Here is a 144,179-nt window from a genome sequence, read left to right on the forward strand (position 1 = left end):
CCGCGGAGAGACTGCATGAGGGGCGCGGGCTCAAAGAGCCTTGTGCCCTCCATGGACTTGCAGCCCAGCGGCCCCGGCCCACCGGGCAATTGTCCGGTATGCCCTATGGCCAATCCGGGCCTGGCTGGCTGCCATTTTCAAATATCATTGGGATCAGCTAAAAATAAACTGCCACTGACAGACCCCATTCAGGGGGGTTTGTAACTGAAATCACATGACTGATAACAAAGATCACCCCACCCCCCCATTGTGTGGGAGCTTTGTGACCTGTGACTGTATATAATATATACATAATCAATCTATTACATCTATGTATGAAATATTAGATAGAACATTTTTTAATAAATATACATATGTATATATATAATATCTATCATGTTATGGAGACTTATCAATCTCTGTAATATCAATGAGCTCCAATAAAAATGATCAATAATCATAAGTCTGGAGGGATTTTATTTCCCATCAGTTATTTTTTTTTAATTATTTTGATATATTTTTGTAAATGGATGAATAAATGAGAAGCAGGGAATTGTGGGAAATATATATATATATATATATATATATATATATATATATATATATATTTTTTTTTTTTTTTAATATATATATATATATATATATATATATATATAATTTTTATAAATATCAATCATGTTATGGAGACTCTGATCAATCTGATATTTAACATATAAAATCCTGTCTGTAATATCAATGAGCTCCAATAACGATGATCAATAATGAGATCTGGAGGGATTTTTTTTCTTATCAAATTTATAAAAAAAAAAAAAAAAAATTTTTGATATATTTTGTAAATGGATGAATACATTGAATACATGAGAAGCGGGGGATTGTGGGAAATGTGTGATGTGGGGTCATTCTGGGTATGTTGGGTGGAAATCTGTCCCGGGTCTCAGGAGAGGAGAAAAGGTGAACTTACCTTCAGGATTGCTCAGGAACAAATGATGCCCAGCCCTCTGCTGCAGCCCTTTTATATGACCGTCAGCCGTTAGCCGTTAGTTGTATTCACCCTAATAGGCGGGACATGTTTACCAAGACAAGTGGTTTATATCTTGTGACATCACTTTGGGAGGTAAAACAAGGTCGGTATATTATGGTAAATACGGTAAAACTGTTAGCGGGGGGCTGTTATTATGCTAATAAGGTCAGTCTAAACTGTTAGCTCTCAGGATTTATTATAAAAAAAACTGTAATCTGCAGCAGCCAATGAGAGCTCTGCAGACACAGGGGGTGGGCGGGGACTGTTGCTATGGTCACCATCTGTGTACTGGGACTTTATTGATCATCTATTAGCTGTCATTAGGTGGAGGAGGGGAGAGGACGGCTGCGGATTATAACTCCTCCCAGTTATGGCGCCTACATCCAATCCGGATGGACTCTCCATAATGAGATGTGCAGAACTCCAGTCCGTGGGGGCCAAGCTCCGCCCACTCCCATAGGATTCCTCTAGGTGGAGGACGGCAGCCATGGAGGTACGGTGAGATCATTCTGCCCCCTCCAACACCTTGTCCACAGGCGGCCCTCGAGGGCCAGGCTCCGCCCACTCCCATAGGATTCCTCTAGGTGGAGGACGGCAGGCATGGAGGTACGGTGGGATCATTCTGTCCCCTCCAACACCTTGTCCATAGGCGGCCCTCGAGGGCCGGAGCTGTAGAGGGCTTTTAATGCAGAAATCTCGCCGGCTCCGCCCAGAATAGAAATTCCAGTTCTAGATCAGAGATTTCTAGATTCAGTTTTAGTGAAAAGTGTTTACAGAATGCAGCCATAGGAAATCCCAGTTTTTCACCACAGCTTACATTTGGTTTCCATGGTTACAGTGACCGCTCCAGCCTTATTATGGGCTAAGTCATGGGCGTCCGCAGAACTTTTTCCAAGGGGGGGGCATCATTTTAAGGCCGCTCATGCTCCGCCCCTTTTCAGCAATCTCATGAAAATCTTTCCACTGGTAATACATTTGTGTTATATAAGAGATAATTCATCTTCACTTTGTATTGGGAGTGACTCTGGCGGCCGTGTTCCAGGCCCATATAGCCTAGAGAATCTACATCTCTTTACATTGCAATACATCTGTTGTGGTCATATATTCATCTCATACTGTCACTCTATTGGCTGTTTTCATCAAGGGGGAGGGGGCTGTGAGACTATATCCTTCCCTTTTACTCGGCTGCCAATGGCGCCGGTTTTAAAAATATATACGGTATTCAGAATCGCCGTTTTTGGCGATCTGAATACTTTGAAGTGTAAAGGAGGGGTCCCTCCATAAAGAGTACCTGTCACCACCTATTACTGTCACAAGGGATGTTTTTTGTATTAGATCCGCAGTCTCTGGTCATCTCCTGTATTAGATCTGCAGTCTCTGGTCATCTCCTGTATTAGATCCGCAGTCTCTGGTCATCTCCTGTATTAGATCTGCAGTCTCTGGTCATCTCCTGTATTAGATCCGCAGTCTCTGGTCATCTCCTGTATTAGATCCGCAGTCTCTGGTCATCTCCTGTATTAGATCCGCAGTCTCTGGTCATCTCCTGTATTAGATCCGCAGTCTCTGGTCATCTCTTGTATTAGATCCGCAGTCTCTGGTCATCTCCTGTAATAGATCCGCAGTCTCTGGTCATCTCCTGTATTAGATCTGCAGTCTCTGGTCATCTCCTGTATTAGATCTGCAGTCTCTGGTCATCTCCTGTATTAGATCCGCAGTCTCTGGTCATCTCCTGTATTAGATCTGCAGTCTCTGGTCATCTCCTGTATTAGATCCGCAGTCTCTGGTCATCTCCTGTATTAGATCCGCAGTCTCTGGTCATCTCCTGTATTAGATCCGCAGTCTCTGGTCATCTCCTGTATTAGATCCGCAGTCTCTGATCATCTCCTGTATTAGATCCGCAGTCTCTGATCATCTCCTGTATTAGATCCGCAGTCTCTGGTCATCTCTTGCATTAGATCCGCAGTCTCTGGTCATCTCCTATATTAGATCCGCAGTCTCTGATCATCTCCTCTATTAGATCCGCAGTCTCTGGTCATCTCCTCTATTAGATCCGCAGTCTCTGGTCATCTCCTGTATTAGATCCGCAGTCTCTGGTCATCTCCTGTATTAGATCCGCAGTCTCTGGTCATCTCCTGTATTAGATTCACAGTCTCTGGTCATCTCCTGTATTAGATCCGCAGTCTCTGGTCATCTCCTGTATTAGATCCGCAGTCTCTGGTCATCTCCTGTATTAGATCGGCAGTCTCTGGTCATCTCCTGTATTAGATCGGCAGTCTCTGGTCATCTCCTGTATTAGATTCACAGTCTCTGGTCATCTCCTGTATTAGATCCGCAGTCTCTGGTCATCTCCTGTATTAGATCCGCAGTCTCTGGTCATCTCCTGAATTAGATCCGCAGTCTCTGGTCATCTCCTGTATTAGATCCGCAGTCTCTGGTCATCTCCTGTATTAGATCCGCAGTCTCTGATCATCTCCTGTATTAGATCGGCAGTCTCTGGTCATCTCCTGTATTAGATCCGCAGTCTCTGATCATCTCCTGTATTAGATCCGCAGTCTCTGGTCATCTCCTGTATTAGATCCGCAGTCTCTGGTCATCTCTTGTATTAGATCCGCAGTCTCTGGTCATCTCCTGTATTAGATCCGCAGTCTCTGATCATCTCCTGTATTAGATCCGCAGTCTCTGATCATCTCCTGTATTAGATCCGCAGTCTCTGGTCATCTCTTGCATTAGATCCGCAGTCTCTGGTCATCTCCTATATTAGATCCGCAGTCTCTGATCATCTCCTCTATTAGATCCGCAGTCTCTGGTCATCTCTTGCATTAGATCCGCAGTCTCTGGTCATCTCCTGTATTAGATCCGCAGTCTCTGGTCATCTCCTGTATTAGATCCGCAGTCTCTGGTCATCTCCTGTATTAGATCCGCAGTCTCTGGTCATCTCCTCTATTAGATCCGCAGTCTCTGGTCATCTCCTGTATTAGATCCGCAGTCTCTGGTCATCTCCTGTATTAGATCCGCAGTCTCTGGTCATCTCCTGTATTAGATTCGCAGTCTCTGGTCATCTCCTGTATTAGATCCGCAGTCTCTGGTCATCTCCTGTATTAGATCCGCAGTCTCTGGTCATCTCCTGTATTAGATCCGCAGTCTCTGATCATCTCCTGTATTAGATCCGCAGTCTCTGGTCATCTCCTGTATTAGATCCGCAGTCTCTGGTCATCTCCTGTATTAGATCCGCAGTCTCTGGTCATCTCCTGTATTAGATCTGCAGTGTCTGGTCATCTCCTGTATTAGATTTTCACTCTCTGGTCATCTCTTGTATTAGATCCGCAGTCTCTGGTCATCTCCTGTATTAGATCCGCAGTCTCTGGTCATCTCCTGTATTAGATCCGCAGTCTCTGGTCATCTCCTGTATTAGATCCGCAGTCTCTGGTCATCTCCTGTATTAGATCCGCAGTCTCTGGTCATCTCCTGTATTAGATCCGCAGTCTCTGGTCATCTCCTGTATTAGATCCGCAGTCTCTGGTCATCTCCTGTATTAGATCCGCAGTGTCTGGTCATCTCCTGTATTAGATCCGCAGTCTCTGGTCATCTCCTGTATTAGATCCGCAGTCTCTGGTCATCTCCTGTATTAGATCCGCAGTCTCTGGTCATCTCCTGTATTAGATCTGTAGTCTCTGGTCATCTCCTGTATTAGATCCGCAGTCTCTGGTCATCTCTTGTATTAGATCCGCAGTCTCTGGTCATCTCCTGTATTAGATCCGCAGTCTCTGGTCATCTCCTGTATTAGATCCGCAGTCTCTGGTCATCTCCTGTCTTACGTTTCTCAGTGAGCAGTAATGATGTGCAGTAACCTCTAGCAATGAATGTGGAAGCAGAAATTATGTGTTGTAACCTCTAGCAACCAGTCAGTGATCGGTATTAATATGCTGTATCCTCTGGCAACCAATTGCAATTGCTGCCTGATCTGCTGCAGTAAACTGATTTGGGTCTTGCTGCTATTTGTTATATGTCTAATAGCAGTTGGGGGCCCCAAGAAAATGTTTGCCCAGGGCCCAATCAACATTAAAGACGGCCCTGGGTAGGTTTGTTGTTCTGCATGCTACCATCGCAAATGTGGACTATGTCCTGGTGGGTATATACCTGCCTCCCCCTGCGGATACTGACCTTTTGTTTGTCATTATGAACTTAGTTATAAGGTATGGCGTAGAGAATGTTCTGTTGATAGGGGATTATAACATGGCCCCGTGCTCAGAGCTGGATAGGCTCCACCGGTCCTCCCGTGAGGCGCCGGGTCTGACACGTTGGGCTGATACTTTTGGGTTGATGGATGTCTGGCGCCACTTTCACCCCTCGGGCAGAGAGTTTACTTGCCATTCCTCCACGTTTCGCACCTTCTCCCGTATAGACCTGGGGTATGTTTCGCAGGCTATTCTGCAGCGAGTGGCGAACGTGCGGATTCTGCCTAGGGGGGTGTCTAATCACGCTCCCCTCCTCCTTGGGGTGTCCCTTGGGCTCCCCTTGTGGAGGGGACTGTGGAGGCTGTCGGGGTATTGGATAGCGGATATTGGGGTTCAGGAGGATATGCCGGAGGCCCTGTGTCACTACTGGTTGGATAATGCGGACTCTACCGAACCCCTGGTGGTCTGGGATGCGTTCAAGGGCTGGCTGAGGGGTGAATACATTTCCCGAATTGTCAGGTGTCGCAAACGGTCTGTGCAGTTGCTGGAGGAATTAGAGGGGTTGTTGAGAGAAAAGGAGAGTAGACACGTGGCGGACCCCACCCCCCCCCCCCCCCCCTAGCTATCAGGAATGGCAGATGGCACTTAGGGCGGTCGATCTGCACAGGATAGACATGACTAAGAATTCTATGCTGGGCACTGCTCAGAAAATCTTTGAGTATAGGGATAAAAATGGGAGGCTGCTCTCGTGGTTAGCCCGGGGACATTCTACCAGCGCCCATATTGGCAGGGTCAGAGACGAGGGGGGACCCCTATCCCGGACCTGGAAGAGATCCTGTCTAGGTTTGTGTGCTATTATAGCGCCTTATATTCCACTAGGGTAGACTACAATGACTCGGCGCTGCTGGCCTTCCTGGACGGGGTGGAACTTCCTACCCTGTCCCGGGGGGCAGTGGACCACCTGGAGCGGGACATATCATTGGAGGAGGTTCAGGTGGCAATGGCCCAAATGCAGGCAGGGAAGTCCCCGAGGGGCGGATGGTATTACCGTGGAATTTTATTCCATTTATCAGGAGATGGTCGCCCCTAAGCTAGTATCTTTGCCCAGTCTCTGGAGAGGGGGTTGCTCCCCTATTCCATGTCAGAGGCGATTATTGTGTTGGTGCCCAAGCCAGGTAAGGATCCCGAGGACTGTGCGTCCTACCGTCCAATAACCTTGATTAATGTCAACGCCAAATTGCTGGCAAAGGTGTTGGCGAATCGGCTGGCGCAGGTCCTGGAGGAGCTTGTCCATGTTGACCAGACGGGGTTTATGCCTGGTAAGGGCACCGACATTAATGTACGGCATCTGTTTCTTAATTTGTCTATCCCCATGATAATGCTGGGACCAGGGTCATTGCCTCACTGGATGCCGAAAAGGCATTTGACTCAGTGGAATGGGGATACCTATGGCGGTATTGCACACATATGGGTTTGGTTCCCATTACCTGAGTTGGCTGCAGCTGCTTTATAGGCGACCCAGAGCTCGGTTGCGGATTAATGGTAGGCTATCGGAGGGGTTTCAGTTGGAGAGGGGTCCCCGTCAGGGCTGCCCCCTTTCTCCCTCGTTATTTGCGCTGGCGCTGGAGCCTCTGGCGGTAGCCCTGTGAGCGTCCTCGAGGGTGGAGGGGTTGAGAATTGGCTCCCTTGAGGAGAAGGTGTCGCTCTACGCCGATGATGCCCTGCTCTACTTGAAGGACGCGGACTCCTCATTACGAGCGGCTCTGGAAATTTTTAACGAGTTTGGTCGTTTTTCTGGGGTCAGAATAAACTGGACCAAATCTGTCCTGTTTCCTCTGGACCTGGGGTCGAGAGCGGCTGCAGCGGATACCCAACTCCAGTGGGTCAATGAATTTAAGTATCTCGGAGTGGTGGTGGGCAGTGACCCGTCGACCTATTACGACCTTAACTTGAAGCCTGCCCTCCTTCAGCTGAAGGCTAGATGTGCCTCCTGGGGGAAGCTTCCCCTGAATTTGTTGGGTCGCATCAACCTGTTGAAAATGGTGTTCCTCCCCAAATTCATCTATCTATTCAGGAACTCCCCCGTTTTGATCCCGGGTGTATTTTTTGCTGATCTAGATAGTTGTGTTGGGTCATTTATTTGGGGGGGCTCCACCCTAGACTTGCACGATCCACTCTGTGTCTACCCGTGAGTGGTGGAGGGCTGGCCCTACCCAACTTTAGGGTCTATTACTGGGCAGCGATCCTCGTGTCGGTCCGTTGGTGGTTTGCCCGTTCTAGGACAAACGCCGCGGTCTGCATTGAGGCAGCTGGAGTGGGTTCTTTGGACAACCTTGGCAATTTAGTGTACAGAGGACCTGGCGCACACCCTGGGCTTCCACTGCCGACTAGGACGACACTTAGGGTGTAGGGGGTTGGCTAGGAGACGGTTTATTAGGCCAGGGGTCTGGTCTCCCCGGCAGCCCCTGTGGGAGAACCCTGTGTTCCCGCATTTTCGGACTGTACCTGACCCGATAGTGTGGGTGCGCTACGGGGTGAAGACGGTAGGAGACATTATCATAGATGGAAGATTGGGGTCGTATGGGGAACTCGCCACCAAATTTAAATTGCCCGGGTGGATGTACTTCCGCTACCACCAACTGCAACATGCAGCCAGGGCGCATCTGCCAGAAGTCACGTGCCTCTCTATGGACCCCATGGAGGAGCTATTGACCCAGGACCAGCACTCCAAGCCTCTCTCGTCCTTATACATCTCGCTAATTTGTGTGGACTCTCCTAAGATGGAGAAATTGTGGGAGGCCTGGAAGAGGGATATTCCTACCCTGGCGAGAGAGGATTGGAATGACTGCTTTGAGGATAGCCTAGGCCTGGTGATTTTATCTAGGGATAAAGTAATTCAGACCAAGTTTCTACATAGATTTTATTATACCCCACAGCGGCTGCACAGACTGTACCAGCAAAGAGACCCTGCCTGTACCAGGTGCAAAACAGATATGGGAACGTTCTTCCATATGTTCTGGAGCTGCCCGGCTGTGGCCGGCTTCTGGACTGACGTGTTTGACACCATTCATGAGCGTCTTGGCTTGTCCTTACCCCGGTCCCCAGAGCTGGCTCTTCTTGGCATTCAGGAGGAGGACCAGCGGTCTCGCTACTCCAGACTCCTGGTAGCGTTTTTGCTTTATTATGCCAAGAAGGCCATTCTCCTTCGCTGGACTTCTGCTTCCCCCCCGTCGGTGGCTTTGTGGGATGACATCATTAATAAGGCCCTACCGTTATACATAATGACATATATAAGCAGGAAGTGTCCTAAGAAATTTGATATGGTTGCCCTGGACGGGAGGAGATAGAGAGGGTATATAGAAATCAGAACTGCTACTGCTGGGTCCGTAGGGGATGGTCTCCCTCCCTTCCCCCCTTCCTTCCCCCTTCTCCCTTTTCTTTCCCTTGTCATGCTCCTACTCTTGTTCCCCTTCTCCCTTTGCCTTCCCCTTTCCTACCTGCCCCCCCTCCCTTCTCCCCCCCTTCCCCCCTTGCAGGGTCTGATGGGGGGTACAGTGGCTACCTTGTTACATTGACTGTTCTGCGGTATCTGGGTGTCCACTGGCCTCACCTGGTTAATGTCAGAGAAGTTTGTACAAAAAATCTTGTATTGCACGTGGAATATACTATATTCCTATTCCTTTTCCTGCTGTATGTTTTAACTCTGTTTTTTCTGGATTGTAACCTGTGTGTCAAGTATCAATAAAGCGAACTTTATTCACCGTGAAAAAAAAAAAATATATAAGGAGGAAACCCTTTATATCAGTGTCCCTTACATTATCGTATTCACTCCACCCTTACATGCAGCCTCACTGTGCCCATCAATGCAGTCTCACTGTGCCCATCAATGCAGCCTCACTGTGCCCATCAATGCAGCCTCACTGTGCCCATCAATGCAGCCTCACTGTGCCCAACAATGCCGCCTCACTGTGCCCAACAATGCCGCCTCACTGTGCCCAACAATGCCGCCTCACTGTGCCCATCAAATGCAGCTTTACTGTGCCGTGAATGCAGTCTCAACTGTGCCCATCATTGCAGACCCTCCTGTGCCCCATGTCCCAGTCTGCAGTCCCTGTCTGTGGGAAGGGGTGTTGTTGATGCTCGGTACGGTACCTTGCATGCCATCAGGATATCCATGATGGACAGCAGCAGGCAGGGTCTGTTCTCGTTTTGGATGGGGACGGTGCTCCTTCCAGAGGATCTGTTTGCTGTGAGATAGAGTGGTCCCTGGCCACCTGCACCTTCAGCCGTCCTCATTTTCCGGCCCCAGTCAGCCTGCGCTCTGGTTCTGGGGAAGTGGAGAGCACTGGGTGGGAGTCGGAGAGAAGGGGGGGCAGAGAGTACTGGCAGGGTTGGAGAACACATGGGTGGGGGCAAAGAGCGAGGGGGAGTGGAGATCACAGGGGTGGGGAGCAGAGAGCGCTGGGGGGGAACTTGAGAGCACTGGGGGGGCCAATAAGAACAGGGGTAGAGAGCACGGTAGGCTGAGAGCACTGGGGGGGCTAAGAGTGTGGGGCGGTGAAGAGCACTGGGGGGGGTAGAAAAACCGAGGTGGAGAGCATGGGGGCTGGAGAGTACTGGGGGGGTAGAAAGAGCAGGGGGGAGTGGAGAGCACCAGTGGGGGCCAGAAAAAACAGGGGTGGAAAGCACGGGGGACTGGAGAGCACTATGGGGGGTGGAGAGCACTGGTAGGGTTGGAGAGCACATGGGTGGGGGCAAAATGCAGGGGGAGTGGAGAGTACAGGGGTGGGGAGTGGAGAGTGCTGGGGGGAGCCAAAAAGAACAGGGGTGGAGAGCACGGAGGGTAGAGAGCACTGGGGGGGTGGAGAGCACCAGGGGGGGCAGAAAGAACAGGGGTGGGGAGAATGGGGGGCTGGAGAGCACTGGGGTGGGGGCTGGAGAGTGATGGGGAGAGCTGAAGAGCACTGGTGGCGGGGAAGAACAGGAGGGAGAGCACGGGGGGAGCACTGGGGGAGTGGAGAGCACTGGGGGGGGAGTGGAGAGCACGGGGGGAGAAAGAAAAGGGGGAGAAAGAACAGGGGGGAGTGGAGGGCACTGGTGGGGGTAGGGGGAGAGCATTGGGGGGGAGAGCACTGGAGGGAGTGGAGAGCACTGGGGGGGAGAACAGGGGGAGAGCACGGGGGGGGGAAGAACAGGGGGAGAGCACGGGGGGGAAAAACAGGGGGGAGAGCACTGGGGAGGAGAACGGGGGAAGAGCACGGAGGAGATAGGACTGGGGGGGAACATGGGGGGAGAGCACTGGGATGGTGGCTAGAGAAGGATGGGGAGAGCTGGAGAGCAGGGCGGGCAGCAAGAACAGGGGAGGAGAGAACTGTGGGGGGGGCAGGAGAGTGTGGTGGTGGAGAAGAGCACTGGGGGGGGGGGCAGGGAGCACAAGGTGAACTGGAGACAGTAAAATAAGTTGGATAGGAGAATCGCCCCCCCCCCCACCCCTTCGATCCTCCTATCCAGGCACTGTGGCACACAAGGCGGGCTGTACCTGCAGTATCTCCTCCTATGGATCACAGCACTGGCTGGCTCTGTGTTCGGCGGCCGCTCTGTAACATGGCCCCGCCCCCTCAGACCGGCTCATGTGATAGGTGGAACGTTGATTCTCTCTACTATCACACGAGCTGGTCTTGGGGGGGGGGCCATGTTACAGCGCGGCCGCCGAACACAGAGCCAGCCAGCCAGCGCTGTGATCCATAGGAGAGGGCGGAGGATGCAGCTGCCAGTGGACTCAGTGAAAAAAAGGCAGCATGGCGGCGGCGGCGGCAGACGCTGCTGGCTGCTGCAACACCTTGGGGATTCCAGGGGGGGGGCACTTGACTCCCCTTGCCCCCTGCTGCGGACGCCCATGGGCTAAGCTCACCGATTACATTAAAGTGGCCCCTGAAGTGTCACATAGAGGGCGCCATTTGTAGAAATATTCTTTATTACAAATGTCAGATCTGTCGGCCTTTCCTGTCCCCCTGAAGCCTGGCTGGATAACTCCCATAGGAGTGAGTACATGGATTGAAAACTGGCTACAAGGGCGAGTTCAGAGGGTGGTGATAAATGGGGTGTACTCGGAATGGTCAGGGGTGGGTAGTGGGATCCCCCAGGGTTCTGTGCTGGGACCAATCCTATTTAATTTGTATATAAATGACCTGGAGGATGGGTATGGGGGAAACAGTTCAATCTCTCTATTTGCGGACAATACTAAGCTAAGCAGGGCAATAACTTCTCCGCAGGAAGTGGAAACCTTCCAAGAAGATCTGAACAAATGAATGGGGGGAGGGGCAACTACATGGCAAATGAGGTTCAATGTAGAAAAATATAAAATAATGCATTTGGGCGGCAAAAATCTGAATGCAATCTATAGACTGGGGGGAGAACCTCTGGGGGGTCTAGGATGGAGGAGGACCTGGGGGGAGGGGAACCTCTGGGGGGATGTAGGATGGAGAAGGACCTGGGGGTCCTAGTAGATGATGGGCTCAGCAATGCCAAGTTGCTGCTAACAAAGCAAACAGAATATTGACATTAAAAAGGGATCAACTCCAGAGATAAAACGATAATTCTCCCCTCTACAAGACTCTTCCGGCTCCGCCAATCCCTACTGCTGCTCAGACCTTGAAAAGCCTCAATCCAGCCAAGAGCTGAGCAGTTCTGGATTCAAGCCATGGAACCCGTCATTGAGGTCATGGGGTGAATGGAGCCCCACGATTGTCCAATGAAAATTCTTACTTTGATCTGAGGACACATCTCCAGCTGACTACCCCGGCAAAGACCATTACATCAAGCCTCTGTAATAAAGGGTCCAGGCCCTCTGGTAAGAGGCTATGCTGCTTGTGGGGGAGGTATCTGCACGAGGTGGGGCTCTTCTGGATTCATCTGCAATTTCACAGATTTGTTTTTTTTTTGTTTTTTCACAATTGGACTTTTTCTAACACTTTATGAGCAAAATGTATGTTTAGCGCAACACTTGTTTTTTGTATATGCGATGTAATGTGATTATATCTCACTTTAGTATCTCACTGTAATGGTTTTATTTCATATGTATGATTTTTTTTTTTTTTTTTTTGCACACTGCTTTGTATTACTTCTGTATGAATTATACGTCTTTATACTGATTTGCTAATGGTAAAAAAAAAAATATATATATATCTTAATTTACTTACCATATTCTTCATTTTACAAGTAAGCAATTAATAGCCAACGCACACACAATAGTGGTGTCACAGAGCATTTATAAAGAACAACCAGAAGCTGTTTGCCTTCAGACTCTCTCTCTCTAATTGAAACTCCCTAAACCTCTATGAAGAGAGCGGGCAGGGAGGGAAGGAGAAGGGGGGAGAACAGTCATTCCTCTGACTCATCTCATTAACTCAACCTTTTTATAATTAGTTCAAATTGTTTGGAATTATAAAAAATAAAAAAAAGACAAGAACAACATATAAAAATACAATTTAATGCTAATTCCAATAATACAGTATATACATACATGAGCTCCATCAGGGTTTAATGGGGGTATTCCAGCATATTGTTCAGATATTGACTATAAATTAATATACAGAAAGCTCAGGAATAGGATTGTCTTCATTTCAGAACTTCACATGTTGTATTAATAACTACAGTATATAGTAAAATATAATATCCATATCAATATATATATATATATATATATATATATATATATATATATATATATATATATATATATATATTATATACCTACCATCAGGATGGGCTGCTATGTGGACAGACTCTACTATGGTGTCAGATCATTGAATAATATCTTAAATTGGCTCCTCCTCTTCTCGCTCCCTCCGGCTGCACTCCAGGGGGATTGGTTCTGTGCTGTATGGGGCCCCGTGATTTCTAACAGCAGTACCGTCACTAGGATAGTGAACTTTTGCATGACAGGTCCTCTTTAACAGGCTACCATTCAGTTATATATATCGGAGATGCATCACATCCCGTATTAATAAATTCCCAATCTATAGAAAGAATCAGTTCTTCTTCTTCTTCTATTATAATAGTTTTTAATCTTAAATACAGAATTTACACTAAATACAGAGAACGCAGGTTCCGCCCCCATTACATCACCGTGCTCCGCCTCCTCCGGCACCGTGGATCGGGGGTCGGTATTTATTTATTGGTCCCCAGAATGTCGGCCAGCATTTTGGTGGCGTGTTGGGACTGTCCAGAGGCGTACTCCTCCAGGCTCCGCCCCATCACTCGGTGTAAGTTATTGGTAAGTTTGGTGATGACTTCCTTGAAGTTACCGTTTCGGCCGGGCAGCACTCCGTTCCCGGTTATATTGCTCAGGAAGAACCACAAAACGGGCAAAACGTGGCGCTCCACGGCCTGCGGTTTCCGGGGGTAGACAGAGGATACAAGACCTGGGGGGGCAATGGAGAAATGTTGAGGGGTTCATTATAGAAATAATAATAATAATGCGGTGAGAACCCGCCACATAATACAGTATTCGCCTTCAGGGGCGTCTTGTAAATGCCATCAGACGTGGCCTAAAATTTTTGTTAGAGCAACAGCACTATGTGCCTCACCTTGTAGGCTATGAAAGTACCAGTGTTAGTCTTCAAATCAGTCCCAGCCCCCGCTGAACCCCCTGAATTCTAGATGAAGAATTCTGCCCAGGAAGAGATTAAGCTCCACCCAGTGGCATAACCAACAGCCAGAGTGGCCCATGTGGCACCTGGGGTAAAAGGGGGCCCCGTAATTTGTAGTTATGCCCCTAGTCGCCCTTCTGCCGATGCTAAGCAGTGCCCTCAGAGCCCTGGACCAGGAGTAGAAGGGGCCTCATAATTCATAGTTACACACCGCAGGCCCCACCCCTGCTGATGTTAAGCAGTGTCTCAAAGATCCCTGAAGTAGAAGGGGCCTTCATAATTTCTAGTTAAACCCCTGCTGATGCTGAGCAGTCCTACCAGAGCCCGGGATTAGGCGAGGCCCCATACTTCATAGTTATATACCCTTGGCTCCACCCCTGCTGATGTTAAGCAGTGCCCCTAGATCCTTGGAGTAGGAGAGAGTCCCATTATTTGTAATTACATCCCCTGGCCCCACCCCTGCTGATGCTAAGCAGTGCCCCCCCGAGCCATGGAGAAGAAGGTGGCTCCCTAATTTGTGGTTATACCCCTGCTGATGCTAAGCAGTGCCCCCCAGAGCCATGGAGTAGAAGGGGGCTCCCTAATTTGTGGTTACACCCCTGCTGATGCTAAGCAGTGCCCCCCAGAGCCATGGAGTAGAAGGAGGCTCCATAATTTGTGGTTACACCCCTGCTGATGCTAAGCAGTGCCCCCAAAGCCCTGGAGTAGAAGGAGGCTCCATAATTTGTGGTTACACCCCTGCTGATGCTAAGCAGTGCCCCCCAGAGCCATGGAGTAGAAGGGGGCTCCCTAATTTGTGGTTACACCCCTGCTGATGCTAAGCAGTGCCTCCCAGAGCCGTGAAGTAGAAGGGGGCTCCATAATTTGTGGTTACACCCCTGCTGATGCTAAGCAGTGCCCCCCAGAGCCATGGAGTAGAAGGGGGCTCCCTAATTTGTGGTTACACCCTTGCTGATGCTAAGAAGTGCCCCCGAAGCCGTGGAGTAGGAGGCTCCATAATTTGTGGTTACACCCCTGCTGATGCTAAGCAGTGCCCCTCAGATCCCTTTAGAAAAAGAAGCCCCAGAATTCATAGTTGCACCCCTGGCTCCACCAGTGCCCTCAGATCTTTGGATTATTTGTAATTACACCTCTGGCCCCATCCTTACTGATGTTAGGCAGTGCCCCCAGAGCCCTGGACTAGAAGGGGGCTCTATAATTTGTAGTTACACCCCTGCTGATGGTAAGCAGTGTCCCCTGAGCCCGGCATAGAAGGGGCCCCATTATTCCTTGGTTCACCCCTGCTGATGCTAGGCAGTGCCCCACAGAGCCCTGGAGTAGAAGGAGCCCCATAATTCATAGTTACACCCCTGGCCCCACCCCTGCTGATGTTAACTGTTGCCCCCCAGAGCCTCTACTGCCCATTGAAGTGCTGGTATATGACAGTTTAGTGATGGGCGGGGTTTAGCACTGCAGGGGGTGGGGCTTAAAGTGTATGTCTAACCAAAACTTAGAGAAGGAAATCCTGATCAGCTTTTTTCTGTGGCGTGTGCCCGCTGGGGAGATTCACGGCCTATTTGGAAGCCGTTGCTCTACCACCCTCTGAAAAGGGATCCACCATGGATTTTACTCTGAGTCTTCTTGGTGAGCTAAGACTGGCTGTGGATCTTGTTGAGTCAGCAAATTGCAACACTGTACACACAGACTGGGTCATAGGAGGTTTGTCTTCTACACAAAGCGACATTTGAGGCAGAACAGCCGAGGAGCCGTGTGCCGACCGACACAAAGACTTACAGGAACCAGATGGTTGTGTTCTTCCCCTATAAACATGTTGGGGAGGTCAGGCTCCCCATAAATAAAGTATACTATGTGCGTTTGTATCGTGTGATTGTGTCATATGATTGTATTGTTTGTTTGTATCATGTATTTGTATTTTGTGTTTGTATCATATGATTGTATTGTATGTTTGTATTGTATGATGGTGTTGTTTGTTTGTATTGTATGATGGTGTTGTGTGTTTGTATTGTATGATGGTGTTGTATGTTTGTATTGTATGATGGTGTTGAGTGTTTGTATTGTATGATGGTGTTGTATGTTTGTATTGTATGATGGTGTTGTGTGTTTGTATTGTATGATGGTGTTGTGTGTTTGTATTGTATGATGGTGTTGTGTGTTTGTATTGTATGATGGTGTTGTGTGTTTGTATTGTATGGTGGTGTTGTGTGTTTGTATTGTATGATGGTGTTGTGTGTTTGTATTGTATGATGGTGTTGTGTGTTTGTATTGTATGATGGTGTTGTGTGTTTGTATTGTATGGTGGTGTTGTGTGTTTGTATTGTATGATGGTGTTGAGTGTTTGTATTGTATGATGGTGTTGTATGTTTGTATTGTATGATGGTGTTGTGTGTTTGTATTGTATGATGGTGTTGTGTGTTTGTATTGTATGATGGTGTTGTGTGTTTGTATTGTATGATGGTGTTGTGTGTTTGTATTGTATGATGGTGTTGTGTGTTTGTATTGTATGATGGTGTTGTGTGTTTGTATTGTATGATGGTGTTGTGTGTTTGTATTGTATGATGGTGTTGTGTGTTTGTATTGTATGATGGTGTTGTGTGTTTGTATTGTATGATGGTGTTGTATGTTTGTATTGTATGATGGTGTTGTGTGTTTGTATTGTATGGTGGTGTTGTGTGTTTGTATTGTATGGTGGTGTTGTGTGTTTGTATTGTATGATGGTGTTGTGTGTTTGTATTGTATGATGGTGTTGTATGTTTGTATTGTATGATGGTGTTGTATGTTTGTATTGTATGATGGTGTTGTATGTTTGTATTGTATGATGGTGTTGTATGTTTGTATTGTATGATGGTGTTGTATGTTTGTATTGTATGATGGTGTTGTGTGTTTGTATTGTATGATGGTGTTGTATGTTTGTATTGTACGATGGTGTTGTGTGTTTGTATTGTACGATGGTGTTGTGTGTTTGTATTGTATGATGGTGTTGTATGTTTGTATTGTATGATGGTGTTGTGTGTTTGTATTGTATGATGGTGTTGTATGTTTGTATTGTATGATGGTGTTGTATGTTTGTATTGTATGATGGTGTTGTGTGTTTGTATTGTATGATGGTGTTGTGTGTTTGTATTGTATGATGGTGTTGTGTGTTTGTATTGTATGATGGTGTTGTGTGTTTGTATTGTATGATGGTGTTGTGTGTTTGTATTGTATGATGGTGTTGTGTGTTTGTATTGTATGATGGTGTTGTATGTTTGTATTGTATGATGGTGTTGTGTGTTTGTATTGTATTATGGTGTTGTGTGTTTGTATTGTATGATGGTGTTGTATGTTTGTATTGTATGATGGTGTTGTGTGTTTGTATTGTATAATGGTGTTGTGTGTTTGTTTTGCATTAAAATGAAAACTTGCGATCCATAAATGACTAAGTGTGATAATTCTTTGGAATACTGCGCGGTACTGGAGAAGATCTGGATAGAGTGGAGAAAAGTCGGAACCTCTGGCAGGTTTTTATTGTTGGCTGTGTCTCCATTGCAGAAGTTTCCCTTCACTTCCTGTCCTGATTAGAGGCGTCACAGGAAGTGAGGAGAAATCACTAGACATGTGCAGAATGAAAAAAATTGTTTTGTTAAATAATTGAATCTAGTTAAATTTGCTAAAATTCGCTTCACTCATTTTCGGAATTTGTTTAGTTTATTGACTTTTCGATTTAAATTTTCCGAATTCTGTTGAATTGAATTCAATTTGGTTGAATTTGGAAAATTTGAATCGGCATTCGAATTTATTCTATTCTAAATTTGAAAGACTGTATTATCTTTCTTTCTATTTTATTCTATTATATTCTTTTCTATTCAAAATTCAAATTTCGGAAGGTGATTATAGTCTATTTGTTTTTTTTTTATTATTCTATTATTCTGATGCTATTCTATTGTTTTTTCTATTCTATTCTTTTCTAATCTGTTCTATTCTTTTTTTTTTTCTCTATTTTATTCTTTCTTGTTTTCAAATAAAATTTTTTATTAATTTTCTATTTGAATTTCGGCTGAATTTTGTTTCATTATTTCGGATCAGTTTAAATTTGTTTCTCTTGTAATTTGGAAATTCGGGTTCATCAAATAATGAAAAACGTGTCCGATTCGGAACGCAGCGATCTTCACGTCTCTGGAAGTCGCCCTGACAGAGACGGACAACCAAAACTCTGACAAAGGTTCTTACTTTTCCCTTTCTTGCTATAAAATGAAGGAACATGGAACTCTAAAGCCACGGCATCTCCCATGTCTCCATCCTCATTGGTTCCCCTTTAATCTTTCCAGTCAATCTACTTCCTGCGTTGAGGCGAGTTACCTGACAATCGTTCGGTCACGTCACTCATGGCGCGGCCGCTGAGGAAGCGGATGCGGCTGGCGAATGGTTGCAGAAGCCACAGATTGTCTGTAATGTAAAAATGATGGTCAATAAAGATTTCCTGTTTGTAGGGAAAGCTGAGAGTTCACGCTTTTCTCTCCTTTCTTTGCCGCTAATCTGCAGTCATGTGACCGACATTCCAAAAATTGCGTCTCTCCCCGCCCCCGACTACATCACGCTGTCTGACAGCAGAAGAAGAGTTCAAGTCTAACGCAACCTTCTCCATTCTAACGCACAAATGCATGCGTCCCAATGCAGGCCGCAGTGGTCGGCAAGGAAAGGCTTTGTTGGACTTGCTTTGCCTGCAATCCAAATTCCCCTCAATTGGAGCCACTGCATGCGAAGAAATGCAACGCAAAATCCAAACGCAGCCTCTGAACTGTCATCTAAATGCAGCCCCCCCCCCCCCCGCCCTGAGCAGGAACATCGATTTAGAATTAGAGTTACTAGGCTGTAGTCAGCCAGAGCTAGATTGATAGTTCGTCGTTCTTGGAACTCTCTGGTATTCGTTTGCTTCTGCCTGCTGCTGGGTAGTGCCCCAGAGAATGGTGTGGGGGGCGGCACTAATCATGGAGTGTGGGAGGATGTAGATGGCTGACTGGACCTCTTAGGCCCGCTGCCTGGGTAGAGTGACCATTTGTTTGGATAGAGGCCAAGGATTGGGACTTGGTGAGGTAAGTGAGGGGTGAAAGCACCATGGAAGAACTCAACTTCAATCCGGGTATCTGAGAAACTGGACAGACGCTTTGCCCCTGACTGCAGTGTGGTGGTCTCTCCCCTAGGAGGCGGTCACTGAACTATTTAGTATCTAATTTCACAGAATGTTGGGTTGGCTTAAAGGTTCTCAATCTGTGAAGGCTGTAAGTACTTTTTGCCACTCTCCTGGTGACAGCCAAGTCCATGGGTGTCCTATGCCCCAGCCCTCTCCTTCGGCAGTATTGGGTGAAATCCAATAAACTCCTTATTTGGTCTAAAAACTGACCATCTGTTCACACCGCTTCACTCCTACTGAGGACTAGACCTTGGCGTGAATGCTAACCTGCCCCGCACCTGAGGTTCCTAATATAACTTTGGGGGTCATGAGGTAGCAACATACACTACTCCATTAAGGACTAGTCCTGGGGGTGAAAAGCTGGTCTGATGTTCTTCACTTATCTTTGGAGGTCATGGAATTGCTGCATACACTACTCCATTGAGAACTAGATCTGTGGGTGAAATACTGGCCTGACCTGCATTTGAGGTTCCTCATATGTCTTTGGGGTCATGGGGTGGCAACACACACACTACTCCATTGAGGACTAGTCGTGGGGGTAAAAAGCTGGTCTGATGTTCTTCACTTATCTTTGGAGGTCATGGAATTGCTACATACACTACTTCATTGAGGACTAGGCCTGGGGGTGAAATACTGGCCTGACCTGCATTTGAGGTTCCTCATATGTCTTTGGGGGTTATGGTGCTGCAACATACACTACTCCACTGAAGACTAAACCTAGGAGGTGAAATGCTAGCCTGAGGTTCCTTATATGTCTTTGGGGGTCATGGGGTTGCAACATATAATACTATATTGAGAACTAAATGTAGAGGTGAAATGCCAAGTCCATGGGTGTCCTATGCCCCAGCCCTCTCCTTCGGGAGTATTGGGTGAAACGTAATGAACTCTTTATTTGGTCTAAAAACTGACCGTCTGTTCACACTGCTTCACTCCTGCTGAGGACTAGACCTTGGCGTGAATGCTAACCTGCCCCGCACCTGAGGTTCCTAATATACCTTTGGGGGTCATGGGGTAGCAACATACACTACTCCATTAAGGACTAGTCCTGGGGGTGAAAAGCTGGTCTGATGTTCTTCACTTATCTTTGGAGGTCATGGAATTGCTACATACACTACTCCATTGAGAACTAGTCATGGGGGTGAAATGCTGGTCTGAGGTTCTTCATATGTCTTTGGAGTTCATGGGGTAGCAACATACACTACTCCATTGAGTACTAGACCTAGGGTTGAAATGCTGGCCTGACCAGCATTTGAGGTTCCTCATATGTATTTGGGGGTCATGGGGTGGCAACACACACACACTACTCCATTGAGGACTAGACCTGGGGGTAAAAAGCTGGTCTGAGGTTCTTCACATATCTTTGGGGGTCATGGAATTGCTACATACACTACTTCATTGAGGACTAGGCCTGGGGGTGAAATACTGGCCTGCCCCGCATTTGAGGTTCCTCATATGTCTTTGGGGGTTATGGTGCTGCAACATACACTACTCCACTGAAGACTAAACCTAGGAGGTGAAATGCTAGCCTGAGGTTCCTCATATGTCTTTGGGGGTCATGGCGTTACAACATATACTACTCCATTGAGAACTAAATGCAGAGGTGAAATGTTGGCCTGAGGTTCCTCATATGCCCTTGGAGGTCAATGAGAATTTATTCATCCCAAAAAATGTGAGAAGAGTGTTTGCAAGAAAAGGAAAAAACCCCAATAAAGGTTACCGGCTATAACGCCAGGAATGATGAATATAGGATGGAGGTGGAAGGTCCTCCTAATGTGGAAGGAAGAGTACCGGATACAGTCAGCAATGATTTACCTATATTTTTCATGAGTGTGTCCAGGACGGTCACTGCGGCCGTGTAGATACCGGTGTGTTTGGAGTTCAGGTTGTCCGTGACGACAGTCACCATAGGGACTAACACATGGTGCAGACTGTCCTTCAGAATCGGGATCATGACCACCGCAGACTCCAGAGCGTACTGATTGACCTTCTTGTTGGCGTCCTGCATCCTCGGGTTAAAGGCATCAAATATCTGTGAATATAATAAAAATAAGATGTAATAAAATGACGGTTGTTGGCGAGGATCCTGTATAATATGAATTGGTTTCATGAAGTTATGTGAATTTGGAACAAAGTTCATTTACTAAACATTTCCACAGCCACCTATAATCTCCCAGCGATCAGCTTGTGACGTTCCTCCTACACACCTTCTATAGGAGTCTTCCATTATAGCGTCCCCATTACCCTTGGAAATTCACCTTCCCCATACTAGGGGTCTATTTGTCAAGGTTGTCTCTTAAAATTCCCAAGACTTTCACATAAGATTCACTCGTTTCTAATGGAATCCTATGTGGAAAATATTTGAACCTTGGGTGAAAGTTGTGAGAATCTTGGGTGAAAACATTAACCCTTTCAGCCTCCACACCCATATACCTCTTTTGGGTCAGAGCGGTTTTTAGCAGCTTCGTATAAATGGTAAAGGTACCTGTGTTGGTCTTCAAATCGGTCCCTGAAGAATCCCTTGGATCCTAGACCAGGACTTCTGCCCAAGAAGAGAATAAGCCCCACCCCCTGCTGAGGATAAGTACTTGCCCCAGAGGCTCTACTGCCCACTAAAGTGCTGGCATTTGACAAGGGGCAGGATTTGGCCTTCATGAGGGAAGGGCTTATGCCTCGTACACACGGTTGGATTTTCCGATGGGAAATGTTGGATGTGAGCTTGTTGGCTGAAAGTCGGACCATGTGTACGCTCCATCGGACATTTGTTGTCGGACTTTTTCTGCCAACAAATGTTGGCTAGCAGGTTCTCAAATTTTCCACCAACAAAACTTTGTTGTGGGAATTTCCGATCGTGTGCGCACAAGTCTGACGCACAAAAGTTCACGCACGCCCGGAATCAAGTATGAGCCGGAAGCGCCAGGTCTTGTAAAACTAGCGTCCGTAATGGAGAGATCACATGACTATAGAACTTCTTTTTTATCAGCTCGTCGTACGTCTTGTACGCCACTACGTTCGGAGTTGTTGGCCAACATTTGTGTGCCGTGTGCAGGGGCGGACTGACCATTCGGGCACTCGGGCTCTGCCCGAGGGCCCCATGCCACTAAGGGGCCCCATCAGGGTTGCCAGCCTCAATAAAACCAGCGACAGTATGTAAAAATCTGTGTTTTTTTTTAAAAAAATCCCAAGATTATAGCTGCCCCGCCTCTCCAATACCTTTTCAGGGTGTGTGTGTGTATTCTGTGTGTGTATATTGTGTGTCTGTGTGTATACTGTATGTGTGTGTATACTGTGTGGCCCCATAATCTATTGCCCGGAGGCCCCATAATCTTCTCCTATTGCCTGGGGGCCCCATGAGTTGTCAGTCCACCCCTGGCCGTGTGTATACAAGACAAGTTGGAGCCAACAGCCTTCCAACAATAATCCGCGGTTTTGTTGTGGGGAAGTGCGATGGTGTGGACGTTGCATTCGAGTATAACTCCAGCCAAATCTATTCTTTTTTATTTGGATAGATTAGGGAAAGGTTGGATTCCTCTGCCAAGTTTTCATTGCTGAGATTCTTAAATGGAGCGGCTTGGAGAAGATACGAAATGTCTTGAAGATTACAGAAGAAGAGCCGGATTGGAATGTGATTGGCCACTAGAGACAGGGACGTAACTATAGGGGGTGCAGCAGTTGCGACCGCAACTGGGCCATGTGATGCAGGGGGCCCATGCAACCCCCTCTACATATGGCCGGCAGCAGCATAGGCAGCTAGGGGTACCAGTGCACCATGCACACGGGTGGCTGGAGGTGGAGGGTGACTAGCAGAGCTCCATGCTTGACTATCGCACTGGCTGCTCTTTAGTTGTGAATTCCCCACATGACCTGTGTCCTCGGCCGGCTCCTCAGAGTACCCCTCTCCTGCTCCATGCATTGCCTCTCAGTCCGATGTCTGTTCTCCCCAGGCCAACATGGATGAGTGCGCAGCCTACAGCTTGGTCATGGTGAGTGAGAGGACCCCATCCCCCACACACCATTACTTACCCCCTCCATCTCCCCCAGGGGACAGAGGCCCCTTCTCACGTGGGGACAGGGACCCCCATCTCCCCTGGGGACAGGGACCCCTTCTCACCTGTGGGCAGTAACTTCATCTGCCCTGGAGAAAAGGACCTCATCTCTTCTGGGGTGGGGACCCAATCCTGCCTAGGGACAGTCCCCCAATAGGGCACCTAAAGGGGGGGCCCTTCATGGTTTCTTGCATCGGGGCCCTGAAGGTTCTAGTTACGCCACTGACTACAGACCTCATTGGTGGTCATGCTACAACAGATTCTTCAGCAAAGTGAATAGGAATGAGTAATTACACAACTATAGTCACAGGAAACAATTTTTCTTTTTTATAAAATAAAGGCTTATTGAGTAGGTAGGTTACAGAGCAGGGTGCTCCACAATAGCAGAGGTTATGGAGGTAAGTGTATACAGGATAACAAATGATCTACAATGTATAACAAGATGCCAATAATGTTTCTCCTGCAGAACTAAACTGATCAGAAGCCTCTTATCTCATTGATCGTTATTTCTAAATCGTTCTTTTTTTTCTGCTTCTCCACTTACTGGAGTGATGTTGGAGGTGACAAACCTCACGTTGTTCTTGCAGCGCTCCAGGAGAAGCGTCACTCCCTCCATTTTGCTTTGATATTCCTTAGCGGAGAGAAGTTTGCTGAGCTCCTTCAGTTGCTCCGTCACTTCCGCTGCCCGGACCGGCGGCCTTCCAGGGACCGGGGATTCCTGCGCTTCTGCTTCCACATCTGCAGGTCTGGTAATGCTACAGAAAAAAAAAATATGTTTTATTTATTCCAAACTGATCCTCAGGATCCAGAGAGAGGACAAGTTCTCATACGTCATAGCTGTCCATAGCTGTCTATGGCTGTCCATAGCTGTCCATGGCTGCCCATGGCTGTCCATAGCTGTCCATGGCTGTCCATGGCTGTCCATAGCTGTCCATGGCTGTCCATGGCTGTCCATGGCTGTCCATAGCTGTCCATGGCTGTCCATGGCTGTCCATGGCTGTCCATAGCTGTCCATGGCTGTCCATGGCTGTCCATGGCGTTCCCTCCGGGGACAATGCAGGCTGCACACCAAGGACCCCATTATAAAGATGGAGCAACTTTGCAGTGTCCAAGGGAATCTCCTCCCTGCTATACAGTGCCTTGCGAAAGTATTCGGCCCCCTTGAACTTTTCAACCTTTTGCCACATTTCAGGCTTCAAAACATAAAGATATAAAATTTTAATTTTTTGTGAAGAATCACCAACAAGTGGGACACAATTGTGAAGTGGAACGAAATCTTTTGGATTTTTGAAACTTTTTTAACTAATAAAAAAATGAAAAGTGGGGCGTGCAAAATGATTGGGCCCCCTTGCGTTAATACTTTGTAGAGCCGCCTTTTGCTGCGATTACAGCTGCAAGTCGCTTGGGGGATGTCTCTATCAGTTTTGCACATCGAGAGACTGAAATTCTTGCCCATTCTTCCTTGCAAAACAGCTGGAGCTCAGTGAGGTTGGATGGAGAGCGTTTGTGAACAGCAGTTTTCAGCTCTTTCCACAGATTCTCGATTGGATTCAGGTCTGGACTTTGACTTGGCCATTCTAACACCTGGATACGTTTATTTGTGAACCATTCCTTTGTAGATTTTGCTGTATGTTTGGGATCATTGTCTTGTTGGAAGATAAGTCTCCGTCCCAGTTTCAGGTCTTTTGCAGACTCCAACAGGTTTTCATCCAGAATGGTCCTGTATTTGGCTGCATCCATCTTCCCCTCAATTGTAACCATCTTCCCTGTCCCTGCTGAAGAAAAGCAGGCCCAAACCATGATGCTGCCACCACCATGTGTGACAGTGGGGATGGTGTGTTGAGGGTGATGAGCTGTGTTGCTTTTACGCCAAACATATCGTTTTGCATTGTGGGCAAAAAGTTGGATTTTGGTTTCATGTGACCAGAGCACCTTCTTCCACATGTTTGGTGTGTCTCCCAGGTGGCTTGTGGCAAACTTTAGACAAGACTTTTTATGGATATCTTTTGGAAATGTCTTTCTTCTTGCCACTCTTCCATAAAGGGCAGATTTGTGCAGTGTACGACTGATTGTTGTCCTATGGACAGACTCTCCCACCTCAGCTGTAGTCCTCTGCAGTTCATCCAGAGTGATCATGGGCCTTTTGGCTGCATCTCTGATCAGTCTTCTCCTTGTCTGAGCTGAAAGTTTAGAGGGACGGCCAGGTCTTGGTAGATTTGCAGTGGTCTGATACTCCTTCCATTTCAAAATGATCGCTTGCACAGTGCTCCTTGGGATGTTTAAAGCTTGGGAAATCTTTTTGTATCCAAATCCAGCTTTAAACTTCTCCACAACAGTATTACGGACCTGCCTGGTGTGTTCCTTGGTCTTCATGATGCTCTCTGCGCTTTCAACAGAACCCTGAGACTATCACAGAGCAGGGGCATTTATACAGAGACTTGATTACACACAGGTGGATTCTATTTATCACCATCAGTCATTTAGGACAACATTAGATCATTCAGAGATCCTCGCTGAACTTCTGGAGTGAGTTTGCTGCACTGAAAGTAAAGGGGCCGAATAATTTTGCACGCACCACTTTTCAGTTTTTTATTTGCTAAAAAAGTTTAAAATATCCAATAGATTTCATTCCACTTCACAATTGTGTCCCACTTGTTGGTGATTCTTCACAAAAAATTAAAATGTTATATCTTTATGTTTGAAGCCTGAAATGTGGCAAAAGGTTGAAAAGTTCAAGGGGGCCGAATACTTTCGCAAGGCACTGTATATATATATATATATATATATATACACACAGACACACACACACTTTACCTTTCCTCTGGTTGCTGGACATCCTGGGCCATCACGGCGGCGCTATTCTTCTGAGGAGGACGCTGGCTTCTAGCGGACGGGATCTCGGAGACGCTGTCACTCAGCTCCTGGAATAATCATCATATCATGTATTATAAAGTTTGTGTAAAACAAGGATCTCCAAACTGCGGCCCGTGGGCCGGATGTGGGCACTATCCCTCCCAATGATACCAGAGATGGGAAACAAATTCTCTCACTGACACCAATGATTATTTTACTCCCGCTGACCACCAAGCCTGTGCCATTGATTACTCCCTCCGATGCCGGGGCATTTTCTATACCCATTGGCCACAGTCCGGCCCCCTTCACATTTGAAGGGCAGTAAGCTGGCACTTTGTTTTTAGAACATTTGGAGACCCCTGGTGTAAAACCTGAAATATGAGGCATATGAGGCACATCACACAGCTCACATACTTTCTGCTTCACAGTGGCGATGAGGTCGCGGAGCTCATGTGACAGGATCAAACGTTCCATCTGCACCTCAAACTTGGGATGAGCCATGACCAGGCTGAACATCCGACGTCCGTAAAACCTGCAATACGGGTGATCATTATTACAATGTGTGGAATACACTCAGGACTGTAGGTGGGGGAGGTGGTCACTTAAATCCTCCCTCCGCCCCCCCCCCCCTTCAGTCTTGCACAGTTGTAGCGGCTCTTCTCATGGACTGGAATGTCTTACTCTGATGTCACTGCACACTGTCAGCTTCTCACAATGGGCATTAGAAGCTGCAGAAAGTCAGATAAACCCTGCCTCATTTCCTAAGAGGAGGACATCCAGTGTCCCTGGCCCCGCACCCTTTGAATTTTCTTTGGATTCGGGGGGGCGGTCTGCAGGGGGAGGAGGGGAGGTACATGGGGGAATCAGATGTGGTCAGCACAGGGAGGGGGGTCAGTATGGTGGGATGGTGGGAGGACAATTACAGAACGATGCACTGTGTCTGTGTCTCTCCCTCCAGCAGCTAAAAGCTGGCAGGAGGGAGAGGAGAGAAAACAGCTTTCTGCTGCTGGAGGGAGAGACACAGACACAGTGCATCGTTCTGTACTTGTCCTTCTAGCCCTCCGTGCCAATTCTCTGGGCCCTCCTGTGTTCCTGGGCCCCCTACAGGAGGCCTGGTGGTACCCCTTATCGGCGGCCCTGATGGCATGTGTGAGTTGCCCTGGGCAGAGGAAAAGGGGCCCCTCCAAGGAAGGGAGCTATAAAATAATCCCATAATAAGTCAAAGTCCATCAAATGGCATGGCTGGGAGGGTGACCTCTGTATGAAAGTACCTGGTGTCCTGCTGTCCATCCTGAACCAGTCTGACGAGGGTGCGGAGGAAGGTGTCTGTACTTTCTCTGGTTCCACACAGAAGTTTCTGGGCCCCCAGGAGCTCCATCACCCTGAGCAGATGTTTGGCCGTACATTTCCTCACTGCGCTGTTTCGGTGACTGTGGAGGAGAACGGCACAAATTACAACCTCAGGAGACCACAATGGGCATCAACGTCTCCTTATACCTCTATGGTGCCCCAAGAGATGGCAACATTTAATGGGCACAGCTTTGCCAGTGTGCCCGGGCTCCTCATGTAAATGGCTCTTTTGGAACGCCAATCCCCCCCCAGGCTCTCAGCATCCTTATACTGCAATGCTAGAGTTACACCTCCAAGTGGACCTATTTTGTTCACATTAAAAGATACCGACAGGGACAACATGTGCAAAAAAAAGGCTTGTTTTACCACTTATTGGCTTCTCAAGAAACAAGCTGCCAGAAAGGTAAGTATATGTAGGCAAGGCCACTTAGAAATCATGGGGCCCCATATATCCTTCCTGATGAGGCCCCCCAACCTCGCCTACAAAGGGGTGTAGCAGAACAGCAGCACTGACTTTATCCACCTACGCCCCAGAAATGAAAAAAAAAAAAGTCCCTCTTCTGCTTCCACCTCCTGGGCCCCTCTATTGATGGTAATTGAAGCCCTGGTAAGGGAGCAGAAGCGGGGATGTGATCTAGTAAAATCTATTTGTTCACTTAGGAACAATAAATGTGTCGATCGATATTCCTTCTTTGTTCTCCTTTCAGCAGCCTCTTATCATACGGATCAGCTTGTAATGCCGCATTTTCAGGGTCCAGTGTTTTGCGGGAGCGTGCGCTGGTCAGCGCCTCATAGAGCAGCTGGGGGGGTTAGCGGGTGAGCCAGGCTCCTCCCACCTGCCCCCGCCCCCCTCGCCATCTCCCGGGTGTGCCGCAGTGTGGATTTCTATCAGCAAAAAAATAAAAAAATAAAAGAGAAAAATTCTATATATTGAAATGCAGTTTGTTTAATGGAAGTGATGTAGAATCTCTCAGTAGTCGTGTAATAAAATAATTATCTCTCGTGTCACCGTTTCTAGATGTGTGTTTTATTTTCATGTGCGGGGACACCGTGTCCTGTAAGTGGCCAGAAACAGATCCTCGTCCGATCGACACCGACGGGCTCTGATTATGGACACTCCATAATTCAGAAAAATTAGGGGTGCTGAAACCGAAAATGCAGGATGCACTTAGTGGAAAACCGAAAACCTTTATTTTTATATACAATTGTATTATATTTGACTTATTAAATTGAGGATATTAATTAATATGAGGTTATTGTTGCCCATTATTGGCACCTTTTTACTGCAAGAAAAGCTCAGGAAAAATGCAGTCTGCAGTCTCTGACCGTCTCTTGTATCGTGTCCTCTCTGACCGTCTCTTGTATCGTGTCCTCTCTGACCGTCTCTTGTATCGTGTCCTCAGTCTATTGACCGTCTCTTGCATCGTGTCCTCAGTCTATTGACCGTCTCTTGTATCGTGTCCTCTCTGACCGTCTCTTGTATCGTGTCCTCTCTGACCGTCTCTTGCATCGTGTTCTCAGTCTATTGACCGTCTCTTGCATCGTGTCCTCAGTCTATTGACCGTCTCTTGCATCGTGTCCTCAGTCTATTGACCGTCTCGTACATCGTGTCCTCAGTCTATTGACCGTCTCTTGCATCGTGTCCTCAGTCTATTGACCGTCTCTTGCATTGTGTCCTCAGTCTATTGACCGTCTCTTGCATCGTGTCCTCAGTCTATTGACCATCTCTTGCATCGTGTCCTCAGTCTATTGATCGTCTCTTGCATCGTGTCCTCTCTGACCGTCTCTTGCATCGTGTCCTCAGTCTCTGTCTCTTGCATCGTGTCCTCAGTCTCTGACCGTCTCTTGCATCGTGTCCTCAGTCTCTGTCTCTTGCATCGTGTCCTCAGTCTCTGACCGTCTCTTGCATTGTGTCCTCAGTCTCTGTCTCTTGCATCGTGTCCTCAGTCTCTGTCTCTTGCATCGTGTCCTCAGTCTCTGACCGTCTCTTGCATCGTGTCCTCAGTCTCTGTCTCTTGCATCGTGTCCTCAGTCTCTGACCGTCTCTTGCATCGTGTCCTCAGTCTCTGACCATCTCTTGCATTGTGTCCTCAGTCTCTGTCTCTTGCATCGTGTCCTCAGTCTCTGTCTCTTGCATCGTGTCCTCAGTCTCTGACCGTCTCTTGCATCGTGTCCTCAGTCTCTGTCTCTTGCATCGTGTCCTCAGTCTCTGTCTCTTGCATCGTGTCCTCAGTCTCTGACCGTCTCTTGCATCGTGTCCTCAGTCTCTGTCTCTTGCATCGTGTCCTCAGTCTCTGACCGTCTCTTGCATCGTGTCCTCAGTCTATTGACTTTCTCTTGCATCGTGTCTGCAGCCTTACTTAAATATCAGCGCCCATCAGAGGCAGCCTACCAGTGTCTGGGTCGTTTAGAGCGGCGATTTCCCGCTGTGTCATGGAGCTGGATTTGAATTTCTCGGGCCGGGAGGCCGCAGTAACGAAGTCCCACCTCCTGTGATGGACGTCACACTGTTTACATTTCCCGCCACTGGATGTGTGTGCCGTCTATTGACACTTTGGGCCCAATCTGGAGATTTTCACTTAGGGGTGTACTGACTTTTGTTGCCAGCAGTTTAGACATGAATGGCTGTGTGTTGAGTTATTTTGAGGGGACAGGAAATTTACACTGTTATACAAGCTGTACACTCACTACTTTACATTGTAGACAAGTGTCATTTCTTCAGTGTTGTCACATGAAAAGAGAGAAGAAATGTCACTGAGGGGGTGTACTTACTTTTGTCACATACTGCATATACTGTACACTCACCGGCCACTTTATTATTTCCTCCTTGCTAGTAGCAGGTCGGACCCCCTTTATTAGATTCCCTATTGGTAGCAATTTTCACCCGTGACCTCAATGTTGGGGGTTATAAGTCCACAGATGGATGTCTGTATTGCTAGGACCCCCCACTCAGGTCACCAACCAATACCCCCCCCCCACAGAAATCCGGAGCACGGAACCCCACACATCATGGGGGGACTGACACCAATTATTCCCATCACCATGACGATGATAAACAATCACTGATCAAATTCTATGATGAAATATTGGAAATCAATCTACCTTGTTATTTACTTAACCACTTGCTTACTGGGCACTTAAACCCCCCTCCTGCCCAGACCAATTTTCAGCGCTGATGCACTTTGAATGACAATTACGCGGTCATACAACACTGTACCCAAATGAAATTTTTATCATTTTTTTCCCACAAATAGATATTTCTTTTGGTGGTATTTAATTACAGCTGGGAGTTTTATTTTTTGCTAAACAAACAAAAAAAGATGCAAAAAAAAAAAAAAAATCATGTTTAATAGTTTGTTATAAAATTTTGCAAACAGGTAATTTTTCTCATTCATTGAAGTGCGCTGAAGAGGCGGCACTAGTGGGCACTGATAGGCATAGTTAAGGCGGCACCGATGGGCACAGATAAGGCGGCACCGATGGGCACAGATAAGGCGGCACCGATGGGCACAGATAAGGCGGCACCGATGGGCACAGATAAGATGGCACGGATGGGTGGCACTAAGGGGCACTGATAGGTACCACTGATAGATGAGACTGATGGGCACTGATAGGTGGCACTGATGGGCAGCCCTGCTGAGCACTGATGGGCACTGGTAGATGACACTGATGGGCACGGATATGTGGCCCTGGGGTGCAGCACCTTTGTTGAGGCAGGTTGTGGGCACTGCTGGGTGGCACTGTGGGCACTGCTGGGTGGCACTGTGGGCACTGCAGGGTGGCACTGAGGGGGGCACTTATTTTTTTATTATGTTCAGTGATGAGGGGGCAGGTGGGCACTGGCAGGGCAGGCCGTGATCGGGACTAATGTCCCGATCACGGCCGCCGGTGATCGGCTCTTTTTTTTTCTCCTCGCGCTGTCAGCGCGAGGAGGAATAATAGCCGATTACCGTCTCCGTTATATCACATGATCAGCTGTCATTGGCTGACAGCTGATCACGTGATAAGGGGTCGGGATCGACCCCTTGCTCGGATCAGTGATCAGGCGAGTCTCATAGACTCGCCGATCATAGAGCGTGCCGCGCGCGCCCCTCGTGCACGGGACGACGTCAATAGACGTAGACCCGGCAATGGAGATCCGCGCTGTAGCCGTCATTCGGCTATAGCACGGGTCTTAAGTGGTTAAAAATACCCCCCCCCCCCCAACATTGAGGTTACTGGTAGAAATTATAACCCCCAACATTGAGGTTACAACCCCCAACATTGAGGTTACTGGTAGAAATTATAACCCCCAACATTGGGGTCACTGGCAGCAATTACAACCCTCAACATTGGGGTCACAAAGTAATTCTAACCACCAATTTTGGGGTCACTGGTAGCAATTATAACCCCCAACATTCGGGTCACTGGCACCAATAATTACCAACAACATTGGGGTCACTGGTAGCAATTATAACCCCCAACATTGGGGTCACTGGCAGCAATTATAACCCCCAAAATTGGGTTCACTGGCAGCAATTACAACCCCCAACATTGGGGTCACTGTCAGCAATAATAACCCCCAACATTGGGGTCACTGTCAGCAATAATAACCCCCAACATTGGGGTCACTGACAGCAATTGTAACCTCCAACATTGGGGTCGCTGACAGATATTATAACACCCCACATTGGGGTCACTGGCAGCAATTTTAACCCCCAACATTGGGGTCACTAGTGGCAATTATAACCCCCAACATTGGGATCACTGGCAGCAATTATAACCCCCAACATTGGGGTCTCTGGAAGAAATTATAATCCCCAACAGTGGGGTCAGTGGTAGCAATTTTATCTCACAACATTGAGGCCACTGGCAGCAATTATAACCCCCAACATTTGGGTCCCTGGTAGTAATTATAACCCCCAACATTGGGGTCCCTGGTAGTAATTATAACCCCCAACATTCGGGTCACTGGCACCAATAATTACCAACAACATTGGGGTCACTGGCAGCAATTATAACCCCCAACATTGGGGTCACTGGCAGCAATTAAAACTCCAACATTGGGGGCACTGGTAACAATTATAACCCCCAACATTGGGGTCACTCTCAGCAATTATAACTCCAAAATTGGGGTCACTGGAACCAAAGGGTCTGGTATGGATATTTAGGGGGACCCCCACGTCAATTTTTTTTTTTAATTTGACACGGGGTTCATCCATGTCAGACCTGAAGGGCCTGGTAATTGAATTTAGGGGAACCCCTGCGCTTTTTTTTTTTTTATCAATGAATGAATGAATTGTCGGCTAATACAGAGAACACTCATTGAATGTTCTCTGTATTACGGGGAGCCGACAATATAGCCGCAAGTGATTTTAAAAGACTTTTTTTCCTGCACAAATGACACTTTGTGCAGGGACAGTTCTAAGCACGGGAAACATGCGCCCCTTCACAGGCATACTATAGACACCCCCCAGGCACGAAATTTAAAGGAATATTACACTTTTATTGTTTCACTTTAATCATTATTAAAATCACTGCTCCTGAAAAAACAGCCGTTTTTAAAACTTTTTTTTGCATTGATCCATGTCCCCTGGGGCAGGACCCGGGTCCCCAAACACTTTTTATGACAGTAATTTGCATATAAGCTTTTAAAATTAGCACTTTAGATTGTGAACGTTGGAGTCCCATAGACTTTAATAGGGTTCTAAAGTTCACACGAAGTTTAGGTCTGTTCGCAGGTTCTGGTGCGAACCGAACAGGGGGGTGTTCAGCTCATCCCTATTCACAAGCTCCCCCCTGTGTAGTTCTGGGCGGATCCCTCACTTTTTCTCATGACCATCCTCACCCCATGAAGGTGAAATCTTCCATGGAGCTCCAGATTGAGGGCGATTGATGGTTATTTTGTATTTCTTCCATTCGTGAATAATCGATCCAACAGTTGTCTTCTTCATCTCACCAAGCTTCTTGCTGATGGTCTTGTAGCCCATTCCAGCCTTGTGCAGGTCCCCAATCTTCTCCCCGACGTCCTCTGACAGCTCTTTGGTCTTCCCCATGATGGTGAGGATTGGAGGGAAGGGATTCTGTGGACAGGCGTCTTCTATACACATAACGAGTTGTCGTTAGGAGAACCTTCTTACATTGACAGGACTAATCTGTGTACCACATGAGCACCTAGTGGAGCCAGTCTGTGGGGGGAGGGTTATTGTTGGTTGGTAGGTGTTTTTTCCCCCACTGTATATAGTACATAGCCGGCCTTTCTTCAGCAAAGTTGTGAAGAAGAGCCTAGAAAATACCTGAAAGGTAGCCGAGTGCTCCACCTACTGGCTGACACTGAGAATACACAACAATCACACCTACCTGCAAGAAATCTATTCTAAGGTGTGTAATAAAATCCATACAAACCCACGACATTCACTTCATTCCTTTACATTTTATCCCATCGCTAATCTGCACTCCACATATAATTCCAGTCTCTGGGGAGAATCTTGGCCATTATGTTGGCCGGGAATCGAACCCGGGTCGTCTGCTTGGAAAGCAGCTGTGCTCACCACTGCACCACCAACACAAAAAGTTGCATGTTTTTGTTGTGTGGGGGGAAACCGGAGTACCCGGGGAAAACCCACGCAAGCACAGGGAGAACATGCAAACTCCATGCAGATGGTGTCCTGGTCAGGTCTTGAACCGAGGACCCCAGTGCTGCAAGGCTCACCGCTAAGCCTCTGTGCTGCCCCATCTTAATGTGGAACTTCACCTAAAAAGGGAAGTTCCCCTCCTCCTCCTCCCTCGCTCCTCCTCCGCATCTTCAACCTGAACCCTGAAGGGGCGGGGACAGGACACCTCACCTGGGAATGGAAGGCTTGCTCCTAATAGATGGTGGAGACAGTCCACTGACAATACTGCTTTATATTTGTTGTGTCTTCCCCTTCACACAGCACAACTTCAACAACATTCGAAAAATTTCTACTCACCTGTAAAGGGGGAACTCCATGCAAACAAAATGACCTCCAAAATCTATACCAGACCCCCATCCGTGCACCCAGCCTGGCAGGCCAGGAAAGAGGGGGTGAGCATGCACCTCCCCCAACAGGGGCGGGCTGGGCCAGCGGACTTATCTAACACCCTCCCCCCCACCAGCGAACTTATCTAACACCCTCCCCCCACCAGCGGACTTATCTAACTCCCTCCCCCCCACCAGCCTACTTATCTAACACCCTACTCCCCAGTGGACTTATCTAACACCCTCCCCCCCACCAGCGGACTTATCTAACACCCTCCCCCCCACCAGCCTACTTATGTAACACCCCCCCACCAGCGAACTTATCTAACTCCCTCCCCCCCTCCAGCGGGCTTATCTAACACCCTCCCCCCCACCAGCGGACTTATCTAACACCCTCCCCCCCACCAGCGGACTTATCTAACTCCCTCCCCCCCACCAGCCTACTTATCTAACACCCCCCCCACCAGCGAAGTTATCTAACTCCCTCCCCCCCTCCAGCGGGCTTATCTAACACCCTCCCCCCCACCAGCGGACTTATCTAACACCCTCCCCCCCACCAGCGGACTTATCTAACACCATCCCCCCACCAGCCTACTTATCTAACACCCTCCCCCCCACCAGCGGACTTATCTAACACCCTCCCCCCCACCAGCGGACTGATCTAACACCCTCCTCCCCACCAGCGGACTTATCTAACACCTTCCCCCCCACCAGCGGACTTATCTAACACCCTCCCCCCCACCAGCGGACTGATCTAACACCCTCCCCCCCACCAGCGGACTTATCTAACACCCTCCCCCCCACCAGCAGACTTATCTAACACCCTCCCCCCCACCAGTGCACTTTCCCAACCAATCACCCCCTCCGGCATGCACGGCCAGCAGCACAGACACACAGCCACCTCCTAGACCCCCCGGTCAGTGGTGCGGACTGATCTGGGAGGACACCCGCCTGCTGCATGCCTGCCACTTACCCCATCTTAGTGGTGGGTCAGGCAGCAGGTGAATTGCAGCACGATACATATAGGGGGTGGAGAGGAGAGAGGGGGCGGGGCCCTGGTGCCCCTAATGGGCCTGCATTGCATTTTGGTTCTTCTGCTTTGAATGGAGCCCTCAGTGAGCTGATTCGGTGGTTCAATGGGCCACTTGACTGGACTAGCTCTGTGGAAAGAGAAAAAGAAGAGATATTACAGAATGTTACACACGACTATGGCCTTCCATCTACATTAAAGACGTCCCTCAGTTTTCTAGTACTGATCAGTTTATGCCAATTCCCCAAATGTCCATTTATATAAGGTGGTCTTCTCCACAGAAGCAGCTGGCCAGATACTTGGCGGAGGTTTTGGTGTTGGGTAGAGGAACCCTCTCTATATGTTTAGCTAGTGCCATGAGCCAAGTCATCTTAGGTACTGGAGGAGAACAAATGCCATAGAGGAGAACATTACTTTACTGGGATCCCTGAGGGAAGTTAGAGGAACACTTAATGGGATGTCCCAACTGGGCTGACCAACCACTGCCAAGCAAGCCGGAAAACCTTTCCTAATCCCTATACTTCCCCCTGGACAAAGCACCCCCCTCCCCCACCTTCCTCATAACACTAGGAAAGGAACATTCATCAAAGATCTGCAACTTTGGAAAATTCCATATGAACTGAGATTTGGTCCCCTCTAAAATGTCCTCCAGATACCAAAGGGTTTTGTTCTCCCTCCTCTAATCCACAACTGCCCCCGTGTATGGGAGATCGTACTTCATAGACAGGGGACTTTATCCTAGATAACTATGTAACTACAGGAAAGGATACTTACTATTATGGTCCGGCCATATTCCCGATAATCGGGATGGATCTCAGAAAGTTTATGAATAGTCCAGCATTGTGAGTCTGTTGTGTGGTTGTGTCAGGCCGGGATGAAGTTGGGTATGCATCCTCAGTGACCATAGCTTCTTCACTCCTGTAAGAGAAATTGGAAGGTAAATCATTTGCTACTAAAGTTATGAGATGTTGTAAAATGTCATTAGAAGGACTGGGAGAGATCATTTGTGAGCTTGGACTGATGTGCCGGGCCAAGAAGGAAGCAAGCATGGCCGCTGCCTTGGTGCTGTATTGGAGTCTTGCCTCCCCCTTTCCTCTGCCACCTTCTGGCCAGAAAATAAGGAACCCTCCATGGACATGGCTGAATATTGCCCATGCGGGGGTCTAGTCTGTGTTTCCAGGGAAAAAGAGATAGCTCCTCATACGGCTAGAAGGAACATGACAATGTAGCCATTTTATCCTTAAACTAGGCTTCTTGGCCGTATACAACTTAACTAAAAAACATGTACAATGAATCCCCAGGACATAATAACACTGTTTGTACTCGGCACTCCTAACCCCACACCCAAATATACACCTAGGGGAATACATTAGTATCTGGATCTTCAGCATAATCTGCAATGCCATTAATGGCTGGATGGAAGGACATTATATGGTCCTACTGCATAGGTGGCAGACCTGGCTCTCTTGTTATTTCTTCATAAAGTGAGCTGCTGGTAGTTACATATTTCACCACTAATCATCATCATCTAACCAAGAGGCTCTTCTCACTTTTCCCCACCAGACGTTTTCTCTTCCAGTGACTGGAATTCGTATCATGGGCTCATGGGACTTGTCATCTCCAGTCATTAGTGATTGGCCTCGTCCAATAATCCAGAACATCAAATGATCATCTGGATCCCAAATCAGTTTCGAGAAATCGGGAAACCAACTGAATGATAATTGCAGTTTGGTTACCATGGACACCAACACTTTACATAATTCATTTACCATTAGGGGAATCTTAGATGAGCTTTGTGCAAAGAATACAATATAACCTTTCCATTAAGAGTAGCAAAAATCCCTCCCATGACCCTGTTTTTCCAATTTTACTATCACTACAGATTATCCTCCAGATCTAAAGATCAGTGCCCCATCATTGGTGATGTCACATTGTACAAAGGAAATTCCAATGAAGAAACTTACGTGTTGATTGGAGATCTGCTGCTTGTATGGAATTCCCCATCATCGAGGTGTATCATTATGTCGATGGGTTCTGATGGTGGGACAGCGGGGATCTCACTCTCAATCCAAAACTAAAGAGAAAAAAAAGTCATATTCGTTATCATAGAAGCTCCAGGATGACATAAAACAGATCTATCATATAACATCCTTCAGTTCAAAGCAGGTGAAGCAATAGATGATTTCTGATTGGTTGGTAGAAGTTTCTGCATTTCTCCCATTGCTTGACTGATTAAGCTGAAGAGGAAATAGTTTGATCCAGGGAATTGCGACAACTGCCTGTGTGAGGTCACCGAGGAATCCGTCTGTCTTTATGAGACAAAACTGCCCCCCGATCCCTGACCGCAGTTTTTTTTTTGCCTTCCTCTGGAACAAACTGTTACTGTTTTTGGTCCACTTGCCAACCAGCCGCCGTCATTATACTGCGGCAGGTCGGCACGATCCCGCGAGCCGTCGTCACTGTACGTCGGCTCCTTTAAACGGGATAGCAGGCATGCGCGTGCCCGCTGCATTGCAGGGGGGTGCCAATGCTCAAAACCGGCAGACGCGATGACAGCATGCGATCATGGGCACGAGAGGCAGAACAGGGATGTGTGTGTGTAAAGGGAAGATATTTGCCAGCACACCAGGGAACGACATAAATAGCATCCAAACGGGTAAAACACACAAATCCCTGTTCTGTGAGGAGAGGAGAGGAGAGGCAGATCGTGAGTCCTAATAGCTAGGAACCACGATCTGTCATCTACTATAGTCTGTCCCCTCCCCCCACAGTTAGAACACACACTAGGGAACACAGTTAACCCCTTGATTGCCCCCTAGTGTTAACCCCTTCCCTGCCAGTGACATTTACATAGTAATCAGTGCGTTTTTATAGCACTGATCGCTGTATAATTGTCAATGGTTTCAAAAATGTGTCAAAAGTGTCCGATGTGTCGTAATGTCGCAGTCCCGATAAAAATGGCAGATCGCCGCCATAACCGGTAAAAAAAAAAAGAGCAATAATAAAAATGCTATAAATCTATCCCCTATTTTACAGACGTGATAACTTTCCTATATTTCACTCGGATATATTGTCTTTAGGTACGGAGCCTCCCTGCCGCTCATTCCTCCACTATCCAACAATGAAGGAAGGATCACCTTCTATATAGTCCATTCATTGCCTTCCTGTATGGTTATATCTGCTCTAGATCTAATCTATCTGATCATTGGAGGAGCTCTGCCTACTGATCACTTCTATGGATTTCCATATGAGGGACATGAGAAGGTCCCCCAACAATCTCTGTTGCCTATATCTGGGCGTGTCTATAACATACGGATATTTTATACCCAACCAGCATAATATCCTCCTACTGATGTGTAATCCTCCATGAAGGCAATGTCCCCCCTTCACTTTATATATTCTATATGCAAGAACATGTACTTACCTGTCTGTCTCTGCCTTCATCAGGGCCGACTTCCCATTGATCCCCGTATCTTTGATTGTCCATCGCGGCTTTTCTTGCCCGCACTTTCTCTAGGAGTTCTCTTTTCCTTCCTGTTGTCAGCTGCTTTCCTTCTTTCTCCCAGTATGCCTTCAGTGCATGGGCTTTCTGGAAAAGTCTTCTCTCCTCTTTCTTCAGCTGCAGGTCTGTCTGCTCCTCCACCTTACCCTCCTCCATCTGGGCTTTTCTTGCCCGAACTTTCTGCAGAAGCTCTCGTTTTCTTTCTGTTGTCAGCTGCTTTCCTTCCTTCTCCCAGTATGCCTTCAGTGTATAGGCTTTCTGGAAAAGTCTTCTCTCCTCTTTCTTCAGCTGCAGGCCTGTCTGCTCCTCCACCTTACTCTCCTCCATCTGGGCTTTTCTTGCCCGAACTTTCTGCAGAAGCTCTCGTTTTCTTTCTGTTGTCAGCTGCTTTCCTTCTTTCTCCCAGTATGCCTTCAGTGTATAGGCTTTCTGGAAAAGTCTTCTCTCCTCTTTCTTCAGCTGCAGGTCTGTCTGCTCCTCCACCTTACTCTCCTCCATCTGGGCTTTTCTTGCCCGAACTTTCTGCAGAAGCTCTCGTTTTCTTTCTGTTGTCAGCTGCTTTCCTTCTTTCTCCCAGTATGCCTTCAGTGTATAGGCTTTCTGGAAAAGTCTTCTCTCCTCTTTCTTCAGCTGCAGGTCTGTCTGCTCCTCCACCTTACTCTCCTCTATCTGGGCTTTTCTTGCCCGAACTTTCTGCAGAAGCTCTCTTTTTCTTTCTGCTGTAAGCATCTTTCTTTCCTTCTCCCAGTATGCCTTCAGTGTATAGGCTTTCTGGAAAAGTCTTCTCTCCTCTGCTTTCTTCAGCTCCCCGCCTGTCTGCTCCTCCACCTTACCCTCCTCATATTTCTTCTCCTCCATCTCGGCTTCTCCTCTGGAGAGTGCCTTCAGAGCGCGGAATTTCTTCCATTCATCCTCCGCCATTCTCTTAATTTCCGCCACCATGTCTTTAGCTCTGTTTAGAAACTCTCTCCTCTCGTTCACTTGTCTTTCGGTCACCCTTATAAAATCCCAATCCTCCTCCACTCTTCTCCATTCGTCTAATTCCGACATCATATTTTTAGTTTTGTAATACATCACTCAATCACTTTGAACCTATAAAAAGAAAAAAGAAAGGGTAAGTAGACGTTCAGATTGTAAAGCAAAACTTCACTCCAAAACATTTTCTTTTAGATTTGTATGGAGTTGGGGGCGGGGCTCAAACTTTTCTGAGGTTTTCCTTGTTTTCTGTGACCTGCCTGGGAAAGTTTCCCGCACTTCCTGTCCTCTCAGAAGGAAAAGAAGTGAGGGAAAGTCTACCAACCACATCACAGATGCCAGTAATTATCACCAACTGAGGTTCCATCCCCCCCCCCCCGAAATTCTTATAAAGAGTTGCAGATTATTTCAATGAGGAACATTTTGAAGGTGCTAAATAACAGTGAGACTAATAGGGGGCGGGGCTACAATTTAAGCGCGGGTGTGGGGTGCACATATTAGGGATGGGGCGCACACACCCCAATGACATTGATCGTTCTGGGGCCGCCATTCACAGATAACTCTAAACCGATGGAATGTAAAGGCTCTCAGAGTGCCCCCTATGGAGAATTGTGGGTGATGTCGTTGTCAAGGGAAACTGCCGGGTGAGAGTTCAGCTGGAAATGGGCTTATGTAACGGGGCGGACGTATAACCGGAAATAATGGGATCTTCTAAGTCAGTGCAGACGGGTACAAATCGGATGTACACATCCCCCGGGCAATTGAATCAGAGAGGCTTCATTCACAAAGCTCTAACACAAGGCTGAGGACCTTCATATTACACAGCTGGCTGCAGGCCCAGACTGGGACAAAAAATAGGCCCAGGCATTTTGGATTGAGCAGCCCATGACATGTTAACCGACCCCTTCCCCACTCTTCACCCTGACAGATCCCCTGTGAGAGGGGAACCCAGCAGAGGTGTGTGTGTGTGTGGGGGGGGGGGGCGAGGTGAGGTGAGACCAGGAAAGAGCATGGGGGGATGGAGAACACAGGGAAGAACCTTGAGAACATGGGGTGGGACGAGAGCATAGGGAGGAAGAGAAGAACACAAGAGGCAGCAGAGAGCATGGGGGGAGGTGGAGAGCACAGGGAGGGTGGTGGGGAGCATGGGGGGAGGTGGAGAGCACAGGGAGGGTGGTGGAGAGCATGGGGGGAGGTGGAGAGCACAGGGAGGGTGGTGGGGAGCATGGGGGGAGGTGGAGAGCACAGGGAGGGTGGTGGAGAGCATGGGGGGAGGTGGAGAGCACAGGGAGGGTGGTGGGGAGCATGGGGGGAGGTGGAGAGCACAGGGAGGGTGGTGGAGAGCATGGGGGAGGTGGAGAGCACAGGGAGGGTGGTGGAGAGCATGGGGGGAGGTGGAGAGCACAGGGAGGGTGGTGGGGAGCATGGGGGGGAGGTGGAGAGCACAGGGAGGGTGGGGGAGAGCATGGGGGAGGTGGAGAGCACAGGGGGGCTGGTGGAGAGCACAGGGAGGGCGGCGGAGAGCATGGGGGAAGTGGAGAGCACAGGGATGGCGGCGGGGAGCATGGTGGATTTGAAGAACGTATGGGGGTAGCGAGCACAGGGAGGGCGTGGGAGAGCACAAAGGGAAGGTGGAGAGCATGGGGGGATGTGAAGAGCACCTGGGGAAGGTGGAGAGCACAGGGGAAAGCAAACAGCATGAGGGGGAAGCGGAGAGCATGGGGGGATATGAACAGCACAGGGGGGTGAGCGCAGAGCATGGAGGGTGGCGGAGAGCATGGGGGGGTGGCAGAGAGCATGCGGGGGTGGTGGAGAGCATGCTGGGATGGCAGAGAGCACAGGGAGGGCGGCAGAGAGCATGGGGGGTTGTGGAGAGCATGGGGGTGGCGGAGAGCATGGAGGGCAGCAGAGAGCACAGGGAGGGCGGCAGAGAGCACGGGGAGGGCGGCAGAGAGCACAGGGGGGGGGGGGCGGAGAGAAGAAGGGGGTTGGCAGAGAGCACGGGAAGTGGCAAAGAGCACGGGGAGTGGCAAAGAGCACGGGGAGTGGAAAAGAGCATGGGGGGTGGAAAAGAGCATGGGGTGGGTGGCGGAGAGCATGGGGTGGGTGGCGGAAAGCACGGGGTGGGTGGCGGAGAGCACGGGGGTTGGCAAAGAGCACGTGGGGGGGCAAAGAGCATGGGGGGTGGCAGAGAGCAGGGGGGTGGCGGAGAGCACAGGGAGGGCGGCAGAGAGCAGGGGGGAGGTGGAAAGCACTGGGGGTGGCAGAGAGCATGAGGAGGCAAAGAGCATGGGTGGTGTGGGGAGCCGGGAGGGGCAGCAGAAATAACCAGGATAGGAGGAGCGGTGGGGGCGGCTGCATATAGAACAATCATTCTCTCCATCTTCCTCCTGCAGTCTCCTGCTTCTCCTCTCCCTCTCACAGGCATTCCAATACTGCAGGAGGAAGATGGAGAGAATGATTGTTCTATATGCAGCCGCCCCCCACCGCTCCTCCTATCCTGGTTACAGGGGGGTGAGCGCAGAGCACGGGCGGAACTCACGTTTACTGTTATCTGGCTTCAAGTTTGCAGTCACGCCCCCTGGTACGGATGGCTGACCTATACAAGCAGCCGCGGAGAGGCCGAAGGCTTCTCATCTAGCTCCACCCCCCCTTTGTGTACGTCCCCCGCCACCGATGGGCTGAGCCGAGCTACCGCGGAGAGACTGCATGAGGGGCGCGGGCTCAAAGAGCCTTGTGCCCTCCATGGACTTGCAGCCCAGCGGCCCCGGCCCACCGGGCAATTGTCCGGTATGCCCTATGGCCAATCCGGGCCTGGCTGGCTGCCATTTTCAAATATCATTGGGATCAGCTAAAAATAAACTGCCACTGACAGACCCCATTCAGGGGGGTTTGTAACTGAAATCACATGACTGATAACAAAGATCACCCCACCCCCCCATTGTGTGGGAGCTTTGTGACCTGTGACTGTATATAATATATACATAATCAATCTATTACATCTATGTATGAAATATTAGATAGAACATTTTTTAATAAATATACATATGTATATATATAATATCTATCATGTTATGGAGACTTATCAATCTCTGTAATATCAATGAGCTCCAATAAAAATGATCAATAATCATAAGTCTGGAGGGATTTTATTTCCCATCAGTTATTTTTTTTTAATTATTTTGATATATTTTTGTAAATGGATGAATAAATGAGAAGCAGGGAATTGTGGGAAATATATATATATATATATATATATATATATATATATATATATATATTTTTTTTTTTTTTAATATATATATATATATATATATATATATATATAATTTTTATAAATATCAATCATGTTATGGAGACTCTGATCAATCTGATATTTAACATATAAAATCCTGTCTGTAATATCAATGAGCTCCAATAACGATGATCAATAATGAGATCTGGAGGGATTTTTTTTCTTATCAAATTTATAAAAAAAAAAAAAAAAAATTTTTGATATATTTTGTAAATGGATGAATACATTGAATACATGAGAAGCGGGGGATTGTGGGAAATGTGTGATGTGGGGTCATTCTGGGTATGTTGGGTGGAAATCTGTCCCGGGTCTCAGGAGAGGAGAAAAGGTGAACTTACCTTCAGGATTGCTCAGGAACAAATGATGCCCAGCCCTCTGCTGCAGCCCTTTTATATGACCGTCAGCCGTTAGCCGTTAGTTGTATTCACCCTAATAGGCGGGACATGTTTACCAAGACAAGTGGTTTATATCTTGTGACATCACTTTGGGAGGTAAAACAAGGTCGGTATATTATGGTAAATACGGTAAAACTGTTAGCGGGGGGCTGTTATTATGCTAATAAGGTCAGTCTAAACTGTTAGCTCTCAGGATTTATTATAAAAAAAACTGTAATCTGCAGCAGCCAATGAGAGCTCTGCAGACACAGGGGGTGGGCGGGGACTGTTGCTATGGTCACCATCTGTGTACTGGGACTTTATTGATCATCTATTAGCTGTCATTAGGTGGAGGAGGGGAGAGGACGGCTGCGGATTATAACTCCTCCCAGTTATGGCGCCTACATCCAATCCGGATGGACTCTCCATAATGAGATGTGCAGAACTCCAGTCCGTGGGGGCCAAGCTCCGCCCACTCCCATAGGATTCCTCTAGGTGGAGGACGGCAGCCATGGAGGTACGGTGAGATCATTCTGCCCCCTCCAACACCTTGTCCACAGGCGGCCCTCGAGGGCCAGGCTCCGCCCACTCCCATAGGATTCCTCTAGGTGGAGGACGGCAGGCATGGAGGTACGGTGGGATCATTCTGTCCCCTCCAACACCTTGTCCATAGGCGGCCCTCGAGGGCCGGAGCTGTAGAGGGCTTTTAATGCAGAAATCTCGCCGGCTCCGCCCAGAATAGAAATTCCAGTTCTAGATCAGAGATTTCTAGATTCAGTTTTAGTGAAAAGTGTTTACAGAATGCAGCCATAGGAAATCCCAGTTTTTCACCACAGCTTACATTTGGTTTCCATGGTTACAGTGACCGCTCCAGCCTTATTATGGGCTAAGTCATGGGCGTCCGCAGAACTTTTTCCAAGGGGGGGCATCATTTTAAGGCCGCTCATGCTCCGCCCCTTTTCAGCAATCTCATGAAAATCTTTCCACTGGTAATACATTTGTGTTATATAAGAGATAATTCATCTTCACTTTGTATTGGGAGTGACTCTGGCGGCCGTGTTCCAGGCCCATATAGCCTAGAGAATCTACATCTCTTTACATTGCAATACATCTGTTGTGGTCATATATTCATCTCATACTGTCACTCTATTGGCTGTTTTCATCAAGGGGGAGGGGGCTGTGAGACTATATCCTTCCCTTTTACTCGGCTGCCAATGGCGCCGGTTTTAAAAATATATACGGTATTCAGAATCGCCGTTTTTGGCGATCTGAATACTTTGAAGTGTAAAGGAGGGGTCCCTCCATAAAGAGTACCTGTCACCACCTATTACTGTCACAAGGGATGTTTTTTGTATTAGATCCGCAGTCTCTGGTCATCTCCTGTATTAGATCCGCAGTCTCTGGTCATCTCCTGTATTAGATCTGCAGTCTCTGGTCATCTCCTGTATTAGATCCGCAGTCTCTGGTCATCTCCTGTATTAGATCTGCAGTCTCTGGTCATCTCCTGTATTAGATCCGCAGTCTCTGGTCATCTCCTGTATTAGATCCGCAGTCTCTGGTCATCTCCTGTATTAGATCCGCAGTCTCTGGTCATCTCCTGTATTAGATCCGCAGTCTCTGGTCATCTCTTGTATTAGATCCGCAGTCTCTGGTCATCTCCTGTAATAGATCCGCAGTCTCTGGTCATCTCCTGTATTAGATCTGCAGTCTCTGGTCATCTCCTGTATTAGATCTGCAGTCTCTGGTCATCTCCTGTATTAGATCCGCAGTCTCTGGTCATCTCCTGTATTAGATCTGCAGTCTCTGGTCATCTCCTGTATTAGATCCGCAGTCTCTGGTCATCTCCTGTATTAGATCCGCAGTCTCTGGTCATCTCCTGTATTAGATCCGCAGTCTCTGGTCATCTCCTGTATTAGATCCGCAGTCTCTGATCATCTCCTGTATTAGATCCGCAGTCTCTGATCATCTCCTGTATTAGATCCGCAGTCTCTGGTCATCTCTTGCATTAGATCCGCAGTCTCTGGTCATCTCCTATATTAGATCCGCAGTCTCTGATCATCTCCTCTATTAGATCCGCAGTCTCTGGTCATCTCCTCTATTAGATCCGCAGTCTCTGGTCATCTCCTGTATTAGATCCGCAGTCTCTGGTCATCTCCTGTATTAGATCCGCAGTCTCTGGTCATCTCCTGTATTAGATTCACAGTCTCTGGTCATCTCCTGTATTAGATCCGCAGTCTCTGGTCATCTCCTGTATTAGATCCGCAGTCTCTGGTCATCTCCTGTATTAGATCGGCAGTCTCTGGTCATCTCCTGTATTAGATCGGCAGTCTCTGGTCATCTCCTGTATTAGATTCACAGTCTCTGGTCATCTCCTGTATTAGATCCGCAGTCTCTGGTCATCTCCTGTATTAGATCCGCAGTCTCTGGTCATCTCCTGAATTAGATCCGCAGTCTCTGGTCATCTCCTGTATTAGATCCGCAGTCTCTGGTCATCTCCTGTATTAGATCCGCAGTCTCTGATCATCTCCTGTATTAGATCGGCAGTCTCTGGTCATCTCCTGTATTAGATCCGCAGTCTCTGATCATCTCCTGTATTAGATCCGCAGTCTCTGGTCATCTCCTGTATTAGATCCGCAGTCTCTGGTCATCTCTTGTATTAGATCCGCAGTCTCTGGTCATCTCCTGTATTAGATCCGCAGTCTCTGATCATCTCCTGTATTAGATCCGCAGTCTCTGATCATCTCCTGTATTAGATCCGCAGTCTCTGGTCATCTCTTGCATTAGATCCGCAGTCTCTGGTCATCTCCTATATTAGATCCGCAGTCTCTGATCATCTCCTCTATTAGATCCGCAGTCTCTGGTCATCTCTTGCATTAGATCCGCAGTCTCTGGTCATCTCCTGTATTAGATCCGCAGTCTCTGGTCATCTCCTGTATTAGATCCGCAGTCTCTGGTCATCTCCTGTATTAGATCCGCAGTCTCTGGTCATCTCCTCTATTAGATCCGCAGTCTCTGGTCATCTCCTGTATTAGATCCGCAGTCTCTGGTCATCTCCTGTATTAGATCCGCAGTCTCTGGTCATCTCCTGTATTAGATTCGCAGTCTCTGGTCATCTCCTGTATTAGATCCGCAGTCTCTGGTCATCTCCTGTATTAGATCCGCAGTCTCTGGTCATCTCCTGTATTAGATCCGCAGTCTCTGATCATCTCCTGTATTAGATCCGCAGTCTCTGGTCATCTCCTGTATTAGATCCGCAGTCTCTGGTCATCTCCTGTATTAGATCCGCAGTCTCTGGTCATCTCCTGTATTAGATCCGCAGTCTCTGGTCATCTCCTCTATTAGATCCGCAGTCTCTGGTCATCTCCTGTATTAGATCCGCAGTCTCTGGTCATCTCCTGTATTAGATCCGCAGTCTCTGGTCATCTCCTGTATTAGATTCGCAGTCTCTGGTCATCTCCTGTATTAGATCCGCAGTCTCTGGTCATCTCCTGTATTAGATCCGCAGTCTCTGGTCATCTCCTGTATTAGATCCGCAGTCTCTGATCATCTCCTGTATTAGATCCGCAGTCTCTGGTCATCTCCTGTATTAGATCCGCAGTCTCTGGTCATCTCCTGTATTAGATCCGCAGTCTCTGGTCATCTCCTGTATTAGATCCGCAGTCTCTGGTCATCTCCTGTATTAGATCCGCAGTCTCTGGTCATCTCCTGTATTAGATCCGCAGTCTCTGGTCATCTCCTGTATTAGATCCGCAGTCTCTGGTCATCTCCTGTATTAGATCTGTAGTCTCTGGTCATCTCCTGTATTAGATCCGCAGTCTCTGGTCATCTCTTGTATTAGATCCGCAGTCTCTGGTCATCTCCTGTATTAGATCCGCAGTCTCTGGTCATCTCCTGTATTAGATCCGCAGTCTCTGGTCATCTCCTGTCTTACGTTTCTCAGTGAGCAGTAATGATGTGCAGTAACCTCTAGCAATGAATGTGGAAGCAGAAATTATGTGTTGTAACCTCTAGCAACCAGTCAGTGATCGGTATTAATATGCTGTATCCTCTGGCAACCAATTGCAATTGCTGCCTGATCTGCTGCAGTAAACTGATTTGGGTCTTGCTGCTATTTGTTATATGTCTAATAGCAGTTGGGGGCCCCAAGAAAATGTTTGCCCAGGGCCCAATCAACATTAAAGACGGCCCTGGGTAGGTTTGTTGTTCTGCATGCTACCATCGCAAATGTGGACTATGTCCTGGTGGGTATATACCTGCCTCCCCCTGCGGATACTGACCTTTTGTTTGTCATTATGAACTTAGTTATAAGGTATGGCGTAGAGAATGTTCTGTTGATAGGGGATTATAACATGGCCCCGTGCTCAGAGCTGGATAGGCTCCACCGGTCCTCCCGTGAGGCGCCGGGTCTGACACGTTGGGCTGATACTTTTGGGTTGATGGATGTCTGGCGCCACTTTCACCCCTCGGGCAGAGAGTTTACTTGCCATTCCTCCACGTTTCGCACCTTCTCCTGTATAGACCTGGGGGATGTTTCGCAGGCTATTCTGCAGCGAGTGGCGAACGTGCGGATTCTGCCTAGGGGGGTGTCTAATCACGCTCCCCTCCTCCTTGGGGTGTCCCTTGGGCTCCCCTTGTGGAGGGGACTGTGGAGGCTGTCGGGGTATTGGATAGCGGATATTGGGGTTCAGGAGGATATGCCGGAGGCCCTGTGTCACTACTGGTTGGATAATGCGGACTCTACCGAACCCCTGGTGGTCTGGGATGCGTTCAAGGGCTGGCTGAGGGGTGAATACATTTCCCGAATTGTCAGGTGTCGCAAACGGTCTGTGCAGTTGCTGGAGGAATTAGAGGGGTTGTTGAGAGAAAAGGAGAGTAGACACGTGGCGGACCCCACCCCCCCCCCCCCCCCCTAGCTATCAGGAATGGCAGATGGCACTTAGGGCGGTCGATCTGCACAGGATAGACATGACTAAGAATTCTATGCTGGGCACTGCTCAGAAAATCTTTGAGTATAGGGATAAAAATGGGAGGCTGCTCTCGTGGTTAGCCCGGGGACATTCTACCAGCGCCCATATTGGCAGGGTCAGAGACGAGGGGGGACCCCTATCCCGGACCTGGAAGAGATCCTGTCTAGGTTTGTGTGCTATTATAGCGCCTTATATTCCACTAGGGTAGACTACAATGACTCGGCGCTGCTGGCCTTCCTGGACGGGGTGGAACTTCCTACCCTGTCCCGGGGGGCAGTGGACCACCTGGAGCGGGACATATCATTGGAGGAGGTTCAGGTGGCAATGGCCCAAATGCAGGCAGGGAAGTCCCCGAGGGGCGGATGGTATTACCGTGGAATTTTATTCCATTTATCAGGAGATGGTCGCCCCTAAGCTAGTATCTTTGCCCAGTCTCTGGAGAGGGGGTTGCTCCCCTATTCCATGTCAGAGGCGATTATTGTGTTGGTGCCCAAGCCAGGTAAGGATCCCGAGGACTGTGCGTCCTACCGTCCAATAACCTTGATTAATGTCAACGCCAAATTGCTGGCAAAGGTGTTGGCGAATCGGCTGGCGCAGGTCCTGGAGGAGCTTGTCCATGTTGACCAGACGGGGTTTATGCCTGGTAAGGGCACCGACATTAATGTACGGCATCTGTTTCTTAATTTGTCTATCCCCATGATAATGCTGGGACCAGGGTCATTGCCTCACTGGATGCCGAAAAGGCATTTGACTCAGTGGAATGGGGATACCTATGGCGGTATTGCACACATATGGGTTTGGTTCCCATTACCTGAGTTGGCTGCAGCTGCTTTATAGGCGACCCAGAGCTCGGTTGCGGATTAATGGTAGGCTATCGGAAGGGTTTCAGTTGGAGAGGGGTCCCCGTCAGGGCTGCCCCCTTTCTCCCTCATTATTTGCGCTGGCGCTGGAGCCTCTGGCGGTAGCCCTGTGAGCGTCCTCGAGGGTGGAGGGGTTGAGAATTGGCTCCCTTGAGGAGAAGGTGTCGCTCTACGCCGATGATGCCCTGCTCTACTTGAAGGACGCGGACTCCTCATTACGAGCGGCTCTGGAAATTTTTAACGAGTTTGGTCGTTTTTCTGGGGTCAGAATAAACTGGACCAAATCTGTCCTGTTTCCTCTGGACCTGGGGTCGAGAGCGGCTGCAGCGGATACCCAACTCCAGTGGGTCAATGAATTTAAGTATCTCGGAGTGGTGGTGGGCAGTGACCCGTCGACCTATTACGACCTTAACTTGAAGCCTGCCCTCCTTCAGCTGAAGGCTAGATGTGCCTCCTGGGGGAAGCTTCCCCTGAATTTGTTGGGTCGCATCAACCTGTTGAAAATGGTGTTCCTCCCCAAATTCATCTATCTATTCAGGAACTCCCCCGTTTTGATCCCGGGTGTATTTTTTGCTGATCTAGATAGTTGTGTTGGGTCATTTATTTGGGGGGGCTCCACCCTAGACTTGCACGATCCACTCTGTGTCTACCCGTGAGTGGTGGAGGGCTGGCCCTACCCAACTTTAGGGTCTATTACTGGGCAGCGATCCTCGTGTCGGTCCGTTGGTGGTTTGCCCGTTCTAGGACAAACGCCGCGGTCTGCATTGAGGCAGCTGGAGTGGGTTCTTTGGACAACCTTGGCAATTTAGTGTACAGAGGACCTGGCGCACACCCTGGGCTTCCACTGCCGACTAGGACGACACTTAGGGTGTAGGGGGTTGGCTAGGAGACGGTTTATTAGGCCAGGGGTCTGGTCTCCCCGGCAGCCCCTGTGGGAGAACCCTGTGTTCCCGCATTTTCGGACTGTACCTGACCCGATAGTGTGGGTGCGCTACGGGGTGAAGACGGTAGGAGACATTATCATAGATGGAAGATTGGGGTCGTATGGGGAACTCGCCACCAAATTTAAATTGCCCGGGTGGATGTACTTCCGCTACCACCAACTGCAACATGCAGCCAGGGCGCATCTGCCAGAAGTCACGTGCCTCTCTATGGATCCCATGGAGGAGCTATTGACCCAGGACCAGCACTCCAAGTCTCTCTCGTCCTTATACATCTCGCTAATTTGTGTGGACTCTCCTAAGATGGAGAAATTGTGGGAGGCCTGGAAGAGGGATATTCCTACCCTGGCGAGAGAGGATTGGAATGACTGCTTTGAGGATAGCCTAGGCCTGGTGATTTTATCTAGGGATAAAGTAATTCAGACCAAGTTTCTACATAGATTTTATTATACCCCACAGCGGCTGCACAGACTGTACCAGCAAAGAGACCCTGCCTGTACCATGTGCAAAACAGATATGGGAACGTTCTTCCATATGTTCTGGAGCTGCCCGGCTGTGGCCGGCTTCTGGACTGACGTGTTTGACACCATTCATGAGCGTCTTGGCTTGTCCTTACCCCGGTCCCCAGAGCTGGCTCTTCTTGGCATTCAGGAGGAGGACCAGCGGTCTCGCTACTCCAGACTCCTGGTAGCGTTTTTGCTTTATTATGCCAAGAAGGCCATTCTCCTTCGCTGGACTTCTGCTTCCCCCCCGTCGGTGGCTTTGTGGGATGACATCATTAATAAGGCCCTACCGTTATACATAATGACATATATAAGCAGGAAGTGTCCTAAGAAATTTGATATGGTTGCCCTGGACGGGAGGAGATAGAGAGGGTATATAGAAATCAGAACTGCTACTGCTGGGTCCGTAGGGGATGGTCTCCCTCCCTTCCCCCCTTCCTTCCCCCTTCTCCCTTTTCTTTCCCTTGTCATGCTCCTACTCTTGTTCCCCTTCTCCCTTTGCCTTCCCCTTTCCTACCTGCCCCCCCTCCCTTCTCCCCCCCTTCCCCCCTTGCAGGGTCTGATGGGGGGTACAGTGGCTACCTTGTTACATTGACTGTTCTGCGGTATCTGGGTGTCCACTGGCCTCACCTGGTTAATGTCAGAGAAGTTTGTACAAAAAATCTTGTATTGCACGTGGAATATACTATATTCCTATTCCTTTTCCTGCTGTATGTTTTAACTCTGTTTTTTCTGGATTGTAACCTGTGTGTCAAGTATCAATAAAGCGAACTTTATTCACCGTGAAAAAAAAAAAATATATAAGGAGGAAACCCTTTATATCAGTGTCCCTTACATTATCGTATTCACTCCACCCTTACATGCAGCCTCACTGTGCCCATCAATGCAGTCTCACTGTGCCCATCAATGCAGCCTCACTGTGCCCATCAATGCAGCCTCACTGTGCCCATCAATGCAGCCTCACTGTGCCCAACAATGCCGCCTCACTGTGCCCAACAATGCCGCCTCACTGTGCCCAACAATGCCGCCTCACTGTGCCCAACAAATGCAGCTTTACTGTGCCGTGAATGCAGTCTCAACTGTGCCCATCATTGCAGACCCTCCTGTGCCCCATGTCCCAGTCTGCAGTCCCTGTCTGTGGGAAGGGGTGTTGTTGATGCTCGGTACGGTACCTTGCATGCCATCAGGATATCCATGATGGACAGCAGCAGGCAGGGTCTGTTCTCGTTTTGGATGGGGACGGTGCTCCTTCCAGAGGATCTGTTTGCTGTGAGATAGAGTGGTCCCTGGCCACCTGCACCTTCAGCCGTCCTCATTTTCCGGCCCCAGTCAGCCTGCGCTCTGGTTCTGGGGAAGTGGAGAGCACTGGGTGGGAGTCGGAGAGAAGGGGGGGCAGAGAGTACTGGCAGGGTTGGAGAACACATGGGTGGGGGCAAAGAGCGAGGGGGAGTGGAGATCACAGGGGTGGGGAGCAGAGAGCGCTGGGGGGGAACTTGAGAGCACTGGGGGGGCCAATAAGAACAGGGGTAGAGAGCACGGTAGGCTGAGAGCACTGGGGGGGCTAAGAGTGTGGGGCGGTGAAGAGCACTGGGGGGGGTAGAAAAACCGAGGTGGAGAGCATGGGGGCTGGAGAGTACTGGGGGGGTAGAAAGAGCAGGGGGGAGTGGAGAGCACCAGTGGGGGCCAGAAAAAACAGGGGTGGAAAGCACGGGGGACTGGAGAGCACTATGGGGGGTGGAGAGCACTGGTAGGGTTGGAGAGCACATGGGTGGGGGCAAAATGCAGGGGGAGTGGAGAGTACAGGGGTGGGGAGTGGAGAGTGCTGGGGGGAGCCAAAAAGAACAGGGGTGGAGAGCACGGAGGGTAGAGAGCACTGGGGGGGTGGAGAGCACCAGGGGGGGCAGAAAGAACAGGGGTGGGGAGAATGGGGGGCTGGAGAGCACTGGGGTGGGGGCTGGAGAGTGATGGGGAGAGCTGAAGAGCACTGGTGGCGGGGAAGAACAGGAGGGAGAGCACGGGGGGAGCACTGGGGGAGTGGAGAGCACTGGGGGGGGAGTGGAGAGCACGGGGGGAGAAAGAAAAGGGGGAGAAAGAACAGGGGGGAGTGGAGGGCACTGGTGGGGGTAGGGGGAGAGCATTGGGGGGGAGAGCACTGGAGGGAGTGGAGAGCACTGGGGGGGAGAACAGGGGGAGAGCACGGGGGGGGGAAGAACAGGGGGAGAGCACGGGGGGGAAAAACAGGGGGGAGAGCACTGGGGAGGAGAACGGGGGAAGAGCACGGAGGAGATAGGACTGGGGGGGAACATGGGGGGAGAGCACTGGGATGGTGGCTAGAGAAGGATGGGGAGAGCTGGAGAGCAGGGCGGGCAGCAAGAACAGGGGAGGAGAGAACTGTGGGGGGGGCAGGAGAGTGTGGTGGTGGAGAAGAGCACTGGGGGGGGGGGCAGGGAGCACAAGGTGAACTGGAGACAGTAAAATAAGTTGGATAGGAGAATCGCCCCCCCCCCACCCCTTCGATCCTCCTATCCAGGCACTGTGGCACACAAGGCGGGCTGTACCTGCAGTATCTCCTCCTATGGATCACAGCACTGGCTGGCTCTGTGTTCGGCGGCCGCTCTGTAACATGGCCCCGCCCCCTCAGACCGGCTCATGTGATAGGTGGAACGTTGATTCTCTCTACTATCACACGAGCTGGTCTTGGGGGGGGGGCCATGTTACAGCGCGGCCGCCGAACACAGAGCCAGCCAGCCAGCGCTGTGATCCATAGGAGAGGGCGGAGGATGCAGCTGCCAGTGGACTCAGTGAAAAAAAGGCAGCATGGCGGCGGCGGCGGCAGACGCTGCTGGCTGCTGCAACACCTTGGGGATTCCAGGGGGGGGGCACTTGACTCCCCTTGCCCCCTGCTGCGGACGCCCATGGGCTAAGCTCACCGATTACATTAAAGTGGCCCCTGAAGTGTCACATAGAGGGCGCCATTTGTAGAAATATTCTTTATTACAAATGTCAGATCTGTCGGCCTTTCCTGTCCCCCTGAAGCCTGGCTGGATAACTCCCATAGGAGTGAGTACATGGATTGAAAACTGGCTACAAGGGCGAGTTCAGAGGGTGGTGATAAATGGGGTGTACTCGGAATGGTCAGGGGTGGGTAGTGGGATCCCCCAGGGTTCTGTGCTGGGACCAATCCTATTTAATTTGTATATAAATGACCTGGAGGATGGGTATGGGGGAAACAGTTCAATCTCTCTATTTGCGGACAATACTAAGCTAAGCAGGGCAATAACTTCTCCGCAGGAAGTGGAAACCTTCCAAGAAGATCTGAACAAATGAATGGGGGGAGGGGCAACTACATGGCAAATGAGGTTCAATGTAGAAAAATATAAAATAATGCATTTGGGCGGCAAAAATCTGAATGCAATCTATAGACTGGGGGGAGAACCTCTGGGGGGTCTAGGATGGAGGAGGACCTGGGGGGAGGGGAACCTCTGGGGGGATGTAGGATGGAGAAGGACCTGGGGGTCCTAGTAGACGATAGGCTCAGCAATGCCAAGTTGCTGCTAACAAAGCAAACAGAATATTGACATTAAAAAGGGATCAACTCCAGAGATAAAACGATAATTCTCCCCTCTACAAGACTCTTCCGGCTCCGCCAATCCCTACTGCTGCTCAGACCTTGAAAAGCCTCAATCCAGCCAAGAGCTGAGCAGTTCTGGATTCAAGCCATGGAACCCGTCATTGAGGTCATGGGGTGAATGGAGCCCCACGATTGTCCAATGAAAATTCTTACTTTGATCTGAGGACACATCTCCAGCTGACTACCCCGGCAAAGACCATTACATCAAGCCTCTGTAATAAAGGGTCCAGGCCCTCTGGTAAGAGGCTATGCTGCTTGTGGGGGAGGTATCTGCACGAGATGGGGCTCTTCTGGATTCATCTGCAATTTCACAGATTTGTTTTTTTTTTGTTTTTTCACAATTGGACTTTTTCTAACACTTTATGAGCAAAATGTATGTTTAGCGCAACACTTGTTTTTTGTATATGCGATGTAATGTGATTATATCTCACTTTAGTATCTCACTGTAATGGTTTTATTTCATATGTATGATTTTTTTTTTTTTTTTTTTGCACACTGCTTTGTATTACTTCTGTATGAATTATACGTCTTTATACTGATTTGCTAATGGTAAAAAAAAAAATATATATATATCTTAATTTACTTACCATATTCTTCATTTTACAAGTAAGCAATTAATAGCCAACGCACACACAATAGTGGTGTCACAGAGCATTTATAAAGAACAACCAGAAGCTGTTTGCCTTCAGACTCTCTCTCTCTAATTGAAACTCCCTAAACCTCTATGAAGAGAGCGGGCAGGGAGGGAAGGAGAAGGGGGGAGATCAGTCATTCCTCTGACTCATCTGATTAACTCAACCTTTTTATAATTAGTTCAAATTGTTTGGAATTATAAAAAAAAAAAAAAAGACAAGAACAACATATAAAAATACAATTTAATGCTAATTCCAATAATACAGTATATACATACATGAGCTCCATCAGGGTTTAATGGGGGTATTCCAGCATATTGTTCAGATATTGACTATAAATTAATATACAGAAAGCTCAGGAATAGGATTGTCTTCATTTCAGAACTTCACATGTTGTATTAATAACTACAGTATATAGTAAAATATAATATCCATATCAATATATATATATATATATATATATATATATATATATATATATATATATATACCTACCATCAGGATGGGCTGCTATGTGGACAGACTCTACTATGGTGTCAGATCATTGAATAATATCTTAAATTGGCTCCTCCTCTTCTCGCTCCCTCCGGCTGCACTCCAGGGGGATTGGTTCTGTGCTGTATGGGGCCCCGTGATTTCTAACAGCAGTACCGTCACTAGGATAGTGAACTTTTGCATGACAGGTCCTCTTTAACAGGCTACCATTCAGTTATATATATCGGAGATGCATCACATCCCGTATTAATAAATTCCCAATCTATAGAAAGAATCAGTTCTTCTTCTTCTTCTATTATAATAGTTTTTAATCTTAAATACAGAATTTACACTAAATACAGAGAACGCAGGTTCCGCCCCCATTACATCACCGTGCTCCGCCTCCTCCGGCACCGTGGATCGGGGGTCGGTATTTATTTATTGGTCCCCAGAATGTCGGCCAGCATTTTGGTGGCGTGTTGGGACTGTCCAGAGGCGTACTCCTCCAGGCTCCGCCCCATCACTCGGTGTAAGTTATTGGTAAGTTTGGTGATGACGTCCTTGAAGTTACCGTTTCGGCCGGGCAGCACTCCGTTCCCGGTTATATTGCTCAGGAAGAACCACAAAACGGGCAAAACGTGGCGCTCCACGGCCTGCGGTTTCCGGGGGTAGACAGAGGATACAAGACCTGGGGGGGCAATGGAGAAATGTTGAGGGGTTCATTATAGAAATAATAATAATAATGCGGTGAGAACCCGCCACATAATACAGTATTCGCCTTCAGGGGCGTCTTGTAAATGCCATCAGACGTGGCCTAAAATTTTTGTTAGAGCAACAGCACTATGTGCCTCACCTTGTAGGCTATGAAAGTACCAGTGTTAGTCTTCAAATCAGTCCCAGCCCCCGCTGAACCCCCTGAATTCTAGATGAAGAATTCTGCCCAGGAAGAGATTAAGCTCCACCCAGTGGCATAACCAACAGCCAGAGTGGCCCATGTGGCACCTGGGGTAAAAGGGGGCCCCGTAATTTGTAGTTATGCCCCTAGTCGCCCTTCTGCCGATGCTAAGCAGTGCCCTCAGAGCCCTGGACCAGGAGTAGAAGGGGCCTCATAATTCATAGTTACACACCGCAGGCCCCACCCCTGCTGATGTTAAGCAGTGTCTCAAAGATCCCTGAAGTAGAAGGGGCCTTCATAATTTCTAGTTAAACCCCTGCTGATGCTGAGCAGTCCTACCAGAGCCCGGAATTAGGCGAGGCCCCATACTTCATAGTTATATACCCTTGGCTCCACCCCTGCTGATGTTAAGCAGTGCCCCTAGATCCTTGGAGTAGGAGAGAGTCCCATTATTTGTAATTACATCCCCTGGCCCCACCCCTGCTGATGCTAAGCAGTGCCCCCCCGAGCCATGGAGAAGAAGGTGGCTCCCTAATTTGTGGTTATACCCCTGCTGATGCTAAGCAGTGCCCCCCAGAGCCATGGAGTAGAAGGGGGCTCCCTAATTTGTGGTTACACCCCTGCTGATGCTAAGCAGTGCCCCCCAGAGCCATGGAGTAGAAGGAGGCTCCATAATTTGTGGTTACACCCCTGCTGATGCTAAGCAGTGCCCCCAAAGCCCTGGAGTAGAAGGAGGCTCCATAATTTGTGGTTACACCCCTGCTGATGCTAAGCAGTGCCCCCCAGAGCCATGGAGTAGAAGGGGGCTCCCTAATTTGTGGTTACACCCCTGCTGATGCTAAGCAGTGCCTCCCAGAGCCGTGAAGTAGAAGGGGGCTCCATAATTTGTGGTTACACCCCTGCTGATGCTAAGCAGTGCCCCCCAGAGCCATGGAGTAGAAGGGGGCTCCCTAATTTGTGGTTACACCCTTGCTGATGCTAAGAAGTGCCCCCGAAGCCGTGGAGTAGGAGGCTCCATAATTTGTGGTTACACCCCTGCTGATGCTAAGCAGTGCCCCTCAGATCCCTTTAGAAAAAGAAGCCCCAGAATTCATAGTTGCACCCCTGGCTCCACCAGTGCCCTCAGATCTTTGGATTATTTGTAATTACACCTCTGGCCCCATCCTTACTGATGTTAGGCAGTGCCCCCAGAGCCCTGGACTAGAAGGGGGCTCTATAATTTGTAGTTACACCCCTGCTGATGGTAAGCAGTGTCCCCTGAGCCCGGCATAGAAGGGGCCCCATTATTCCTTGGTTCACCCCTGCTGATGCTAGGCAGTGCCCCACAGAGCCCTGGAGTAGAAGGAGCCCCATAATTCATAGTTACACCCCTGGCCCCACCCCTGCTGATGTTAACCGTTGCCCCCCAGAGCCTCTACTGCCCATTGAAGTGCTGGTATATGACAGTTTAGTGATGGGCGGGGTTTAGCACTGCAGGGGGTGGGGCTTAAAGTGTATGTCTAACCAAAACTTAGAGAAGGAAATCCTGATCAGCTTTTTTCTGTGGCGTGTGCCCGCTGGGGAGATTCACGGCCTATTTGGAAGCCGTTGCTCTACCACCCTCTGAAAAGGGATCCACCATGGATTTTACTCTGAGTCTTCTTGGTGAGCTAAGACTGGCTGTGGATCTTGTTGAGTCAGCAAATTGCAACACTGTACACACAGACTGGGTCATAGGAGGTTTGTCTTCTACACAAAGCGACATTTGAGGCAGAACAGCCGAGGAGCCGTGTGCCGACCGACACAAAGACTTACAGGAACCAGATGGTTGTGTTCTTCCCCTATAAACATGTTGGGGAGGTCAGGCTCCCCATAAATAAAGTATACTATGTGCGTTTGTATCGTGTGATTGTGTCATATGATTGTATTGTTTGTTTGTATCATGTATTTGTATTTTGTGTTTGTATCATATGATTGTATTGTATGTTTGTATTGTATGATGGTGTTGTTTGTTTGTATTGTATGATGGTGTTGTGTGTTTGTATTGTATGATGGTGTTGAGTGTTTGTATTGTATGATGGTGTTGTATGTTTGTATTGTATGATGGTGTTGTATGTTTGTATTGTATGATGGTGTTGTGTGTTTGTATTGTATGATGGTGTTGTGTGTTTGTATTGTATGATGGTGTTGTGTGTTTGTATTGTATGATGGTGTTGTGTGTTTGTATTGTATGGTGGTGTTGTGTGTTTGTATTGTATGATGGTGTTGTGTGTTTGTATTGTATGATGGTGTTGTGTGTTTGTATTGTATGATGGTGTTGTGTGTTTGTATTGTATGATGGTGTTGTGTGTTTGTATTGTATGATGGTGTTGAGTGTTTGTATTGTATGATGGTGTTGTATGTTTGTATTGTATGATGGTGTTGTGTGTTTGTATTGTATGATGGTGTTGTGTGTTTGTATTGTATGATGGTGTTGTGTGTTTGTATTGTATGATGGTGTTGTGTGTTTGTATTGTATGATGGTGTTGTGTGTTTGTATTGTATGATGGTGTTGTGTGTTTGTATTGTATGATGGTGTTGTGTGTTTGTATTGTATGATGGTGTTGTGTGTTTGTATTGTATGATGGTGTTGTGTGTTTGTATTGTATGATGGTGTTGTGTGTTTGTATTGTATGATGGTGTTGTATGTTTGTATTGTATGATGGTGTTGTGTGTTTGTATTGTATGGTGGTGTTGTGTGTTTGTATTGTATGGTGGTGTTGTGTGTTTGTATTGTATGATGGTGTTGTGTGTTTGTATTGTATGATGGTGTTGTATGTTTGTATTGTATGATGGTGTTGTATGTTTGTATTGTATGATGGTGTTGTATGTTTGTATTGTATGATGGTGTTGTATGTTTGTATTGTATGATGGTGTTGTATGTTTGTATTGTATGATGGTGTTGTGTGTTTGTATTGTATGATGGTGTTGTATGTTTGTATTGTACGATGGTGTTGTGTGTTTGTATTGTACGATGGTGTTGTGTGTTTGTATTGTATGATGGTGTTGTATGTTTGTATTGTATGATGGTGTTGTGTGTTTGTATTGTATGATGGTGTTGTATGTTTGTATTGTATGATGGTGTTGTATGTTTGTATTGTATGATGGTGTTGTGTGTTTGTATTGTATGATGGTGTTGTGTGTTTGTATTGTATGATGGTGTTGTGTGTTTGTATTGTATGATGGTGTTGTGTGTTTGTATTGTATGATGGTGTTGTGTGTTTGTATTGTATGATGGTGTTGTATGTTTGTATTGTATGATGGTGTTGTATGTTTGTATTGTATGATGGTGTTGTGTGTTTGTATTGTATAATGGTGTTGTGTGTTTGTTTTGCATTAAAATGAAAACTTGCGATCCATAAATGACTGTGTGAGAATTCTTTGGAATACTGCGCGGTACTGGAGAAGATCTGGATAGAGTGGAGAAAAGTCGGAACCTCTGGCAGGTTTTTATTGTTGGCTGTGTCTCCATTGCAGAAGTTTCCCTTCACTTCCTGTCCTGATTAGAGGCGTCACAGGAAGTGAGGAGAAATCACTAGACATGTGCAGAATGAAAAAAATTGTTTTGTTAAATAATTGAATCTAGTTAAATTTGCTAAAATTCGCTTCACTCATTTTCGGAATTTGTTTAGTTTATTGACTTTTCGATTTAAATTTTCCGAATTCTGTTGAATTGAATTCAATTTGGTTGAATTTGGAAAATTTGAATCGGCATTCGAATTTATTCTATTCTAAATTTGAAAGACTGTATTATCTTTCTTTCTATTTTATTCTATTATATTCTTTTCTATTCAAAATTCAAATTTCGGAAGGTGATTATAGCCTATCTATTTTTTTTTTTTTATTCTATTATTCTGATGCTATTCTATTGTTTTTTCTATTCTATTCTTTTCTAATCTGTTCTATTCTTTTTTTTTTTCTCTATTTTATTCTTTCTTGTTTTCAAATAAAATTTTTTATTAATTTTCTATTTGAATTTCGGCTGAATTTTGTTTCATTATTTCGGATCAGTTTAAATTTGTTTCTCTTGTAATTTGGAAATTCGGGTTCATCAAATAATGAAAAACGTGTCCGATTCGGAACGCAGCGATCTTCACGTCTCTGGAAGTCGCCCTGACAGAGACGGACAACCAAAACTCTGACAAAGGTTCTTACTTTTCCCTTTCTTGCTATAAAATGAAGGAACATGGAACTCTAAAGCCACGGCATCTCCCATGTCTCCATCCTCATTGGTTCCCCTTTAATCCTTCCAGTCAATCTACTTCCTGCGTTGAGGCGAGTTACCTGACAATCGTTCGGTCACGTCACTCATGGCGCGGCCGCTGAGGAAGCGGATGCGGCTGGCGAATGGTTGCAGAAGCCACAGATTGTCTGTAATGTAAAAATGATGGTCAATAAAGATTTCCTGTTTGTAGGGAAAGCTGAGAGTTCACGCTTTTCTCTCCATTCTTTGCCGCTAATCTGCAGTCATGTGACCGACATTCCAAAAAATGCGTCTCTCCCCGCCCCCGACTACATCACGCTGTCTGACAGCAGAAGAAGAGTTCAAGTCAAACGCAACCTTCTCCATTCTAACGCAGAGCTGCACAAATGCATGCGTCCCAATGCAGGCCGCAGTGGTCGGCAAGGAAAGGCTTTGTTGGACTTGCTTTGCCTGCAATCCAAATTCCCCTCAATTGGACCCACTGCATGCAAAGAAATGCAACGCAAAATCCAAACGCAGCCTCTGAACTGTCATCTAAATGCAGCCCCCCCCCCGCCCTGAGCAGGAACATCGATTTAGAATTAGAGTTACTAGGCTGTAGTCAGCCAGAGCTAGATTGATAGTTCGTCGTTCTTGGAACTCTCTGGTATTCGTTTGCTTCTGCCTGCTGCTGGGTAGTGCCCCAGAGAATGGTGTGGGGGGCGGCACTAATCATGGAGTGTGGGAGGATGTAGATGGCTGACTGGACCTCTTAGGCCCGCTGCCTGGGTAGAGTGACCATTTGTTTGGATAGAGGCCAAGGATTGGGACTTGGTGAGGTAAGTGAGGGGTGAAAGCACCATGGAAGAACTCAACTTCAATCCGGGTATCTGAGAAACTGGACAGACGCTTTGCCCCTGACTGCAGTGTGGTGGTCTCTCCCCTAGGAGGCGGTCACTGAACTATTTAGTATCTAATTTCACAGAATGTTGGGTTGGCTTAAAGGTTCTCAATCTGTGAAGGCTGTAAGTACTTTTTGCCACTCTCCTGGTACCAGTTAAGTCCATGGGTGTCCTATGCCCCAGCCCTCTCCTTCGGCAGTATTGGGTGAAATCCAATAAACTCCTTATTTGGTCTAAAAACTGACCATCTGTTCACACCGCTTCACTCCTACTGAGGACTAGACCTTGGCGTGAATGCTAACCTGCCCCGCACCTGAGGTTCCTAATATAACTTTGGGGGTCATGGGGTAGCAACATACACTACTCCATTAAGGACTAGTCCTGGGGGTGAAATGCTGGTCTGATGTTCTTCACTCATCTTTGGAGGTCATGGAATTGCTGCATACACTACTCCATTGAGGTCTAGGTCTGGGGGTGAAATACTGGCCTGACCTGCATTTGAGGTTCCTCATATGTCTTTGGGGTCATGGGGTGGCAACATACACACTACTCCATTGAGGACTAGTCGTGGGGGTAAAAAGCTGGTCTGATGTTCTTCACTTATCTTTGGAGGTCATGGAATTGCTACATACACTACTTCATTGAGGACTAGGCCTGGGGGTGAAATACTGGCCTGACCTGCATTTGAGGTTCCTCGTATGTCTTTGGGGGTTATGGTGCTGCAACATACACTACTCCACTGAAGACTAAACCTAGGAGGTGAAATGCTAGCCTGAGGTTCCTTATATGTCTTTGGGGGTCATGGCGTTGCAACATATAATACTATATTGAGAACTAAATGTAGAGGTGAAATGCCAAGTCCATGGGTGTCCTATGCCCCAGCCCTCTCCTTCGGGAGTATTGGGTGAAACCTAATGAACTCTTTATTTGGTCTAAAAACTGACCGTCTGTTCACACCGCTTCACTCCTGCTGAGGACTAGACCTTGGCGTGAATGCTAACCTGCCCCGCACCTGAGGTTCCTAATATACCTTTGGAGGTCATGGGGTAGCAACATACACTACTCCATTAAGGACTAGTCCTGGGGGTAAAAAGCTGGTCTGAGGTTCTTCACATATCTTTGGGGGTCATGGAATTGCTACATACACTACTCCATTGAGAACTAGATCTGGGGGTGAAATACTGGCCTGACCAGCATTTGAGGTTCCTCATATGTATTTGGGGGTCATGGGGTGGCAACACACACACACTACTCCATTGAGGACTAGACCTGGGGGTAAAAAGCTGGTCTGAGGTTCTTCACATATCTTTGGGGGTCATGGAATTGCTACATACACTACTCCATTGAGGACTAGGTCTGGGGGTGAAATACTGGCCTGCCCCGCATTTGAGGTTCATCGTATGTCCTTGGGGGTTATGGTGCTGCAACATACACTACTCCACTGAAGACTAAACCTAGGAGGTGAAATGCTAGCCTGAGGTTCCTTATATGTCTTTGGGGGTCATGGCGTTGCAACATATACTACTCCATTGAGAACTAAATGCAGAGGTGAAATGTTGGCCTGAGGTTCCTCATATGCCCTTGGAGGTCATGAGGTTGCTACATACTCTACTCCATTGAAGTCAATGAGAATTTATTCATCCCAAAAAATGTGAGAGGAGTGTTTGCAAGAAAAGGAAAAAAACCCAATAAAGGTTACCGGCTATAACGTCAGGAATGATGAATATAGGATGGAGGAGGACGGTCCTCTTTATCGGGAAGGAAGAGTACCGGATACAGTCAGCAATGATTTACCTATATGTTTCATGAGTGTGTCCAGGACGGTCACTGCGGCCGTGTAGATACCGGTGTGCTTGGAGTTCAGGTTGTCCGTAACGACGGTCACCATAGGGACTAACACATGGTGCAGACTGTCCTTCAGAATCGGGATCATGACCACCGCAGACTCCAGAGCATACTGATTGACCTTCTTGTTGGCGTCCTGCATCCTCGGGTTAAAGGCATCAAATATCTGTGAATATAATAAAAATAAGATGTAATAAAATGACGGTTGTTGGCGAGGATCCTGTATAATACGAATCGGTTTCATGAAGTTATGTGAATTTGGAACAAAGTTCATTTACTAAACATTTCCACAGCCACCTATAATCTCCCAGCGATCAGCTTGTGACGTTCCTCCTACACACCTTCTATAGGAGTCTTCCATTATAGCGTCCCCATTACCCTTGGAAATTCACCTTCCCCATACTAGGGGTCTATTTGTCAAGGTTGTCTCTTAAAATTCCCAAGACTCTCACGTAAGATTCACTCGTTTCTAATGGAATCCTATGTGGGAAATATTTGAACCTTGGGTGAAAGTTGTGAGAATCTTGGGTGAAAACATTAACCCTTTCAGCCTCCACATCCATATACCGCTTTTGGGTCAGAGCGGTTTTTAGCAGCTTCGTATAAATGGTAAAGGTACCTGTGTTGGTCTTCAAATCGGTCCCTGAAGAATCCCTTGGATCCTAGACCAGGACTTCTGCCCAAGAAGAGAATAAGCCCCACCCCCTGCTGAGGATAAGTACTTGCCCCAGAGGCTCTACTGCCCACTAAAGTGCTGGCATTTGACAAGGGGCAGGATTTGGCCTTCATGAGGGAAGGGCTTATGCCTCGTACACACGGTTGGATTTTCCGATGGGAAATGTTGGATGTGAGCTTGTTGGCTGAAAGTCGGACCGTGTGTACGCTCCATCGGACATTTGTTGTCGGACTTTTTCTGCCAACAAATGTTGGCTAGCAGGTTCTCAAATTTTCCACCAACAAAACTTTGTTGTGGGAATTTCCGATCGTGTGCGCACAAGTCTGACGCACAAAAGTTCACGCACGCCCGGAATCAAGTATGAGCCGGAAGCGCCAGGTCTTGTAAAACTAGCGTTGGTAATGGAGAGATCACATGACTACAGAACTTCTTTTTTATCAGCTCGTCGTACGTCTTGTACGCCACTACGTTCGGAGTTGTTGGCCAACATTTGTGTGCCGTGTGCAGGGGCGGACTGACCATTCGGGCACTCGGGCTCTGCCCGAGGGCCCCATGCCACTAAGGGGCCCCATCAGGGTTGCCAGCCTCAATAAAACCAGGGACAGTATGTAAAAATCTGTGTTTTTTTTTTAAAAAATCCTAAGATTATAGCTGCCCCGCCTCTCCAATACCTTTTCAGGGTGTGTGTGTGTGTATTCTGTGTGTGTATATTGTGTGTCTGTGTGTATACTGTATGTGTGTGTATACTGTGTGGCCCCATAATCTATTGCCCGGAGGCCCCATAATCTTCTCCTATTGCCTGGGGGCCCCATGAGTTGTCAGTCCACCCCTGGCCGTGTGTATACAAGACAAGTTGGAGCCAACAGCCTTCCAACAATAATCCGCGGTTTTGTTGTGGGGAAGTGCGATGGTGTGGACGTTGCATTCGAGTATAACTCCAGCCAAATCTATTCTTTTTTATTTGGATAGATTAGGGAAAGGTTGGATTCCTCTGCCAAGTTTTCATTGCTGAGATTCTTAAATGGAGCGGCTTGGAGAAGATACGAAATGTCTTGAAGATTACAGAAGAAGAGCCAGATTGGAATGTGATTGGCCACTAGAGACAGGGACGTAACTATAGGGGGTGCAGCAGTTGCGACCGCAACTGGGCCATGTAATGCAGGGGGCCCATGCAACCCCCTCTACATATGGCCGGCAGCAGCATAGGCAGCTAGGGGTACCAGTGCACCATGCACACGGGTGGCTGGAGGTGGAGGGTGACTAGCAGAGCTCCATGCTTGACTATCGCACTGGCTGCTCTTTAGTTGTGAATTCCCCGCATGACCTGTGTCCTCGGCCGGCTCCTCAGAGTACCCCTCTCCTGCTCCATGCATTGCCTCTCAGTCCGATGTCTGTTCTCCCCAGGCCAACATGGATGAGTGCGCAGCCTACAGCTTGGTCATGGTGAGTGAGAGGACCCCATCCCCCACACACCATTACTTACCCCCTCCATCTCCCCCAGGGGACAGAGGCCCCTTCTCACGTGGGGACAGGGACCCCCATCTCCCCTGGGGACAGGGACCCCTTCTCACCTGTGGGCAGTAACTTCATCTGCCCTGGAGAAAAGGACCTCATCTCTTCTGGGGTGGGGACCCAATCCTGCCTAGGGACAGTCCCCCAATAGGGCACCTAAAGGGGGGGCCCTTCATGGTTTCTTGCATCGGGGCCCTGAAGGTTCTAGTTACGCCACTGACTACAGACCTCATTGGTGGTCATGCTACAACAGATTCTTCAGCAAAGTGAATAGGAATGAGTAATTACACAACTATAGTCACAGGAAACAATGTTTCTTTTTTATAAAATAAAGGCTTATTGAGTAGGTAGGTTACAGAGCAGGGTGCTCCACAATAGCAGAGGTTACGGAGGTAAGTGTATACAGGATAACAAATGATCTACAATGTATAACAAGATGCCAATAATGTTTCTCCTGCAGAACTGAACTGATCAGAAGCCTCTTATCTCATTCATCGTTATTTCTAAATCGTTCTTTTTTTCTGCTTCTCCACTTACTGGAGTGATGTTGGAGGTGACAAACCTCACGTTGTTCTTGCAGCGCTCCAGGAGAAGCGTCACTCCCTCCATTTTGCTTTGATATTCCTTAGCGGAGAGAAGTTTGCTGAGCTCCTTCAGTTGCTCCGTCACTTCCGCTGCCCGGACCGGCGGCCTTCCAGGGACCGGGGATTCCTGCGCTTCTGCTTCCACATCTGCAGGTCTGGTAATGCTACAGAAAAAAAAAATAATATGTTTTATTTATTCCAAACTGATCCTCAGGATCCAGAGAGAGGACAAGTTCTCATACGTCATAGCTGTCCATAGCTGTCTATGGCTGTCCATAGCTGTCCATGGCTGTCCATGGCTGTCCATAGCTGTCCATAGCTGTCCATGACGTTCCCTCCGGGGACAATGCAGGCTGCACACCAAGGCCCCCATTATAAAGATGGAGCAACTTTGCAGTGTCCAAGGGAATCTCCTCCCTGCTATAAATATATATATATATATACAGTGCCTTGCGAAAGTATTCGGCCCCCTTGAACTTTTCAACCTTTTGCCACATTTCAGGCTTCAAACATAAAGATATAAAATGTTTATTTTTTGTGAAGAATCACCAACAAGTGGGACACAATTGTGAAGTGGAACGAAATCTATTGGATTTTTGAAACTTTTTTAACTAATAAAAAAATGAAAAGTGGAGCGTGCAAAATGATTCGGCCCCCTTGCGTTAATACTTTGTAGAGCCGCCTTTTGCTGCGATTACAGCTGCAAGTCGCTTGGGGTGTCTCTATCAGTTTTGCACATCGAGAGACTGAAATTCTTGCCCATTCTTCCTTGCAAAACAGCTGGAGCTCAGTGAGGTTGGATGGAGAGCGTTTGTGAACAGCAGTTTTCAGCTCTTTCCACAGATTCTCGATTGGATTCAGGTCTGGACTTTGGACTTGGCCATTCTAACACCTGGATACGTTTATTTGTGAACCATTCCTTTGTAGATTTTGCTGTATGTTTGGGATCATTGTCTTGTTGGAAGATAAATCTCCGTCCCAGTTTCAGGTCTTTTGCAGACTCCAACAGGTTTTCATCCAGAATGGTCCTGTATTTGGCTGCATCCATCTTCCCCTCAATTTTAACCATCTTCCCTGTCCCTGCTGAAGAAAAGCAGGCCCAAACCATGATGCTGCCACCACCATGTGTGACAGTGGGGATGGTGTGTTGAGGGTGATGAGCTGTGTTGCTTTTACGCCAAACATATCGTTTTGCATTGTGGGCAAAAAGTTGGATTTTGGTTTCATGTGACCAGAGCACCTTCTTCCACATGTTTGGTGTGTCTCCCAGGTGGCTTGTGGCAAACTTTAGACCAGACTTTTTATGGATATCTTTGAGAAATGGCTTTCTTCTTGCCACTCTTCCATAAAGGGCAGATTTGTGCAGTGTACGACTGATTGTTGTCCTATGGACAGACTCTCCCACCTCAGCTGTAGTTCTCTGCAGTTCATCCAGAGTGATCATGGGCCTCTTGGCTGCATCTCTGATCAGTCTTCTCCTTGTCTGAGCTGAAAGTTTAGAGGGACGCCATGTCTTGGTAGATTTGCAGTGGTCTGATACTCCTTCCATTTCAAAATGATGGCTTGCACAGTGCTCCTTGGGATGTTTAAAGCTTGGGAAATCTTTTTGTATCCAAATCCGGCTTTAAACGTCTCCACAACAGTATTACGGACCTGCCTGGTGTGTTCCTTGGTCTTCATGATGCTCTCTGCGCTTTCAACAGAACCCTGAGACTATCACAGAGCAGGTGCATTTATACAGAGACTTGATTACACACAGGTGGATTCTATTTATCACCATCAGTCATTTAGGACAACATTAGATCATTCAGAGATCCTCGCTGAACTTCTGGAGTGAGTTTGCTGCACTGAAAGTAAAGGGGCCGAATAATTTTGCACGCCCCACTTTTCAGTTTTTTATTTGCTAAAAAAGTTTAAAATATCCAATAGATTTCGTTCCACTTCACAATTGTGTCCCACTTGTTGGTGATTCTTCACAAAAAATTAAAATTTTATATCTTTATGTTTGAAGCCTGAAATGTGGCAAAAGGTTGAAAAGTTCAAGGGGGGTGAATACTTTCGCAAGGCACTGTATATATATATGTATATACACACAGACACACGCACACTTTACCTTTCCTCTGGTTGCTGGACATCCTGGGTCATCACGGTGGCGCTATTCTTCTGAGGAGGACGCTGGCTTCTAGCGGACGGGATCTCGGAGACGCTGTCACTCAGCTCCTGGAATAATCGTCATATCATCTATTATAAAGTTTGTGTAAAACAAGGATCTCCAAACTGCGGCCCGTGGGCCGGATGTGGGCACTATCCCTCCCAATGATACCAGAGATGGGAAACAAATTCTCTCACTGACACCAATGATTATTTTACTCCCGCTGACCACCAAGCCTGTGCCATTGATTACTCCCTCCGATGCCGGGGCATTTTCTATACCCATTGGCCACAGTCCGGCCCCCTTCACATTTGAAGGGCAGTAAGCTGGCACTTTGTTTTTAGAACATTTGGAGACCCCTGGTGTAAAACATGAAATACGAGGCATATGAGGCACATCACACAGCTCACATACTTTCTGCTTCACAGTGGCGATGAGGTCGCGGAGCTCATGTGATGGGATCAAACGTTCCATCTGCACCTCGAACTTGGGATGAGCCATGACCAGGCTGAACATCCGACGTCCGTAAAATCTGCAATACAGGTGATCATTATTACAATGTGTGGAATACACTCAGGACTGTAGGTGGGGGAGGGGGGTCACTTAAAAAATCCTCCCTCAGGCCCCCCTTTCAGTCTTGCACAGTTGTAGCGGCTCTTCTCCTGGACTGGAAAGTCTTCCCCTGATGTCACTGCACACTGTGAGCTTCTCACAATGAGCATTAGAAGCTGCAGAAAGTCAGATAAACCCCGCCTCATTTCCTAAGAGGAGGACATCCAGTGCCCCTGGCCCCATACCCTTTGAATTTTCTTTGGATTCGGGGGGGGGGGGGGGGGGGGGTCTGCAGGGGGAGGAGGGGGGTACATGGGGGAATCAGATGTGGTCAACACAGGGAGGGGGATCAGGTACGGAGGGCTGGAAGGACAAGTACAGAACGATGCACTGTGTCTGTGTCTCTCTCTCCAGCAGCTAAAAGCTGGCAGGAGGGAGAGGAGAGAAAACAGCTTTCCGCTGCTGGAGGGAGAGACACAGACACTGACAGTGCATCGTTCTGTACTTGTCCTTCCAGCCCTCCGCGCCATTCCTCTGGGCCCTCCTGTGTTCCTGGGCCCCCTACAGGAGGCCTGGTGGTACCCCTTATCAGCGGCCCTGATGGCATGTGTGAGCTGCCCTGGGCAGAGAAAAAGGGGCCCCTCCAAGGAAGGGAGCTATAAAATAATCCCATAATAAGTCAAAGTCCATCAAACGGCATGGGTGGGAGGGTGACCTCTGTATGAAAGTACCTGGTGTCCTGCTGTCCATCCTGAACCAGTCTGACGAGGGTGCGGAGGAAGGTGTCTGTACTTTCTCTGGTTCCACACAGAAGTTTCTGGGCCCCCAGGAGCTCCATCACCCTGAGCAGATGTTTGGCCGTACATTTCCTCACTGCGCTGTTTCGGTGGCTGTGGAGGAGAACGGCACAAATTACAACCTCAGGAGACCACAATGGGCATCAACGTCTCCTTATACCTCTATGGTGCCCCAAGAGATGGCAACATTTAATGGGCACAGCTTTGCCAGTGTGCCCGGGCTCCTCATGTAAATGACTCTTTTGGAACGCCAATCCCCCCCCCAGGCTCTCAGCATCCTTATACTGCAATGCTAGAGTTACACCTCCAAGTGGACCTATTTTGTTCACATTAAAAGATACCGACAGGGACAACATGTGCAAAAAAAAGGCTTGTTCTGCCACTTATTGGCTTCTCAAGAAACAAGCTGCCAGAAAGGTAAGTATATGTAGGGAAGGCCACTTAGAAATCATGGGGCCCCATATATCTTTCCTGATGAGGTCCCCCAACCCCGCCTACAAAGGGGTGTAGCAGAACAGCGGCACTGACTTTATCCACCTACGCCCCAGAAATGGAAAAAAAAAGTCCCTCTTCTGCTTCCACCTCCTGGGCCCCTCTATTGATGGTAATTGAAGCCCTGGTAAGGGAGCAGAAGCGGGGATGTGATCTAGTAAAATCCATTTGTTCACTTAGGAACAATAAAGCTTCTTGGGGACCCAGTACAGCGGCCCTGTATACAGGTATGTTGTACATACCAGCTGCTCTGGGCTGATAGGGTCACTTGAACCCAGGGGGGGTCTCAAACTGGTGGCCCTTCAGCCATTGCGAAACTACAAGTCCCATGAGGCATTGCAAGGCTGACAGTTACAAGCCTGACTCCCCCAGGCAGAGGCATGATGGGACTTGTAGTTTCACAGCAGCTGGAGGGCCACCAGTTTGAGACCCCTGCTGAACCCCTTGATGCCGATGTCCCACAAATATGCAGCCTCACTGGACTGGGCTTTTTGCCGCGGGGCCGCATATTTGCGTATTTCCCTTTGGAGCACCCAGCACAGTGACCCAGGGTCTCCCCCCGAGCCCCGTTCTAATGATCGGGACCCAGAATGGCCACAGTGATCAGTCACACCCCCCCCCCCCCATTCTCTGTTCTTGCAGAGATAGAAAAGAAGTTCTTGTATAAAAGTGAGTACTCACAGAATGCAACTGACTAAAGCCCATAAACCCAGTGCATGGACATGCACAGAACACGGGGCACAGCCAACGCGTTTCGGGGGACGCACCCCCTTCCTCAGAGCTAGGCATTTTGTGAGTACAGACTTTTATACACAAATGTCTTCTTATTGGATGATCTCTGGTAATGCCCTAGGTGCGTGCGCCTTCCATTTCTCTTCTTCTTGTAGTTCCTTTCGGATTACCCCATCGGAGGAAAGCGCATCCACCCAGTTCTGGGATCCCACATCCACCTTCCACACCACCATTATTTCTGACATCTGTCACCCCTCACCTTGGAAGACCTATTAGCTGGAAGTGACTGTGTTTTTTTGTATCTCAGATGTGATGATATGTACGGTTTTACTAACACAGGTCAAAGTTGCAAAATTGTGCTCAGGCATTAAAATTTGTTTTACCCTGAGGTGGGAAGGGGTTAAGACACGTTAAGTCCATGCATGCGGAGTAATGTGTCAGTGACCCCCTTTCAGGTATGTATTACCACTGATAGAGATCCCGGGACTCCCCCTGACAATGTCTTCATCTGCTTCACCTACATACTTGTCTCTGCCGTCCCTACAGTGTCGTATTTCAGGCATCGGTCTCGGGGGTGTATTATAGGGAGAGTCCAGGCAGAGGTCAGGCATCTCTCTATAACAGAGATATGCAATTAGTGGACCTCCAGCTGTTGCAGAACTACAAATCCCATGAGGCATAGCGAGACTCCGACAGCCACAAGCATCACACCCAGAGGCAGAGGCATGATGGGACTTGCAGTTTTGCAACAGCTGGAGGTCCGCTAATTGCATATCCCTGCTCTACACTAACAAAGCTCCGCCCCCGAGGAACTGAACATGGGCTTACTAATAAATAGTACAGATTATTTCAGTCGATCGGTCACACACCTGCCTCCTGCGGCGATCAGGGCGCACAGCGCCTTGGAAGGGGTCACGTTCTCCACCATCATCCCCAGAGATTTGTCGGCTTCCTCCCGGATGAAATCGTTGGAGTCGCCGATCTTGTGGAGCAAAACCCGGGTGATTTCCTCCACCTCCTGGTCCACGCTTCTGCGGAGAGACCTGAACAGATCGCCGATCGTCTTGATGGCGTGGCGGGAGACCTTGGAGCGCAGATTACCGACCTGACGGCGAGTACAACCATTAAAGTGACCTCGTCACCGACATAAACAAGGAGATAAAAGACAGAACTGCAGCAGAAAAGCAAATCGGTTTCCCGGCCTGCCGCCATTCCTCCGATCTTGCAGAGCTACGGCCTGCAGCAGAACCTTCGCATTCAATACCTCTGGGTGCGTCCGATGTCTGCACACAAACCCCCCCCCGCCACACACTATGGTTCCTTCCTCTGACTCCTACCTCACTACTGTGAACCTGTACTGATGATAGAAGTAGCAGATGGAACCACAGCGTGTGGTGGGGTGCTCACATTGGATGCACCCTGAAGTGTTGAATGCGAAGGTTCTGCTGCAGGCCGTAACTCTGCAAGAGAGCCCAGATCAGAAACCCGGACACCCCTCCTGCCCCCCGGGGGACTGCTCCCCTATAGAGACAGTACAGTGATTGAGCGTTGTCAGCCCAGGTCCCGGTTCACAGCAGTGCGGCTTGGAAATTGCACAACTTCAGCGCAATGTGCGGCACATCCCTGCGATTTGCACTGCCGGCTTCCCTGCGGCTTGTTACTTCATCTACCGTCTATGCAATGAAATCAGTGAAAAGTAGTGAGGGAAACTTTTTCATAAGCGCTGCAACATCAGTTCTGATGCTGGAACTGTCAAATCGCATGACAAGTTCCACCGGTGATAACAGGGGGGCCAAGACAGGGAAATACTGGAGGGATCACCGGGGGGGGGGGGGGGGGATGGGGGATAAAGGAAAAAAAATAAAACCACTGCAGCCACCCCATCTATAAATACAGTGCTTTGAAAAAAGTATTCATACCCCATTGACATTCTCCACAGTTTGTTAGAACCAAAAACATACATTTATTTTATTGGGATTTTATGTGATGGACCAACACAAAGTGTCACATAATTGTGAAGTGGAAGGAAAATGATACAAATAAAAATATATATATATTTTTTTTAATGGCGTGCCCCCCCCCCCCCAATCCATACCAGACCCGAAGGGCACCCAGACAGCAATAAATACCTGGCAGAGGTTCTGACTCCTCCCTTCTCCAGCTAAAGCAAAATCTAACTTTGGGCTTTACATTGATTGTAAAGGTGAAGAGTCAATGAAATCTCTGTGTGCTGATTGGTCAGACGGGACGGGTGCACTTACCTCTCGGGTCACAGCCATGCAGACCTCGTGGATTCTGGAGCAGAGAACCTCGGGGTGCCAGGAGGCCAGGCAGCGCACACTGAGGAGCCCCTTCTCCTTCTGCTCCCTAAAGAGATCACAATTCGGGGATCATTATCAGGATTGGCCCAATATATTCCAGGGCAAGAAGCCGACATTGTTACATAGTTACAAAGATACATAGTTAGTCAGGTTGAAAAAGATGCAAGTCCATCCAGTTCAGGCCGGGTTCACACTGCTGCGGGGGGGAGATCCGGATGTGATTCGCACCGCACTGCAGTGCAAATCACATCCGATCTCCGTAGCGATGCGAGTTCAGCCATACAGATAGTATACAGATAGTATACAGATAGTATGGCTGAATTCCCATCGCTCCCGCAGCAAACTCGCACGGGACCCTTTTTTGGGTCCGCAACGGAATCGGATCGCATGGGGGTTCACACCATGCGATCCGATTCCTGTGCGAGTGTGCAGATCGCACTGCGATATGCCGACGGATCTGGGGGTGTCATTAACATATCATTGACACTCCCAGCCGTCCGCATAGGGCAGTGTGAACTGCCGGCGGGAGGCATGCGATGCGGGAAAACGCCGCAGATTCGCGGCCTTCCCGCATCGCTGTGGTGTGAACCCGGCCTCAACCACAAAAAAAAAAATAATAATAATAATAATAATAATAATGATAATATCATACAATCCCATATACCCAATTATAAACACACAGTGGATCCAGAGGAAGGAGAAAACCCCAGCAGAGCCAATGATCCAATTTGCTACAGCAGGGGAAAAAAATTCCTTCCTGATCCCCCGAGAGGCAATCGGATTTTCCCCGGATCACCTTTACCTATAAATGTCACCCCGTTATATTCTGTACACTTAGGAAATAATCCAGACCTTTCTTATAGCAATCCACTGATTGGGCCAGATCCACCTCTGCAGGGAGTCTATTCCACATTTTCACAGCTCTTACTGTGAAGAAACCTTTCCGTATTTGGAGATGAAATCTCTTTTCCTCTAGATGTAAAGAGCGCCCCCTTGTCCTCTGTGATGACTGTAAAGTGAATAACTCGACACCAAGTTCACTATATGGACCCCTTATATATTTGTACATGTTGATCATATCCCCCCTTAATCTCCTCTTATCAAGAGAGAACAAATTCACTTCCTCTAATCCAGTGATGGAGAACCTCGGCACCCCAGATGTTTTGGAACTACATTTCCCATGATGCTCATCCACTCTGCAGTGTAACGGGGCATCATGGGTAATGTAGTTCCAAAACATCTGGGGTGCCGAGGTTCGCCATCACCGCTCTAATCTCTCCTCATAGCTGAGCTCCTCCATGCCTCTTATCAGTTCGGTTGCCCTTCTCTGCACTTTCTCCAGTTCCCCGATATCCTTTTTGAGAACTGGAGCCCAAAACTGAACTGCATATTCCAGATGAGGTCTTACTAATGATTTGTACAGGGGGGGGGGCAAAATGACAGACAGCCAATCAAATGTACAATCTCTCATTATACCAATCCAGTCACTCCGGAAATTCTCCTGACATTTCCAGCTCTTCATTTTACAGCTACACTCCAGGCGTGCAAAACACACAGTGCCCCCCCTAGACATCCCGGGGTAATGACCTCCACTGGAGCAACAGCAAAGATACTCACTCTGCTCTCTCCTCCTGTCAGCGTGTTCCCTGTTAATGCACATGCACTGCAAAAAGTCCTTCCTTATCCTAATCCGCTGATTGGACCATCCGGGATCTGAGTCCGTGTCCAATGAGCAGGCAGTTTATAGAGAAGGACACACACCTGCCTGGCTGTACAACATGGCAGAGGTGTGAGAATCACAAGACTAGCATGCGGGGGGAGGTGCAGGGCAGTGCGGGGGAGGGTGCAGGGCGGTGCGGGGGGGGGGGGCAGTAAACTCACAGAGTCCGGTTGCAAAGAACAGAATTTGTATTAATGTAGACACCGACCACCGGGGACACTCACAGCAAGTATGTGCAGCCAATCGGAAAATCAGGTGCACCGATAGCGTCTGTCTGAGGGACGGAATGTGGGGGGTCTGAGCCCCAATGGGCAGGGCCAGATTAAGAACATTGTGGGCCTGGTGCTGAGGATTTTGGTGGGGCCTTTTATAAACAATAAATAAATAAAAATGCTAACTATTATTTTGTTATAACAAATTAAATTAAAGAGAGAGAAGGAGGATGAGAGAGAGAGAGAAAGGGGATGAAAGAGGTGTGAGGGGTAAGGGAGGGAGGATGAGAGAGAAAGGGGGGGATGAGAGAGAGAGGAGGCACATGAGGATGTGTGGGAATGACATCAGGGCAGCCTGGCCAAGGCAAGTGACGGAAGGCACAGAACCCAGAAGGAAGTCCGGGTGAAGGTGGAAGTGCCCGGGCCCCGCCGGACTGATCACAGCACAGCACTGGAGGGCTCAGTCTGACAATTTAAGTGTACCCTAATGTGCTAAAATGCTGGGCATACTTGTACATTATGGCATAACCTACCCCAGGGCCTCTAAAAAGTAGTACTGTTAGAAAAGTTTACTACTGCTTTACTATCACCGGAGCCTCTCATGGGGCCCCTACTGACCCTGTGGCCCTTGGGCAGTGCCTAAGTACATGGTTGTCAACATTTCAAAAAATTTTCAGGGATGCTTTTTTTACAAGTGCTATATTTAGAGTAGCTGACATCCCCCGTGTTCCTCTATACATCGCAATAGTAATTACAAAATAAAATAAGTACTAATAATGGGGCAGAACAAATATGAGGACTGTGAGATTTCCTTTAGTTGAACTGACAAAAGTGCCCATTCTAGAGCTGGTAACATTGAGGAACATATTGTAAGGATTAAGGTATATGTTGAAACAAAATGGTTGACCTTATGTCTTATATTTTTCTATCCTTCTCTGTAAAATCCACATTCGTCATCTTTTGTCACGTACTCATCAAGAAGAGGCCGCATCAGCCCTAAAAAGCAGTCTACGCCCAGAAGATTGTCTTATCAGCTGATAACACCCGGAGAATTGTCTTTACTTTGAAAATGTTGTTTTTTTTACATTTGCTGATGTTTGCCCTTTTCTGTCTATAAAAGATGTAATAAACAAGCCTCAGAGCCACAGTCAGTCAGAGACAGTTAGAGTTAACGACGGACTTCTGAGCAGAAATACTGAATACTTCTGTGTCTCTTTGCTCAGATAAGAACTCTAACTAACAATTGGGAAACGGTAACATAACCTGACAAATAGGTGACTTGTTGAGGTCACACCTAACATTTCTGGCGCCGCGAATAGGGACTCGCTGAAGACACTACAAGAGGCGAACGAACATAAGGACGGAACGAAATGGTCGGGCACATCAAAGAACCACAGACAAATCCTGCGCAGGTAAGAAAAGCTTTATTTTCTTATAAACTCTGTGCTTCTTAGATTTGTGCCCACCTGATCTGTCTGAATTGTTCTTCAGGTAAACACCAACCTCTGTAGTAAGCGGGTCTTGAACTTAATATTTTGGCTTATGTTACCGTTGTTTCTTGTCTGTCTACTTGTCATCTGTCTGTTGTGAATGAGATAAGCCCTGTTTGTATGGTGTGAATTGAAACATATATCATCCCAATGGGTAACGGAATGCGCCCTTAACTCGTAAGAGTACTTTGGGGGTCCGACACTTAAGTTTGATATACGCTTTTTGATTCATGAGCCTAAAAACGGGTTGAAAGTATAAGTCCTGACTGCCTCAATAAAGCAGGAATAAGAAACGAATGCTGAGAGATTCCATGGTAATGGGAAGGGATAATGTCTCCACAAAGCCCGGAGACCTAGTCATATGTGTTTGGCCACCAAAAGGGAATGCTTGTATATGTTGTAGCCGTCAGTCTGGTCATAATATTTGTCAGTTGGCTAGCATATAAGGTAATTCGATTTCAGAAATCTCATCTAGGAGAGGTTTTTAGTATTTTGGCACCCTAGGAGGAGAAGGCAACGAGACACTTAGTAAGTGATCCAAACGCCACCTAGGCAGGACTGTCAAAATGGGCCAGACACATGGTAAACCCCAGGAGGAATCTCAGAAATGTTATGCTGTTAAAGACATAATTACAATGTTGTATGGGAAGGATAAGGCACAGGGCACAAATAGGATTCTCAAGAAATTGGGGATGGATGGAGAAAATGGCTTAAGTGTAGAAGGTTGGGAAGAAATAAAGAGAGACAGACAGGGAGAGATATTGCAGAACAGATGGGTATCACAAATACAATGTTTAATTAAGGTTTCCAACAGGGCTAAAGAGGAGGGATGGGAGTATTGTCAGGAAAAAGGTGGATGGGATATGAAGGTCCGACACAAAAGTCTTCCTTCTGCTCCCGGCGATAGGGTTAATACGGGAGATACTCCACCTCCTTATAACACCACCACACCAGGTAATGAAAGACCAAAACTTTATCCTTCCTTAAGAGGAAGAGGATGGGTATGCCGAGTATGCGGTACCCAGAACACAGACTGGGCACAGGAATGTGTACATTGCGGCGCTCAAAGACCAGAGCCCGTAGCTCCAGTCCATAGTCGGACTAGGGTAATACAAGTAAATAATCCAAATGCGGGTCAAGCAGGACAGCCACCTACAGTGACCCGACAAGTCGTTCTGAGGACATGGACACCTTGGTCGGCTGACACTCTTATGGCATTAATACAGAATGCTCCTGATCCCGTAGCAAAACCTGCCGCATTCTGTAGATTCGTGACACAATTACTAGACACACATGAAGCAACTTGGCAAGATGGGGAAGATTTGTGTAGACATAAAATGACACTAACGATGTTTAATCAATTTATGAATGAAATTGCTCCACATAGACCACAAGGGGATCCAGCGGCAGATCCGCCAGGAGTACACCCCCGTCATATAGACTCTAGACCCCTGTTTATTGCTCAGTTACGAGAATTTTGCCAAGGGAAACAGCAGGAAAGGGGTTCGACAGCGCCCATAAAACAGGCCCCAGGTCAGACTGTTACAGAATTTTACCTCAACATGGAAAGCATGATGGCTGACGAAGGTCTAGATTTAGCCTTACCCGTCACCATTAGGGCTTTCAATCGACAGTTTATGGAAGGACTAGTACCCCAAATAGGTGACAAACTGAAGGCATGTACTCCCGAATGGAGAGCCATACGGGACAGAGGAACATTGTTGCAGAAAGCACAAGGCATAGAGGCTGATTTAGCAGAAACTAAACCCAGAAGGACACCGGGAGTTAACACTGTTGCCCGGGTCAATGAAGGAGGGAATTCCTCCCGTAAACCTCTTACCTGTTATTACTGCAACAAGGTGGGACATATAAAAAGAGACTGTAGGAAAAGAATAAAAGACGAACAGGAAGGAAACACGGACAGAGACACGAGGGACTACAGACAGAGGCGTACCAATGATAGGGACGATCCGACCGCATGACTTGCCCCAGTCCTAGCTGAATCAGAGAACAAAATGCTCCACATGTTGATGAAGGTGGAAGGTAAACATATTCCTTGTTTGGTTGACACAGGAGCGTCACGCAGTCTGTTGTCTGATTCAGTAGTCCCTCCACACATGACGTCCCGTGACACCATACCCATAAGTGGTTATGACGGACTCCTGACTGATGCCCCACTGACTAAACCTTAAAAGGTAAAAATAGGAGAATGGCTACCGCCTGACACTTGTGTATTGTTGCAATATGTAGATGACCTATTGTTATGTTGTCCGGATAACGATACTTGTTTAAAAGCCACTCTCTCATTGTTACAATTCCTGGCTGAAAAAGGGTGCAAGGTGAATAGAACTAAGTTACAGGTATGTCAGAAAAAGGTTGTCTTTTTGGGCCACTGTATATCCCAGGGTACTCGACATCTCACTGAAGACCGAGTCCAGGCCATAAGACAAATGAATATCCCACGCAACTTTAAGCAACTTCGTATGTTTCTGGGAATGGTATCATATTGTAGACAATGGATACCACATGCCAGTTCTCTGATGCAGCCATTATATGATTGCTTGAAAATAGTACCCTATGTACTCACAGAAGCAGGTCATGAATCTTTTAGCACCTTAAAAAGGTTACTAATTTCGGCACCTGCGATCGGGATCCCTGACTATACCAAAACATTTCATTTGTACATTGCTGAAATCACGGGACACGCAACAGGGGTGTTGACACAACAACACATCAAACAAAGGCCGGTAGCATACTTCTCGGCGGCTCTCGATCCTGTCTCTAGAGGATCACCGTCCTGTGTACGAGCAGTTGCAGCAGTGTCAATTATCATTGACAAATCCTCAGAAATTGTCTTAGACAATCCTGTAGTGGTACATACCACACATGACATACACGCCATCTTATCACAGTTCCAACCAAAACACATATCAATGGCAAGGCAGCTGCGTCTACAATGCACTTTGCTCCTACCTCCCAATGTTACCTTTCAGCGATGCACTTCTTTTAACTTAGCACAGCTTTTACCATTACAGACAGATTTGACAGGGGGGAGTAATGATGATAATGGTGTAGACACAGCACAAGATACTCAGGATTCTGACACACTTTCGTTCCAGGACATAACATCTGATGAACACGATTGTTTTCAACTTATGGAACAAGAAACCACGGGGTTCCCACATGTCACAGACATACCCATTGCAAATGCAGAACACACACTGTACATAGATGGTAGTAGATTTGCCGATGACAAAGGTAAATATCACACAGGCTATGCTGTGGTAACGGACACACAGGTAATTGAGGCAAAGTCATTACCAGCACACATGTCGGCACAAGAAGCGGAACTAACCGCTCTAGAGAAAGCCCTAGAACACTTGGAGGGACAAGAAGGGAACATTTACACTGATTCCGCATACGCCTACGGTGTTGCACATGATTATGGCCACATATGGAAAGCTAGAGGTTACCTTACAGCAGCAGGCACACCTGTTAAACATGGTGAAGGAATCAAAAGAGTCCTGAACAATCTTCAAAAGGTTATAAGAGTAGCCATCATGAAGATAGCGGCACACACGAGCGCAAAAACAACTGAGGCAAAAGGAAACGCATTTGCAGATTTAACTGCAAAGAAGGCAGCTCTAGGGGAAGTAAGCCCTGAGACCTTAGCCACGGTACAGGTGAGTATGCCCGAAACCACATGGCAGCAGCTAATGGAACTACAGGAACAAGCAGGGGCTATTGAGAAGGACCGTTGGGTTAAAGAGGGAGCTGCACCAGGCCTTGACAATGTATGGAGAGAAGGAGACAAAATATGTCTACCCGGTTCTCTATACCCAGCAATGGCAGCGGCTGTTCACTTACCCACTCATGTCAGCTCCAATTCTATGTATAGGATTGTAAGCCAAGGATGGCTAGCCCCTGGATTCAGTAGTACTGCAAGGAACTACTGTGCTGCATGCCAAATCTGTCTGATTAATAACCCAGGACAGAGAGTGAAAACCCCACGTAAACATCAGGTCCGGGCCCAATATCCCTTTCAGAGACTGCAGATTGACTACATACAAATGCCTAAGAGCGGCCCCTTTGAATTTGTTCTCGTGTGCATCTGCCTATTTTTCAGGCTGGTCCGAAAGTTATCCTGTGAAATCAGCTACGGCAAAAGCCACCGCCAAGAAACTGATTACTGAGCTGATACCTAGGTTTGGTCTCCCAGAAACAATAGAATCAGATAGGGGGACACATTTCACGGGAGAAATAATGCAAAATGTGATGGCAATGTTAGGGGTTCAACAAAGTTTTCATACTCCTTACCACCCACAGAGTTCAGGATCAGTAGAAAGAGTAAATGGTACAATCAAGCTGAAAATACAAAAAGCTATGCAAGAGTTAAACAAACCATGGCCTGAGTGCCTAGCTTTAGCTTTGTTCTCTATTAGGTACACCCCAACAGGAAAAACAGGGTTATCCCCATATGAAATACTGTTTGGAAGTGCACCTAGATTAGGTTTATATTTTCCTCAAAGTATGCAATTACAATGTGATAGTTTAACTACGTATGTAATACAGTTGCAACAGCGTCTGACTAAAATCCACAAGAGTGTGTATTCTTCTCTTCCAGACCCTAATTCTGTCACAGGTACTCATGATCTACAACCAGGAGACTATGTGTATGTAAAGAAACATACCAGAAAGACACTGGAACCAAGGTTTGAAGGTCCTTTCCAGGTGCTATTGATTACAGCAACCTCAGTGAAATTGGAAGGGAAACCTACCTGGATCCACGCTTCTCATTGTAAAAAGGAGCCAGTTGGCAAATGACAACATGTATCTTTTTATTGTTTCAGTAATCCTGGCTAATAGTTTGGTTACCTCACAGAATAAAATACACAAGGATGAAGGATTTTCTAAAAAAATGTTATTACTGAAGTTTAAATATGCTTATGCCCAGAAGTCAGGATATGAGAAATGTTGGATTTGTAGCAAATTACACCCCAGCACAGCAAGTATACCACTGATGGCAGTTCCTATAAACTATACTGACCTTGCTAACAGTAGCATTAACAATTAGAATTACATGAATTAGCAATTGAAAGTATGAGTGCAGCACTGACAGGACTCTGTGAAACTACTGAGGACTATGAGTGCTGTACTTGGATACATAACACCAGTATTGAGGTACCTGATTATTATGACATCATTGCACAACATCGTGAAGGCCCGAAATATTGGTCGCGACTGGGATCCGTTTGGTGGAACTTTTAGTTTCTCAGGGTTATTCTCTTGGGTTAAGAAGGCAGCAATGACAATTATAGTGGTGCTCTTATTCGTATTTTTCTTTTATGCATGCTTTAAGTTGTTTATGTGCTTTTGCAAGAAAGCCAAGGTAAATGATGCGGAAAAGATGGAACTTTTGTGAAGATAGGTAGATTTAGTTTCTTGACATCACCCATCTGTCAGAAAAGCCACTCTTCCTGAATTTTAGATGTTGGTACTGTCCAGGGGGATGGGTGTATACCCCTCTGACAACTCGCGGTCAGGGAGAGTACTCTGGATATAGGCTGACTAGAACTTGTTCAGGTGGACCCAGGGCAAGAGGGAGGGGTGATGTCAAAGGGGGAAATGTAAGGATTAAGGTATATGTTGAAACAAAATGGTTGACCTTATGTCTTATATTTTTCTATCCTTCTCTGTAAAATCCACATTCGTCATCTTTTGTCACGTACTCATCAAGAAGAGGCCGCATCAGCCCTAAAAAGCAGTCTACGCCCAGAAGATTGTCTTATCAGCTGATAACACCCGGAGAATTGTCTTTACTTTGAAAATGTTGTTTTTTTTACATTTGCTGATGTTTGCCCTTTTCTGTCTATAAAAGATGTAATAAACAAGCCTCAGAGCCACAGTCAGTCAGAGACAGTTAGAGTTAACGACGGACTTCTGAGCAGAAATACTGAATACTTCTGTGTCTCTTTGCTCAGATAAGAACTCTAACTAACAATTGGGAAACGGTAACATAACCTGACAAATAGGTGACTTGTTGAGGTCACACCTAACAATATAATTTTAACATATAATTTTAAAGAACAGTTTTTGTGGGTAAGAGGCATAGGGGAGGAGTGTGGATGGTATAAAAGTGGGAAGTATGTGCAGGTGAGGGAGAGGAATGTGGAGGGTCTAACAGTGGGCCCTATGTACATGAGAGGAGTGCAGAGGGTATGGCAGAAGGCACTATGTACAGGAGAGGAGTGTGAAGGGTAAGACAGTGGGCAGTATGCACAGCAGAGGAGTGTAGAGGGTATGACATTGGGCACTATATAGAAGACTTCTCTATATAGAGAAGAGTGTGGAGGGTATGACAGTGGGCACTATATACAGGAGAGTAGGACAGTAAGCAGTAATTACAGGAGAGGAGTGTGGAGGGAGGGTATGAAGGTGGGCACTATGTATAGGAGAGGAGTATGGAGGGTATGACAGTTAGTAGTATGTACAGGAGTGGAGGGTATGACAGTGGGCACTATGTATATGAGGAGTATGGAGGGTATGATAGTGAGTAGTATGTACAGGAGAGGAGTGTGGAGGGTATGACAGTGGGCACTATGTATAGGAGAGAAGTGTTGGAGGTATGGCAGTGGGCACTATGTATAGGAGAGGAGTGTGGAGGGTATGACAGTGAGTAGTATGTACAGGAGAGGAGTATGGAGGGTATAGCAGTGGGCACTATGTATAGGAGAGGAGTATGGAGGGTATGGAGGTGGGCACTATGTAAAGGAGAGGAGTATGGAGGGTATGGCGGTGGGCACTGTATACAGTGGTGTGAAAAAGTGTTTGCCCCCTTCCTCATTTCCTGTTCCTTTGCATGTTTGTCACACTTAAGTGTTTCGGAACATCAAACCAATTTAAACAATAGTCAAGGACAACACAAGTAAACACAAAATGCAATTTGTAAATGAAGGTGTTTATTATTAAAGGTGAAAAAAAATCCAAACCATCATGGCCCTGTGTGAAAAAGTGATTGCCCCCTAAACCTAATAACTGGTTGGGCCACCCTTAGCAGCAACAACTGCAACCAAGCGTTTGCGATAACGTGCAATGAGGCTTTTACAGCGTCCTGGAGGAATTTTGGCCCACTCATCTTTGCAGAATTGTCCTAATTCAGTTACATTAGAGGGTTTTGGAGCATGAACGGCCTTTTTAAGGTCATACCACAACATCTCAATAGGATTCAGGTCAGGACTTTGGCTAGGCCACTCCAAAGTCTTCATTTTGTTTTTCTTCAGCCATTCGGTGGTGGACTTGCTGGTGTGTTTAGGATCATTGTCCTGCTGCAGAACCCAAGTTGGTTTCAGCTTGAGTACACGAACAGATGGTCGGACATTCTCCTTCAGGATCTCTTGGTAGACAGCAGAATTCATAGTTCCTTTTATCACGGCAAGTCTTCCAGGTCCTGAAGCAGCAAAACAGCCCCAGACCATCACACTACCACCACCATATTTTACTGTTGGTATAATGTTCTTTTTATGAAATGCAGTGTTCCTTCTACGCCAGATATACTTGGACACACACCTTCCAAAGAGTTCCACTTTTGTCTCATCGCTCCACAGAATGTTGTCCCAAAAGTCTTGGGGATCATCAAGATGTGTTGTGGAGAAATTGAGACGAGCTTTGATGTTCTTTTTGCTCAGCAGTGGTTTTCTCCTTGGAACTCTGCCATGCAGGCCATTTTTGCCCAGTCTTTTCCTGATGGTGGAGGCATGAACGCTGACCTTAACTGAGGCAAGTGAGGCCTGCAGTTCCTTGGACGTTGTTGTGGGGTCTTTTGTGACCTCTTGGATGAGTCGTCGCTGCGCTCTTGGGGTAATTTTGGGCGGCCGGCCACTCCTGGGAAGGTTCACCACTGTTCCATGTCTTCGCCATTTGTGGATAATGGCTCTCACTGTGGTTCGCTGGATTCCCAAAGCTTTGGAAATGGCTTTATAACCCTTTCCAGACTGATAGATCTCAATTACTTTCTCTCTCAATTGTTCCTGAATTTCTTTGGGTCTCGGCATGATGTGTAGCTTTTAGGCCCGGTTCACACCGCTGCGGGGGGAGATCCGGATGTGATTCGCACAGCAAATCACATCTGATCTCCGTAGCGCTGCGAGTTCAGCCATACAGATAGTATGGCTGAACTCGCAGCGCTCCCGCAGCGAACTCGCACGGGACCCTTTTTTGGGTCCGCAACAGAATCGGATCGCATGGGGGTTCACACCATGCGATCCGATTCCTGTGCGAGTCGGCAGATCGCACTGCGATATGCCGACGGATCTGGGGGTGTCATTAACATAACATTGACACCCCCAGCCGTCCGCATAGGGCAGTGTGAACTGCCGGCGGGAGGTGAGCGATGCGGGAAAATGCCGCGGATTCGCAGCGTTCCCGCATCGCTATAGTGTGAACCCGGCCTTAAGGATCTTCTGGTGGACCTTACTGTGTCAAGCAGCTCCTATTTAAGTGATGCCTTGATTGTGAACAGGTGTGGCAATAATCAGGCCTGGGTGTGGCTAGAGAAATTGAACTCAGGTGTGGACAACCACAGTTATAGTATGTTTTAACAAGGGGGGCAATCACTTTTTCACACAGGGCCATGATGGTTTGGATTTTTTTTCACACAGGGCCATGATGGTTTGGATTTTTTTTCACACAGGGCCATGATGGTTTGGATTTTTTTTCACCTTTAATAATAAACACCTTCATTTACAAATTGCATTTTGTGTTTACTTGTGTTGTCCTTGACTATTGTTTAAATTGGTTTGATGTTCCGAAACACTTAAGTGTGACAAACATGCAAAGGAACAGGAAATGAGGAAGGGGGCAAACACTTTTTCACACCACTGTAGGTGAGGAGTATGAAGGGTATGACAGCGGGCACTATGTACAGGTGAGGAGTGTGTAGGATATGACAGCGGGCGTTATGTATAGGAGAGAAGTGTGGAGAGTATGACAGTGAGCTGTATGTACAGGAGAGAAGTGTGGAGAGTATGACAGTGGGCACTATGTATAGGAGAGAAGTGTGGAGAGTATGACAGTGGGCACTATGTATAGGAGAGAAGTGTGGAGAGTATGACAGTGAGCTGTATGTACAGGAGAGAAGTGTGGAGAGTATGACAGTGGGCACTATGTATAGGACAGAAGTGTGGAGAGTATGACAGTGGGCACTATGTATAGGAGAGAAGTGTGGAGAGTATGACAGTGGGCACTATGTATAGGAGAGAAGTGTGGAGAGTATGACAGTGGGCACTATGTATAGGAGAGAAGTGTGGAGAGTATGACAGTGGGCACTATGTATAGGAGAGAAGTGTGGAGAGTATGACAGTGGGCACTATGTATAGGAGAGGAGTGTGGAGAGTATGACAGTGGGCACTATGTATAGGAGAGAAGTGTGGAGAGTATGACAGTGGGCACTATGTATAGGAGAGGAGGATGAAGTAATCTGGGAAGGAAAAATGTAAAGGTTTGTGGAAGGATGATTAGGGACTGCGTAGTGGTTAAGCGGGCCATACATGGATTGAAATTACACCAATTAAGCAGAGACCAGCCATAGTCGATCTATGTACGGGCTAGCTGGTTTTACACAAGTCAACCTATTAAACGACCTGAGTACAACCAGCCTGTCAGGTTTTCCCCAAAACAATCAGTGCTGCCAGCTATAGTTAGCAACACTAATCATTGTATTCACTGGCAGAACACAATAACACTGCGGTAGAGATTGTCCCATTCACAGGTCAGCGGGTGAGAGGGTGTGTGGGGACAGGCTGGGGAGAGATACTAGTCAGTCCCTGGGTAGGCACTGGTTAGTATCAGAGCCAGATACACACAGGTTACATACGCCAAGATCATTAGAGCGAGAGCAATAATTCTAGCACTAGACCTCCTCTGTAACTCTAAACATGTAACCTGTAAAAAAATGTAAAGCATCGCTTAATACACAACAAAAAATCGTGATAACTTTAGTGGGTTTTTTTTATGAATGAAACATAAAAAGTTGCAAATACCACCATTTTATTCCATAGGGTCTCTGCTAAAACAATATATAATGCTTGAGGGTTCTGAGTAATTTTCTAGCATAAAAAAATGATGATTTTTACATGTAGGAGAGAAGTCTCAGAATGGGCCTGGTTGCCAAGGGGTTAATTATCATAAGTAATATACAAATAATTATTATAAGCTCTGTGAGTTCATCCTCTCCGTCTGCTGCAGAGTGTTCCAGCTTGTATTTATACTGCCGCTCTGTATGCAGCTTCTGACAGGCTGCGCAAGGAGCCCTGTATTTTAACCAGTGCTGGAGTGGGTCTTTAGCTACCTACCCCCCGAATATGATCGCCGAGCTACAATCCTCGAAGTCAATCTTCTTTTCTTTTTTTTTTTTTTGGGCAAATGGGCCTATCTTGAGAAAGGGGCCTGGAGCTGCAGCTCCAATAGCCCCTATGTTAATCCGGCCCTGCCAATGGGGAGGTCTCCACAGGGGTTTGGGGGTCTCTATCCTTTCCCTCTAGAACCTCTCTCTGGCACTATTTTTTTTTTCTAATCAAGTAATTTTTTTTTATTTCGTTTTCAAATTTACAACAAAAAGCAAAACTTCAAAACACACAAATCATTTGCACAAAACAACCCGACAACAAAACGATTCCCTGTCCATGTCAGATGGGTGACCTGTCCCTACGCTACCCACACGGGAAATGCGTGCCAAGCCTGAGAGCCAGGGCTAGAAATAGGCTCTGACTGACCCAAGATGGCTGCTAGAGTCACATGATGGGGCAGCAGCATCCAATCGGCTAGCTTTCCCAGTGACCCAGGAAACCATAGAAGAACCATGTTCCTCTTGACTTTCTCTCCCCTGCAATGCCTCTGCGGTTGAGCGCCACCTGCAGTGAAGAAAGTAGACTGCAGGCTGAACAGAATTACAAATATTGGATGGCAAATCATTTTTGCTGCTTCTAATTGTGAGGCTTAGAGGACTCAGTCTGAGACAGGAAGTGCCGTTCCTGGCGGGATCTCCAGGTGGGAATCTTTGAAAATGGATTCGCAAAACAATCTTTAGTTAAGAGAACTTTATACAGCAAGACGAAGAGAAAAACACAGCAAAGGGCAGATCTCCGCTCTCTATTCACAGCTGGAAATATGTAATATATTGATATACATCCATCACCTATTATATATTATTATTACTTCTATTCCTTGTTATATATATTGATACTTCTATCAGATATTATTTATTGTTTTTCTTTTTTTTTCTAAAGAGAAATTATTTATTGTTACTTCTATTTTATATTATATATTGTAACTTCCATCCCATATTATATACAGTATTGTTACTTCTATTCCTTATTATATATTGGTACTTCTATCAGATATTATTTATTGTTATTTCTATTATATATTGATAATTCCATCACATATTATATATTATTACATATATTCCAAATAATATATTGTTACTTAAATTAGGTATTATTTATTGTTTCTTCTATTATATATTATACTGTATATTGTTACTTCAATCCCATATATATTACATACAGTATTGTTTATTCTATCCCTTATTATATTATATTGATACTTCTATCAGATATTATTTTTTTTTATTTTTTTTTAAAGAGATATTTATTGTTACTTCTATTTTGTATTATATATTTTTACTTCCATCCCATATTATATACAGTATTGTTACTCCTATTCCTTATTATATATTGGTACTTCTATCAGATATTATTTATTGTTATTTCTATTATATATTGATAATTCCATCACATATTATATATTATTACATATATTCCAAATAATATATTGTTACTTAAATTAGGTATTATTTATTGTTTCTTCTATTATATATTATACTGTATATTGTTACTTCAATCCCATATATATTACATACAGTATTGTTTATTCTATCCCTTATTATATTATATTGATACTTCTATCAGATATTATTTTTTTTTATTTTTTTTTAAAGAGATATTTATTGTTACTTCTATTTTGTATTATATATTTTTACTTCTATCCCATATTATATACAGTATTGTTACTTTTATTCCTTATTATATATATTAATACTTCTATCAGATATTATTTATTGTTATTTCTATTATATATTGATAAATCCATCACATATTATATATTATTACATATATTCCAAATAATATATTGTTACTTAAATTAGGTATTATTTATTGTTTCTTCTATTATATATTATACTGTATATTGTTACTTCAATCCCATATATATTACATACAGTATTGTTTATTCTATCCCTTATTATATTATATTGATACTTCTATCAGATATTATTTTTTTTATTTTTTTTTAAAGAGATATTTATTGTTACTTCTATTTTGTATTATATATTTTTACTTCCATCCCATATTATATACAGTATTGTTACTCCTATTCCTTATTATATATTGGTACTTCTATCAGATATTATTTATTGTTATTTCTATTATATATTGATAATTCCATCACATATTATATATTATTACATATATTCCAAATAATATATTGTTACTTAAATTAGGTATTATTTATTGTTTCTTCTATTATATATTATACTGTATATTGTTACTTCAATCCCATATATATTACATACAGTATTGTTTATTCTATCCCTTATTATATTATATTGATACTTCTATCAGATATTATTTTTTTTTATTTTTTTTTAAAGAGATATTTATTGTTACTTCTATTTTGTATTATATATTTTTACTTCTATCCCATATTATATACAGTATTGTTACTTTTATTCCTTATTATATATATTAATACTTCTATCAGATATTATTTATTGTTATTTCTATTATATATTGATAATTCCATCACATATTATATATTATCACATATATTCCAAATTATATATTGTTACTTCAATTGGGTATTATTTATTGTTTTTTATATTATATATTATACTGTATATTGTTACTTTTATCACATTATATATTGATACTTTCATACCATATTATATATGGTTACTCCTATTCTGTGTCATATATTATTTCTTCCATCACATTATATATTATTACTTCCATTTCATAATATTTATTGTTACTTCCATTCTATATTAATGTAACCCGATAATCATTATTACTTATTATTCAGTAATTGTATTATTTTAGAATATTTTATATATTTTTTTATTTTTAATATTTTATTTGGAAAAAATATTTTTATTTTATAATAATTGTGATATTTGAAATGCAGGTACCTTCCCAGGATTTTGTACTAGGGGTGCACTGATATTTTTTTTTTATTGGTGAGTACTGATACTTTTGGTCAAATACTCTCCGATACTGAGTACTGATACTTTGCAGTGCGATTTGCATCCATACAAATGAATGGGCGCGAATTGCACTGCAAAAAAAAAAAAAATCGCATGCGATTTGAACAGGAATGTGGTGCGATTCCACATGCGGCTTCCCCCATCGCTCCTGTGTGTGATCCCAGGCTTGTCACAGTGATTTCAGCCCGGGTTCCCACAGGAGCAGCGCGGGAAACCGCATGTGATGAGATGCATGAAATTCATTGCAGTGAAATTTGCACCCATTCATTTTAAATGGATGCAAATCGCACCACAAAGTATCCGTTTCTAAATCAGGAGCATTTTCAGGAGTACTCGTGAAAATACTCATCCCTGCTCTGTACAGCAGAACTCAGAGATGGGGGTGCAAATACAGCTGAAGGTGCCAATCAGCACATGGGGCATGGTGATTGCAGGAGAGAGCAGAGTGATGAGCTCATCAGTGTGCTGCTTCTCCTTTACTGTCCAATCACCGGATGGGGGTGGGGAGGTGACCTACTTATGCAGTAAAGAAAAGTCGGGTCACCAGACAGGGCTGTGCTGAGTGGCAGAGCAGTGTAAACCTCAGGGCTGGATGGATCCAGTTCTCTTCTATGTATTTTCTGTGTGTTTAGCAGTGTGATTGGAGTTCATCTGATGTAGGAGTCAGAGATCTCTGTGCGTTGGGATATGGCGGTCGGCACAAATCAGGAGGCGTCTTACCAGTCCTTGTGGTTCAGCCACTTCAGAGCCTCTATCATGCCTTGTTCTGGGTGGGACATTGGACCGGAGCTGGGCCCGCTGTCCTGAGAGTCTGTATCCCACTCCGAGAGGTCCACCAAGGAGGCCGGCAGGGAAAACGCTGCGACAGAAAACAACAGAAACACCTCAATAAACGCGTTCAGTGCAATCATCTCTTATGAATCAGCCGGCCTGAAATGTTGATCGGCCACAGTGGCGCATGACGCAGTACAGATTAGCACCATGCATCACAGAGCAGCACCACGCGGTACAGTACCATGCAGCGCCATACAGTACAGTGCAGCAACATGCAGTACAGCACCATGCGGTACAGTACCATGCAGCGCCATACAGTACAGTGCAGCAACATGCAGTACAGTGCAGCACCATACAGTACAGTGCAGCAACATGCAGTACAGCACCATGCAGTACAGCACCATGCAGCGCCATACAGTACAGTGCAGCAACATGCAGTACAGCACCATGCAGTACAGTACCATGCAGCGCCATACAGTACAGTGCAGCAACATGCAGTACAGTGCAGCACCATACAGTACAGTGCAGCAACATGCAGTACAGCACCATGCAGTACAGCACCATGCAGCGCCATACAGTACAGTGCAGCAACATGCAGTACAGCACCATGCAGTACAGTACCATGCAGCGCCATACAGTACAGTGCAGCAACATGCAGTACAGTGCAGCACAATACAGTACAGAATAGCACCCTGCAATACAGCGCAGCATCATACAGTACAGAATAGCACCATGCAGTACAGAATAGCACCCTGCATACAGCACAGCACCATACAGTACAGTGCAGCACCATACAGTACAGCGCAGCACCATACAGTACAGAATAGCACCATACAGTACAGAATAGCACCCTGCAATACAGCGCAGCACCATGCAGTACAGAATAGCACCCTGCATACAGCACAGCACCATACAGTACAGCACAGCACCATACAGTACAGCGCAGCACCATACAGTACAGCGCAGCACCATACAGTACAGAATAGCACCATACAGTACAGAATAGCACCCTGCAATACAGCGCAGCACCATGCAGTACAGAATAGCACCCTGCATACAGCACAGCACCATACAGTACAGCACAGCACCATACAGTACAGCGCAGCACCATACAGTACAGCGCAGCACCATACAGTACAGAATAGCACCCTGCAATACAGCACAGCACCATACAGTACAGAGCAGCACCATACAGTACAGAGCAGCACCATACAGTACAGCGCAGCACCATACAGTACAGTGCAGCAACATGCAGTACAGCACCATGCAGTACAGCACCATGCAGCACGATACAGTACAGCGCAGCAACATGCAGTACAGCGCAGCACAATACAGTACAGCGCAGCACAATACAGTACAGAATAGCACCCTGCAATACAGCGCAGCATCATACAGTACAGAGCAGCACCATACAGTACAGAATAGCACCATGCAGTACAGAATAGCACCCTGCATACAGCACAGCACCATACAGTACAGTGCAGCACCATACAGTACAGCGCAGCACCATACAGTACAGAATAGCACCATACAGTACAGAATAGCACCCTGCAATACAGCGCAGCACCATGCAGTACAGAATAGCACCCTGCATACAGCACAGCACCATACAGTACAGCACAGCACCATACAGTACAGCGCAGCACCATACAGTACAGCGCAGCACCATACAGTACAGAATAGCACCATACAGTACAGAATAGCACCCTGCAATACAGCGCAGCACCATGCAGTACAGAATAGCACCCTGCATACAGCACAGCACCATACAGTACAGCACAGCACCATACAGTACAGCGCAGCACCATACAGTACAGCGCAGCACCATACAGTACAGAATAGCACCCTGCAATACAGCACAGCACCATACAGTACAGAGCAGCACCATACAGTACAGAGCAGCACCATACAGTACAGCGCAGCACCATACAGTACAGTGCAGCAACATGCAGTACAGCGCAGCACAATACAGTACAGCGCAGCACAATACAGTACAGCGCAGCACAATGCAGTTCAGAATAGCACCCTGCAATACAGCGCAGCATCATACAGTACAGAGCAGCACCATACAGTACAGAATAGCACCATGCAGTACAGAATAGCACCCTGTATACAGCACAGCACCATACAGTACAGCACAGCACCATACAGTACAGCGCAGCACCATACAGTACAGCGCAGCACCATACAGTACAGAATAGCACCATACAGTACAGAATAGCACCCTGCAATACAGCGCAGCACCATACAGTACAGAGCAGCACCCTGCAGTACAGAGCAGCACCCTGCAGTACAGAATAGCACCCTGCAGTACAGAATAGCACCCTGCAATACAGCGCAGCACCATACAGTACAGAGCAGCACCATACAGTATAGAGCAGCACCATACAGTACAGAATAGCACCATACAGTACAGAATAGCACCCTGCAATACAGCGCAGCACCATACAGTACAGCACAGCACCATACAGTATAGAGCAGCACCATACAGTACAGAATAGCACCATGCAGTACAGATTAGCACCATGCAGTACAGAATAGCACCATACAGTACAGAATAGCACCCTGCAATACAGCGCAGCACCATACAGTACAGAGCAGCACCATACAGTACAGTGCAGCACCATACAGTACAGTGCAGCACCAGACAGTATAGAGCAGCACCATACAGTACAGAATAGCACCATGCAGTACGGAATAGCACCATGCAGTACAGCGCAGCACCATACAGTACAGCGCAGCACCATACAGTATAGAGCAGAACCATGCGATACAGAGCAACATGATGTGATACAGAGCAGCACCATACAGTACAAAGCAGCACCATGCGGTACAGAGCAGCACCATGCGGTACAGAGCAGCACCATGCGGTACCTTACCATGTGGTACCATGCAGCACCATACAGTACAGTGCAGCAACATGCAGTACAGCGCAGCACCATACAGTACAGTGCAGCAACATGCAGTACCATGCAGTACAGCGCAGCACCATACAGTACAGTGCAGCAACATGCAGTACAGCGCAGCACCGTGCAGTACAGCGCAGCACCGTACAGTACAGCGCAGCACCGTGCAGTACAGCGCAGCACCGTGCAGTACAGCGCAGCACCGTGCAGTACAGCGCAGCACCGTGCAGTACAGCGCAGCACCGTACAGTACAGATTAGCACCTATCCCTGCCTGGACTGGAGGGGACGCCTGGGCCCTCTGACCACACCGGAACCTCAGAGCCTCATGCCCCGGGGCTAAACGCACAGCGTGATGGAGCCTCAGTCTCAATGTCCATGGGAAGTTACCGGAAGAATGGCGGAAGTCGCTCACGGTAGGTTCCGGGTTGATGGTCGGGATGCTGGGCAGGGATGGTCGACTGACCCATTTGTTGAGGCTCATGTTGGTCTTGTTGGCCATGTTGGTCCCTCCTCTTCTCTTCTCCGCACTGATGGGGACGGTGTTCAGTCCGCTCAGGGTGAAAGAGGTCACTGACACGGAATCTGGAATACACCAATCAGAGACTTACCATACAAAGTCTCCAGACCTTCGTATCTCCACCACACTTGGTGTCATTTTATCTGGAAATCCTTAAAAAATCTGTTCCCCTCCAACATCCCCTCCCCCTGATATGTGCCTGCTGTCCCACGTACAGGTATGAGGAAGTCTCCGGTTCTCTTTGTATTGCTTCCTCTATGTGACCATCCCTGGTAAGCCTGTCAGTCCCTCTGCTTTCCTTTCTTAAACTGACCACACTTGGCATAGAAGCACATTGTTCCTAGTGTGGTCAGTTTGGTGGCTGTGCTGGGAGAACAGCCTACCTGTCTTCCAGTGGTCAGACTTGTGCTGATACGCCCCCCTCCACAACTGCTCACTGGGAGGATCAGTTTCCTGTGGCACGTCCCCATGCAGGCAAGCAAAAGAAAAAAAGATGGGGGTGGGTATCTTGATTGATCGAACTTTCACCCTATTTAGCCCTGCCCACTCCCAACAAGACACGCCCACATCTTTGCTGCGACAACCTTCACTGTCTGCTTACATGTCCCTCTATCTCATCTTGGACAGTATGCTTACATGTCCCTCTATCTCACAGTAGCAGGGAGGTTGGAGCATTGGGTAATAGAGGTGGTATTAGTAGTAGGGGTAATAAAAGTAGTAGCAGTAGTAGGGATAACAGATGTAGTAGGGGTAGTAGTAGTAGTAATAGTAGTAGTAGTAGTAGGGGTAATAGAAGAAATAGTAATAGAAGTAGTAGTAGGGGTAATAGTAGTAGTAGTAGTAGGGGTAATAGAAGTAGTAGTAGTAGAGGTAATAGAAGTAATAGGGGTAACAGAAGTAGTAGGGGTATTAGTAGTAGTAGGGGTAATATAAGTATTAGGATACACAGGATCACAGTGGCAGGGTGGTGGCCCCGGATCACAGTGGCAGGGTGGTGGCGCTGCATCACAGTGGCAGGGTGGTGGCGCTGGATCACAGTGGCAGGGTGGTGGCGCTGGATCACAGTGGCAGGGTGGTGGCGCTGGATCACAGTGGCAGGGTGGTGGCGCTGGATCACAGTGGCAGGGTGGTGGCGCTGGATCACAGTGGCAGGGTGGTGGCGCTGGATCACAGTGGCAGGGTGGTGGCGCTGGATCACAGTGGCAGGGAGGTGGCGCTGGATCACAGTGGCAGGGTGGTGGCGCTGGATCACAGTGGCAGGGTGGTGGCGCTGGATCACAGTGGCAGGGTGGTGGCCCAGGATCACAGTGGCAGGGTGGTGGCCCAGGATCACAGTGGCAGGGTGGTGGCCCAGGATCACAGTGGCAGGGTGGTGGCCCAGGATCACAGTGGCAGGGTGGTGGCCCAGGATCACAGTGGCAGGGTGGTGGCACAGGATGACAGTGGCAGGGTGGTGGCACAGGATAACAGTGGCAGGGTGGTGGCGCAGGATCACAGTGGCTGGGTGGTGGCGCAGGATCACAGTGGCTGGGTGGTGGCACAGGATCACAGTGGCAGGGTGGTGGCGCAGGATCACAGTGGCAGGGTGGTGGCACAGGATCACAGTGGCTGGGTGGAGGCCCAGGATCACAGTGGCAGGGTGGTGGCCCAGGATCACAGTGGCAGGGTGGTGGCGCAGGATCACAGTGGCAGGGTGGTGGCGCAGGATTACAGTGGCAGGGTGGTGGCTCAGGATCACAGTGGCAGGGTGGTGGCACAGGATCACAGTGGCAGGGTGGTGGCACAGGATCACAGTGGCAGGGTGGTGGCACAGGATAACAGTGGCTGGGTGGTGGCGCAGGATCACAGTGGCTGGGTGGTGGCGCAGGATCACAGTGGCTGGGTGGTGGCACAGGATCACAGTGGCAGGGTGGTGGCGCAGGATCACAGTGGCAGGGTGGTGGCACAGGATCACAGTGGCTGGGTGGAGGCCCAGGATCACAGTGGCAGGGTGGTGGCCCAGGATCACAGTGGCAGGGTGGTGGCGCAGGATCACAGTGGCAGGGTGGTGGCGCAGGATTACAGTGGCAGGGTGGTGGCTCAGGATCACAGTGGCAGGGTGGTGGCACAGGATCACAGTGGCAGGGTGGTGGCACAGGATCACAGTGGCAGGGTGGTGGCGCAGGATCACAGTGGCAGGGTGGTGGCGCAGGATCACAGTGGCAGGGTGGTGGCGCAGGATCATAGTGGCAGGGTGGTGGCGCAGGATTACAGTGGCAGGGTGGTGGCGCAGGATCACAGTGGCAGGGTGGTGGTGCAGGATCATAGTGGCAGGGTGGTGGCGCAGGATCACAGTGGCAGGGTGGTGGCCCAGGATCACAGTGGCAGGGTGGTGGCGCTGGATCACAGTGGCAGGGTGGTGGCGCTGGATCACAGTGGCAGGGTGGTGGCGCTGGATCACAGTGGCAGGGTGGTGGCACAGGATCACAGTGGCAGGGTGGTGGCGCAGGATCACAGTGGCAGGGTGGTGGCGCAGGATCACAGTGGCAGGGTGGTGGCGCAGGATCACAGTGGCAGGGTGGTGGCGCAGGATTACAGTGGCAGGGTGGTGGCGCAGGATCACAGTGGCAGGGTGGTGGCCCAGGATCACAGTGGCAGGGTGGTGGCGCTGGATCACAGTGGCAGGGTGGTGGCGCTGGATCACAGTGGCAGGGTGGTGGCGCTGGATCACAGTGGCAGGGTGGTGGCGCAGGATCACAGTGGCAGGGTGGTGGTGCAGGATCATAGTGGCAGGGTGGTGGCGCAGGATCACAGTGGCAGGGTGGTGGCCCAGGATCACAGTGGCAGGGTGGTGGTGCTGGATCACAGTGGCAGGGTGGTGGCGCTGGATCACAGTGGCAGGGTGGTGGCGCTGGATCACAGTGGCAGGGTGGTGGCGCTGGATCACAGTGGCAGGGTGGTGGCGCTGGATCACAGTGGCAGGGTGGTGGCCCAGGATCACAGTGGCAGGGTGGTGGCGCAGGATCATAGTGGCAGGGTGGTGGCGCAGGATCACAGTGGCAGGGTGGTGGCGCAGGATCACAGTGGCAGGGTGGTGGCGCAGGATCACAGTGGCAGGGTGGTGGCGCAGGATCATAGTGGCAGGGTGGTGGCGCAGGATTACAGTGGCAGGGTGGTGGCACAGGATCACAGTGGCAGGGTGGTGGCGCAGGATCACAGTGGCAGGGTGGTGGCGCAGGATCATAGTGGCAGGGTGGTGGCGCAGGATTACAGTGGCAGGGTGGTGGCGCAGGATCACAGTGGCAGGGTGGTGGTGCAGGATCATAGTGGCAGGGTGGTGGTGCAGGATCATAGTGGCAGGGTGGTGGCGCAGGATCACAGTGGCAGGGTGGTGGCGCAGGATCACAGTGGCAGGGTGGTGGCGCAGGATCACAGTGGCAGGGTGGCGCAGGATTTTCAGGATAAAACAGGTGCAGAGGAGGCGGCATATATTGCCTTCCAGCTGCCTGTCAACCACTCTCTGAAAAGTGTACCAGCACAAATCGCTTTTCAGAGGGGCGGACAGGACTGTCCTTTAAGGAAGTAAATTTGGCACTCACCTCCCCCGCCATCCAATCCTTGAAGCTTCTCCCACAACTGCTGCTGGCTCCGCCTCCTCTCGATCCGCATCGTCTCCATTTCTTGCTGTTTCTGTCTCATCTTATCCTGAGCAGACTTGGATATGGAGAAACTGACCTGAAATGACAGAGAGACGGCGATTCCTACATTGGCCTCAAAGTGATCGTTTCTTTTCTTTGATCGGCTGCTAACCCAACCCCCCTGCGAATGATTACGTCTCATTTAGAGGGGTCGTCCAATTTACTGAATGACCTATCGCTGCTTCCCGTAGATTACATCGCAATTTGTCCGGCAAATCTGCAAACATTCATTCTGTGCAAATATTGCAAAAACAAAATGTTCTTTAGTCGGTTTTCTCTTCTGAATGAATGTTCTTTTATTATGGGCAGTAGTATAAAATCTGCCACTAGATGGAGCTGAGGAGCATAGGAAATAGGAAATACATAGGAAATACATAGGAAATACATAGGAAATACATAGGAAATACATAGGTCACTGTAGCCGGAGATACAATGTAACAATGCTAGAAAATGCCAACAGTAAGAAATAAACAATTAGTGCTGATTCCCTCTAGCATTCTCTACAATGGTTACATTGTATCTCTTGTTACAAAGACACACACATATATATATATGAATGTCACTATACATTGCACCTCTCCTGCAGCTGCGGCACCCCCCTCGTCTCTGCCCCCCACCTTGTCTTACTAGTTGGCAGCAGAAAGGAGGACAGAACTCCTCCACCAGATCCTGTGCCTCTCCATGCAGCTGCAGAGAGGCTTGTATCTGCCACCCTCCCCCCCCCCCAGCAGTCAGCAGCAGAGAGGAGGACAGAACTCCTCCGCCAGATCCTGCACCCCTTTGTCTTTGCCTATCAGGGGTCTCAGAATTTAGCAGACTCTGCCAGCTGACTGCAGCCCTCCTTTGGACCTCCTCCAGACCCTGCACTTTCGACTTCCAAGCTTATTCCCAGCAGCAGCAGCAGATGGTATGGGAGGGGGGTGGGGTGCACTGTGATGCAGTGGTGGCCCGTCCATTAGGGGCACAGGGATGCCGCCACCCAATCCATGTGCCCGGCCCCTAAACTACATGCAGGACGCCGGACCATGGATTCCAATGGGGGGGGGTTTAATGATAATAGGCTTCAAAAAGGGGTGGTCTCGGGGCGTAGAGCACTGCACCCCCATCCCGCCCAGTTGTGTGACAATAGCGGTTTAATATTTACTAATGTCTTCCTGCTTCTCCTCCCGGCCAATCAGGAAGTGGCTCCTGAGATCCCCATTGGCCGAGAGTCTTAGGACTGGTCTCAGGACCCGCCTCCTGTTTGGCGGGGAGGAGAAGCATCGCCCCGGCAGCAGCAGTACCCCGGAATTCAGCAGTGCACCGCCACCTCGTCCTCCTCCCCGCTCCTCCACCGCAGTACAAGGAAAGGCCACTGATTACGTGGGGAGGCTTTCCTACAAGAGGATCGCTGCTGTAATCGATTGAGAGCCGAGGGCAGGGGGGAGGATGGGGGTGCTTGGGCATCTGATGTAAGGGGGGGGGGGGGTGCTCTGGACAGAACAAAAAGTCAAACGCTTGTAAAAGTGGCTTTTTATAAGTGTCACATGATGGCCCCCGACCATCCATAAGGGATATCAGCAAACAAGCTTTTCTATGGGGGGATCTATTGTTGCTGTGGGAGTCTATTGTTGCTTTGGGGTGTCTGTTGTTGTTGGGGAGGACCTAACGTTTCTGTGTGGATCCAATGTTGCTGGGGTCTATTGTTGAGTTTGGAGCGTCTGTTGCTGTGGCGGAGGATCTACTGTTGCTGTTGGAGTCTATTGTTGCTTGGAAAGTCTGTTGTTTTGGCGGATGATCTATTGTTGCTGGCTGCTAAAGAGTCTATTGGTCTTGACTGCTGGGGATCTATTGTTGCTGTGGGGGTCTACTTTTGTTGGGGGTATTTGCAGAGGGATCTATTGTTTTGGGGGTTCTCTTGCTGCTTAGGAATCTAGTGTTTCTGAGGAGAATCTATTGTTGGTGGGTGGGTTTATTGTTGCTGGGGAGAATCTATTGTTGCTGTGGGTTATTGTTGCTTGGGGGTCTATTGTTTTGGGGGTTCTTTTGCTGCTTGGGGCTGAGGTTATCTATTGTTTAGATTTATGGTTGCTGAGGGGGGGGGGATCTATTGTTTGCTTGGTTGTTATTGTTGCTTGGAAGAATATATTTTTGGTGGGTGGATTTATCATTGCTGGGGGGATCTATTGTTGCTGGAGTGGGAGAGTTATTGCGGTATTGCTGCAGGGGGATTATTTTTTGGGGGGGGTTCATTGCTGCTTGGGGGGGGGGTCTATTGTTTCTGGGGAGAATCTATTGTTGCTGGGTGGATTTGTTGCTACTGAAGACGGGGGGGGGGGGGGGGGGGGTTGGGGTCTATTGTTTGAAGGGGGTTTTATTGTTGCTGGGGTGATCTATTGATCTATTGTTGCTGTGGGTCTATTGCTGACGAATAGATTTATGGTTGCTGGGGGGGGGGGATCTATTTTTTGGAGGGGGTTTTATTATTGTTGCTTGGAAGAATCTATTTTTGGAGGGTGGATTTATTGTTGCTGAAGGGGGCGGGATCTATTGTTGCTGGGGGGATCTATTGTTGCTGGAGTGGGGGCCGTTATTGCTGCAGGGGGATTTGGGGGGGTTTCATTACTGCTTGGGGGGAGTCTATTGTTTCTGGGGAGAATCAATTGTTGCTGGGTGGAATTGTTGCTACTGGGGTGGGGGAGGGGGGGTGGGATCTATTGTTTGAAGCAGGTTTTATTGTTGCTGGGGTGATCTATTAGTCTATTGTTGACGGATAGATTTATGGTTGCTGAGGGGGGAGGGATCTATTGTTTGGAGGGGGTTTTATTGTTGCTGGGGGGTCTATTGTTGACGGATAGATTTATGGTTGCTGAGGGGGGATCTATTGTTTGGAGGGGGTTTTATTGTTGCTGGGGGATCTACTGTTGACGGATAGATTTATGGTTGCTGCGGGGGGAATCTATTGTTTGGAGGGGGTTTTATTGTTGCTGGGGGTCTATTGTTGACGGATAGATTTATGGTTGCTGAGGGGGGAGGGATCTATTGTTTGGTGGGGGTTTTATTGTTGCTGGGGGATCTATTGTTTGGAGGGGGTTTTATTGTTGCTGGGGGTCTATTGTTGATGGATAGATTTATGGTTGCTGAGGGGGGAGAGGTCTATTGTTTGGAGGGGGTTTTATTGTTGCTGAGGGATCTATTGTTGATGGATAGATTTATGGTTGCTGAGGGGGGGTCTATTGTTTGGAGGGGGTTTTATCATTGTTGCTGTGGGGGGGGGGATCTACTGTTGCTGGGTGCAGGGAATCGGTTTTGTTAACATATTCTGTGAAGGGGTGGTACTGGGAGGTGGGTGGGGGGCGGAGACAAGGGGTGACTGGGGGATGGGTATTTATATATAAGGTATAGGTGATAGGACGGGGGGCTCGATACATTGTATATATAATAGGAATGTTTGATACAATGATGCTACAAGCGGAATACTTTGCACTCTATTGGTTGTTTTTGGGACCGCCCACATTCATATTTCAGGGCACAGCTGTCTGATAATTTGGGGATCTCCAATGTCCATGGCTTCCTGTGGTGAGGGTTGTTTTTATGGGGGGGGGGGTATTTTCTTTTGGGGGAGGGGTTGGATCTATTGTATAGTGAATGTTGGGTGAATGTGTATTGGGTCTGTTGAGTCTCACAGAAGTTCTTTGTAAAGAATAAAAATGCGGATCGCCATTTACCGTCGGCCGGGCAGCCGGGCGCAGAGGCCGTCCCCCGGTGACGACACGCCAGGCGGGTCAGAACCAAATCCAGAGAAGTTCTGTGAGGATCTGGCAGAATTTTCTCCACATTTCATCGAACAATTCGTCTAACAATCCCGCCAAGAACGACAGAAACAGCAACTCCGACACCAGCAGAAGCGTGCGCATGATGATGGCCGTAGGACCGCCGGGTCGCCTGTTAGCAGTGTTGCCTAGCAACAGGGAAGCCCACCTCACATAGGATTGTTGGTGGAGACAACACAACTTTATTGAGAGCAAATGGACAGCGACACTCCACGGGCTGTTTTCCTACATGAATCACATTGGTGGGGGGGGGGGGAGGGAGGGGGTGAAACATGTCAGAGGAGAACAATCAGCTCCTCTCCACCCAAAACTGAAACAAGCGGCTTTCATATGACGGACCGTACATGGAGAATATCAGAGGGAAGACTCACCCGCGAATAGCTTTCCTTCAACTCCTCGTCCCTGACAAGCGGCGGCGATTGTGCGGCATCGGGGGAGAGAGATGGTAACACCGGCCGGGAGGGGACTGGATCCAAATCACTTCCCACAGCGGATATGTGACGGCTCTCCGCATCTGAGGAAGACAAGCGCACAGAGAGATCATTAAAAATGAAGTCACGATGACCTCATACTCCACTACCCCCACTATTCACTCCTGTTCAGAATGTGTCCTCATTGCAGTGTCTATAGACATGTACAGAGACAACAGAGAAGGGCAGAGGAAGGCATGACGGGAGTACTCATCCCCTGCCTTCACGTGACCTGCACCCTTCTCTCCTGTCTCTCAATCACCATTGGATCTTATTAGATTGTGGTGTATTATATATTATTACATAGGAGGTGAGGACGAAAAATACACAAGTCCATCAAGTCCAACCCATGTGTGTGATTATATGTCAGTGTTACATTGTATATCATGTATGTTGTGTGATTATATGTCAGTGTTACATTGTATATCATGTATGTTGTGTGATTATATGTCAGTGTTACATTGTATATCATGTATGTTGTGTGATTATATGTCAGTGTTACATTGTATATCATGTATGTTGTGTGATTATATGTCAGTGTTACATTGTATATCCTGTATGTTGTGTGATTATATGTCAGTGTTACATTGTATATCCTGTATGTTGTGTGATTATATGTCAGGCCGCGTACACACGCGCGGACTGTTCGCCCAACTTTGTCCGCTGAACAGTGTTTGGGCGGACAGTCCGCTCGTGTGTGGGCTTTCAGCGGACAGTTTCAGCGGACAGTTGGACGGACAAGGTTTTTCGGAAATTCCGTAAAACTGTCCGCTGAAACCTTGTTTCAGCGAACAGTCCGCTCGTGTGTAGGCTTGTTCGTCAAACAAAGTTGCGCGCATGCTCAGAAAGGATTTTCACGCCGAAAGTTATAATGCAGTGTATAGGACGTCGTATTTTTCGTCCCGTCGTACGTGCCGTTCACATCATCGCGCACGGTTTCAGCAAACTGTTCGTTCGTCGTGTGTGGCCATGTCCGTCCATGCTAATTTTGAGCGGACTGTTTGCCGAAACTGTTTGACGGACAAAGTTGGGCGAACAGTCCCCGCGTGTGTACGCGACCTCAGTGTTACATTGTATATCATGTATGTTGTGTGATTATATGTCAGTATTACATTGTATATCATGTATGTTGTGTGATTATATGTCAGTGTTACATTGTATATCATGTATGTTGTGTGATTATATGTCAGTGTTACATTGTATATCATGTATGTTGTGGTCATTCAGGTGATTAATAGTTTCTTGAAACTATCGATGCCCCCCACTGAGACCACCGCCTGTGGAAGGGAATTCCACATCCTTGCCGCTCTTACAGTAAAGAACCCTCTACATAGTATAAGGTTAAACCTCTTTTCTTCTCATTTTAATGAGTGGCCACAAGTCTTGTTATACTTCCTTCTACAAAAAAGTTTTCTCCCTATTGTGGGGTCACCAGTCCGGTATTTATATATTGTGGGGTCACCAGTCCGGTATTTATATATTGTGGGGTCACCAGTCTGGTATTTATATATTGTGGGGTCACCAGTCCGGTATTTATATATTGTGAGGTCACCAGTCTGGTATTTATATATTGTGGGGTCACCAGTCCGGTATTTATATATTGTGGGGTCACCAGTCCGGTATTTATATATTGTGGGGTCACCAGTCCGGTATTTATATATTGTGGGGTCACCAGTCTGGTATTTATATATTGTGGGGTCACCAGTCTGGTATTTATATATTGTGGGGTCACCAGTCCGGTATTTATATATTGTGGGGTCACCAGTCCGGTATTTATATATTGTGGGGTCACCAGTCCGGTATTTATATATTGTGGGGTCACCAGTCTGGTATTTATATATTGTGGGGTCACCAGTCCGGTATTTATATATTGTGGGGTCACCAGTCCGGTATTTATATATTGTGGGGTCACCAGTCCGGTATTTATATATTGTGGGGTCACCAGTCCGGTATTTATATATTGTGGGGTCACCAGTCCGGTATTTATATATTGTGGGGTCACCAGTCCGGTATTTATATATTGTGGGGTCACCAGTCTGGTATTTATATATTGTGGGGTCACCAGTCCGGTATTTATATATTGTGGGGTCACCAGTCCGGTATTTATATATTGTGGGGTCACCAGTCCGGTATTTATATACAGTGGTGTGAAAAAGTGATTGCCCCCCTTGTTAAAACATACTATAACTGTGGTTGTCCACACCTGAGTTCAATTTCTCTAGCCACACCCAGGCCTGATTATTGCCACACCTGTTCACAATCAAGGCATCACTTAAATAGGAGCTGCTTGACACAGTAAGGTCCACCAGAAGATCCTTAAAAGCTACACATCATGCCGAGACCCAAAGAAATTCAGGAACAATTGAGAAAGAAAGTAATTGAGATCTATCAGTCTGGAAAGGGTTATAAAGCCATTTCCAAAGCTTTGGGAATCCAGCGAACCACAGTGAGAGCCATTATCCACAAATGGCGAAGACATGGAACAGTGGTGAACCTTCCCAGGAGTGGCCGGCCGCCCAAAATTACCCCAAGAGCGCAGCGACGACTCATCCAAGAGGTCACAAAAGACCCCACAACAACGTCCAAGGAACTGCAGGCCTCACTTGCCTCAGTTAAGGTCAGCGTTCATGCCTCCACCATCAGGAAAAGACTGGGCAAAAATGGCCTGCATGGCAGAGTTCCAAGGAGAAAACCACTGCTGAGCAAAAAGAACATCAAAGCTCGTCTCAATTTCTCCACAACACATCTTGATGATCCCCAAGACTTTTGGGACAACATTCTGTGGACCGATGAGACAAAAGTGGAGCTCTTTGGAAGGTGTGTGTCCAAGTATATCTGGCGTAGAAGGAACACTGCATTTCATAAAAAGAACATTATACCAACAGTAAAATATGGTGGTGGTAGTGTGATGGTCTGGGGCTGTTTTGCTACTTCAGGACCTGGAAGACTTGCCGTGATAAAAGGAACTATGAATTCTGCTGTCTACCAAGAGATCCTGAAGGAGAATGTCCGACCATCTGTTCGTGTACTCAAGCTGAAACCAACTTGGGTTCTGCAGCAGGACAATGATCCTAAACACACCAGCAAGTCCACCACCGAATGGCTGAAGAAAAACAAAATGAAGACTTTGGAGTGGCCTAGCCAAAGTCCTGACCTGAATCCTATTGAGATGTTGTGGTATGACCTTAAAAAGGCCGTTCATGCTCGAAAACCCTCTAATGTAACTGAATTAGGACAATTCTGCAAAGATGAGTGGGCCAAAATTCCTCCAGGACGCTGTAAAAGCCTCATTGCACGTTATCGCAAACGCTTGGTTGCAGTTGTTGCTGCTAAGGGTGGCCCAACCAGTTATTAGGTTTAGGGGGCAATCACTTTTTCACACAGGGCCATGATGGTTTGGATTTTTTTTCACCTTTAATAATAAACACCTTCATTTACAAATTGCATTTTGTGTTTACTTGTGTTGTCCTTGACTATTGTTTAAATTGGTTTGATGTTCCGAAACACTTAAGTGTGACAAACATGCAAAGGAACAGGAAATGAGGAAGGGGGCAAACACTTTTTCACACCACTGTATTGTGAGGTCACCAGTCCGGTATTTATATATTGTGGGGTCACCAGTCCGGTATTTATATATTGTGAGGTCACCAGTCCGGTATTTATATATTGTGAGGTTACCAGTCCGGTATTTATATATTGTGAGGTTACCAGTCCGGTATTTATATATTGTGGGGTCACCAATCTGGTATTTATATATAGTGGGGTCACCAATCTGGTATTTATATATAGTGGGGTCACCAATCTGGTATTTATATATAGTGGTGTCACCAGTCCGGTATTTATTTATTGTGGGGTCACCAGTCCGGTATTTATATATTGTGGGGTCACCAGTCCGGTATTTATATATTGTGGGGTCACCAGTCCGGTATTTATATATTGTGGGGTCACCAGTCCGGTATTTATACATTGTGGGGTCACCAGTCCGGTATTTATATATTGTGGGGTCACCAGTCCGGTATTTATAAATTGTGGGGTCACCAGTCCAGTATTTATATAATTAAATCATATCCCCTCTCAGGCGTCTCTTCTCCAGAGAGAATAAGTTCAGAGCTCACAACCTTTCCTCATAACTAATATCCTCCAGACCCTTTATTAGCTTTGTTGCCCTTCTTTGTAGTCGCCCCATTTCCAGTACATCCTTCCTGAGGACTGGTGCCCAGAACTGGACAGTATACTCCAGGTGCGGCCGGACCAGAGTCTTGTAGAGGGGAGAATTATCCTTTTATCTCTGGAGTTGATCCCTTTTTAATGCCAATATTCTGTTTGCTTTGGCATTGCATGTCATTGCTGAGCCCATCATCTTCTACTCAGTGCCCTGAGTCTTCTACTCAGTGCCCCGAGTCTTCTACTCAGTGCTCCGAGTCTTCTACTCAGTGCCCCGAGTCTTCTACTCAGTGCCCCGAGTCTTCTACTCAGTGCCCCGAGTCTTCTACTCAGTGCCCTGGATTTTCTACTGAAAGCACTGAGTCTTCTACTGATTGTCTTTGGTCTGTCTTCTACTGAGTGCCCGGGGTCTTCTACTGAGTGTCCTTGTTCTGTCTTCTACTGAGTGCCCGAGGTCTTCTACTGAGTGCCCCAGATCTTCTACTGAGTGCCCCAAATCTTCTACTGTTTGCCTCAAATCTTCTACTGATTGCCTCAAATCTTCTACTGATTGCCTCAAATCTTCTACTGATTGCCTCAGATCTTCTTCTGATTGCCCCAGATCTTCTTCTGATTGCCCCAGATCTTCTTCTGATTGCCCCAGATCTTCTACTGATTGCCTCAAATCTTCTACTGATTGCCCCAGATCTTCTACTGATTGCCCCAAATCTTCTACTGATTGCCCCAGATCTTCTACTGATTGCCCCAAATCTTCTACTGATTGCCCCAGATCTTCTACTGATTGCCCCAGATCTTCTACTGATTGCCCCAGATCTTCTACTGATTGCCCCAGATCTTCTACTGAGTGCCCCAGATCTTCTACTGATTGCCCTGGGTCTTTTACTTAGTGCCCCATGTTTTTTTACCAAGTGCCCAGTATCTTCTACTGAGTACCCTGGATCTTATACTGAATGCCCTTGGTTTTTTAGTGAGTATCCCAGGTCTTCTACTGGGTGTCCCAGGAATTCTACTGAGAGCTCTGAGTCTTCTACTCAGTGCCCCGAGTCTTCTACTCAGTGCCCCCGAGTCTTCTACTCAGTGCCCCCGAGTCTTCTACTCAGTGCCCCCGAATCTTCTACTCAGTGCCCTGGATTTTCTACTGAGTCTTCTACTGAGTGTCTTTGGTCTGCCCTGAATTTTCTACTGAGTGCCCGGGGTCTTCTACTGAGTGTTCTTGGTCTGTCTTCTACTGGGTGCCCCGATCTTCTACTAATTGCCTCAAATCTTCTACTGAGTGCCCCAGATCTTCTACTGATTGTCCTGGGTCTTTTACTGAGTGCCTCATGTTTTTTTACCAAGTGCCCAGTATCTTCTACTGAGTACCCTGAATCTTATACTGCATGCCCTTGTTTTTTAGTGAGTATCCGTGGTCTTCTACTGGGTGTCCCAGGAATTCTACTGAGAGTGTCCTTCTATTCAGTGTCCTTCTATTCAGTGTCCTTCTATTCAGTGTCCTTCTATTCAGTGTCCTTCTATTCAGTGTCCGGAGTCTTCTACTGATGTGCCCTTTGAGATGTGGAGATTATACATTTTTGGAATATTGTATATATCGTATCTAGTTTTCAGTCTATTGATTATTGAGTCATCAATATGTGACGTTACAGTTTTTAGACCAATTCATTTTTTGTTTAGTTAAAAAACGTGATATTAGTCTTAAATTTCATCCAAAGTGATCATCATGGAATCCTATCAGCCCCTCAACACCTTTAATCTGTGTGCCCAGAGGTGCTCCGGCTGTATCACAACCCTAGAAACAGGGCCGGGACAAGGGGTGGGCAGGAGGGGCAGCTGCCATGGGCACTGTGGTAACATGGGTGGTGGGGGGGGGGCACCACAAGGAAATAGGGGGGAAGGGATTTATGTTGGAAAGGGGGATTTGGGGGGCAGCAGGGAGTAAGTATTGTTCTAGGAGGGGAAATTTCGGGGCTATGCTAAAATTTAGGGGGAGAAGGAATGGGGGGGGAAGAAGATTTGTAGTAGGAAGGATGATTGGGGCGCTTTGTGCTGGAAGGGGGGATTTGCAGTGGGGTTATTGGGAGGGGTAATCTTAAGGGTAGATAATTTGTGTAACTTATATGATTAACTTGTATGATTCTTTATCTCGGTAACTTGTATGAATCTTTAACTCGGTAACTTGTATGATTCTTTAACTCGGTAACTTGTATGATTCTTTAACTCGGTAACTTGTATGAATCTTTAACTCGGTAACTTGTATGATTCTTTAACTCGGTAACTTGTATGATTCTTTATCTCGGTAACTTGTATGAGGCCGCGTACACACGGGCGGACTGTTCGCCCAACCTTGTCCGCTGAACAGTGTTTGGGCGGACAGTCCGCCCGTGTGTGGGCTTTCAGCGGACAGTTTCAGCGGACAGTTTCAGCGGACAGTTGGACGGACAAAGTCTTTCGGAAATTCCGAAAAACTGTCCGCTGAAACTGTGTTTTGAGCGAACAGTCCGCCCGTGTGTAGGCTACTTTCGAAATGAGCAAACTGTTCCCGCTCGGAAAGTCCGCCCATTTCGAGCGCGTGTACAGGTAGGCGGGGCCCGCGAAGGAGACGTCGCGGGCTCCGCCGCCTGGAATGGGCTTAAAGGGGAACCCCAACGCCGAAAAAAATCGGCGTGGGGGTTCCCCCAAAGTCCACACCAGACCCTTGTCCGAGCACGCTACCCGGCCGGCCAGGAAAGGGGGGCGAGCGAGCGCGCCCCCCCTCCTGAGCCGTACCAGGCCGCGTGCCCTCAACATGGGTGGTGCCTTGGGGAAGGGGGGGCCGCGCGGCCCCCCCACCCCAAAGCACCTTGTCCCCATGTTGATGAGGACAAGGGCCTCTTCCCGACAACCCTGGCCGTTGGTTGTCGGGGTCTGCGGGCGGGGGGCTTATCGGAATCCGGGAGCCCCCTTTAAGAAGGGGGCCCTCGGATACCGGCCCCCCACCCTATGTGAATGAGTATGGGGTACAATGTACCCCTACCCATTCACCTGTGAAATAAAGTACAAAAAAAAACACAACACAGGGAAAAAATATTTTATTGCACAGCTCCGGGGGTCTTCCGTCTTCGGGGGTCTTCTCGCCGGACTCCTCCGCTATCTGTGTGTAGCTCTTTTGCTAGCGGAGGAGTCCGGCTTTCTTCCTCCCCGCCGCTGGCCTCTTCTCCCGACTTCGGGGGTCTTGTCCCCCTCTTCGGTTCTTCTGCCGGGCCACCGCGCCTTCTTGTAGCTCTTTTGCAGGCGGTGGCCCGGTCTTCTGTCGCCGCTGCCTTCCGTTCTTCTGTCGCCGTCTTCGGTTCTTCTGCCGGGCCACCGCGCCTTCTTGTAGCTCTTTTACAGGCGGTGGCCCGGTCTTCTGTCGCCGCTGTCATACGTACGTGCTCATCGTACGTCTTGTACGCCACTACGTTCGGAATTGTTGGCCGACATTTGTGTGCCGTGTGCAGGGGCGGACTGACCATTCGGGCACTCGGGCTCTGCCCAAGGACCCATGCCACTAAGGGGCCCCATCAGAGTTGCCAGCCTTAATAAAACCAGGGACAGTATGTAAAAATCTGTGTTTTTTTTAAATCCCAAGATTATAGCTGCCCCGCCTCTCCAGTACCTTTTCAGTGTGTGTGTGTGTGTGTGTGTGTATTCTGTGTGTGTATATTGTGTGTCTGTGTGTATATACTGTATGTGTGTGTATACTGTGTGGCCCCATAATCTTCTCCTATTGCCCGGGGCCCCATAATCTTCTCCTATTGCTCGGGGGCCCCATAATCTTCTCCTATTGTCCGGGGGCCCCATAATCTTCTCCTATTGCCCGGGGGCCCCATGAGTTGTCAGTCCGTCCCTGGCCGTGTGTATACAAGACAAGTTGGAGCCGCGGTTTTGTTGTGGGGAAGTGCGATGGTGTGGACGGGGCATTCCAGTATAACTCCAGCCAAATCTATTCTTTTTTATTTGGATAGATTAGGGAAAGGTTGGATTCCTCTGCCAAGTTTTCATTGCTGAGATTCTTGAATGGAGCGGTTTGGAGAAGATACGAAATGTCTTGAAGATTACAGAAGAGCCGGATTGGAATGTGATTGGTCACTACCGACCTCATTGGTGGTCATGCTACAACAGATTCTTCAGCAAAGTGAATATGAATGAGTAATTACACAACTATAGTCACAGGAAACAATGTTTCTTTTTTTATAAAATAAAGGCTTATTGAGTAGGTAGGTTACAGAGCAGGGTGCTCCACAATAGCAGAGGTTACGGAGGTAAGTGTATACAGGATAACAAATGATCTACAATGTATAACAAGATGCCAATAATGTTTCTCCTGCAGAACTAAACTGATCAGAAGCCTCTTATCTCATTCATCGTTATTTCTAAATCGTTCTTTTTTTTTCTGCTTCTCCACTTACTGGAGTGATGTTGGAGGTGACAAACCTCACGTTGTTCTTGCAGCGCTCCAGGAGAAGCGTCACTCCCTCCATTTTGCTTTGATATTCCTTAGCGGAGAGAAGTTTGCTGAGCTCCTTCAGTTGCTCCGTCACTTCCGCTGCCCGGACCGGCGGCCTTCCAGGGACCGGGGATTCCTGCGCTTCTGCTTCCACATCTGCAGGTCTGGTAATGCTACAGAAAAGAATGTTTTATTTATTCCAAACTGATCCTCAGGATCCAGAGAGAGGACAAGTTCTCATACGTCATAGCTGTCCATGGCTGTCCATAGATGTCCATGGCTGTCCATAGCTGTCCATAGCTGTCCATAGCTGTCCATAGCTGTCCATAGCTGTCCATGGCTGTCCATGACGTTCCCTCCGGGGACAATGCAGGCTGCACACCAAGGCCCCCATTATAAAGATGGAGCAACTTTGCAGTGTCCAAGGGAATCTCCTCCCTGCTATAAATATATATATATATACAGTGCCTTGCGAAAGTATTCGGCCCCCTTGAACTTTTCAACCTTTTGCCACATTTCAGGCTTCAAACATAAAGATATAAAATGTTTATTTTTTGTGAAGAATCACCAACAAGTGGGACACAATTGTGAAGTGGAACGAAATCTATTGGATTTTTGAAACTTTTTTAACTAATAAAAAAATGAAAAGTGGGGCGTGCAAAATGATTCGGCCCCCTTGTGTTAATACTTTGTAGAGCCACCTTTTGCTGCGATTACAGCTGCAAGTCGCTTGGGGTGTCTCTATCAGTTTTGCACATCGAGAGACTGAAATTCTTGCCCATTCTTCCTTGCAAAACAGCTGGAGCTCAGTGAGGTTAGATGGAGAACGTTTGTGAACAGCAGTTTTCAGCTCTTTCCACAGATTCTCGATTGGATTCAGGTCTGGACTTTGACTTGGCCATTCTAACACCTGGATACGTTTATTTGTGAACCATTCCTTTGTAGATTTTGCTGTATGTTTGGGATCATTGTCTTGTTGGAAGATAAATCTCCGTCCCAGTTTCAGGTCTTTTGCAGACTCCAACAGGTTTTCATCCAGAATGGTCCTGTATTTGGCTGCATCCATCTTCCCCTCAATTTTAACCATCTTCCCTGTCCCTGCTGAAGAATAGCAGGCCCAAACCATGATGCTGCCACCACCATGTGTGACAGTGGGGATGGTGTGTTGAGGGTGATGAGCTGTGTTGCTTTTACGCCAAACATATCGTTTTGCATTGTGGGCAAAAAGTTGGATTTTGGTTTCATCTGACCAGAGCACCTTCTTCCACATGTTTGGTGTGTCTCCCAGGTGGCTTGTGGCAAACTTTAGACCAGACTTTTTATGGATATCTTTGAGAAATGGCTTTCTTCTTGCCACTCTTCCATAAAGGGCAGATTTGTGCAGTGTACGACTGATTGCTGTCCTATGGACAGACTCTCCCACCTCAGCTGTAGTTCTCTGCAGTTCATCCAGAGTGATCATGGGCCTCTTGGCTGCATCTCTGATCAGTCTTCTCCTTGTCTGAGCTGAAAGTTTAGAGGGACGGCCAGGTCTTGGTAGATTTGCAGTGGTCTGATACTCCTTCCATTTCAAAATGATGGCTTGCACAGTGCTCCTTGGGATGTTTAAAGCTTGGGAAATCTTTTTGTATCCAAATCCGGCTTTAAACTTCTCCACAACAGTATTACGGACCTGCCTGGTGTGTTCCTTGGTCTTCATGATGCTCTCTGCGCTTTCAACAGAACCCTGAGACTATCACAGAGCAGGTGCATTTATACAGAGACTTGATTACACACAGGTGGATTCTATTTATCACCATCAGTCATTTAGGACAACATTGGATCATTCAGAGATCCTCGCTGAACTTCTGGAGTGAGTTTGCTGCACTGAAAGTAAAGGGGCCGAATAATTTTGCACGCACCACTTTTCAGTTTTTTATTTGCTAAAAAAGTTTAAAATATCCAATAGATTTCGTTCCACTTCACAATTGTGTCCCACTTGTTGGTGATTCTTCACAAAAAATTAAAATTTTATATCTTTATGTTTGAAGCCTGAAATGTGGCAAAAGGTTGAAAAGTTCAAGGGGGGTGAATACTTTCGCAAGGCACTGTATATATATGTATATACACACAGACACACGCACACTTTACCTTTCCTCTGGTTGCTGGACATCCTGGGTCATCACGGCGGCGCTATTCTTCTGAGGAGGACGCTGGCTTCTAGCGGACGGGATCTCGGAGACGCTGTCACTCAGCTCCTGGAATAATCATCATATCATGTATTATAAAGTTTGTGTAAAACAAGGATCTCCAAACTGCGGCCCGTGGGCCGGATGTGGGCACTATCCCTCCCAATGATACCAGAGATGGGAAACAAATTCTCTCACTGACACCAATGATTATTTTACTCCCGCTGACCACCAAGCCTGTGCCATTGATTACTCCCTCCGATGCCGGGGCATTTTCTATACCCATTGGCCACAGTCCGGCCCCCTTCACATTTGAAGGGCAGTAAGCTGGCACTTTGTTTTTAGAACATTTGGAGACCCCTGGTGTAAAACCTGAAATATGAGGCATATGAGGCACATCACACAGCTCACATACTTTCTGCTTCACAGTGGCGATGAGGTCGCGGAGCTCATGTGACGGGATCAAACGTTCCATCTGCACCTCGAACTTGGGATGAGCCATGACCAGGCTGAACATCCGACGTCCGTAAAACCTGCAATACGGGTGATCATTATTACAATGTGTGGAATACACTCAGGACTGTAGGTGGGGGAGGTGGTCACTTAAATCCTCCCTCCGCCCCCTACCCCCTTCAGTCTTGCACAGTTGTAGTGGCTCTCATGGACTGGAATGTCTTACTCTGATGTCACTGCACACTGTGAGCTTCTCACAATGGGCATTAGAAGCTGCAGAAAGTCAGATAAACCCTGCCTCATTTCCTAAAAGGAGGACATCCAGTGTCCCTGGCCCCGCACCCTTTGAATTTTCTTTGGATTCGGGGGGGCGGTCTGCAGGGGGAGGAGGGGAGGTACATGGGGGAATCAGATGTGGTCAGCACAGGGAGGGGGGTCAGTACGGTGGGATGGTGGGAGGACAATTACAGAACGATGCACTGTGTCTGTGTCTCTCCCTCCAGCAGCTAAAAGCTGGCAGGAGGGAGAGGAGAGAAAACAGCTTTCCGCTGCTGAAGGGAGAGACACAGACACAGTGCATCGTTCTGTACTTGTCCTTCTAGCCCTCCGTGCCAATTCTCTGGGCCCTCCTGTGTTCCTGGGCCCCCTACAGGAGGCCTGGTGGTACCCCTTATCGGCGGCCCTGATGGCATGTGTGAGTTGCCCTGGGCAGAGGAAAAGGGGCCCCTCCAAGGAAGGGAGCTATAAAATAATCCCATAATAAGTCAAAGTCCATCAAATGGCATGGGTGGGAGGGTGACATCTGTATGAAAGTACCTGGTATCCTGCTGTCCATCCTGAACCAGTCTGACGAGGGTGCGGAGGAAGGTGTCTGTACTTTGTCTGGTTCCACACAGAAGTTTCTGGGCCCCCAGGAGCTCCATCACCCTGAGCAGATGTTTGGCCGTACATTTCCTCACTGCGCTGTTTCGGTGACTGTGGAGGAGAACGGCACAAATTACAACCTCAGGAGACCACAATGGGCATCAACGTCTCCTTATACCTCTATGGTGCCCCAAGAGATGGCAACATTTAATGGGCACAGCTTTGCCAGTGTGCCCGGGCTCCTCATGTAAATGACTCTTTTGGAACACCAATCCCCCCCCAGGCTCTCAGCATCCTTATACTGCAATGCTAGAGTTACACCTCCAAGTGGACCTATTTTGTTCACATTAAAAGATACCGACAGGGACAACAAGTGCAAAAAAAAGGCTTGTTTTACCACTTATTGGCTTCTCAAGAAACAAGCTGCCAGAAAGGTAAGTATATGTAGGCAAGGCCACTTAGAAATCATGGGGCCCCATATATCCTTCCTGATGAGGCCCCCCAACCTCACCTACAAAGGGGTGTAGCAGAACAGCAGCACTGACTTTATCCACCTACGCCCCAGAAATGAAAAAAAAAAAGTCCCTCTTCTGCTTCCACCTCCTGGGCCCCTCTATTGATGGTAATTGAAGCCCTGGTAAGGGAGCAGAAGCGGGGATGTGATCTAGTAAAATCTATTTGTTCACTTAGGAACAATAAATGTGTCGATCGATATTCCTTCTTTGTTCTCCTTTCAGCAGCCTCTTATCATACGGATCAGCTTGTAATGCCGCATTTTCAGGGTCCAGTGTTTTGCGGGAGCTTGCGCTGGTCAGCGCCTCATAGAGCAGCTGGGGGGGTTAGCGGGTGAGCCAGGCTCCTCCCACCTGCCCCGCCCCCCTCGCCATCTCCCGGGTGTGCCGCAGTGTGGATTTCTATCAGCAAAAAAATAAAAAAATAAAAGATAAAAATTCTATATATTGAAATGCAGTTTGTTTAATGGAAGTGATGTAGAATCTCTCAGTAGTCGTGTAATAAAATAATTATCTCTCGTGTCACCGTTTCTAGATGTGTGTTTTATTTTCATGTGCGGGGACACCGTGTCCTGTAAGTGGCCAGAAACAGATCCTCGTCCGATCGACACCGACAGGCTCTGATTCTGGACACTCCATAATTCCGAAAAATTAGGGGTGCTGAAACCGAAAATGCAGGATGCACTTAGTGGAAAACCGAAAACCTTTATTTTTATATACAATTGTATTATATTTGACTTATTAAATTGAGGATATTAATTAATATGAGATTATTGTTGCCCATTATTGGCACCTTTTTACTGCAAGAAAAGCTCTGGAAAAATGCAGTCTGCAGTCTCTGACCGCCTCTTGTATCGTGTCCTCTCTGACCGTCTCTTGTATCGTGTCCTCTCTGACCGTCTCTTGTATCGTGTCCTCTCTGACCGTCTCTTGTATCGTGTCCTCAGTCTATTGACCGTCTCTTGCATTGTGTCCTCAGTCTATTGACCGTCTCTTGCATCGTGTCCTCAGTCTATTGACCGTCTCTTGCATCGTGTCCTCAGTCTATTGACCGTCTCTTGTATCGTGTCCTCAGTCTATTGACCGTCTCTTGCATTGTGTCCTCAGTCTATTGACCGTCTCTTGCATCGTGTCCTCAGTCTATTGACCGTCTCTTGCATCGTGTCCTCAGTCTATTGACCGTCTCTTGCATCGTGTCCTCAGTCTATTGGCCGTCTCTTGCATCGTGTCCTCAGTCTATTGACCGTCTCTTGCATTGTGTCCTCAGTCTATTGACCGTCTCTTGCATCGTGTCCTCAGTCTATTGATCGTCTCTTGCATCGTGTCCTCTCTGACCGTCTCTTGCATCGTGTCCTCAGTCTCTGTCTCTTGCATCGTGTCCTCAGTCTCTGACCATCTCTTGCATCGTGTCCTCAGTCTCTGTCTCTTGCATCGTGTCCTCAGTCTCTGACCGTCTCTTGCATCGTGTCCTCAGTCTCTGACCGTCTCATGCATCGTGTCCTCAGTCTCTGACCGTCTCTTGCATCGTGTCCTCAGTCTCTGACCGTCTCTTGCATCGTGTCCTCAGTCTATTGACCGTCTCTTGCATCGTGTCCTCAGTCTATTGACCGTCTCTTGCATCATGTCCTCAGTCTATTGACCGTCTCTTGCATTGTGTCCTCAGTCTATTGACCATCTCTTGCATCGTGTCCTCAGTCTATTGATCGTCTCTTGCATCGTGTCCTCTCTGACCGTCTCTTGCATCGTGTCCTCAGTCTCTGTCTCTTGCATCGTGTCCTCAGTCTCTGACCGTCTCTTGCATCGTGTCCTCAGTCTCTGTCTCTTGCATCGTGTCCTCAGTCTCTGTCTCTTGCATCGTGTCCTCAGTCTCTGACCGTCTCTTGCATCGTGTCCTCAGTCTCTGTCTCTTGCATCGTGTCCTCAGTCTCTGACCGTCTCTTGCATCGTGTCCTCAGTCTCTGACCGTCTCATGCATCGTGTCCTCAGTCTCTGACCGTCTCTTGCATCGTGTCCTCAGTCTATTGACCTTCTCTTGCATCGTGTCTGCAGCCTTACTTAAATATCAGCGCCCATCAGAGGCAGCTTACCAGTGTCTGGGTCGTTTAGAGCGGCGATTTCCTGCTGTGTCATGGAGCTGGATTTGAATTTCTCGGGCCGGGAGGCCGCAGTAACGAAGTCCCACCTCCTGTGATGGACGTCACACTGTTTACATTTCCCGCCACTGGATGTGTGTGCCGTCTATTGACACTTTGGGCCCAATCTGGAGTTTTTCACTTAGGGGTGTCCTGACTTTTGTTGCCAGCGGTTTAGACATGAATGGCTGTGTGTTGAGTTATTTTGAGGGGACAGGAAATTTACACTGTTATACAAGCTGTACACTCACTACTTTACATTGTAGACAAGTGTCATTTCTTCAGTGTTGTCACATGAAAAGAGAGAAGAAATGTCACTGAGGGGTGTACTTACTTTTGTCACATACTGCATATACTGTACACTCACCGGCCACTTTATTATTTCCTCCTTGCTAGTAGCAGGTCGGACCCCCTTTATTAGATTCCCTATTGGTAGCAATTTTCACCCGTGACCTCAATGTTGGGGGTTATAAGTCCACAGATGGATGTCTGTATTGCTAGGACCCCCCACTCAGGTCACCAACCAATACCCCCCCACAGAAATCCGGAGCACGGAACCCCACACATCATGGGGGGACTGACACCAATTATTCCCATCACCATGACGATGATAAACAATCACTGATCAAATTCTATGATGAAATATTGGAAATCAATCTACCTTGTTATTTACTTAACCACTTGCTTACTGGGCACTTAAACCCCTCCTCCTGCCCAGACCAATTTTCAGCTTTCAGCGCTGTCGCACTTTGAATGACAATTACGCGATCATACAACACTGTACCCAAATGACATTTTTATCATTTTTTTTCCCCACAAATAGAGCTTTCTTTTGGTGGTATTTAATTACAGCTCGGAGTTTTATTTTTTGCTAAACAAACAAAAAAAATGCAAAAAAAAAAAAAAAATCATGTTTAATAGTTTGTTATAAAATTTTGCAAACGGGTCATTTTTCTCATTCATTGAAGTGCGCTGATGAGGCGGCACTGGTGGGCACTGATAGGCATAGTTAAGGTGGCACCGATGGGCACAGATAAGGCGGCACCGATGGGCACAGATAAGATGGCACGGATGGGTGGCACTAAGGGGCACTGATAGGTACCACTGATAGATGAGACTGATGGGCACTGATATGTGGCACTGCTGGGCGGCCCTGCTGAGCACTGATGGGCACTGGTAGATGACACTGATGGGCACGGATATGTGGCACTGGGGTGCAGCACCTTTGTTGAGGCAGGTTGTGGGCACTGCTGGGTGGCACTGTGGGCACTGCAGGGTGGCACTGACGGGGGCACTTATTTTTTTTTATTATGTTCAGTGATGAGGGGGCAGGTGGGCACTGTCCCGATCACGGCCGCCGGTGATCGGCTCTTTTTTTTTCTCCTCGCGCTGACAGCGCGAGGAGGAATAATAGCCGATTACCGTCTCCGTTATATCACATGATGAGCTGTCATTGGCTGACAGCTGATCACGTGTCAAGGGGTCGGGATCGACCCCTTGCTCGGATCAGTGATCAGGCGAGTCTCATAGACTCGCCGATCACAGAGCGTGCCGCGCGCGCCCCTCGTGCACGGGACGACGTCAATAGACGTAGACCCGGCAAAGGAGATCCGCGCTGTAGCCGTCATTCGGCTATAGCACGGGTCTCAAGTGGTTAAAAATACCCCCCCCCCCCGGTGATAATTACATTACTGAGGGGTGTACTTACTTTTTTCAGCTACTGTACACCCACCGGATTGGACCCCCCATGACAGTAATTATAACCCCCAATATTGGGGTCACTGACAGCAATTATAACCCCCAACATTGGGGTCACTGGCAGCAATTACAACCCTCAACATTGGGGTCACAAAGTAATTATAACCACCAATTTTGGGGTCAAGGGTAGCAATTATAACCCCCAACATTAGGGTCACTGGCACCAATAATTACCAACAACATTAGGGTCACTGGCAGCAATTATAACCCCCAACATTGGGGTCACTGGCAGCAATTATAACCCCCAACATTGGGGTCTCTGGAAGAAATTATAATCCCCAACAGTGGGGTCAGTGGTAGCAATTTTATCTCACAACATTGAGGCCACTGGCAGCAATTATAACTCCAACATTGGGGTCACTGGTAGCAATTATAACCCCCAACATTGGGGTCCCTGGTAGTAATTATAACCCCCAACATTCGGGTCACTGGCACCAATAATTACCAACAACATTGGGGTCACTGGCAGCAATTATAACCCCCAACATTGGGGTCACTGGCAGCAATTAAAACTCCAACATTGGGGGCACTGGTAACAATTATAACCCCCAACATTGGGGTCACTCTCAGCAATTATAACTCCAAAATTGGGGTCACTGGAACCAAAGGGTCTGGTATGGATATTTAGGGGGACCCCCACGTCAATTTTTTTTAAAATTTGACACGGGGTTCCCCTTAATATCCATGTCAGACCTGAAGGGCCTGGTAATTGAATTTAGGGGAACCCCCACGCTTTTTTTTTTTTTATCAATGAATGAATGAATTGTCGGCTAATACAGAGAACACTCATTGAATGTTCTCTGTATTACGGGGAGCCGACAATATAGCCGCAAGTGATTTTAAAAGACTTTTTTTCCTGCACAAATGACTAGTGATGGACGAACTTCCGACGGGACGTTTCGCGAACGCGAAACGCGAACGGACACAAACGTTCGCGAAAACGACCGTTCGCCGCGGGCTCCATTGACTTCAATGGGAGGCGAATTTCGCAAACCTTTAGGTCGAATTTGCGGCCACGGGGTAATTATTAGGGGGTAGCACGTAGTCCCACCACCTGGACAATAGCATAATACATGTATGAGGTGAATTTGGGATCGATAACTACAAGCATTTTTTTTTTATTTGGGAAATTGTTCTGACAATTCAGGACTATGGAGCTAATGAAGGCAATGGAGGAGAGGGAAGGTCAGGGACCAGGGTAGGCAAACAAGAGGGTGCAGGAGATACAGAGCACTGACAGCAGCACCGTAATACAGAGCACTGACATCAGCACCGTGACATACAGCGCTGACAGCAGCTCCGTGACATACAGCGCTGACAGCAGCTCCGTGACATACAGCGCTGACAGCAGCTCCGTGACATACAGCGCTGACAGCAGCTCCGTGACATACAGCGCTGACAGCAGCTCCGTGACATACAGCGCTGACAGCAGCACCGTGACATACAGCGCTGACAGCAGCTCCGTGACATACAGCGCTGACAGCAGCTCCGTGACATACAGCGCTGACAGCAGCTCCGTGACATACAGCGCTGACAGCAGCTCCGTGACATACAGCGCTGACAGCAGCTCCGTGACATACAGCGCTGACAGCAGCACCGTGACATACAGCGCTGACAGCAGCTCCGTGACATACAGCGCTGACAGCAGCTCCGTGACATACAGCGCTGACAGCAGCTCCGTGACATACAGCGCTGACAGCAGCTCCGTGACATACAGCGCTGACAGCAGCTCCGTGACATACAGCGCTGACAGCAGCTCCGTGACATACAGCGCTGACAGCAGCTCCGTGACATACAGCGCTGACAGCAGCTCCGTGACATACAGCGCTGACAGCAGCTCCGTGACATACAGCGCTGACAGCAGCTCCGTGACATACAGCGCTGACAGCAGCACCGTAAGCAGCCCCAGGAGGAAGTCAGCACAGCACAGGGATGGTGTGATCCCCTCATAATAAGAACCCCCAGGAGGAAGTCAGCACAGCACAGGGATGGTGGGAGCCCCTCATAATAAGAACACCCAGGAGGAAGTCAGCACAGCACAGGGATGGTGGGAACCCCTCATAATAAGCAGCCCCAGTAGAAATATGACACCGCTCAACCTCTTCAAAGAGGAGGGTAGGGGCATATAGTACGGTGTGCTTTTTTGGGTCAGGGAAGTGAGCCAAATGAATTAAGAAGGTCTGTGTGCTTGATTCCAAAAATTGTTTATAGACATATACATGGTCTACTGATCACATGTGTTGAATTCCTCCGAGATCCATGCCTCATTCATTTTTAGAAATGTGAGGTAGTTAACACTGTGGTGAGCTAGGCGAGTACGCTTATCGGTCACAATCCCCCCTGCTGCGCTGAACGTCCTTTCGGACAGGACACTGGATGAGGGGCAAGCCAACAGTTCGATTGCAAATTGGGCAAGCTCTGGCCAGAGGTCAAGCCTGCCCACCCAGTAGTCTAGGGGTTCATCACTCCTCAGAGCGTCCACATCGGCCGTTAACCCAATGTAGTCGGACACCTGACGGTCTAGGCGTTCCCTGATGCTGGATCCGGATGACACCTGTCGATGGGTCGGCTGAAAGAATGACCTCATATCCGAAGTCACCAACACATCTTCAAACCGGCCTCTTCTTGCAGGCGCTGTTGGATTGGTACCCGCAAATCCTTCTCTGGGAGTGGGAATTGCTCCTCTGCCAGCGCACGCAAAAGCAGAATGCAGCATTTCTCGAAGCAAGGCCTGGAAGTGCTGCATTCTGACAGCCCTCTGCGACGGCGGTAACATTTCCGCCATTTTGTGTTTGTACCGGGGGTCTAAGTACGTTGCCACCCAGTACTGGTCCTTGACCCTCATGCTTTTTATACGGGGGTCCCTATTAAAACACTGGAGCATGAAGGCCCCCATTTGCACTAAAGTGGAAGCGGTGTGGTGGCCTGGCTCCTGCTCATCATCCAGGATAATGTCGTCCTCTTCATTCTCCTCTCCCCATCCTCGCACAACAGGGATCCCAGAAAGGTTTAAAGCATGCTCTTCTTGCTCCTGCTCATCCGCCCCGGCACCATCCTCCTCTGACTCCTCATCAGACTCCTGTTGTTGACTTGTCTCAGATAGAGTAGCCCCCCCTGGGAATTCATCCAGCATTGCGACTTCCTCATCTTCCCGCTCCTGCTCCTCCACAGCCTGATCAATGACACGACGCAATGCACGCTCCAGAAAGAAGGCATAAGGTACCATGTCACTGATGGCGCCATGGCTGCGACTGACCAGTTTGGTGATCTCCTCAAATGGCCGCAGAAGTCTGCATGTGTCGCGCATGAGCAGCCACTGGCGCGGTGAAAAAAAACCCAGCTCCCCAGAACCGTTTCTTTCGCAGAGTTCATACAGGTAGACGTTAACTGCACGTTTCTGCTGGAGCAGCCTATCAAGCATATAGAAGGTTGAGTTCCATCGCGTCGGGCAATCGCAAATAAGACGTCTGACCGGCAGATGGTGTCGCCGCTGAATGTCAGCAAGGCGAGCCATGGCCGTGTAAGATCTTCTGAAATGGGCCGAGATTTTCCTTGCCTGCCGCAAGATGTCCTGGACCCCAGGGTATTTGACAAGGAATCGCTGCACGACCAAGTTTAAGACGTGTGCCATGCACGGCACGTGCGTGATTTTGCCCTGTTTCAATGCGCTAAGCAGATTGGCACCGTTGTCACACACCACTTTACCAACTGTCAAATTGAGCGGTGTTAGCCACTCATCTGCCTGTGAACGCAAAGCTGAAAGGAGTGCCGGGCCAGTGTGGCTCTTTGCTTCCAGGCACAACAGACGCAGCACGGCATGGCAACGTCTCACCTGGCATGTGGAATAGGTTCTGGGGAGCTTGGGCGGTGCAGTGGAAGAGACGCTAGCAGCGGAAAAGGAGGAGGCAGCTGAGGAGGAGAGGGAGGAGGATGGAGTAGGAGGAGGAGAAGAAGAGTCAGGCCTGCATGCAATCCGTGGCGGTAAAACCAAATCTACACGGGTGCCACGGGTTACATGCTTGACGGCCGTCAGAAGGTTCACCCAGTGGGCAGTAAAACTGATATACCTTCCCTGCCCGTGTTTGCTAGACCACGTGTCTGTGGTCAGATGTATCTTGGCACCGACACTGTGTGCCAGAGATACATTCACTTGCCGCTGAACATGGCCATATAGCTCTGGGATGCCCTTCTCTGAGAAATACTTCCTTCCTGGGACCTTCCATTGTGGTGTTCCAATGGCCACAAATTTGCGAAAGGCCTCCGAGTCCACCAGTTTATATGGCAGTAGTTGGCGGGCTATGAGTTCTGACAAGCCAGCCGCCAACCGTTGGGCAAGAGGGTTATCCGGCGTCATCATTTTTTTACGCTCAAACATTAGGCCCACGGAAGCCTGCCTTTTTGCAGAAAAATGTGAGCTTGGCGTGATGGAAGGTGGAGTGGAGGACAATTGTGAGGAGAGAGGAGAAGGAGAAGTAGAAGACGAGGCTGGACGGTGAGAGCCTGCAGTGTGGCTTTGTGTGTTCCGTTGCTCCCACTGGGCTCGGTGATGGCTGCTCATGTGCCTTCTTAAGGCGGTCGTCCCTAGGTGAGTATTGGGCTTACCGCGACTAACGCGTTGACTGCAAAGATTGCAGATGGCAACGCTATTGTCAGCAGCGGACACGTTAAAAAAAGCCCACACTGCGGAGCCATGTGCCGGTGTCCTGGGAGCGCCAGATGTGACCGTACATGGTCGATGACTCGCTCCTGATACATTTGCAGTCTGCTTTGTCCCTGCTGTGCAATGTAAGTCATTGCTGCTTCTCCTCCCTATCTGCTGGTCCATATCTCCCTCTGAACTCCCCTCCTCTTCCTCTCTTGTGGGCACCCACGTGACATCACTAGACACGTCATCATCAACGTCACCTTCCCCACCGCTATAAGTAGAGTAGGCAGCAACACCGGGGACCAACCTCCTCCTTGGGCTGATCTGGGTACTGGCGTCAGACTGCTGAGTAGCGCTTGTTGCTACCTCCTCTTCCTGATCCAATACCAAGAGTGGCTGCGCATCAGAAATGTCCTCTTGATATGGATCGGAAAATAATTCCAGTGACTCAAGCGGAAGGTATGTGGTGGTGGTGGTGGTGGTCGTGTTGTTGGTGGTAGTGTCTTTGGGGGTGCACATAGCAGAGAGTGAAGAAGAGGGTGCAGATCGAGAGGATGAGGAGGGTGCAGAAGAGTAAGGCTGAGCGAGCCACTCAACCAAGTCTGGTGCATCCTTTAAAGTAATTGAACGCACCTTCTGCAACTTCCCACTTTGGCTCAAGCCTGTTGCTCCTGCCCTACCCCTACCACCCCTGCGGAAGGGCCTGCCTCTTCCTCTGCATGTCATTTTTTAAATGACCCTGTGACAAAACTCTTAGTCCCTATACCGCTGAAGGACTGCTGCAGTATAGGTGAGCGGTCAGCAGTGGTGCACGTCAACCCTATCTATTGTGGACCTATAGCGGTCCTTACAGAACAGCAGACTGTACCGCACTCAAGCCTATGTACCGTAGCACCCTATACCAAGTTACCAGTCCTTATAAGAACTTTTGTGGACCAAGCAGGTTGTGTATTAGTGTTTAGCAGACTGTACGTCAGTCCCTATACCGCTGAAGGACTGCTGCAGTATAGGGCAGCGGTCAGCAGTGGTGCACGTCAACCCTATCTATTGTGGACCGATAGCGGTCCTTACAGAACAGCAGACTGTACCGCACTCAAGCCTATGTACCGTAGCACCCTATACCAAGTTACCAGTCCTTATAAGAACTTTTGTGGACCAAGCAGGTTGTGTGTTAGTGTTTAGCAGACTGTGCGTCAGTCCCTATACCGCTGAAGGACTGCTGCAGTATAGGGCAGCGGTCAGCAGTAGTGCACGGCAACCCTATGTATTGTGGACCGATAGCGGTCCTTACAGAACAGCAGACTGTAACGCACTCAGGCCTATGTACCGTAGCACCCTATACCAAGTTACCAGTCCTTATAAGAACTTTTGTGGACCAAGCAGGTTGTGTGTTAGTGATTAGCAGACTGTACGTCAGTCCCTATACCAATGAAGGACTGCTGCAGTATAGGGCAGCGGTCAGCAGTAGTGCACGGCAACCCTATGTATTGTGGACCGATAGCGGTCCTTACAGAACAGCAGACTGTAACGCACTCAGGCCTATGTACCGTAGCACCCTATACCAAGTTACCAGTCCTTATAAAAACTTTTGTGGACCAAGCAGGTTGTGTGTTAGTGTTTAGCAGACTGTGCGTCAGTCCCTATACCGCTGAAGGACTGCTGCAGTATAGGGCAGCGGTCAGCAGTGGTGCACGTCAACCCTATCTATTGTGGACCGATAGCGGTCCTTACAGAACAGCAGACTGTACCGCACTCAAGCCTATGTACCGTAGCACCCTATACCAAGTTACCAGTCCTTATAAGAACTTTTGTGGACCAAGCAGGTTGTGTATTAGTGTTTAGCAGACTGTACGTCAGTCCCTATACCGCTGAAGGACTGCTGCAGTATAGGGCAGCGGTCAGCAGTGGTGCACGTCAACCCTATCTATTGTGGACCGATAGCGGTCCTTACAGAACAGCAGACTGTACCGCACTCAAGCCTATGTACCGTAGCACCCTATACCAAGTTACCAGTCCTTATAAGAACTTTTGTGGAACAAGCAGGTTGTGTGTTAGTGATTAGCAGACTGTACGTCAGTCCCTATACCAATGAAGGACTGCTGCAGTATAGGGCAGCGGTCAGCAGTAGTGCACGGCAACCCTATGTATTGTGGACCGATAGCGGTCCTTACAGAACAGCAGACTGTACTGCACTCAGGCCTATGTACCGTAGCACCCTATACCAAGTTACCAGTCCTTATAAAAACTTTTGTGGACCAAGCAGGTTGTGTGTTAGTGTTTAGCAGACTGTGCGTCAGTCCCTATACCGCTGAAGGACTGCTGCAGTATAGGGCAGCGGTCAGCAGTAGTGCACGGCAACCCTATGTATTGTGGACCGATAGCGGTCCTTACAGAACAGCAGACTGTAACGCACTCAGGCCTATGTACCGTAGCACCCTATACCAAGTTACCAGTCCTTATAAGAACTTTTGTGGACCAAGCAGGTTGTGTGTTAGTGATTAGCAGACTGTACGTCAGTCCCTATACCAATGAAGGACTGCTGCAGTATAGGGCAGCGGTCAGCAGTAGTGCACGGCAACCCTATGTATTGTGGACCGATAGCGGTCCTTACAGAACAGCAGACTGTAACGCACTCAGGCCTATGTACCGTAGCACCCTATACCAAGTTACCAGTCCTTATAAAAACTTTTGTGGACCAAGCAGGTTGTGTGTTAGTGTTTAGCAGACTGTGCGTCAGTCCCTATACCGCTGAAGGACTGCTGCAGTATAGGGCAGCGGTCAGCAGTGGTGCACGTCAACCCTATCTATTGTGGACCGATAGCGGTCCTTACAGAACAGCAGACTGTACCGCACTCAAGCCTATGTACCGTAGCACCCTATACCAAGTTACCAGTCCTTATAAGAACTTTTGTGGACCAAGCAGGTTGTGTATTAGTGTTTAGCAGACTGTACGTCAGTCCCTATACCGCTGAAGGACTGCTGCAGTATAGGGCAGCGGTCAGCAGTGGTGCACGTCAACCCTATCTATTGTGGACCGATAGCGGTCCTTACAGAACAGCAGACTGTACCGCACTCAAGCCTATGTACCGTAGCACCCTATACCAAGTTACCAGTCCTTATAAGAACTTTTGTGGAACAAGCAGGTTGTGTGTTAGTGATTAGCAGACTGTACGTCAGTCCCTATACCAATGAAGGACTGCTGCAGTATAGGGCAGCGGTCAGCAGTAGTGCACGGCAACCCTATGTATTGTGGACCGATAGCGGTCCTTACAGAACAGCAGACTGTAACGCACTCAGGCCTATGTACCGTAGCACCCTATACCAAGTTACCAGTCCTTATAAGAACTTTTGTGGAACAAGCAGGTTGTGTGTTAGTGATTAGCAGACTGTACGTCAGTCCCTATACCAATGAAGGACTGCTGCAGTATAGGGCAGCGGTCAGCAGTAGTGCACGGCAACCCTATGTATTGTGGACCGATAGCGGTCCTTACAGAACAGCAGACTGTAACGCACTCAGGCCTATGTACCGTAGCACCCTATACCAAGTTACCAGTCCTTATAAGAACTTTTGTGGACCAAGCAGGTTGTGTGTTAGTGATTAGCAGACTGTACGTCAGTCCCTATACCAATGAAGGACTGCTGCAGTATAGGGCAGCGGTCAGCAGTAGTGCACGGCAACCCTATGTATTGTGGACCGATAGCGGTCCTTACAGAACAGCAGACTGTACTGCACTCAGGCCTATGTACCGTAGCACCCTATACCAAGTTACCAGTCCTTATAAGAACTTTTGTGGACCAAGCAGGTTGTGTGTTAGTGTTTAGCAGACTGTGCGTCAGTCCCTATACCGCTGAAGGACTGCTGCAGTATAGGGCAGCGGTCAGCAGTAGTGCACGGCAACCCTATGTATTGTGGACCGATAGCGGTCCTTACAGAACAGCAGACTGTAACGCACTCAGGCCTATGTACCGTAGCACCCTATACCAAGTTACCAGTCCTTATAAGAACTTTTGTGGACCAAGCAGGTTGTGTGTTAGTGATTAGCAGACTGTACGTCAGTCCCTATACCAATGAAGGACTGCTGCAGTATAGGGCAGCGGTCAGCAGTAGTGCACGGCAACCCTATGTATTGTGGACCGATAGCGGTCCTTACAGAACAGCAGACTGTAACGCACTCAGGCCTATGTACCGTAGCACCCTATACCAAGTTACCAGTCCTTATAAAAACTTTTGTGGACCAAGCAGGTTGTGTGTTAGTGTTTAGCAGACTGTGCGTCAGTCCCTATACCGCTGAAGGACTGCTGCAGTATAGGGCAGCGGTCAGCAGTAGTGCACGGCAACCCTATGTATTGTGGACCGATAGCGGTCCTTACAGAACAGCAGACTGTAACGCACTCAGGCCTATGTACCGTAGCACCCTATACCAAGTTACCAGTCCTTATAAGAACTTTTGTGGACCAAGCAGGTTGTGTGTTAGTGATTAGCAGACTGTACGTCAGTCCCTATACCAATGAAGGACTGCTGCAGTATAGGGCAGCGGTCAGCAGTAGTGCACGGCAACCCTATGTATTGTGGACCGATAGCGGTCCTTACAGAACAGCAGACTGTAACGCACTCAGGCCTATGTACCGTAGCACCCTATACCAAGTTACCAGTCCTTATAAGAACTTTTGTGGAACAAGCAGGTTGTGTGTTAGTGATTAGCAGACTGTACGTCAGTCCCTATACCAATGAAGGACTGCTGCAGTATAGGGCAGCGGTCAGCAGTAGTGCACGGCAACCCTATGTATTGTGGACCGATAGCGGTCCTTACAGAACAGCAGACTGTAACGCACTCAGGCCTATGTACCGTAGCACCCTATACCAAGTTACCAGTCCTTATAAGAACTTTTGTGGACCAAGCAGGTTGTGTGTTAGTGATTAGCAGACTGTACGTCAGTCCCTATACCAATGAAGGACTGCTGCAGTATAGGGCAGCGGTCAGCAGTAGTGCACGGCAACCCTATGTATTGTGGACCGATAGCGGTCCTTACAGAACAGCAGACTGTACTGCACTCAGGCCTATGTACCGTAGCACCCTATACCAAGTTACCAGTCCTTATAAAAACTTTTGTGGACCAAGCAGGTTGTGTGTTAGTGTTTAGCAGACTGTGCGTCAGTCCCTATACCGCTGAAGGACTGCTGCAGTATAGGGCAGCGGTCAGCAGTAGTGCACGGCAACCCTATGTATTGTGGACCGATAGCGGTCCTTACAGAACAGCAGACTGTAACGCACTCAGGCCTATGTACCGTAGCACCCTATACCAAGTTACCAGTCCTTATAAGAACTTTTGTGGACCAAGCAGGTTGTGTGTTAGTGATTAGCAGACTGTACGTCAGTCCCTATACCAATGAAGGACTGCTGCAGTATAGGGCAGCGGTCAGCAGTAGTGCACGGCAACCCTATGTATTGTGGACCGATAGCGGTCCTTACAGAACAGCAGACTGTACCGCACCCAAGCCTATGTACCGTAGCACCCTAGACAGACCAAGTTACCAGTCCTGATAAAGAGCTTTGTGGAACAAGTGAGTTGTGAATGATTAGCAGACTGCAGCAGAAGGGCAGCAGTCAAGTATAATATTCTTTCTATATTTGGAAGAAAGAATATTATACGTGTACAAGCCTATTACCGTACCACTGATACCAGTCCTGAAAAGAACCTTTGTGGAACTAATAGTAACAGCAAGTCTTTAAAATTATCCTCACTGCCTGACACACTGCTTCCTGCCTGTCCCTATACAAATTGGCAAAAAAGAGTAGGCTGGAACGATTAGCTGGAACAGCTCTTTTGTGGACCTGATAGTAACAGCTAATGATGATGATGATGATGATGATGAAGAAAGACTAATCTGGCTGAGCTGTCCCTAAAATAGCAGCATACAGCGCTCTGTCCCTTTATCTAAACTGACAAAAGAAACTCAGGCTGCTGACCTAACACCTATACCAGTCCTGAAAAGAACTTTTGTGTACCAAATAGCTAGCGTTTTCTCTGTCCCTACTCCACACAGGATCCTTTCCCTACAGTGACAGAAGAAAGAATGTAAAATGGCCACCGGATCGGGTGTATTTATAGGTTAGGGGGAATGTCCAAGTGTCCATGAGCTGTCATGTCTCAATTGGTTGTCCTGTAACACATGATAAACGTGTCACGAAAGGTTAAAGTTCTTGTATACATTAAACACGTAAGTCCGCCGGGGCGAACGACGGAAAAAGGCGTTCGAACCCGCGGACGGCGAAAGTCGGAAATTCGCCGCGAAACGACCGCCGGGCGAACCGTTCGGCCATCACTACAAATGACACTTTGTGCAGGGACAGTTCTAAGCACGGGAAACATGCGCCCCTTCACAGGCATACTATAGACACCCCCCAGGTACGAGATTTAAAGAGGAAGTAAACCCTTACAAACCACTTTGACCTACAGGTAAGCCTAGATTAAGGCTTACCTGTAGGTCCAAGAAATATCTCCTAAACCTATATGGTTTAGGAGATATTTGCCCGAAAACGGGCACCGCTGTCTACGGCGCATGCGCCGTAGACAGCGGCGCGCAGGCGCACTGAACGCGGCAGTTCCAAGAATGGAGCTGCCGCATTTGTCGACTCCCGTGCGCATGCACGGGAGTGACGTCATCGCGGCTTCGCCGAATGACAGAGGCGGAGCTGCGAGACGCCACTCCCATGCGCATGCGCGGGAGTGACGTCATCGCGGCTTCGCCGCTGTCATTCGGCGGAGCTGCGAGACGCGACAAGCAAGATGGATGCGGCGGACTACAGGGGACAGCGGTGACTTCGCTGGCTCCTGTGTCAGGTACGTGACACATAATGGGCTGCGATGCGATGTGATGCGATGCATAGTAGTCCATTATGCTTTACCTTTGCAGGGAAAAAAAGAGGAAGTAAACTCATCAGGGTTTACTTCCTCTTTAAAGGAATATTACACTTTTATTGTTTCACTTTAATCATTATTAAAATCACCGCTCCTGAAAAAACAGCCGTTTTTAAAACTTTTTTTTGCATTGATCCATGTCCCCTGGGGCAGGACCCGGGTCCCCTAACACTTTTTAGGACAGTAACCTGCATATAAGCTTTTAAAATTAGCGCTTTAGATTGTGAACGTTGGAGTCCCATAGACTTTAATAGGGTTCTAAAGTTCACACGAAGTTTAGGTCTGTTCGCAGGTTCTGGTGCGAACCGAACAGGGGGGTGTTCGGCTCATCCCTATTCACAAGCTCCCCCCTGTGTAGTTCTGGGCGGATCCCTCACTTTTCTCATGACCATCCTCACCCCATGAAGGTGAAATCTTCCATGGAGCTCCAGATTGAGGGCGATTGATGGTTATTTTGTATTTCTTCCATTCGTGAATAATCTCTCCAACAGTTGTCTTCTTCATCTCACCAAGCTTCTTGCTGATGGTCTTGTAGCCCATTCCAGCCTTGTGCAGGTCTCCAATCTTCTCCCCGACGTCCTCTGACAGCTCTTTGGTCTTCCCCATGATGGTGAGGATTGGAGGGAAGGGATTCTGTGGACAGGCGTCTTCTATACACATAACGAGTTGTCGTTAGGAGAACCTTCTTACATTGTCAGGACTGATCTGTGTACCACATGAGCACCTACTGGAGCCAGTCTGTGGGGGGAGGGTTATTGTTGGTTGGTAGGTGTTTTTTCCCCCACTGTATATAGTACATAGCCGGCCTTTCTTCAGCAAAGTTGTGAAGAAGAGCCTAGAAAATACCTGAAAGGTAGCCGAGTGCTCCACCTACTGGCTGACACTGAGAATACACAACAATCACACCTACCTGCAAGAAATCTATTCTAAGGTGTGTAATAAAATCCATACAAACCCACGACATTCACTTCATTCCTTTACATTTTATCCCATCGCTAATCTGCACTCCATATATAATTCCAGTCTCTGGGGAGAATCTTGGCCATTATGTTGGCCGGGAATCGAACCCGGGTCGTCTGCTTGGAAAGCAGCTGTGCTCACCACTGCACCACCAACACAAAAAGTTGCATGTTTTTGTTGTGTGGGGGGAAACCGGAGTACCCGGGGAAAACCCACGCAAGCACAGGGAGAACATGCAAACTCCATGCAGATGGTGTCCTGGTCAGGTCTTGAGCCGAGGACCCCAGTGCTGCAAGGCTCACCGCTAAGCCTCTGTGCTGCCCCATCTTAATGTGGAACTTCACCTAAAAAGGGAAGTTCCCCTCCTCCTCCTCCCTCGCTCCTCCTCCGCATCTTCAACCTGAACCCTGAAGGGGCGGGGACAGGACACCTCACCTGGGAATGGAAGGCTTGCTCCTAATAGATGGTGGAGACAGTCCACTGACAATACTGCTTTATATTTGTTGTGTCTTCCCGTTCACACAGCACAACTTCAACAACATTCGAAAAATTTCTACTCACCTGTAAAGGGGGAACTCCATGCAAACAAAATGACCTCCAAAATCTATACCAGACCCCCATCCGTGCACCCAGCCTGGCAGGCCAGGAAAGAGGGGGTGAGCATGCACCTCCCCCAACAGGGGCGGGCTGGGCCAGCGGACTTATCTAACACCCTCCCCCCCACCAGCGAACTTATCTAACACCCTCCCCCCACCAGCGGACTTATCTAACTCCCTCCCCCCCACCAGCGGACTTATCTAACACCCTACTCCCCAGTGGACTTATCTAACACCCTCCCCCCCACCAGCGGACTTATCTAACACCCTCCCCCCCACCAGCCTACTTATCTAACACCCTACTCCCCAGTGGACTTATCTAACACCCTCCCCCCCACCAGCGGACTTATCTAACACCCTCCCCCCCACCAGCCTACTTATCTAACACCCCCCCCACCAGCGAACTTATCTAACTCCCTCCCCCCCTCCAGCGGGCTTATCTAACACCCTCCCCCCCACCAGCGGACTTATCTAACACCCTCCCCCCCACCAGCGGACTTATCTAACTCCCTCCCCCCCACCAGCCTACTTATCTAACACCCCCCCCACCAGCGAAGTTATCTAACTCCCTCCCCCCTCCAGCGGGCTTATCTAACACCCTCCCCCCCACCAGCGGACTTATCTAACACCCTCCCCCCCACCAGCGGACTTATCTAACACCATCCCCCCACCAGCCTACTTATCTAACACCCTCCCCCCCACCAGCGGACTTATCTAACACCCTCCCCCCCACCAGCGGACTGATCTAACACCCTCCTCCCCACCAGCGGACTTATCTAACACCTTCCCCCCCACCAGCGGACTTATCTAACACCCTCCCCCCCACCAGCGGACTGATCTAACACCCTCCCCCCCACCAGCGGACTTATCTAACACCCTCCCCCCCACCAGCAGACTTATCTAACACCCTCCCCCCCACCAGTGCACTTTCCCAACCAATCACCCCCTCCGGCATGCACGGCCAGCAGCACAGACACACAGCCACCTCCTAGACCCCCCGGTCAGTGGTGCGGACTGATCTGGGAGGACACCCGCCTGCTGCATGCCTGCCACTTACCCCATCTTAGTGGTGGGTCAGGCAGCAGGTGAATTGCAGCACGATACATATAAGGGGTGGAGAGGAGAGAGGGGGCGGGGCCCTGGTGCCCCTAATGGGCCTGCATTGCATTTTGGTTCTTCTGCTTTGAATGGAGCCCTCAGTGAGCTGATTCAGTGGTTCAATGGGCCACTTGACTGGACTAGCTCTGTGGAAAGAGAAAAAGAAGAGATATTACAGAATGTTACACACGACTATGGCCTTCCATCTACATTAAAGACGTCCCTCAGTTTTCTAGTACTGATCAGTTTATGCCAATTCCCCAAATGTCCATTTATATAAGGTGGTCTTCTCCACAGAAGCAGCTGGCCAGATACTTGGCGGAGGTTTTGGTGTTGGGTAGAGGAACCCTCTCTATATGTTTAGCTAGTGCCATGAGCCAAGTCATCTTAGGTACTGGAGGAGAACAAATGCCATAGAGGAGAACATTACTTTACTGGGATCCCTGAGGGAAGTTAGAGGAACACTTAATGGGATGTCCCAACTGGGCTGACCAACCACTGCCAAGCAAGCCGGAAAACCTTTCCTAATCCCTATTCTTCCCCCTGGACAAAGCACCCCCCCCCCCCTCCCCCACCTTCCTCATAACACTAGGAAAGGAACATTCATCAAAGATCTGCAACTTTGGAAAATTCCATATGAACTGAGATTTGGTCCCCTCTAAAATGTCCTCCAGATACCAAAGGGTTTTGTTCTCCCTCCTCTAATCCACAACTGCCCCCGTGTATGGGAGATCGTACTTCATAGACAGGGGACTTTATCCTAGATAACTATGTAACTACAGGAAAGGATACTTACTATTATGGTCCGGCCATATTCCCGATAATCGGGATGGATCTCAGAAAGTTTATGAATAGTCCAGCATTGTGAGTCTGTTGTGTGGTTGTGTCAGGCCAGGATGAAGTTGGGTATGCATCCTCAGTGACCATAGCTTCTTCACTCCTGTAAGAGAAATTGGAAGGTAAATCATTTGCTACTAAAGTTATGAGATGTTGTAAAATGTCATTAGAAGGACTGGGAGAGATCATTTGTGAGCTTGGACTGATGTGCCGGGCCAAGAAGGAAGCAAGCATGGCCGCTGCCTTGGTGGTGTATTGGAGTCTTGCCTCCCCCTTTCCTCTGCCACCTTCTGGCCAGAAAATAAGGAACCCTCCATGGACATGGCTGAATATTGCCCATGCGGGGGTCTAGTCTGTGTTTCCAGGGAAAGAGATAGCTCCTCATACGGCTAGAAGGAACATGACAATGTAGCCATTTTATCCTTAAACTAGGCTTCTTGGCCGTATACAACTTAACTAAAAAACATGTACAATGAATCCCCAGGACATAATAACACTGTTTGTACTCGGCACTCCTAACCCCACACCCAAATATACACCTAGGGGAATACATTAGTATCTGGATCTTCAGCATAATCTGCAATGCCATTAATGGCTGGATGGAAGGACATTATATGGTCCTACTGCATAGGTGGCAGACCTGGCTCTCTTGTTATTTCTTCATAAAGTGAGCTGCTGGTAGTTACATATTTCACCACTAATCATCATTATCTAACCAAGAGGCTCTTCTCACTTTTCCCCACCAGACGTTTTCTCTTCCAGTGACTGGAATTCGTATCATGGGCTCATGGGACTTGTCATCTCCAGTCATTAGTGATTGGCATCGTCCAATAATCCAGAACATCAAATGATCATCTGGATCCCAAATCAGTTTCGAGAAATCGGGAAACCAACTGAATGATAATTGCAGTTTGGTTACCATGGACACCAACACTTTACATAATTCATTTACCATTAGGGGAATCTTAGATGAGCTTTGTGCAAAGAATACAATATAACCTTTCCATTAAGAGTAGCAAAAATCCCTCCCATGACCCTGTTTTTCCAATTTTACTATCACTACAGATTATCCTCCAGATCTAAAGATCAGTGCCCCATCATTGGTGATGTCACATTGTACAAAGGAAATTCCAATGAAGAAACTTACGTGTTGATTGGAGATCTGCTGCTTGTATGGAATTCCCCATCATCGAGGTGTATCATTATGTCGATGGGTTCTGATGGTGGGACAGCGGGGATCTCACTCTCAATCCAAAACTAAAGAGAAAAAAAAGTCATATTCGTTATCATAGAAGCTCCAGGATGACATAAAACAGATCTATCATATAACATCCTTCAGTTCAAAGCAGGTGAAGCAATAGATGATTTCTGATTGGTTGGTAGAAGTTTCTGCATTTCTCCCATTGCTTGACTGATTAAGCTGAAGAGGAAATAGTTTGATCCAGGGAATTGCGACAACTGCCTGTGTGAGGTCACCGAGGAATCCGTCTGTCTTTATGAGACAAAACTGCCCCCCGATCCCTGACCGCAGTTTTTTTTTTGCCTTGCTCTGCAACAAACTGTTACTGTTTTTGGTCCACTTGCCAACCAGCCGCCGTCATTATACTGCGGCAGGTCGGCACGATCCCGCGAGCCGTCGTCACTGTACATCGGCTCCTTTAAACGGGATAGCAGGCATGCGTGTGCCCACTGCATTGCAGGGGGGTGCCAATGCTCAAGACCAGCAGACGCGATGACCGCACAAGATCGCGGGCACGAGAGGCAGAACAGGGATGTCTGTGTGTAAAGGGAAGATATTTGCCAGCACACCATGGAACGACATAAATAGCGTCCAAACGGGTAAAACACTCAAATCCCTGTTTTGTGAGGAGAGGAGAGGCAGATCGTGAGTCCCTAATAGCTTGGAACCACGATCTGTCATCTACTATAGTCAGTCCCCTCCCCCCACAGTTAGAACACACACTAGGGAACACAGTTAACCCCTTGATTGCCCCCTAGTGTTAACCCCTTCCCTGCCAGTGACATTTACACAGTAATCAGTGCATTTTTATAGCACTGATCGCTGTATAATTGTCAATGGTTTCAAAAATGTGTCAAAAGTGTCCGATGTGTCCGTCGTAATGTCGCAGTCCCGATAAAAATCCCAGATCGTTGCCATTATCGGTCAAAAAAAAAAACAACAATAATAAAAATGCTATAAATCTATCCCCTATTTTGCAGACGCGATAACTTTTGCGCAAACCAATCAATATACGCTTATTGCGATTTTTAATACCAAAAATATGTAGAAGAATTCATATCGGCCTAAACTGAGGAAAAATTTGCTTTTCTTACCAAAAATGGGGAATATTTATTATAGCAAAAAGTACAAAATATTGTTTTTTTTTTTTTCAAAATTGTCTTTCTTTTTTTGCTTATAGCGCAAAAAATAAAAACCGCAGGGGTGGTCAAATACCACCAAAACAAAGCTCTATTTGTGGGGAAAAAAGAATGTCAATTTTGTTTGGGTGCAACGTCGCACGAGCACGCAGTTGTCAGTTAAAGCAACGCAGTGCCGAATCGCAAAAAATGGCTTGGTCATTGAGCAGCCAAATTTTCCAGGGCTGAAGTGGTTAAACACTGAACCAGACAGAGGTGAGTCTTTTCAGCCATGTAAGAAGGATAGAGGATACTTACTTCATCCAGGCGGGGACGATTCCTGCTTCTGCTCAGACCAGATTCAACATTAAAGGCATCTTCGAGGTCTAATATTATGTCGGCGGGTTCTGATGGTAGGACAGCGGGCATCTCAGACTCAATCCAAAACTAAAGTAAAAAAAAGTCATATTGATTATCATAGAAGCTCCAGGATGACATAAAACAGATCTATCATATAACATCCTTCAGTTCAAAGCAGGTGAAGCAATAGATGATTTCTGATTGGTTGGTAGAAGTTTCTGCATTTCTCCCATTGCTTGACTGATTAAGCTGAAGAGGAAATAGTTTGATCCAGGGAATTGCGACAACTGCCTGTGTGAGGTCACCAAGGAATCTATCTTTATGAGACAAAACTGCCCCCCCATCCCTGACCGCAGTTTTTTTTTGCCTTCCTCTGGAACAAACTGTTACTGATTTTGGTCCACTTGCCAACCAGCCGCCGTCATTATACTGCGGCAGGTCGGCACGATCCCGCGAGCCGTCGTCACTGTACATCGCCTCCTTTAAACGGGATAGCAGGCATGCGTGTGCCCGCTGCATTGCACGGGGGTGCCAATGCTCAAGACCGGCAGACGCGATGACCGCACAAGATCGTTGGCACGAGAGGCAGAACAGGGATGTCTGTGTGTAAAGGGAAGATATTTGCCAGCACGCCATGGAACGACATAAATAGCGTCCAAACGGGTAAAACACACAAATCCCTGTTCTGTGAGGAGAGGAGAGGCAGATCATGAGTCCTAATAGCTTGGAACCACGATCTGTCATCTACTATAGTCAGTCCCCTCCCCCCACAGTTAGAACACACAGTAGGGAACACAGTTAACCCCTTGATTGCCCCCTAGTGTTAACCCCTTCACTGCCAGTGACATTTACACAGTAATCAGTGCGTTTTTATAGCACTGATCGCTGTATAATTGTCAATGGTTTAAAAAATGTGTCAAAAGTGTTCGATGTGTCGTAATGTCGCAGTCCCGATAAAAATGGCAGATCGCCGCCATAACCGGTAAAAAAAAAAAAAAAACAATAATAAAAATGCTATAAATCTATTCCCTATTTTGCAGACGCGATAACTTTCCTATATTTCACTCGGATATATTGTCTTTAGGTACAGAGCCTCCCTGCCGCTCATTCCTCCACTATCCAACAATGAAGGAAGGATCACCTTCTATATAGTCCATTCATTGCCTTCCTGTATGGTTATATCTGCTCTAGATCTAATCTATCTGATCATTGGAGGAGCTCTGCCTACTGATCACTTCTATGGATTTCCATATGAGGGACATGAGAAGGTCCCCCAACAATCTCTGTTGCCTATATCTGGGCGTGTCTATAACATACGGATATTTTATATCCAACCAGCATAATATCCTCCTACTGATGTGTAATCCTCCATGAAGGCAATGTCCCCCCTTCACTTCATATATTCTATATGCAAGAACGTGTACTTACCTGTCCGTCTCTGCCTTCATCAGGGCCGACTTCCCATTGATCCCCGTATCTTTGATTGTCCATCGCGGCTTTTCTTGCCCGCACTTTCTCTAGGAGTTCTCTTTTCCTTCCTGTTGTCAGCTGCTTTCCTTCTTTCTCCCAGTATGCCTTCAGTGCATGGGCTTTCTGGAAAAGTCTTCTCTCCTCTTTCTTCAGCTGCAGGTCTGTCTGCTCCTCCACCTTACCCTCCTCCATCTGGGCTTTTCTTGCCCGAACTTTCTGCAGAAGCTCTCGTTTTCTTTCTGTTGTCAGCTGCTTTCCTTCCTTCTCCCAGTATGCCTTCAGTGTATAGGCTTTCTGGAAAAGTCTTCTCTCCTCTTTCTTCAGCTGCAGGTCTGTCTGCTCCTCCACCTTACTCTCCTCCATCTGGGCTTTTCTTGCCCGAACTTTCTGCAGAAGCTCTCGTTTTCTTTCTGTTGTCAGCTGCTTTCCTTCTTTCTCCCAGTATGCCTTCAGTGTATAGGCTTTCTGGAAAAGTCTTCTCTCCTCTTTCTTCAGCTGCAGGTCTGTCTGCTCCTCCACCTTACTCTCCTCCATCTGGGCTTTTCTTGCCCGAACTTTCTGCAGAAGCTCTCGTTTTCTTTCTGTTGTCAGCTGCTTTCCTTCTTTCTCCCAGTATGCCTTCAGTGTATAGGCTTTCTGGAAAAGTCTTCTCTCCTCTTTCTTCAGCTGCAGGTCTGTCTGCTCCTCCACCTTACTCTCCTCTATCTGGGCTTTTCTTGCCCGAACTTTCTGCAGAAGCTCTCTTTTTCTTTCTGCTGTAAGCATCTTTCTTTCCTTCTCCCAGTATGCCTTCAGTGTATAGGCTTTCTGGAAAAGTCTTCTCTCCTCTGCTTTCTTCAGCTCCCCGCCTGTCTGCTCCTCCACCTTACCCTCCTCATATTTCTTCTCCTCCATCTCGGCTTCTCCTCTGGAGAGTGCCTTCAGAGCGCGGAATTTCTTCCATTCATCCTCCGCCATTCTCTTAATTTCCGCCACCATGTCTTTAGCTCTGTTTAGAAACTCTCTCCTCTCGTTCACTTGTCTTTCGGTCACCCTTATAAAATCCCAATCCTCCTCCACTCTTCTCCATTCGTCTAATTCCGACATCATATTTTTAGTTTTGTAATACATCACTCAATCACTTTGAACCTATAAAAAGAAAAAAGAAAGGGTAAGTAGACGTTCAGATTGTAAAGCAAAACTTCACTCCAAAACATTTTCTTTTAGATTTGTATGGAGTTGGGGGCGGGGCTCAAACTTTTCTGAGGTTTTCCTTGTTTTCTGTGACCTGCCTGGGAAAGTTTCCCGCACTTCCTGTCCTCTCAGAAGGAAAAGAAGTGAGGGAAAGTCTACCAACCACATCACAGATGCCAGTAATTATCACCAACTGAGGTTCCATCCCCCCCCCCCCCGAAATTCTTATAAAGAGTTGCAGATTATTTCAATGAGGAACATTTTGAAGGTGCTAAATAACAGTGAGACTAATAGGGGGCGGGGCTACAATTTAAGCGCGGGTGTGGGGTGCACATATTAGGGATGGGGCGCACACACCCCAATGACATTGATCGTTCTGGGGCCGCCATTCACAGATAACTCTAAACTGATGGAATGTAAAGGCTCTCAGAGTGCCCCCTATGGAGAATTGTGGGTGATGTCGTTGTCAAGGGAAACTGCCGGGTGAGAGTTCAGCTGGAAATGGGCTTATGTAACGGGGCGGACGTATAACCGGAAATAATGGGATCCTCTAAGTCAGTGCAGACGGGTACAAATCGGATGTACACATCCCCCGGGCAACTGAATCAGAGAGGCTTCATTCACAAAGCTCTAACACAAGGCTGAGGACCTTCATATTACACAGCTGGCTGCAGGCCCAGACTGGGACAAAAAATAGGCCCAGGCATTTTGGATTGAGCAGCCCATGACATGTTAACCGACCCCTTCCCCACTCTTCACCCTGACAGATCCCCTGTGAGAGGGGAACCCAGCAGAGGTGTGTGTGTGTGTGTGTGTGGGGGGGGGCGAGGTGAGGTGAGACCAGGAAAGAGCATGGGGGGATGGAGAACACAGGGAAGAACCTTGAGAACATGGGGTGGGACGAGAGCATAGGGACGAAGAGAAGAACACAAGAGGCAGCAGAGAGCATGGGGGGAGGTGGAGAGCACAGGGAGGGTGGTGGGGAGCATGGGGGGAGGTGGAGAGCACAGGGAGGGTGGTGGAGAGCATGGGGGGAGGTGGAGAGCACAGGGAGGGTGGTGGGGAGCATGGGGGGAGGTGGAGTGCACAGGGAGGGTGGTGGAGAGCATGGGGGGAGGTGGAGAGCACAGGGAGGGTGGTGGGGAGCATGGGGGGAGGTGGAGAGCACAGGGAGGGTGGTGGAGAGCATGGGGGAGGTGGAGAGCACAGGGAGGGTGGTGGAGAGCATGGGGGGAGGTGGAGAGCACAGGGAGGGTGGTGGGGAGCATGGGGGGGAGGTGGAGAGCACAGGGAGGGTGGTGGAGAGCATGGGGGAGGTGGAGAGCACAGGGGGGCTGGTGGAGAGCACAGGGAGGGCGGCGGAGAGCATGGGGGAAGTGGAGAGCACAGGGAGGGCGGCGGGGAGCATGGTGGATTTGAAGTACCTATGGGGGTAGCGAGCACAGGGAGGGCGTGGGAGAGCACAAAGGGAAGGTGGAGAACATGGGGGGATGTGAAGAGCACCTGGGGAAGGTGGAGAGCACAGGGGAAAGCAAACAGCATGAGGGGGAAGCGGAGAGCATGGGGGGATATGAACAGCACAGGGGGGTGAGCGCAGAGCATGGAGGGTGGCGGAGAGCATGGGGGGGTGGCAGAGAGCATGCGGGGGTGGTGGAGAGCATGCTGGGGTGGCAGAGAGCACAGGGAGGGCGGCAGAGAGCATGGGGGGTTGTGGAGAGCATGGGGGTGGCGGAGAGCACTGAGGGCAGCAGAGAGCACAGGGAGGGCGGCAGAGAGCACGGGGAGGGCGGCAGAGAGCACAGGGGGGGGGGCCGAGAGAAGAAGGGGGTTGGCAGAGAGCACGGGAAGTGGCAAAGAGCACGGGGAGTGGCAAAGAGCACGGGGAGTGGAAAAGAGCATGGGGGGTGGAAAAGAGCATGGGGTGGGTGGCGGAGAGCATGGGGTGGGTGGCGGAAAGCACGGGGTGGGTGGCGGAGAGCACGGGGGTTGGCAAAGAGCACGTGGGGGGGCAAAGAGCATGGGGGGTGGCAGAGAGCAGGGGGGTGGCGGAGAGCACAGGGAGGGCGGCAGAGAGCAGGGGGGAGGTGGAAAGCACTGGGGGTGGCAGAGAGCATGAGGAGGCAAAGAGCATGGGTGGTGTGGGGAGCCGGGAGGGGCAGCAGAAATAACCAGGATAGGAGGAGCGGTGGGGGCGGCTGCATATAGAACAATCATTCTCTCCATCTTCCTTCTGCAGTCTCCTGCTTCTCCTCTCCCTCTCACAGGCATTCCAATACTGCAGGAGGAAGATGGAGAGAATGATTGTTCTATATGCAGCCGCCCCCCACCGCTCCTCCTATCCTGGTTACAGGGGGGTGAGCGCAGAGCACGGGCGGAACTCACGTTTACTGTTATCTGGCTTCAAGTTTTCAGGACTCAACGGCAGGCGTCTGCTCTGGCTCCTCCCCCTTTGCAGTCACGCCCCCTGGTACGGATGGCTGACCTATACAAGCAGCCGCGGAGAGGCCGAAGGCTTCTCATCTAGCTCCACCCCCCCTTTGTGTACGTCCCCCGCCACCGATGGGCTGAGCCGAGCTACCACGGAGAGACTGCATGAGGGGCGCGGGCTCAAAGAGCCTTGTGCCCTGCATGGACTTGCAGCCCGGCGGCACCGGCCCACCGGGCAATTGTCCGGTGTGCCCTATGGCCAATCCGGGCCTGGCTGGCTGCCATTTTCAAATATCATTGGGATCAGCTAAAAATAAACTGCCACTGACAGACCCCATTCAGGGGGGTTTGTAACTGAAATCACATGACTGATAACAAAGATCACCCCACCCCCCCATTGTGTGGGAGCTTTGTGACCTGTGACTGTATATAATATATACATAATCAATCTATTACATCTATGTATGAAATATTAGATAGAACATTTTTTAATAAATATACATATGTATATATATAATATCTATCATGTTATGGAGACTTATCAATCTCTGTAATATCAATGAGCTCCAATAAAAATGATCAATAATCATAAGTCTGGAGGGATTTTATTTCCCATCAGTTATTTTTTTTAATTATTTTGATATATTTTTGTAAATGGATGAATAAATGAGAAGCAGGGAATTGTGGGAAATATATATATATATACTGTTAGCGGGGGGCTGTTATTATGCTAATAAGGTCAGTCTAAACTGTTAGCTCTCAGGATTTATTATAAAAAAAACTGTAATCTGCAGCAGCCAATGAGAGCTCTGCAGACACAGGGGGTGGGCGGGGACTGTTGCTATGGTCACCATCTGTGTACTGGGACTTTATTGATCATCTATTAGCTGTCATTAGGTGGAGGAGGGGAGAGGACGGCTGCGGATTATAACTCCTCCCAGTTATGGCGCCTACATCCAATCCGGATGGACTCTCCATAATGAGATGTGCAGAACTCCAGTCCGTGGGGGCCAAGCTCCGCCCACTCCCATAGGATTCCTCTAGGTGGAGGACGGCAGCCATGGAGGTACGGTGAGATCATTCTGTCCCCTCCAACACCTTGTCCATAGGCGGCCCTCGAGGGCCAGGCTCCGCCCACTCCCATAGGATTCCTCTAGGTGGAGGACGGCAGCCATGGAGGTACGGTGAGATCATTCTGTCCCCTCCAACACCTTGTCCATAGGCGGCCCTCGAGGGCCAGGCTCCGCCCACTCCCATAGGATTCCTCTAGGTGGAGGACGGCAGCCATGGAGGTACGGTGAGATCATTCTGTCCCCTCCAACACCTTGTCCATAGGCGGCCCTCGAGGGCCGGAGCTGTAGAGGGCTTTTAATGCAGAAATCTCGCCGGCTCCGCCCAGAATAGAAATTCCAGTTCTAGATCAGAGATTTCTAGATTCCGTTTTAGAGAAAAGTGTTTACAGAATGCAGCCATAGGAAATCCCAGTTTTTCACCACAGCTTACATTTGGTTTCCATGGTTACAGTGACCGCTCCAGCCTTATTATGGGCTAAGTCATGGGCGTCCGCAGAACTTTTTCCAAGGGGGGGGGCATCATTTTAAGGCCGCTCATGCTCCGCCCCTTTTCAGCAATCTCATGAAAATCTTTCCACTGGTAATACATTTGTGTTATATAAGAGATAATTCATCTTCACTTTGTATTGGGAGTGACTCTGGCGGCCGTGTTCCAGGCCCATATAGCCTAGAGAATCTACATCTCTTTACATTGCAATACATCTGTTGTGGTCATATATTCATCTCATACTGTCACTCTATTGGCTGTTTTCATCAAGGGGGAGGGGGCTGTGAGACTATATCCTTCCCTTTTACTCGGCTGCCAATGGCGCCGGTTTTAAAAATATATACGGTATTCAGAATCGCCGTTTTTGGCGATCTGAATACTTTGAAGTGTAAAGGAGGGGTCCCTCCATAAAGAGTACCTGTCACCACCTATTACTGTCACAAGGGATGTTTTTTGTATTAGATCCGCAGTCTCTGGTCATCTCCTGTATTAGATCTGCAGTCTCTGGTCATCTCCTGTATTAGATCCGCAGTCTCTGGTCATCTCCTGTATTAGATCTGCAGTCTCTGATCATCTCCTGTATTAGATCCGCAGTCTGTGGTCATCTCCTGTATTAGATCCGCAGTCTCTGGTCATCTCCTGTATTAGATCTGCAGTCTCTGGTCATCTCCTGTATTAGATCTGCAGTCTCTGGTCATCTCCTGTATTAGATCCGCAGTCTCTGGTCATCTCCTGTATTAGATCTGCAGTCTCTGGTCATCTCCTGTATTAGATCCGCAGTCTCTGGTCATCTCCTGTATTAGATCCGCAGTCTCTGGTCATCTCCTGTATTAGATCTGCAGTCTCTGGTCATCTCCTGTATTAGATCCGCAGTCTCTGGTCATCTCCTGTATTAGATCTGCAGTCTCTGGTCATCTCCTGTATTAGATCTGCAGTCTCTGGTCATCTCCTGTATTAGATCTGCAGTCTCTGGTCATCTCCTGTAATAGATCCGCAGTCTCTGATCATCTCCTGTATTAGATCCGCAGTCTCTGGTCATCTCCTGTATTAGATCGGCAGTCTCTGGTCATCTCCTGTATTAGATCCGCAGTCTCTGGTCATCTCTTGTATTAGATCCACAGTCTCTGGTCATCTCCTGTATTAGATCCGCAGTCTCTGATCATCTCCTGTATTAGATCCGCAGTCTCTGATCATCTCCTGTATTAGATCCGCAGTCTCTGGTCATCTCTTGCATTAGATCTGCAGTCTCTGGTCATCTCCTATATTAGATCCGCAGTCTCTGATCATCTCCTCTATTAGA

The 144,179-nt window shown here is 48.0% G+C and overlaps 2 protein-coding genes and 2 non-coding genes across 5 annotated transcripts; all 4 read right to left on the bottom strand.

Moving 5' to 3' along the window:
* Window positions 1–13,344: 13,344 nt before the first annotated feature.
* On the bottom strand, window positions 13,345–26,390 carry LOC143973701 (TOG array regulator of axonemal microtubules protein 2-like). The gene is made up of 6 exons (XM_077474551.1): window positions 26,304–26,390; window positions 25,851–25,957; window positions 23,581–23,791; window positions 20,806–21,022; window positions 18,162–18,248; window positions 13,345–13,598 (listed from the first exon to the last, which is right to left on the bottom strand). The coding sequence occupies exons 1-6, from the start codon at window positions 26,388–26,390 to the stop codon at window positions 13,345–13,347; spliced, it is 963 nt and encodes a 320-aa protein (XP_077330677.1).
* A 713-nt stretch (window positions 26,391–27,103) lies between these two features.
* LOC143973711 (TOG array regulator of axonemal microtubules protein 2-like) lies at window positions 27,104–102,556 on the bottom strand. 2 transcript variants are annotated; one of them, XM_077474563.1, is made up of 8 exons: window positions 101,863–102,556; window positions 97,581–97,716; window positions 93,873–94,067; window positions 90,524–90,662; window positions 73,004–73,109; window positions 71,612–71,847; window positions 69,453–69,611; window positions 68,137–68,701 (listed from the first exon to the last, which is right to left on the bottom strand). In XM_077474563.1, exons 2-8 carry the CDS (start codon window positions 97,678–97,680, stop codon window positions 68,227–68,229), a joined length of 1,410 nt encoding a protein of 469 aa, XP_077330689.1. In that variant the 5' UTR covers window positions 97,681–97,716; window positions 101,863–102,556; the 3' UTR covers window positions 68,137–68,226. The 2 variants fall into 2 exon arrangements, with proteins under 2 accessions (XP_077330690.1, XP_077330689.1); XM_077474564.1 differs by lacking the exons at window positions 68,137–68,701; window positions 69,453–69,611 and adding an exon at window positions 27,104–27,319 and having other exon boundaries at window positions 101,863–102,518.
* Window positions 33,715–33,786, bottom strand: TRNAG-UCC (transfer RNA glycine (anticodon UCC)). The gene has a single exon. It is a non-coding gene; the product is annotated as a tRNA-Gly (tRNA).
* Window positions 102,557–131,086: 28,530 nt separating the features above from the next.
* TRNAG-UCC (transfer RNA glycine (anticodon UCC)) lies at window positions 131,087–131,158 on the bottom strand. Its single transcript has one exon. It is a non-coding gene; the product is annotated as a tRNA-Gly (tRNA).
* Window positions 131,159–144,179: the final 13,021 nt, after the last annotated feature.

Source organism: Lithobates pipiens, unplaced genomic scaffold (genome assembly GCF_037356315.1).
Source record: "Lithobates pipiens isolate NorthernLeopardFrog02 unplaced genomic scaffold, aLitPip1_a1.2 Scaffold_93, whole genome shotgun sequence".
In the NCBI taxonomy this organism is placed as follows: Eukaryota; Metazoa; Chordata; class Amphibia; order Anura; family Ranidae; genus Lithobates; species Lithobates pipiens.

Coding starts and splice junctions, on each gene's coding strand:
- LOC143973701 (XM_077474551.1), bottom strand. CDS start 26,390: ATGGCTCATCCCAAGTTTGAGGTGCAGATGGAACGTTTGATCCTGTCA. Junction 23,792..25,850: donor GTCCAGCAACCAGAGGAAAG/GTAAAGTGTGTG, acceptor TTTTTTCTGTAG/CATTACCAGACCTGCAGATG. Junction 13,599..18,161: donor CGTGACCGAACGATTGTCAG/GTAACTCGCCTC, acceptor TTGCCCCCCCAG/GTCTTGTATCCTCTGTCTAC.
- LOC143973711 (XM_077474563.1), bottom strand. CDS start 97,680: ATGAGACAGAAACAGCAAGAAATGGAGACGATGCGGATCGAGAGGAGG. Junction 90,663..93,872: donor CGACTTCCGCCATTCTTCCG/GTAACTTCCCAT, acceptor TTTCTGTCGCAG/CGTTTTCCCTGCCGGCCTCC. Junction 71,848..73,003: donor GCATGGCTGTGACCCGAGAG/GTAAGTGCACCC, acceptor ACTCGCCGTCAG/GTCGGTAATCTGCGCTCCAA.